At 41.6% G+C, this 144,179-nt stretch overlaps 1 protein-coding gene across 1 annotated transcript; it reads left to right on the top strand.

The window, feature by feature from the left end:
* The first annotated feature begins 4,501 nt into the window (after positions 1-4,501).
* LOC137636136 (tRNA (uracil-5-)-methyltransferase homolog A-like) lies at positions 4,502-61,927 on the top strand. The gene is made up of 8 exons (XM_068368543.1): positions 4,502-4,658; positions 12,898-13,194; positions 13,710-13,880; positions 23,308-23,457; positions 43,243-43,370; positions 44,313-44,435; positions 45,519-45,646; positions 59,537-61,927. Exons 2-5 carry the CDS (start codon positions 13,189-13,191, stop codon positions 43,324-43,326), a joined length of 411 nt encoding a protein of 136 aa, XP_068224644.1. The 5' UTR covers positions 4,502-4,658; positions 12,898-13,188; the 3' UTR covers positions 43,327-43,370; positions 44,313-44,435; positions 45,519-45,646; positions 59,537-61,927.
* The last annotated feature ends 82,252 nt before the right edge of the window (positions 61,928-144,179 follow it).

Below are 144,179 nucleotides of genomic sequence, written 5' to 3' on the forward strand. Positions count from 1 at the left end.
GATACAGAAAAGAAAAAAAAAAGTATTAAACCTGGTGTGGAGGAAAAGACAAAACAGGGTTATGTCCCACCTCAGAACCTGAACCTGAACGATCATAAAATTAAAATTTATTAAAGGAAATGGCCCACAGCCTTATATCAGAGAAATGCATCTGGATAAGGCATCCCTTATAATGAAAACAAGATTAAATATGCTCAATTTAAAAGCCAATTTCAGGGGAAAATATGAAGATAATTTGTATAACCTGTGCAAAGATGAAGAAGATACTACCGAACATTTATTTTTACGCCCGAAATTAGGACATCTAATGAATGTAGACAAGTTTAGGTTCGCTGAAAAAAATCCTAGCAGGGATCTGGCTGCATTTATAGGTAGGGCAATGCACATAAAAGAAGAATTTAAGAAATCCAAACTGATTACCACAATAGATTGCCAAAACTGATGATAGCAAGGTTTTATCCTATGTAATTTCAAGGTAGAATGGAATAAAAGTAAAGATTGAGAATCTCATTACGATATTAATCTATTTAAGGCACAGGTGATATAAGCTTAATAACACTAATAAGAAGAAGCTTTGCACCTATCTATAAAGGGATAGAGTGCCCGCAATCTTATTTTGCGGAGTGAGCAATAAGGAACTAGGAAGAAGTTTCTATGACGTCATGGGTATAGCTTTAATCCCTGTAAAGTATCTTAATTAAATCTTCAAATTCAACTAATATCCAGAATAAATTCTACTTAAACGTATTTAAGTATAATATTAATTTATGCATATGATTTATATTTCATATATTTATATCATTTAAAGTAATAAAATAAGATAAAGCATTTCAAAGATGTATAGTTTATTTGTTTTGGTATGACGTCACCAAGAAGCCATCTCTAATTTATGACGTCATTACCCACAAGCAAACAAACCAGGAACGCAGCGGGCAAGGTAAATAATCGCATGATATTGTATAATTGTATTACATTACGTAATTTATAATGTAATTATCATTAGTTAAAAGTAACTCTTAACCATTAGGAACACAGTAAGTGAATATAATCCTTTTAATTATAAGATAATCACGCTTGCTTGATGTGTAACTGCTAGCGGTTCTGTATTCTGTTCGGTGAAGTTTCAGTTTACCGTCATAAAAAGCAGAATTACATTACATTAATTACATGTATGTTCAAATTATATTATTATAATGATTCTTGTCTAGTTACTAACTAGTTTTGTCTTCGTATTATCCATTTTGTCTTCGTATTTTAACCATTTTTGTGTCTTCGTTGTACCGATTCTTGACGGATTTCCTGACCCGGTCTGTCCCAATAAACTACGAATTGCCACATATTAGCAAGGTAAAATAGCAAGTATTTATCAAATAAATTACCTATTTATGGTTTTTCCTTCACAAAAACATAACTATTACCATTTTATATTTGTTTTAGACGAATGATTTCCTCGGTCTGGTATTCTTTACGTTCGACCAAGGGTCGTTGTGTAAGGTACATTGTAAACTCAATTTCCGATAGAAACGAAGACAAGAATCGTTACAATAATGAAAATAATCGTTACAATAATGAAAATAATCGTTATAATAGATCTAACAATCGTTAGGACAAACAGAAGAATCGTTAAAACGAATATGAGACGATAAAACGAAGTCAAGAAGGTAAATCTTTACTGTAGTACAATAACCCAAATAAAGAAAATAAGAAGTTTTCTTGGTATATTTGTGAATACTTTAAACTTTACTGATGCAAATAATTAGGGGAAACACGTTATACACATTTCAAATGTTTTAAAATTACAATATTTTTTTGAAAAAACTACATTTTAAAAGGGAAACAAACTTGACCCCATTTAACGCAGTCTAGGAGTCGTATCCTGACTTAACTACTGGGTTGGCCACTCCCCCATCGACCAGGCTTAGACCAGCGTATCCTGATCTTACCCTAAAACTAGTACTTAGAAGACAACTCATTGCTTCACTTATACTGTATAGTATTTTATAGTAATATACTTGGTTAGACAACTCGGAGCCACACTTGTACTCTATCGTATACTACTTTACATAGTAAGACAGCTCATATACACATAACCTTGTACATGTCAGAGAGTGTCATGTGTCCACACAAGAATATTATAAAGTTGTAACCAAATATTTGCTCTCCAAACACTTGGGTACCACTTGCCTTAGGATAAGCCGGGGCTGGTGTTGTATGTATGATAGCGGCCATCTGTATGTATGATGACGGCGCACTAAGAACGGCAGGGTAAGGGGGTCGCAGGGGTCCCTTACCACCCCCTTTATTTAAGTAGGTAAGGACACATCTTGTAGGTTAGGTTAAGGGGTAAAGTTTAGGTTAGTTGATGTCCATATTTTATGCTCGCTGGAGGAACTGGTCGCTGATATACAAAGACTCCAGGTGGGGTTATAGGGATGGGTACATGGGAAGGAAACACAGGGTTATGACTTGTCTTAGGGTAAGAGGGGTTATAGGGATGGGTTGTTGGGAAGCAAACGCAGGGTTACGACTTGTCTTATGGTAAGCAGGTTTATAGGAATGGGTACTTTGGAAGCAGGGTTACCAGCACCATTTCAAACACTCCAGCCTGAAGATGAGAGACAATACTTCTCAAAATGTGACGCTGTAAACTGTACTTTACCTTCTTTGTGTACTCATTTTGTAAATTGCATTAAGCCCAATTTGGACCCGCATTGGATCTACCTCCCCCATGATGATGAAGGATGAATTTTGCCTTCTTATTGGCAGAATGCAGTAATGCTGAAAAGAAAATCATCAGATCTATTAACCCTTTTACCCCCAAAGGACGTACTGGTACGTTTCACAAAAGCCATCCCTTTACCCCCATGGACGTACCAGTACGTCCTTGCAAAAAAAAATGTAATAAAATTTTTTTTTTCATAGTTTTGATAAATTTTGTTTAGAAAATTCAGGCATTTTCCAAGAGAATGAGACCAACCTGACCTCTCTATGACAAAAATTAAGGCTGTTACAGCAACTTAAAAAAAATATACTGCAAAATGTGCTGGGAAAAAAATAACCCCCTGGGGGTTCAGGGTTGGAAATTTCCAAATAGCCTGCGAGTAAAAGGGTTAAGCAATGCTACCGAGGCAGTGATCATATTCAAAGAAGTAATCTTAAGTCACAATAACCCGTTAATAATGTCCACTCTAACCTAGGTCGCTGGGTCCTTATTGAAATGGGGGTGGGGGTGTGACGATTCGTCCCCTTTGCTTTATCCTTCAATAAGCCACTTGTGCGCTTAGGCTACTGGTGGCCCATTACATTTATAATCCCTTATTCGGAATAAGAAGTTGCAGATGGTGATTTGCCTTTTTGTGGTGTCTGTTCTTTATCTGCATTAGGAAAAGCTAAATATTCATGATGTTTATTGTAAAATATACTGATGCACAATGTAGAACTGAAATATTGAGAGAGCAAGCTTAAATTGTAGTGCCTAGTAAATTGATAAGGGTAAAAAGGGAAATGAGCAAATTTGTACTTGTACTTTGAGAATAAGCCTTTGCAACGGCTCCTCTATTCTTTTCTTTATATGGTATTGTCGTTTGTCACTTGATGTCTTGTTTTGTTATTTTTTATTATTTTCCACAGTTCCTGGTTAAGATTTTTTTCTGCTTTCTGTTTCTTTTTTATCATGATTCTTGAAACAAAGAATGTCCGCTATTATTTCACATTATTTTCAATATATGGTTGATGTAATAGTGTGGAATTATTTCTTGTTTCCTTGTACATCTCGCAGTGTAATATAAAGTGTTCTAATGTTTCTTCTTCATGGCCACACACATACATTTTGTATCTTTATTTTTGTATCTGCCTCTCCAATTTAGATCTAAAGTGTCTGTTCTTGCCTTCATCATTACAGTCTACTTTGCGTGAATTATTGCTTTTCTTACTTATTATCACTACACATATCCCGTATCGTATTTTGAAATTAGTTTTTATAGGATAAATAACATAGGAATTTAGAAATTTATGGTGAGAGAGCACATTCTGAAAATTTAGGGCAATGATCATACTACCATCAAATTAGACGACTTAAGGTCTATTCAAATGAGACTCTTTAGCTATGGTAAGCAGCTCTTCTAGGAGAAGGACACTCCAAAATCAAACCATTGTTCTCTAGTCTTGGGTTTTGCTATAGCCTCTGTACCATGGTCTTCCACTGTACAGTTCTCTTGCTTGAGGGTACACTCAGGCACACTATTCTATCTTGTTTCTCTTCCTCTTTTTTGTTAAAGTTTTCATAGTTTATATTAGGAAATATTTATGTAAATGTCATTGTTTTTAAAATATATTATTTTTCCTTGTTTCCTTCTCACTGGGCTATTTTCCCTGTTGGGGCCCCTGGGCTTATATCATCTTGCTTCTCCAACTAGGGTTGTAGCTTAGCAAGTAATGATAATAATAATAATAGACTCTAGCTATGGAAAAATGAGTGGAGCTGATGTACAGCTTGTGAGTACCCAAAATTACCTGATTAATAGAAAGCCTTGAGACTCTTTCTAACAAAATATATGTTTTTCAGATTTGAATGCGAGAATCGTCCCACAAGCCACAGTAATGTTCTTCAGCCATGCCCCCACACCGGGAAACGGATTTCTTAATCAGAAAGGAGAGTGGTAAGTAGAGTTTATGTTTTGTAGGGTGGGATTCTTGGAACCAATTAAGTTCGTCCTTTCCATTATCAGTACTGTAATTCCTTTTAACTTCCTTGTCTGAGTACCTGCATTCCAGGATCTTTGCTTATATCTTCCATTCCTTCGTTCACATCTTTAACTATTTCTATATCATAGCGAAACATGTTTGAGTTGGGAAAGTTGAGGCAAACAGAGAGAATATTTCTGGTAAAGTGTCTTCTCCCTTACTGAAATTATGAGTGTTTTTATAAAATAATTCCTGTTTAATCAAAACATAAATTAAAAAGTGAACTGCTTATCTGTACATTGTCTCTTAAATTCATCCAATTGTTTGTATAAATAGATTTAGATTGAAAGACAACTTTGGTGGTAATGGAATAGGTACCCTTTGATATTGGACCACCTATCTGTGATGAGAGTTTGTCATTTTTAAACATAAAACTTACCCGCTGGTTATATAAGAATGGCTAAAGTCCCTGGACGCCCGGCAGAAATATTCAAAATATCCCGGCTATCTCAGATATGCCAGGTGTATACTACCGCCCTTGCTGTAGACAGGCCGAACTAATCCAACCACTTCAGATCTTCTCTGCCGCCATAGGGGCTAGAACGCTGGAAATTCTCTCGCAGATTACTTTGATTTGGACGGTTTATTTGGTGAGGTACTCTGTCTTTTTTTTTTTGGGCTCTCGCATAAGTGATTTTCTCTTTCATAATTTCTTGAAATCTTTATTGTTTTGGGTTTATTTAGTTAATTTTGACTCTTGTTATTTTTGGGGGGATCTCTCTCGTAACTTTTTAATATGGCCGACCCCTCCCTTGTATATAGGAAGTGTATTAAAGGTTGTCGTACTCGCCTTCCTAAGGGTTCTGTTGATCCGCATACAATTTGTGTAAACTGTAAGGGTAAATCTTGTACTTTTGGGGATCAGTGTGAAGAATGTTCTTCGTTAAACAAAAATGAGTGGGTAGCTTATGAGCGTTATACTGTACTCAGAAATTAGAGAGAGACAGGATTAGACATAGTTCTTCCCTTTCTGTGGATTTACCTGTATCTGATGTCATTGATCCTATTCCTTCCCCCGTAGTGGTAGATCAAGAGCCGAAAGAGCCTACGATGAAGGATATGTTGTCCGCTATTCAAGCGCTCGTTGTGAGAGTGGAATCGTTTGCTGCGGACAAAAAGCAAATTATGTCGAATATTAATTTACTTAAAAGTTGTTGCATTGGCGACCGATCAGGTGTAAAGAGTTCGACTAATGTGTTCAGTGTTGTGGAGGGTGCGTCTGCGCGATCCTGTCGTTCGCCTAGCCTAAGACCTCTGTCAAGCTCCCGGACCCAGGGAAGAAGTTATGTTGAATGGCGAAAGGGAACGAGAGGCTTCATCAATAGCACAGACGTCCCCTGCAGCGTTCCTGCTGTCATATCACAGGTCGCTCAACTTCACCGTAGGAAAGGTGAGGTTAGTGCTTCATCTCCTTCTTCGGATGAAGGGTCACGTGATGAGATGTGGCGGCAAGCCTCTAGACCGCTTAAGAGAAAAGCGCAGTCGGTGGAACAGCGGCGCGTTTCCTCTCCGCAACAGCCAGGCTGTAGTCATTGGGATACACCGGAATGTTTTCGGTCCGTTGACGAGTGTTCGCCTGCGAAGTGCTCTGACGTGGGTTCCGATATAGATAAAGATTTGATTCAGTCAGATGCGGAACTAATTCCTGGTTCGGGTGTTACGGTTCATGCTCCGCCGCTTCCATCGGACTGGTGCTCGTCTTCCATAAGCGGGGAGCCGTTCGGTAACGATGAGGAAGGCGAATTCGCATTGGGAGAGGCGGCGCAAATATCGCCTCAAGGTGATCCCAAGTGGTCTATGTTGTTGAGCATGAAACAGCAGCTCTCGTTGCTTATGCAGTCTTATCGGCCTGCTGTTGACAGTGCAACTGGGCGTCAGTCTTCCGTTGTAGACCCGTTGTCGCACAGGCGGCCTGTTGTCTCTGGTACTGACATGTTATCGCACAGGCGGTCTCCCAGTCAGCGTTCAACAGTGGGTTGAGGTGGATGCATATCGTCAGAGCTCTGCTTCACAACATCTATCGATTGCGCATACAGCCGATCGTCAGTCTTCCAAACGTGACGACGCTCGCCAGGGAACGGAGCGGGCCGCTAAGCGGCAGGATGGGAGCGGGCGCGAGATGGAGCGTCAGCGCCAGCGGCAAGCAGACGCTAAGCATCAGCCCCAGCGTGACGACACACAGCAGTTAACCGATGACGCCGCGGGGCGTCAGCGGCAGGCAGACGCTAAGCGTTAGCGTGACAACACACGCCAGTCAAACCATGACGTGGCGGCGCGTCAGCATGAGCGGCGGAGCCTCAGCACCAGCGCCAGCCAGATTCTACCCATGGCTCTATTCATCAAGCTACCCGCGACAGTTCTAGGCAGTCAATCCATGACTCCTCATGTCAGCCAATCCATGACTACACGGCAGTCGACTGTTTTCGCAGCGCATCAGGTTGATGCTGTTTCACAAACTGATCGTGACAGCAAACGCAAGGCTAGTGATTGTCAGTCAGATGGGAATTTTAAACAGTGCAAGCGCGCCCATGTCAGCACTGATGCACCTGCACAGGAACATCGCCTTTCTGATCAAGGCACAACTCCAGTGGCTGAATTGTCGGAGGAAGATCCGGATGAGGTTTTCTCTCGGGAGGAACAATTGGATGACGTTTCAGAGGGAGATGAGGATAAGCCACCTCAACATTCGGTGGACCTCAAGGAACTAATGCTGGTTTTCATGGAGTTATTTCCAGACCATTTTACCCCTGTTGCCCTGCGATCTCCGTCGGAATTTACTCTCGTTAAAGCAGCTAGGACATAACTTTTCACCAAAATGGTTCTCTGCCGCTCCTCTAAGAGAGCATTGAAATTAATGGGAGTGCGGATGGACTCAAAGAAAGCTCTTGGCAAGACATGTTTTGCTTTTCCACCAGCCAAACTGGCTTCCAAATCGAGCGTTTGGTATGAAATGCGAAGTCTTAGGTTTGGGGGTTCCTGTGTCTGCTCAGGGGGACTTCTCGAGCCTAGTGGACTCTTCTCGGCATCTAGCCATGAGGAAGACTAAAGTGTGGTGGTCATTGTCGGAGTTTGACCATCTCTTGAAAGGTTTGTTCAGGGCTTTTGAGGTGTTTAATTTTCTTGACTGGTCTCTGGGAGCCTTGGGTAGAAAAGTAACGGAAATGAAGGGCACTGACACGAGTAACCTTATCCAGCTTATGTCTTGTATGGACAAGGCAGTTAGAGATGGTTCTAAGGAGTTGGCTGCCCTGTTCACTGCAGGAGTCGTGAAGAAGAGGGCAACTTTGTGTTCCTTCCTCTCGGTGGGAGTCACTCCATGTCAGAGATCGGAGTTACTTTTTGCTCCCATGTCTTCTGCTCTATTCCCGCAGGATTTAGTGAGGGAGGTGGCTGCAGCATTGACTCAGAAGGCTACTCATGATTTGGTTGCCAAAACAGCTAGGAAGGTGTTGCCTACATCTTTCTCTTCTCGTAGAACGAAAGAAGGGACGTCTTATTCCCAAACTGCTCAGCCCTTTCGTGGTAAGCCTACCGGGAGAGGTAACTTCAAGCCCGATGCGAGGAAGTCTAAGAAAAGAGGAGCTAAGTACAGTCGAGGCAGGGTCTGACTGTCCTCGCCTTCAAGCAGCAGTGGGAGCCAGGCTAAGTTACTTCTGGCAAGCGTGGGAGGTAAGGGGAGTGGACCCTTGGTCCGTTCGTGTTCTAAAGGAAGGATACAAAATCCCATTCTTATCAAAGCCTCCTTTAGCCACAGATCCTGTGGATATCTCACCCAAATACAGGGAAGGACCGAAGAGGCAGGCCATGCAGCTTCAGATGTCTCTCTTGCTGGAAAAAAGAGCGATAGAGAGGGTGCGGGACTTGGAATTGCCATGGTTTTACAACCGTTTGTTCCTGGTTCCCAAGAGTTCAGGGGAATGGAGACCGGTTCTAGATGTAAGTGCCCTCAACAACTACGTCCAGAATTCAAAGTTCACCATGGAAACTCAGAAAACCATGCTGGCAGCAGTAAGGAAAGGCGACTGGATGGTATCGTTGGACCTCCAGGACGCTTATTTTCATGTCCCAATACATCCAAGTTGCAGACGTTATCTGAGGTTCGTGTACGGGAAGGAGGTCTTCCAGTTCCGAGCCTTATGTTTCGGTCTCTGCACAGCCCCTCTGATATTCACGAAGATCATGCTGAGTGTGGTGAGCATGCTGCACTCAAGAGGCAGCAGGGCCTCCCTGTACTTGGACGATTGGCTCATAAGAGCTCCCTCAGCCGATCGCTGCTTGAAGGATCTTCAGATGACTTTGGATTTGGCAAAAGAGTTGGGACTTCTAGTGAGTTCAAAGAAGTCACAGCTGACTCCATCCCAGAAGATTCTTTATTTGGGGATGGAGATTCAGAGTCAGGGTTTTCAGGCTTTTCCACCCCCTGCAAAGGATTCAGTCAGTGCTCCTAAGGCTTTGTGCCTTTATGAGGAAGGACGTCAGTTCGGTGAGAGAGTGGATGAGCCTTCTGGGGACCCTCTCATCTCTGGAAAAGTTTGTCTCTGGGGAGGTTGCACCTACGTCCCCTTCAATTTCATCTCAATGCTCATTGGAAGAAGGGAGACAGTCTCGACAGGGACAGTATTCCCATTACAAGTGCAATCAGAACACACCTTCAATGGTGGAACAACGTTTACAGACTCAAGGAGGGCCTCTCATAGGAGCAAAAGAGCCCAGACCTTGTGTTGTTTTCCGACACCTCAAACTCGGGGTGGGGAGCAACTTTAGGGAAAAGAGAAATCTCAGGTCTGTGGACAAAAGAGCAAGAGATTCTTCATATCAATCAAAAGGAGCTTTTAGCTGTGCACTTAGCCCTCAAGAGATTCGAGAATCTAGTCCTAGGCAAGGTGGTTCAGATCAATGCGGACAGCACCACGGCCCTAGCGTATATAGCAAAGCAGGGGGGGGACCCACTCGAAGTCTCTTTACGAGTTGGCGAGATCTCTTCTCGTATGGGCGAAGAAAAGGAGGATTGTTTGATTGACACGATTCATTCAGGGGGTCAAGAACGTGAGTGGGGACAGACTCAGCAGGAGGGACCAAGTTTTCCCCACAGAATGGACGTTACACCTAGACGTTTGCAAGCTGTGGCGGTTATGGGGTCGTCCCCTCATAGATGTGTTTGCAACCTCGAAGACGAAAATGCTGGAGACGTATTGCTCCCCAGTTCCGGATCTCGAGGCGGCTCACATAGACGCGTTACTGTTGGATTGGTCGCACATGGAGGTGTACACATTCCCAGCCTTCAAGATCCTGTACAAGGTGGTGCAGAAGTTTGTATCTCACAAGGAGACCAGAATGACCCTAGTTGCTCCTTTCTGGCCGTCAAGAAGTTGGTTCACAGAGGTACTGGAATGGATGGTGGATGTGCCGAGAAGCCTTCCGTTAAGACCAGATCTTCTCAGACAACCCCACTTGGCAAGAAACCATCTAAACCTCCAAGCTCTACATGTGACTGCCTTCAGACTATCGGAAACTAGCAAGATCTAGAGGATTTTCGAAGGAGGCAGCCAAGGCTATTGCAAGAGCAAGGAGGACTTCTACCATCAGGGTGTATTAGTCCAAGTGGGAAGTATTCAGAGAATGGTGTAGGGCTAACTCGGTTTCTTCTTCCAGTACCTCTATAACACAGATTGCCGATTTCTTCTTAGATCTTAGAACTAAGCATAACTTTTCTGCCTCGACTATTAAGGGGTACAGAAGTATGCTTGCAACTGTTTTCAGGCATAGAGATTTGGATCTCTCCAACAATAAAGACCTACAAGATCTTCTTAGGTCTTTTGAAACTTCTAAGAGATGTCATCAAGATTCACCTGCTTGGAATTTGGATGTAGTTCTTAGATTCCTCATGAGTGACAGATTCAAGCCTCTGCACTCAGCCTCTTTTAAAGATTCAACTTTGAAGACCCTTTTCTTGGTGAGCTTAGCAATAGCTAAAAGAGTCAGTGAGGAACATTGGTTTCAGAGACGGGAAAGCCATATGTTCCTTGAAGCTGGGTTTTCTGGCCAAGAATGAGCGTCCTTTACATCCATGGCCAAAGTCTTTTGAGGTTGCTAATCTCTATGATGTAGTGGGTGATGAGGTGGAAAAGGTGCTCTGTCCTGTTAGGGCACTAAGGGTCTATTTGGACAGAACAAAGAGTTTAAGAGGCAGCTCGGAGGCTCTCTGGTGCGCAGTTAAGAAGCCCTCGCAGCCTATGTCGAAGAACGCCTTATCCTTTTTCATAAGGCTCTTGATTAGAGAAGCTCATGCCCAGTTTGGTGAGGCAGAGCTTAGACTGCTTGAGGTGAAAACACACGAAGTAAGAGTGGTAGCTACTTCGGTAGCTTTTAAACAAAATCGTTCTCTGCAAAGCATAATGGATACAACTTTTTGGAGAAGTAAATCTATATTCGCATCCCATTACTTGAAATGTGTTCAGACCCTTTATGAGGACTGCTACACTTTGGGTCCATTCGTTGCGGCGAAGGATCTACCACTACGCTCCCCTAATTCCTAGTACCCTTTTCTATCTCTTGGAACTTGTTTAGTTTTTATGGTTGTATGTGGAGATTGGTCGTCAGTCTTCCGCAATCTGTCGATAGGAGAACGTCAGCTTTAGAGGACCCGCTAAAGCCTGTGGTATCCCTTCCAAGCTTAAGTAAAGGGTGTGTTTTTCTTGTCACTATTCATTGGAAAGCTTTTAAGATCTCCATTACCTACGGTCAGGAATGCTTAGACTGGATATAGAAATCAGCCAGCCACGACTTCAATCCTCCTTCATCTCCTCGCTACGATTAGCCTGGACCGAGGTGACTTTCCTTTCTGTTCCGGAAACATCTCTGCCTGGTAATCAGTTGGACGGGAGTTCAGGGACCATTCAAGCTGGACCATGTCTAGTAGAGTCTACAACCTCGCCATCCTTGACGTCAACCCGTTCCTGTTAGTGACTTGGCTTATTGCCGGTTGTATTTTCATGCTTATGTCGTTGGGGTTGACAAGAGGTGTCATCTTAGCTCCTGTGCAGGACCAAAGGGCTTTGACGTATCCCCTAGGGTCTCCTATTTAAGAATTTTAAGTCACCTTCTAGTTACGCTAAAAACATTCTCCTGATAAATGATTCGGGTTTGTATGGTAAGGGAAAATAGATATGAATAAAATTTAAATTTTTACATGGCAGAAGGCTGTTGAAATTTCCTGAGTGTAAATGTTTAACATGTTCTTGGTTCGATATTTATTATGATGGTTAATAGTAGTTAGTGATAAAAGATGCTGGCAGTCGAACATAAAAGTTGTTTGTTTTTATGATTTGTTTATAAGTAAAGGAGCCACTGAAAAGGTACAACGGTAGAATAGGACTTTGGGATTCAATTGAATATATTAGTTGAAGTGGATTAGATTAATTTCTTTGTATCATCTTCTTCTGGGATATGGATCTTGAAGCTTTGTGGGTAATTAGTGTTTATTTTGCAAGCCTTTATTTCATCTTCATCCGTAGGTCTGTGTCAATATTGCATCGTGGTTTTAGTTGTTTCAACAAAGCTTGATGTATGTCAGGATGACGGAAAAACCCAAAATCAATCTATCAACGGTTCCTGCCAACAGTATATCATATATAAATTTATATCAAGATTTCATTATATTCTGGGATCATATTCTGGGTCTATTCAGTGAAGTTTTATCCATTCTCGGTCGGCAAATCTCCAGTTAGTCTGCGTCGTATTTCCGTAATTAAAAGGGCCGTTAACGTTGTTATTCCAAGTGTTCATTAAATGTTCTTTCAAATTCACCAATTTAATGTAAGAGAGGCTGTAGACAGGTACTGATTATTCCTTTATCCTTTTATAACCAAAGAATAATCCTTTATTTTGAAAGTTGTTTATATTAAAATTAGCTCAGTCCATGTACCGTACTTGAAGTGATGTTGACGAGACAAGCACTCCACTGGTATGAGAGCTTGCAAATATCCGACTGCCGTACTGAGAGTGATTTCTTAAGGAATTCGTGAAACTTCCTGCATATAATAAAAATTCAAAGGGATGAGTATATATTAGTTCTTAGCTATAGTAACTTTTCTCTTAAGAATAATTATGTCTATCAGATGTATTTGTTTTACTAAGCTCAACTTTGTCTTTCAGAAAACTTGGCCGATGACCAAGACATGATTGAGCTCGAGGATCACCTGAACAGCGAGAAGGATGAGGCGGAGGACGCCTACGGCGAGGAAAACGGCACCGGCAAGGCCGAGGACGAGCTGATCCTCAAGGCAGACAGCGACATCGATGAGATACAGGAAGATGACACGAACGGCTCCACTGGAAGGGAAGCGTCTGTGGAGACCAGGGAAACACCGCAGACGAAGCGAGACACGGAGTTCACCTCCGAGGATTTTAAGATAGAACTTTAGGGGGCTGCCTCGATATTATGCGATGAGGGTGAGTAGTTGACTAACTTGTTTTAACTAATAAATAGACAAAAGCAGATGACGAATTGGTGGTCGTTCCTTCCTTTACGTGTGCCAACTATCGTCCTTTGAGCGGGTCAGTCGGCTAATGCCGTTTTTTTAAAGACAGGACTTAGATATTCATACCACTTAATAAGGTAACTTAGATAAACAGTTGAGGAATAGCAGAAAACTTAACCCCCAATGACTATAACAGGACCTTTGCTTGCAAACAGTACTGGACTATAATTTGACCTTTTCTTGCAAACAGTATTGGACCATAACTTGACCTTTGCTTGCAAACAGTATTGGACTATAACTTGACCTTTGCTTGCAAACAGTATTGGACCATAACTTGACCTTTTCTTGCAAGCAGTACTGGACTATGATTTGACCTTTGCTTGCAAACAGTATTAAACTATAGTTTGACCTTTGCCTGCAAACAGTATTCGACTATAATTAGACTTTTTGCTCTCAAACAATGCTAACAATCGTTTATCTTTCCAGCAACTGAAGAAACTTCTGAACGAGACCTTGCAGCTCAAGGCGCACAAGATCAAGCCGGCTGGCTCCAACAAACACTGGGCCTACGTGACTTTCCGCTATGAGAAGTCCAGGACCAAGGCTCTGACTGTGCTGGACGAGTTCAAGTGGAAGAAATGCGTCCTCTCGTGTTCGGTGAGTCTTATAATAAGTAGAAAGAGTACAGTAATCGTAGATTTCAGACCTCTGGCAATGAAGATTGTCAACGCTTTACTGTACTCAAGTCTACGGACCAGGATTTCCTCTTTTCGTGTTGGCCGTAAGTGTATCTACATTACTGCATGATAATAAGTCTTCGGTACAAGGTTTCCTCTTTTGTGTGTTGGCCGTGAATAAATCTATTACATAACAATATTAACCCTTTTACCCCCAGGCTATTTGGAACTTTCCAACCCTTAACCCCAGGGGTTATTTTTTTTCAAGCATATTTTGCAGTATATTTTTTTCAAATTGCTCTAACAGCCTTAATTTTCATCATGGAGAGGTCAGGTTGGTCTCATTCTCTTGGAAAATGCCTGAAGTCTCTCAAAAAATTATCAAAAACATGCAAAATAAAAAAAATGTAAATAGCAGTTTGTTCCGTAACCAAAATACAAACCACGCTATTTACAAAGGGTTATTACTTTTAGCGTAGCTGAAATGGCGAGCCATTAGAATTTAACGAGGGTGTATTACCCCCGCGCTAGTTAGCGTGGGGGTAGGGGAGTGGTAGCTAGCTACCCCTCCTCCCCCTCACACACACGTGAATACTCACTTTAACTTTTGGCTCGGACTGTGACAGACGTCTCTGTCTTGGTCCTCGCTTGGCAGCCATTGTCTGTTTTGTCTTTACTTAATCGCTTACTTTTCTTTTACTCAATATATATATGTAAACATGTTTTCATGTTTGTATATATATTTGAGTATAGAAATAAGTAAGTTTCCTTTTCAGATGTGTGTGTGTAGTGTACGATATCTACGTGGAGGCCTCGGCAGTTAGGCCACCACGGCGTATTTTATGGGTGGCGATCGAGTTTGACTTATGTCTTTCTCTCTCTCTCTCTCTTGAGGTCGTTCACCCTTTTACTACGTGTTACTACGCCCTTGTAGCCTAGCTTCCTTTCCGTGTGGGGGGTTGCTACGTCGTACGTTTGTATCAATTAGTTATGAATCTAATTGTAGTTGTTTTTTTGTTTTTTTCAGCTTGTAGAACGATTCCTTTCGGGGTTTTCGTTCTTTCTTTAGTGTTCATTCATTTTTAAATTACATAATTACATAGTTACATAATTATAATTGTTATAATTCTGTTTTGGTCACAGCTCTCCTTCCGCGAGTGTAAGTGGTTGTGAGGGCACGTGCCTGTTGTGTAATTCTTGTTCCTTTCCCTCGGGATTCCTCTTCGGAGCCTTCCCGGGGGAATGAATGTGTACTAATATTATTTGTTTTATTTTTTTACAGTTACCGATCTAGTTCGTTTCTGTAATAATAGCAACGGTGTGAGCTGTCTGGTTGAGTCCTGGGGATTCGGCTGTTGCTGCCTCCCCCCTTGTATTTTCGTCAGGGGCGTGTCTCCTTCTACTGGTAGTACTCCCGTGTCGACGGACAGCTCTCCAGTTCATTTTAGAACAGTCAGGAGGCTTGCCTCCTTGGGCGGATAACTTTCCTTCCGAGGGAAGTTTTTCCTGTCCAGGCTTGAGTTTTTCCCCTTTTGGGGGGTTCTTCTCTTGCCTTTTTTTCGTGCGACTATGCTCTTGGTGCTGAGCGGTCGCACCTGCAGTTTCGCTCAAGGGGCTGGGCAACTGCAGGAGCTCCTCTTCGGAGGATTGCTCCTTTTAGGTCACTGGCTGACCAGTCTCTTCCACGAAGTGTTTCTCTTTCGTTCGCGAGAGAGTACACTCATAGAGACTCCTCTTCGGAGGTTTCTTCTGTTTCTGTTGCTGTTGGCCTCCCTCGCCGTAAGGCCCTCCGTCCGCCTCGTCGTAAGGGCCTCTCATCTCCCTATAAGGGTGCTTCAGGCGCCCTTTTGGATCTCCGTTTGCAGCCTACAACTCCTTTTTTCTCGATCTTCCGCCTTGGTGCAGATGGACAGCAGTCTGATCTCGTCTTCCGACGGGCAACGGTCTTCCCGACGGACAACGGTCTGCCCGACGGACAGCGGTCTTCCGACGGACATCAGTCTCCCGGCGGACAACGTTCCCTTCGGGGCAAAGGGTTACCCCCACGGGGGTTCTTCCCTTGCGTGTCAGGGTTTCCCTGTGCGCCCTTCTGCTCATCAGCGCTCTCCTGTTCGTCAGCGCTTTCAAGATGATCTTCCCTGCGGTTCCTGTTACGTGCCCTGTGCGCCCACGTTCGCCCTCGCGATCTAGAACTTCGGTTCAGGTCGGGGTTAAGGACTCTTCTTCTTTGCGCAGGCTTCCACGCGTAGCCTTCTGCTCGTCAGCGATCATCAGCTCGTCAGCGATCATCAGCTCGTCAGCGATCATCAGCTCGCCAGCGATCATCAGCTCGCCAGCGATCCCCGGATCGCCCACGTGTGTTACAGCTGGCACGCCAACGTTCTCCAACACTTCTGAAGGAACATGGTTCGCCAGCTACTAGCTCACCTGCGCATGCTGATCGCCATCGCACGACCCTCAACTGCGGATGCTGATCGCCATCGCGCGACCCTCAACTGCGGATGCTGATCGCCATCGCGCGACCCTCAACTGCGGATGCTGATCGCCATCGCGCGACCCTCAACTGCGGATGCTGATCGCCATCGCGCGACCCTCAACTGCGGATGCTGATCGCCATCGCGCAACCCTCAACTGCGGATGCTGATCGCACGACCCTGCATGATCGCCCGCTTACGCATGATCGCCCGCTTACGCATGCTGCTCCTCATCGCACAACCCTGCACGATCGCCCGCTTACGCATGCTGCTCCTCATCGCACAACCCTGAACGATCGCCCTCCTGCGGATGCTGATCACCATCGCACCCTTTCACGCGATCATTCACCTGCGCATGCTGCTCGCCATCGCACAACCCTGCAGGATCGCCCGCTTAAGCATGCTGCTCCTCATCGCACAACCCTGAACGATCGCCCTCCTGCGGATGCTGATCACCATCGCACCCTTTCACACGATCTTTCACCTGCGCATGCTGCTCGCCATCGCACAACCCTGCATGATCGCCCGCTTACGCATGCTGCTCCTCATCGCACAACCCTGAACGATCGCCCTTCTGCGGATGCTGATCACCATCCCACCCTTTCACGCGATCATTCACCTGCGCATGCTGCTCGCCATCGCACAACCCTGCACGATTGCCCGCTTACGCATGCTGCTCATCATCGCACAACCCTGAACGCTCGCCCTTTTGCGGATGCTGATCACCATCGCACTCTATCACGCGATCATTCACCTACACATGCTGCTCGCCATCGCTTACCATCACGCGGTCATTATCGCCAGCGATCTTCTTCACCTACGCGGCAGCACGATCCCTCGCCGTCACGCCATCGCTTGCGTTCGTCGCCTCGGACACGTGTTCATTTACCTGCCCACCCTCACGCCCACTCGTCTGCGCGCTCGCGCGACCGCTCGCCTGTGCGCCCACGCGACCAGTCGCCCATTCGCCTTTGCGCGACCGTTCGCCCTCGCGCGACCATAGTTCGCGGCGAATTCCACAGCCGGTGGTAGCAGCAGGGATGCGTGCTCCTAGACGGCACTCGGGATCACCTCCATCCAAGCACAGGTTGGTAGTGCAGGACGAAGACAGGTCAGTACAGCATTCTTCCCCACCTTCTTTTCAGGCAGGTACCGTCGGGTCCACTCCAAAGGATCGCCCGATCCCTTTCGCCTTAGCGAGGATTTCGGACTCTGTGTCCTTGGAGCAGCAGACATGGTTTGGTCAGCTGGCACGGGCATTAATGAGGGTTATGAAACCAGCACTCGCCGGCCAGGGTAACAAACCAGCGGCTGTCTCTCCTACGCTGAAGAGAAAGAGAGGAGTGGACTTCGTGGTGACTTCCCCCAGGGCGAAGTTGGTTCCCAAGAGGTCGGTCTCGAGGGTCCCCTCTCCTGCACGAGTACTCTCTCCTTCTCCCGCCCTGGAAGGATTTTTGGCGGGGGGGCTTTCCGTTCAAGATTTCTCCATCGGACAAGGGGTGACTGCTTACCTCTTCCTCTGGGAGCTTACCAGGTTCTTTCCCTCCTCGGTTACGGCCCGAGGTTTGGTTCAAGGAAGCTACAGGAAGATCAAGGGTACTTTCCTCCTCTCGAGCTCAGACACCTTGGCCTTTCGTCGTTAAGTATCTACTTGCGGACAAGCTCGATGTTGTACCATCTGGACGCGCTGACTGAAGGCTTCCTTCGGGTGTCTCATCTGTGGAGGTCGACGACCTCAGACACCCTTCCATCCTTGAGAAGAGTTTTGTCTGTGCCCAAGGACAGAGACTTAGACAGCTGCTGTGCGGAGTAAATCGACTTCCGGTTTCACTCCTCCAAGGCGCTTTCTTCCAGACTCTGCAGGGCTCCAGCGCCCTTTTCTTTCAACCACGTCGGCCTAAGTTATCGGCTACGACAACTGGGACAAGGTGTCCAATTGCAGTTTCCTCCTGTCAGGAACAGATGGCACGGGAGACTCCCCCGGGGGGCCATAGTCCTAAAAGGAGTTCACGAACTCTAGGATTGCAGGTTTTTTCGCTGGGAGGATGCTTAAGGTTACTCATCCGAATGACAGCTTCCCGATGCCCATTCCCGCACAATCTCTGTGAGTAGCCAAGGATATCGCGCCTGCCGTCTCTGTCAGCGAATTCAGTGTCTCTGAACCTCTATGCCATAGCGTCAGCAGAGTTGCCCGGTTGGGCAGAATGATCCATACCTTAGGCGAAGGTCTTCCTTAGGATCATCGACGGCTTCACCCCCGGCCCCCTCAGTCGATCCTTTCTTGTAAGGAAGGATCTGAGAGGGGATGTCCATAGTCGACCTCTCAGCCCTGATCAAGTTTGTCGAACAAACTTCGGCCAGCGTAGACCAGCAGTATCGATCAGACTGGTAACGAGGCGACAGGACTCCTTTAACCCTGGATCGGAAGGACGGGTACTTTCAGTTTCCATTCCATCCATCTTCCAGGGTGCTAGTCGAATTCAGCCTAGACTGCAAGTATTCCTGCTTATGATGCAGTGTGGCTATCCCGCCGTGGCATAGCAGGTTTGTTTCCCCAGAGAACTCTCCCTGCCTTCCTCTTGGCCGCTCAGGTGCAGGCTTCCGCCTCCTCTGCTGTTTGGAGGGCTGGTCAACTCCGGTAGGCTCGGGTTTCGACTTTCTTCAGCGCCGGGACAAGCTTCCGGATGCTGACCATGAGTGTGGGCTCATGGTATTTTGCTTGGAGCCTTCTCTTCCTCTGCCTCAACATCTGGAGTATCTGGCCATGATATTGAGTCAATCGCCTTACCACATTGGAAACCCCGCTTCTCGTCCCTCCAGCGAGGTTAAGCAACGTCGGTACTTGGATGGGTGACCACCTGGGGACGCCAGATTCTGTTACCGCATCCTCCGAGCCTTCCTTTCGGTTGACTGTGGCAAGACTGAGGAGAGTCGCAGTACCTGTTCTCAGTCAAGCAGAGCTTTCAGCCCTACCTTGGAACGTTTCCTAGTTCTTCTTTCCTCATTGACCCGTCTATAGTCCGAACGGTCGCCTCAGGATAAGTTCCATGTGGGGCGATCCAAGTTCCGGTGGCTTCAGGCAATGTTTAACCGGACTCCCTGGCCCTATGGGACCAGCGGAACTATTAAACCTTCAATGGGTGTTGACCTATGGAGCCTCTTGATGGTAGTGGATATTCTCGTCCTTTCCCCACATTCTTGATGCGGTTCTCGGACTCGTCAAAGGAAGGGGGGGGGGGGGGGGCATGTTCCGGTCCAGGCCTATGGTCAAGACCTGAAGGATACCTCTCCATCATTCAGGCAGGCTTAAGGGCCTTAGTCTGGCCCCTCTTCAGATCCTACAGCTCCTGCCAAGTCGCCCCGTTGCGCGTCGACTTCATTCTAACCAGCAGGGGATGCATTTTCACACCTTCACATCTTGCAGTAGAGATACCGGGATGATTGAGATTCTCTCAATTCCACCATCGGCTCTCTCATTCCAGGCAGGGGAATGTTTCTCTCAGACTATCCGAGCAGAGCCTCATAGAGAGAGTGTACCTAGGGGTCTTTGACCTTGGGTAACCAGCAAGTGCTGGTCTGGGGGACCTGATCGCGACACCTTGGAACCTCAAGCTTCCACTAGTCTTCCCCCCAGTCTCAGACCCCGAGACTCTGGCAAGATGCATTCCGGTGATGGTGGGACAACTTCGACGCCTGCGTCTTCCCTCCTTTTTGTCTGCGGACAATGGGTCTCAACAAAACCAGGTTGTCTGTCAACCTTTCAATGGGAGAGCTCCACTGGGACTATGCGCAGAACGGTTTCTGGACCCTCTGCTTCCCCTGACGGAACTCCCGGGAGAGCTTTTCCCACGGCACAGACTACTCAAGCAACCACACTGCGACATCTCTCCTGAACCGGGGCGTCGCTTCGGCTTCATGCCTGGAGACACTACGCTTCCTCCTCTAGAAGAGACAACCCGCTACAGTCGCGTCATCTGCGATAGTCATCCACAGGGGTCTCCCAGGCAAAGTGAAGAGTCTAAGGTGGTGGGTGCCGTGGGAGATATACCTCTTCCCGTGAGGCCTCTTCTCCAGCAATAACGGTCTTATTGCCTTTCGGCGGGAGGAAACTCCTTTCCGCTCTCGGCAATGAAGCCTGTCGCTCAGCCTTTCCCTGACCTTCAGGCTTAAAGGAATAACTTTTTCCTGCCCGCTGGATCTATCCTCGCTCATGCGAAGCTACGATCGTCCCTGCCCTAGTCGGAGGTAGACCTCCAACTTGGAGCATGGCTCGGACTTTTAGTCCTTTAAGAGATCTTCTCAAGACCCTTTTACGACAGGCCTCGGATTTTATTCCACCTTGGGTCTTCTGCTCACTCTGGCCACGGCCAGTGTGTAAGCAATCTTCTTGGTCTCTTACTACTCCCCCCTTTCTAAGGAAGAGGGGAAGGCAACATTCAGGCTCGCTCCTGAGTTGTTGGCTAGACTCAGAATCTGAGGGTCCCGACCCTTCGGTCCGATTCATTCAAGATTTCGAGTCTCCATTCTGTGTGTGATGTCCCAAGACCTTCTCTTTCTTGCCAGTAAGGAATCGAGAGGTTAGCGCTGGGAACAGCTGCAGTTTGGCCTCAGTTGCAGCCGATTTGGGAACACAAGGAGGACATGGGGGGAGAGTCACCAGTATACCTCTTCAGCCCGGACTCGAGGACATTCATCTCGACCTGTCTTCAGACCCTCCCCCGTCACGTCGCCCTACAGCACGATGTTGGATACATCGCAACGTCCCTCGCCTTCGAGTAATACTACTCTGTGACGCAGGTGCTACAAGCTGGAGTCTGGAAGCGTCTGATGACCTTCGCAGCCCGCTTCCTGCAGGGCGTGACCCACAGGAGTCTCGATACGTTTTCTATCGCTCTGTGGTGGCTACACAACAGCTGGTCTAACCTCAGGCTCCTTTTTGGACAGGTAGCAGAAGGTTGAGGGCATTGTTATCAGGTTTTAGTCTGCATGAACGAAAGAAGTATGTCTGGCCCTTACTTCTTTCTTCATCATCCCCTCTACGGGGAAGCAGCATCCTGGTCTCTGCATAGCTGACCTCGAACCTCTGCAGGTAAACCATGCTTCCTTGTGTTCCGAGTATTGAGTCAATACTGTCGCGTCCACCATACCCTGACGAGGTGGTATTGGGAACGTCCTAACCCAGAGTTCCTTCTGGAACTCCAGGTCAACTGCCTAAGACGGGTCACACTTCTTCCTTCACACACAAGCTTACGTAGGCCACATGGTTCCTTGCGGAGCAAGGAACTTGTGAGGTGCAGGGACTCCTTTTCTCGAGTGCGACTCACTCGGATTCTGAGTCCCCGGGTAAAGCCAAAGCCAGTATGGCTGGGGACTTTCCACCCTTCCTAAGGGATAAGTCACCCTTTGTAAATAGCGTGGTTTGTATTTCGGTTACGGAACAAATGACAAATTCGAAGATAATTTGTATTTTTCCTAACCATACAAACCTTAGCTATTTACACATATTTGCCCGCCAGCCCTGTCCCCCAAGACAAGTCCTACCTCTAAGTGAAAGTGAGTATTCACGTGTGTGTGAGGGGGAGGAGGGGTAGCTAGCTACCACTCCCCTACCCCCCCGCTAACTAGCGCGGGGGTAATATACCCTCGTTAAATTCTAATGGCTCGCCATTTCAGCTACGCTAAAAGTAATAACCCTTTGTAAATAGCTAAGGTTTGTATGGTTAGGAAAAATACAAATTATCTTCGAATTTGTCATTTTTGCAAGAACGTACCGGTACGTCCATGGGGGTAAAGGGATGGGTTTTGTGAAACGTACCAGTACGTCCTTTGGGGGTAAAAGGGTTAACCAGAATTATGGTCTTCATCTGGATCACCTAAAAATTGTAAGGGGTTCTTCTGGGGCATAATGCCAATCCGTTGTTGCAATTTGATGAAAATCCAACACGAAATTTAACGTAATCCCACACACAGATACGCGTAAAAAAGTAGTCGGGTAAATCCAGGTGAAAATATAACCTCGCTGGTAATAACAATGTTTATGTATATTACTGTAATATGTGGATGTGTATGTGAAGACTCAGCTGATCATTTTTTATTTATATGTTCATATAGGAATGTTGCAATGCACTCCCTGCTTATGCAGGCAATGCGCATTGCTATGTGGCCGAAGGGGCTTTCATGTTGTTGGTGGTTCTAGCTTTATTTATTTTGAGGAATGGTTAAAACCGTAGAGTATTTTGGAATTCATTCCCGATGCTGTAACCAATTTGTGAAATGTGCTTCCTAATTGTACAATTATTATTGTTATTATTATTATTACTCTCCAAGGTACAACCCTAGTTGGAAAAGCAGAATGCTATAAGCCCAGGGGCTCCAACAGTGAAAATATCCCCATGAGGAAAGGAAACAAAGAAAAATAAAATATCTTAAGAAGAGTAACAACATTAAAATAAATATCCCTTATATAAACTATACAAACTTTAACAAAAGAGGAAAAGAAATAGGATAGAATAGCATGCCCGGGTGTACCCTCAAGCAAGAGAACTCTAACCCAAGACAGTGGAAGACCACGGTACAAAGGCTGTGGCACTACCCAAGACTAGAGAACAATGGTTTGATTTTGGAGTGTCCTTCAGACTCGTTTTAATCTCAATGCTGGTGCTGTAAAGTATAGGAATCTTACAGGTTTCCCTTATTTGTTGTACAGTACATATTCTTGTTATGGTATTAAAGTTCTTACAGGTCTCCTGTATTTATTGTATATATTCTTGATTCTTTACTGTCTTAATTTACGTCTTGCTAAAATAGTAATTAATTAATCTATCATAGATATTTCATCCAATACGTTTAGAAATTAAAAAAAAACTGTAGGCCTACATGGAGATTTCAATTGAAATCATTTATATAAATGATCTATTAAGTTTTTTCTTCCAGATCGCAAAACCCGTGGAAGACCCGGTTCAGGCCAAACGAGCCGCCGACTCCGAGCTCCTGGAGGGAGTCGACCCGGACGCCAAAATCCCAATTAACGAACGGGTGGTGAAGAGCGTGACGCCGTTCGCTCACTTCACGTACGAAGATCAGGTAATGTTGGCTTTTCTCGAAGTTATTGAGTCCTTAACAATTTGATGGTGTAGAGATTTACTTAGGTGATATGTTAGGTAATGGATGCAAAGTCTGTTTTCTTTCAAAGTTTATTCATGTTTTTATTACCAGCTAAGCTACAACCCTAGTTGGAAAAGCAGGATGATTTAATTCAAAGGGTTCCAACGTGGTAAAAGCACCCAGTGAGGAAAGTAAATACAGATAAAAATAGACTCGAAGAGAAGTAATGAATAATTAAGAGGTTTTGAGATCGGTAACGTATAAAAATAGATCTGTAGTGTATAAAGTATAAAGAGAACCTGGTCAGTCTATTCGACATAAATAAGTAGATACATTCTTTGCAATTGTGGTTCCACTAATTCAACATCCTGATTAGGAAGATCATTCCACATATCTTTACTGATGAGAGAAAATTAAAAGATTTGTTGTTATGTTTTATGACAAGAAAAGTTGAGATATATCACGCCATTGTTATACTGAGGGATGCATTGCTATTAGGTCTTTGGATTAGTTTGATACCATGATATTGAAAGGTGTACTAATAGGAAAGGTGAAATGATTGTGAATTGCTAGGTTGGGCAAGACATTGTAGGATTCTTTGAGGAGTGGCCATGCAGTTTGATGTTGATTCTCTATAGGGACAACTTTTTCTTTATCTTACACAGACGCTGATTAATCTGAGAAAGTTTCAGGAGTTTTTAAAGACTGACCATGTAATTTGATGTTGATTCTCTATAGGAACAACTTTTTCTTTAGCTTACAAAGACGCTTATTAATCTGAGAAAGTTTCAGGAGTTTTTGAAGACTGACCATGTAATTTGATGTTGATTCTCTATAGGGACAACTTTTTCTTTAGCTTACACAGACGCTGATTAATCTGAGAAAGTTTCAGGAGTTTTTGAAGACTGACCATGTAATTTGATGTTGATTCTCTATAGGGACAACTTTTTCTTTAGCTTACACAGACGCTGATTAATCTGAGAAAGTTTCAGGAGTTTTTGAAGACTGACCATGTAATTTGATGTTGATTCTCTATAGGGACAACTTTTTCTTTAGCTTACAAAGACACTGATTAATCTGAGAAAGATATAGGAGTTTTTGAAGACTGACCATGTAATTTGATGTTGATTCTCTATAGGGACATATTTTTCTTTAGCTTACACAGACGCTGATTAATCTGAGAAAGTTTCAGGAGTTTTTGAAGACTGACCATGTAATTTGATGTTGATTCTCTATAGGGACAACTTTTTCTTTAGCTTACAAAGACACTGATTAATCTGAGAAAGATATAGGAGTTTTTGAAGACTGACCATGTAATTTGATGTTGATTCTCTATAGGGACATATTTTTCTTTAGCTTACACAGACGCTGATTAATCTGAGAAAGTTTCAGGAGTTTTTGAAGACTGACCATGTAATTTGATGTTGATTCTCTATAGGGACAACTTTTTCTTTAGCTTACAAAGACACTGATTAATCTGAGAAAGTTTCAGGAGTTTTTGAAGACTGACCATGTAATTTGATGTTGATTCTCTATAGGGACAACTTTTTCTTTAGCTTACACAGACGCTGATTAATCTGAGAAAGTTTCAGGAGTTTTTGAAGACTGACCATGTAATTTGATGTTGATTCTCTATAGGGACAACTTTTTCTTTAGCTTACAAAGACACTGATTAATCTGAGAAAGTTTCAGGAGTTTTTGAAGACTGACCATGTAATTTGATGTTGATTCTCTATAGGAACAACTTTTTCTTTAGCTTACACAGACGCTGATTAATCTGAGAAAGTTTCAGGAGTTTTTGAAGACTGACCATGTAATTTGATGTTGATTCTCTATAGGGACAACTTTTTCTTTAGCTTACAAAGACACTGATTAATCTGAGAAAGATATAGGAGTTTTTGAAGACTGACCATGTAATTTGATGTTGATTCTCTATAGGGACAACTTTTTCTTTAGCTTACAAAGACACTGATTAATCTGAGAAAGATATAGGAGTTTTTGAAGACTGACCATGTAATTTGATGTTGATTCTCTATAGGGACATATTTTTCTTTAGCTTACACAGACGCTGATTAATCTGAGAAAGTTTCAGGAGTTTTTGAAGACTGACCATGTAATTTGATGTTGATTCTCTATAGGGACAACTTTTTCTTTAGCTTACAAAGACACTGATTAATCTGAGAAAGTTTCAGGAGTTTTTGAAGACTGACCATGTAATTTGATGTTGATTCTCTATAGGGACAACTTTTTCTTTAGCTTACAAAGACACTGATTAATCTGAGAAAGTTTCAGGAGTTTTTGAAGACTGACCATGTAATTTGATGTTGATTCTCTATAGGGACAACTTTTTCTTTAGCTTACACAGACGCTGATTAATCTGAGAAAGATATAGGAGTTTTTGAAGACTGACCATGTAATTTGATGTTGATTCTCTATAGGAACAACTTTTTCTTTAGCTTACACAGACGCTGATTAATCTGAGAAAGTTTCAGGAGTTTTTGAAGACTGACCATGTAATTTGATGTTGATTCTCTATAGGGACAACTTTTTCTTTAGCTTACACAGACGCTGATTAATCTGAGAAAGTTTCAGGAGTTTTTGAAGACTGACCATGTAATTTGATGTTGATTCTCTATAGGGACAACTTTTTCTTTAGCTTACACAGACGCTGATTAATCTGAGAAAGATATAGGAGTTTTTGAAGACTGACCATGTAATTTGATGTTGATTCTCTATAGGAACAACTTTTTCTTTAGCTTACACAGACGCTGATTAATCTGAGAAATTTTCAGGAGTTTTTGAAGACTGACCATGTAATTTGATGTTGATTCTCTATAGGGACAACTTTTTCTTTAGCTTACAAAGACACTGATTAATCTGAGAAAGATATAGGAGTTTTTGAAGACTGACCATGTAATTTGATGTTGATTCTCTATAGGGACAACTTTTTCTTTAGCTTACACAGACGCTGATTAATCTGAGAAAGATATAGGAGTTTTTGAAGACTGACCATGTAATTTGATGTTGATTCTCTATAGGAACAACTTTTTCTTTAGCTTACACAGACGCTGATTAATCTGAGAAAGTTTCAGGAGTTTTTGAAGACTGACCATGTAATTTGATGTTGATTCTCTATAGGGACAACTTTTTCTTTAGCTTACAAAGACACTGATTAATCTGAGAAAGTTTCAGGAGTTTTTGAAGACTGACCATGTAATTTGATGTTGATTCTCTATAGGGACAACTTTTTCTTTAGCTTACACAGACGCTGATTAATCTGAGAAAGTTTCAGGAGTTTTTGAAGACTGACCATGTAATTTGATGTTGATTCTCTATAGGAACAACTTTTTCTTTAGCTTACGCAGACGCTGATTAATCTGAGAAAGTTTCAGGAGTTTTTGAAGACTGACCATGTAATTTGATGTTGATTCTCTATAGGAACAACTTTTTCTTTAGCTTACAAAGACACTGATTAATCTGAGAAAGTTTCAGGAGTTTTTGAAGACTGACCATGTAATTTGATGTTGATTCTCTATAGGGACAACTTTTTCTTTAGCTTACAAAGACACTGATTAATCTGAGAAAGTTTCAGGAGTTTTTGAAGACTGACCATGTAATTTGATGTTGATTCTCTATAGGGACAACTTTTTTTTTTAGCTTACAAAGACACTGATTAATCTGAGAAAGATATAGGAGTTTTTGAAGACTGACCATGTAATTTGATGTTGATTCTCTATAGGGACAACTTTTTCTTTAGCTTACACAGACGCTGATTAATCTGAGAAAGTTTCAGGAGTTTTTGAAGACTGACCATGTAATTTGATGTTGATTCTCTATAGGGACAACTTTTTCTTTAGCTTACACAGACACTGATTAATCTGAGAAAGATATAGGAGTTTTTGAAGACTGACCATGTAATTTGATGTTGATTCTCTATAGGGACAACTTTTTCTTTAGCTTACACAGACACTGATTAATCTGAGAAAGATATAGGAGTTTTTGAAGACTGACCATGTAATTTGATGTTGATTCTCTATAGGGACAACTTTTTCTTTAGCTTACACAGACACTGATTAATCTGAGAAAGATATAGGAGTTTTTGAAGACTGACCATGTAATTTGATGTTGATTCTCTATAGGGACAACTTTTTCTTTAGCTTACACAGACACTGATTAATCTGAGAAAGATATAGGAGTTTTTGAAGACTGACCATGTAATTTGATGTTGATTCTCTATAGGGACAACTTTTTCTTTAGCTTACACAGACACTGATTAATCTGAGAAAGATATAGGAGTTTTTGAAGACTGACCATGTAATTTGATGTTGATTCTCTATAGGGACAACTTTTTCTTTAGCTTACACAGACACTGATTAATCTGAGAAAGATATAGGAGTTTTTGAAGACTGACCATGTAATTTGATGTTGATTCTCTATAGGGACAACTTTTTCTTTAGCTTACACAGACACTGATTAATCTGAGAAAGATATAGGAGTTTTTGAAGACTGACCATGTAATTTGATGTTGATTCTCTATAGGGACAACTTTTTCTTTAGCTTACACAGACGCTGATTAATCTGAGAAAGTTTCAGGAGTTTTTGAAGACTGACCATGTAATTTGATGTTGATTCTCTAAAGATCATGTTATAAGATAACCACTATTGAGACTCACAGCATGTTCACTTGACTTTTCCTTGTACACATCGAAGACCACATCAATTTTCATGCTGCTTTTCTTTAGTGAAACATCTGTGAAAATAATCGGACGCCTTCGAATGTGAGATTTTCATTATTTAGTTTCGAAATTAGTGTAATGCCATTGCGTCTCTTAACATCTCACTGGGTTCAAGGTCCTTTTTTTTCAGTAGATGACCCACGGCATTTCAATAGTTTTGCAAGTACAGCCTTGTTTGTTTTCTTCATAGACCCATTAACTTGAGTGGCTGACCGGAAACCTGACGCATATCTAAGACTGTTCAAAGAAATTAGCATCGTATTGCGAAACACCTTTCTCTATCTGCTATGTAAACTATCTCCTGGTGATCATTCATGAAGTGTTTCCCTTTATTGATCCAAAACTTTTTAGTTTAAGCTTCAGAAACTCTCACCCGTTTGTAGTCGTCATTTTTCAATATTTAACTTAGCCGGTGATTATAATAGCTGCAACTCTGTTGCTCGACAGAAAACTCTAAGGTAAAATTCGCCAGCGATCGCTACACAGGTTGCGGGTGTGCCCAACAGCGCCATCTGTCGTCCAGATACCCAGTACTCAATGTAAACAAAGAACTCAATTTTCTCTCTGTCGTGCTCCTGACAAGACGTGCTTATTCGCTGTTGCTAAACTGGATTTGTTTTCACAACTAATTGGTGAAGTACACTATTCTAGTTTTGAGCTTTCGCTATGCAGGTGTTTTATCTTCATCTTAAATCTTGAACTCGTTTTGGATAGATTTAATTATGGTGACAAAGAGAGTATGGACTTTCTTTCACTTTTAAATGGCCGACCCTTCCCTTAGCGGAAGTGTGTTTAGGCTTTTAGTAATTATATCACGTTATAGATTTTCCTCTATATATTTTATATCTCTCCGCCTTTATTAGGCCTCTTCGATTAACTTTCCATTTATTATAAACATATAAAAATAATTTTAATGTTTTGTTTATATAGACCTTTCCTGAGAGTAGGCGGTCCTAACTTGGAAACCGAAGTTAATCAACGTTGAGCCCTTTATATCGTAATTAGCTTTTAAAGAGCTAAGGATTTAAAACTTTTTAAATGTAATATTTTATGAAAGAATTTCTTTGATAGTCTTCGTACTGTTTTCAAAGATGAACTAACGTTTAGTTTATTTATGCTACGCAGTTGTTGACGTTCAGGACGTTCAACATGCGCTCTATCATTACGATAGAGAGAGAGTGTATCACGGTTTCACTTTGCAGTAAGAGTAAATCGATTCTGACGTTTTGTTCATTCTTTCTTAGCTTAAATGTTTTAAATTCTATTTTAAAGGAACTTTTTATTTGAAAAAACTTTCAGTTTTTTCCTTTAGTCAAATAACATGTTTTTTTGACGAAATATATTTGGGCTCTTCTCTTAGGTGCGAAATCAAGAGAGAAAGAGAGAGAGAGATAGAGATGGAGGGCGAGAGAGGAGAGAAAACGTTCCGTTCAAGCGGGTAACGTTGTTCTCGTGTTACTCTCGTCCCTAGTCGCTGCTCGGGAAAGAAGGATAAAACGTTTTAGTTTTTTATTCTCGTCCCCAGGCTATGTGCGGTGAGAGATTGAAAACGTAGTTATATGAACTAGTGTTTAGTCTCTTTCCCAGCCACTGATTTTTTTTATCTTTAAATATGTTTTCTGTTTTTTTGCTGGTATTAATGAGCTTGCATTATACGACTGATTTCGCAATTACTACCTTTTAATGAAGGGTAGAATTGCGTGTTTCAGGTAGAAATCAGTAAAAATTTCAGTGAAATAAGTGCAAAACAGAAAATCGAAGTGATAAAGTGATATGCGCAAAGTGTTACAGTGTTGCGTCCGAGGGTTCGTCTGTTTGTGCCTGTCGTTCACCTAGTCCGGGACATCTTACATGCTCCCAAGCCCAGGGGAGAAGTAATGTCAAACGACTTATGGGTTCGAGAGGCCTTGACCAACGAACAGACGTTTTCCCTCTATGGTATCGGGTGTATCTTACCAAGATCTCCCCTACCATAAGACGAGAGAGACGTTGTTTCTCCTCGTCATCCGAAGGCTTTTCGCATAAGAAACCTGTCACAAGGTTTCGAAGCCCTTAAGCGAAAGTCAGTCCTTTCAGGACAGGTCCAGCGTCCTGGTTACAACCATTAGGACAGCTCTGACCCTATGCAGTCATCGGATAACTGCTCGCCGCCTAACAAAAGCGTAACACAGACTCCGAGAGTCTTTTTTTGTAGGCAAAGTGTTGCGGTCACAGACGTTACCCTCGTCTCTTACCACAACCATTTCCGTTGATCCTTAATGGGTTGTATGGCAAGATATGCAGTATATGCTTGCCTCCCTTATGGAAGACTATTCTGCCGATTAGTCCGTTGAGTCTAGCCGTTTATCTCATCGATATCCTGGCTTTCAGCCAACCTAACGTTCCTTTGTGCTTACTGTTGACGTTGGCGTAGCTTAGTCACGTCAGTCAGGTTGTTTAGAACCACACTCGATGCAGTCTCGTGTGGTTTTTCAGCCGCATTTGGACGTTAGGCCACTTGCTGAGGCTCCTGTTGACGTTCAAGACGTTCACTAACAATCGGAGTTGACTTGTTTTGACGCTGTGCGTCAACCTCCGCATTCTAGAGTTGTTTTGACTGCTCAGTCTAGGCAGTCAAAGCAGTCTCGAGTGGACGCTGTGCGTCCTCACGCACCTGTTGTGGTTGACAGTTCAGTTGTTGACAGTTCACAGACTGTCAAGCAGTTACATGACGTTGCGTTCTGGTCCGCTACTAATGCACCAGTGAGTGTGGACTCTGCTTGTAAAGCATTGCCACCACGGTAGGTCTCTCCCTTGCTTGAGACTCAGCTTTTATCGGACAAGGTTCCTGTAGATGAGGAAGTTGCTGTTCCCCCTCCTACTGATATTCCCTTGAGGACTCTGTCAGATGGAGAGGAGCCTAAAGCTGCTTAGCCTCCTATGGACTTTAATTAAATCATGAGGATTTTTTTAAGGATCTTTGTCCGGATCTTTTTGTAACTGCTGCTCCTCGTTCGCCTTAACGTCAGAGCTTACACTAGGCCTAGCTACTTCGAAGCCGTTGTTTTTAAGCTAGTGCTCTCTCGCTCTCCTAGAGAGCTTTACGTTGGCTAGGCGACTGGTTTTTCACCAGGAGGAGTTTGGGGGATACAGCCTTTGCTTTCCCTTCTTTTAAACTGGTTTATAGAGCGAGAGTCTGATATGACACGAGAGAAGTTCTCGGCTTGGGAGTTCCTGCCTCTGCCCAGATAGACTTCTCAATTCTCGTAGACTCTCCCTGGCGCCTGGCCAGGAGACGCTCCAAGTTGTTTACAGGTCAACTTCTCAGCTTTTGTCGAGCCTTTGAAGTTTTGCTGTACTATTATGTCACGCATAACAAGGCTTTCAGGGATGGTAAACGGTACCGCCTCAGTCGCTAACCCCGTCTGTTGCCACACCTGCTCCCGTAGATCCTAAATGGGCTTAGCTGCAAGACATGCAGTCCAAGCTTGCGTCCTTGATAGAGGACTTTAATGCGGAGAAGGTTGCTACCGAACCTTCTGGCCAACAACCTTCCAACCGGTCGGTTGTGCGCCCTGTTGACGCTGAGGTAACCTACTCGCGTCTGCCAGTTGAGGTGGTTCCTCCACCGATGCGACCCAGTGTGGGTTGCCAGCCGCACGTTGACGTTAAGCGACGCTCGGAGGTGGTTGTTGACGTTCAAGACGTTCAACAACCAGCAGAGGTGACTTGTTTTGACACAGTGCGTCAACCTCAGCAACCCGGTAGGGTGTTGACTGCACAACCCAGACGGTCTAGACAGTCTCGGGTTGACGCTGTGCTTCCTCGCGCACCCATGGTTGTTGACAGTTCACAGACTGTGCAGCAGTTCCATGATATTGCGTCCGGCTCCGTCACGCATCCACCAGTGCGACCGGACTCAGCGAGCCAGACGTTGCCCACTCCGTTGCCGTTTCCTCATCAGTTTTCGGATGAGGAACCCTCTGATGAGGACGTTGCTGAACAACAAGACGATCAGCCCCCAGAATAGATCAAGCCCTGCTATCCATCCAGAAGATGCTGAAGAAGGAACGCTGCTCAGTCAGGCTGTGGATGAGTCTGGTAGGGACGCTGTCATCCGTGGAACAATTTGTGTCACTAGGAAGACTACACCTCCGTCCTCTTCAATACCATCTAGCTTTTCACTGGAAAAAGGACAAGACGCTAGAAGCGGTCTCGATCCCGGTTTCCGAAAAGATAAAAGTCTTGTCTGACTTGGTGGAAGGACAATATCAACCTAAGAGAGGGTCTTCCCCTGGCTGTTCAGACTCCCAACCACGTTCTCTTCTCGGACGCATCGGACGTGGGCTGGGGCGCGACACTAGACGGTCGGGAATGCTCAGGACTGTGGAACTCGAGTCAGAGGAGCATGCATATCAACTGCAAGGAGCTGTTGGCAGTACATCTGGCCTTGAAAAGCTTCAAGTCTCTCCTTCGAGGCAAAGTGATGGAAGTTAACTCGGACATCACCACGGCCTTGGCGTACATCTCCAAACAAGGAGGTACCCACTCACTGACGTTGTACGAGATCAAGGGACCTGCTCATCTGGTCAAAAGGTCAAGACATCTCCCTAGTAACGAGGTTCATCCAAGGCGACTTTAACGTCATAGCAGATTGTCTCAGTCGGAAAGGGCAAGTAATTCCAACCGAATGGACCCTCCACAAGGATGTGTGCAAGAGACTTTGGGCCACTTGGGGTAAAACCATCCATAGATCTCTTTGCAACCTCGCTGACCAAGAGGCTTCCAATCTATTGCTCTCCAGTCCCGGACCCAGCAGCAATACATATAGATGCTTTCCTCCTAGATTGGTCACTTCTGGATCTCTACGCATTCCCACCGTTCAAGATTGTCAACAAGGTACTGCAGAAGTTCGCCTCTCACGAAGGGACAAGGTTGACGTTAGTTGCTTCCCTCTGGCCCGCGAGAGAATGGTTCACAGAGATACTTCGATGGTTAGAAGACGTTCCCAGTATTCTTCCTCTAAGGGTAGACCTTCTACGTCAGCCACACGTAAAGAAGGTACTCCAAAGCCTCCACGCTCTTCGTCTGACTGCCTTCAGACTATGGAAAGACTCTCGAGAGCTAGAGGCTTTTCGAAGGAAGCAGCCAGTGCGATTGCTAGAGCAAGGAGAGCTTCTTCCATTAGAGTCTACCAATCGAAGTGGGAAGTCTTCCGAGACTGGTGCAAGTCAGTTTCTGTATCCTCGACCAGTACCTCTGTAGCTCAAATAGCTGTTTTTTCTCTTATACCTGAGAAAAGGACGATCCCTTTCAGCTCCCACTATCAAGGGCTACAGAAGCATGTTGGCATCGGTCTTCCGGTATAGAGGCTTAGATCTTTCCAAACATAAAGATCTGCAAGACCTCCTTAAGTCTTTTGAGACCACCAAGGAGCGTCGTTTGGCTACCCCTGGATGGAATTTAGACGTGGTACTAAGATTCTTCATATCAGACAGGTTGGAGCCGTTACAATCAGCCTCCCTGAAAGATCTCACTCTTAAGACTCTTTTCCTGGTATGCTTAGCCTCGGCTAAAAGAGTCAGTGAGATTCATGTCTTCAGCAAGAACATAGGATTTTCGTCAGAAAAAGCCACTTGTTCGCTACAACTTGGTTTTCTAGCCAAAAATGAGCTGCCTTCTCGGCCTTGGCCTAAATCTTTCGATATCCCCAGCTTATCGGAGATCGTAGGCAATGAACTAGAAAGAGTCTTATGCCCTGTTAGAGCTCTTAAGTTCTATTTAAAGCGTACTAAACCTTTACAAGGCCAATCTGAAGCTTTATGGTGTTCAGTTAAGAAACCATCCTTGCCTTTGTCAAAGAATGCTTGGTCAGACTTTATCAGATTGTTAATACGAGAAGCTCATTCACATCTGAGTGAGGAAGACCGAACTTTGCTTAAGGTGAAGACGCACGAAGTTAGAGCTGTAACAACTTCCGTGGCCTTTAAGCAAAATATATCTCTGCAAAGTATAATGGACGCAACCTATTGGAGAAGCAAGTCAGTGTTCGCGTCATTTTACTTGAAAGATGTCCAGTCTCTTTACAAGAACTGCTACACACTGGGACCATTCGTAGCAGCGAGTGCAGTAGTGGGTGAGGGCTCAACCACTATAATTCCCTAATTCCATAACCTTTTTAATCTTTCTCTTGAAATGTTTTTATTGTTGTTTTTGGGTTGTCCGGAAGGCTAAGAAGCCTTTCGCATCCTGGTTGATTTGGCGGGTGGTCAAAGTCATTTCTTGAGAAGCGCCTAGATTAGGGGTTTTGATGAGGTCCTGTTGTATGGGTTGCAACCCTTGATACTTCAGATCCTAGGGGTCGATCAGCATCCTAAGAGGATCGCGAGGCTCCGTAAGGAAGACGTACTTAAAAAGGCAGAGTAATTGTTCAAGTCGACTTCCTTACCAGGTACCTATTTATTTTGTTTTTGTTATTTTGATAACTTCTAAAATGAAATAAAAATTCTTAGCTCATAATAATGTAAACATATTTTGCTGGTCTCTACCCACCCCCCTGGGTGTGAATCAGCTATTATAATCACCGGCTAAGTTAAATATTGAAAAATGTTATTTTTATAATAAAATAAATTTTTGAATATACTTACCCGGTGATTATAAATTAAAGGACCCTCCCTTCCTCCTCAATAGAGACGCAGTGGGACGAGGAGAAAATTGAGTTCTTTGTTTACATTGAGTACTGGGTATCTGGACGACAGATGGCGCTGTTGGGCACACCCGCAACCTGTGTAGCGATCGCTGGCGAATTTTACCTTAGAGTTTTCTGTCGAGCAACAGAGTTGCAGCTATTATAATCACCGGGTAAGTATATTCAAAAATTTATTTTATTATAAAAATAACATTTTTGGAAAATGTAAAAGACTTCTCCTATCTGATGAGCCGAGAGTAAGTTGGCACATACATGAGGAGAGGCGATGATACCAGTGGAGAGGTGAACAAGTATCGAGCTTCCCAGAAAGGGTTTTCTCCAACTATTTTCAAGTACAGTAGATTAATAAGAGAGGCAATATTAGATTCGTCACGACGCGTGACTGTAATATCGGGATGGGCGAATCCTCTACAGTGGGAAGTGATCGGTTCTCGTAGCTGTCTCGATACTGTTGCTCGTTGCTTTCCTGTTAGTTAATGGCGGGCCACTGTTCTTGATTTTAAGCTCAGGGAAGTTTTTTTTTTTTTAGTTTATATATGAAAGATCTATTTCAATGTTGTTACAGTACAGTTTTTATAGTTTTATTTTAATTGTTCACTACTTTTGTTGTAGTTTATTTACTTTCCTCGCGGGGCTATTTTTCAATATTAATCTTACCCGGTGATCATGTAGCTGCAGCTCTGCTGCCCGACAGAAAAAACCTACGGGCGGGATACGCCAGCGATCGCTATACAGGTGGGGGTGTACAACAACAGCGCCATCTGTCGAGTAGGTACTCAGGTACTTCTTGTCAACAAAGAACCAATTTTCTCTCTGTCGTGCCACCGGCAAGACCTACTTGATACGCTGTTGTTTCTGGAGTTGATTTTCACGCTTTTTGGTGATGTATTCTCTCTAGTTATTAGCTTACGCTGTACAGAAGTTATCATCAATACTTTATCACTTTCATTGATTAGATTTTGGATTATTTGTTGACGACTTGGATAGATTTTGGATTTCCCCCTTTGACTAATTCAAGATGTCTGACCCTACTCAAGTCCCCAAGTACAGGCAGTGTAGCGCTAGGGACTGTTCTAGGCGTCTTCCGAAGGCCTCTATAGATCCTCACACCGTTTGTTCCAATTGTAGGGGTAAAGCCTGTCAATTGGAAGATCGATGTGAGGAATGCGCTGGGCTTTCGGAATTCGATTTTCAAGAATTCCTTAAGAATGCACGTAGGCTAGAGAAGGATAGGATCAGGAGGAGTTCGTCTCGCTCTTTTGATTTTTCCTCTCCCCATGCCCCTCAACCTATTCCTTCCCCTGTAGTGGTTACACCCGACCCTTCTACTAGCTCTCATCAACCCTCGATGGCGGATATGATGCGTGCCATTCAGGCTCTTGGTGACAGAGTTGAGTCATTAGCGAATGACCGCAATCAACTCTTGGCCGACGTCAAAGAGTTGAAGGAGAAAAGTGCAGTGGGAAGTGTAGTGAGTGCAAGTGCAGTGAAAAGTGTCAGTGTTACGCATGAGGGTGCGTCTGTTCGTGCCAGTCGTCCTCCCAGTCCGGGACCTCTTGCAAGCTCCCAAGCCCAGGGGAGAAGCAATGTCGAAGGACCAAAGGGTTCGACAGGCCTTGATCAGCGTACAGATGTACCCTCAGTGGTTGAGGACGTATCTTGCAGAGATCGTCCCACCCACAAACAGACGAGTGAGCCCATTCATTCCTCGTCTGCGGAAGAAGTTTCTCGTCAGAAACGCTGGACCAAGGTCTCACGACCTCTCAAGCGCAAGGTCCCTTCCGAGCGAGTCCAACGGCCCAGGTGTAGCCACTGGGTCAGTTCGGACTCGCCGCAGTCTTCCGAAGACTGCACACCTCCCAAGAGAGGTAGAGTGGTTCCGCAGCAGGCAATCACTCCGTCTGTTGCTGCACCAACCGCTGTAGACCCTAAGTGGTCTTTGCTGCAGTCTATGCAGACTCAGCTAGCTTCCTTCATGCAGGAGTATCGTGCTGAGAAGGTTGACGCTGCACCCGTTAACCTACAACCTGCCACGGTTGTGCGCTCAGCTGACACTGCGGCTGCCTGCTCCCACACTCCGGCTGTGAGAGCTCCACCACCGATGCGCAGTCGACCCTGCCAGACGCATGTTGACGTTAGCCGACGTGCGGCACCCTCCGTTGACATGCGTGAGCTACCGCATCAGCAGTGGGAAGGTGCAGTCAAGCTGCCGTGTTTTGACGCAATGTGGCAGTCTCCGCAACCCACGGCAGTCCCCACCACGCACCACCACTCCGCTTTTGTTGTTGCCAGCTCTCAGACTGACCAGCAGCGGCATGATGTTGGATCCAGTGCAGCTACGCATGCACCCGTGCTGCCGGATTCAGCCGTTCAGCTTTCTTCTCCTCCTTTGCCGCTTCCTCCTCAGCATTCGGATGAAGGAATCTCTGATGACGACGAAGCTGCGCATTTGGACGATCAACACTCCGACATAGATGAACCCAAGACTACACCTCCCTCCTTAGACTTTAGGAAAGTCCTTGCCCTGTTTAAGGAGTTGTATCCGGAGCAGTTTGTGTCTGCAGCTCCACGCTCACCTCCCTCTGAGTTCGCTTTAGGCATGCAGTCAGCAGCTCCTGCCTTTACGAAGCTCGTACTCGCTCGCTCATCCAAGAGAGCTTTAAGGGTACTGGGAGAGTAGCTGCAGGCCAAGAAGCAACTTGGGAAGACAACCTTCTTGTTTCCCCCGGCCAAGCTTGCTTCCAGATCTAGCGTTTGGTATGCCACAGGAGAGGTTCTAGGCTTGGGAGTTCCTGCCTCTGCCCAGGGCGACTTCTCAAGTCTGGTAGACTCTCCCCGCAGACTGGCTATGAGACGGTCCAAGATTTGCTGGACCTCTTCGGACATGGACCATCTTTTGAAGGGAGTTTTCCGTGCTTTTGAGATCTTCAACTTCCTGGACTGGTGTTTGGGAGCGTTGAGCAGAAAGACCTCCCCTTCGGATAAGGACTCTGCCATGCTCATCATGTCCTGCATGGACAAAGCCATTCGGGATGGGTCTGGCGAGCTTGCGGCTTCTTTCGTGTCTGGAGTTCTTAAGAAGCGAGATCACCTTTGCTCCTTCTTGTCGGCAGGGGTCACACCATGTCAGAAGTCAGAGCTGATGTTTGCTCCGCTATCCAAGTGTCTCTTTCCTGAAGAGCTGATCAAGGGGATTGCCGCCTCGTTGATCCAGAAAGACACCCATGACCTGGTGGCGTCATCCGCACGTAAAGTCACAGCTTTACCTTCCGTGCCTAGACCTAGGATGGACACACCAGCGTCTAGGTTCATTCCGCCCTTTCGTGGCAGAACCTCCAGCAGAGGAGGTACCCGTGCCGATAGTCAACGTGGCAAAAAGAAGAAGGGTTCCAAGTCCTCAAAAGGCAGAGTCTGACTGCCATCTTCTCCAGACAGCAGCGGGAGCCAGGCTCAAGAACTACTGGCAGGCCTGGGAGAACAGGGGTGCAGACGCACAGTCTGTGAAGTTACTCAGAGAGGGGTACAGGATTCCATTCTTGCGCAAGCCCCCTCTAGCAACAACTCCCATCGACCTCTCTCCCAGGTACAGAGAGGAGGACAAGAGGCTAGCTTTACAGCAAGAGGTGTCTCTCTTGCTACAAAAGGGAGCGGTAGTCATAGTCCGGGACCATCAATCCCCGGGCTTCTACAACCGTCTCTTCTTAGTAGCGAAGAAGACAGGAGGGTGGAGACCGGTGCTAGACGTCAGTGCTCTAAATGTCTTTGTCACCAAGCAGACGTTCACCATGGAGACGACGAAGTCAGTGCTAGCATCAGTCAGGAAGGAAGACTGGATGGTCTCGTTAGACCTAAAGGACGCGTACTTTCACGTCCCCATCCACCCAGATTCCCAACCTTTCCTAAGGTTCGTCTTTGGGAAGGTGGTTTACCAGTTCCAAGCCCTGTGCTTTGGCCTAAGCACGGCACCTCTAGTGTTTACCAAACTGATGAGGAATATTGCCAAATTCCTGCATTTAGCAGACATCAGAGCCTCCCTCTATTTGGACGACTGGCTTTTAAGAGCTGCGTCAAGTCGTCGCTGTCTGGAGAATCTCAAATGGACTATGGATCTGACCAAGGTATTGGGTCTCCTGGTCAATATAGAAAAGTCCCAACTCGTCCCATCCCAAACTATAGTCTATCTAGGTATGGAGATTCAGAGTCAAGCTTTTCGGGCTTTTCCGTCGGCCCCCAGAATCAGTCAAGCCCAAGAATGCATCCAGAGCATGCTGAAAAGGAACCGATGTTCAGTCAGACAGTGGATGAGTCTAATAGGGACGCTTTCATCGCTGGACCAGTTCATCGCGTTAGGGAGACTCCACCTCTGACCCCTTCAGTATCACCTAGCTGCTCACTGGAGAAAGGACATGACGCTAGAAGCGGTCTCAGTTCCTATCTCCGCGAAGATGAAGTCTGCACTGACTTGGTGGAAGAACAACATTCTTCTCAGGGAAGGTCTACCACTGGCTGTTCAGACCCCCGACCACCTTCTCTTCTCGGACGCATCGGACACGGGCTGGGGTGCGACACTGGACGGTCGGGAATGCTTGGGCACGTGGAATCCGGATCAAAGAGCATTACACATCAACTGCAAGGAGCTACTGGCAGTTCATCTGGCCTTGAGAAGCTTCAAGTCCCTCCTTCTAGGCAAGGTGGTGGAGGTGAACTCCGACAACACTACAGCCTTGGCGTACATCTCCAAGCAAGGAGGGACTCATTCGATGACGTTGTTCGAGATCGCAAGGGACCTCCTCACCTGGTCAAGAGATCGAAACATATCGCTTGTAACGAGGTTCATTCAAGGCGACATGAATGTCATGGCAGACCGCCTCAGCCGGAAGGGTCAGATCATCCCTACAGAATGGACCCTTCACAAGAATGTTTGCAACAAACTATGGACCCTGTGGGGTCAGCCCACCATAGATCTGTTCGCTACCTCGATGACCAAGAGGCTCCCAAATTATTGCTCACCGATTCCGGACCCAGCAGCAGTTCACGTAGATGCATTTCTTCTGGATTGGTCCCATCTAGACCTTTATGCGTTCCCCCCGTTCAAGATTGTCAACAAGGTACTGCAGAAGTTCGCCTCTCACGAAGGGACAAGGTTACCGTTGGTTGCTCCCCTCTGGCCCGCGAGAGAATGGTTCACCGAGGTACTGCAATGGCTATTAGACGTTCCCAGGACTCTTCCTCTAAGAGTGGACCTTCTGCGTCAGCCGCACGTAAAGAAGGTACACCCAAGCCTCCACGCTCTTCGTCTGACTGCCTTCAGACTATCGAAAGACTCTCAAGAGCTAGAGGCTTTTCGAAGGAGGCAGCCAGAGCGATTGCCAGAGCAAGGAGGACATCCACTCTCAAGGTCTACCAGTCAAAATGGGAAGTCTTCCGAAGCTGGTGCAAGGCGAATTCAGTATCCTCAACCAGTACCTCTGTAACGCAGATAGCTGACTTCCTTTTACACCTAAGGAAGGTAAGATCCCTATCAGCTCCTACGATCAAAGGTTACAGAAGCATGTTGGCAGCAGTCTTCCGCCACAGAGGCTTAGATCTTTCCAACAACAAAGATCTACAGGACCTCCTTAAGTCTTTTGAGACCTCAAAAGAGCGTCGGTTAGCCACACCAGGCTGGAACTTAGACGTGGTCTTAAGGTTCCTGATGTCAGCAAGGTTCGAACCGCTTCAATCAGCCTCTTTTAAAGATCTCACTTTGAAGACTCTTTTCCTCGTTTGCTTAGCAACAGCTAAAAGAGTCAGTGAGATACACGCCTTCAGCAGGAACATAGGTTTTACATCTGAAACGGCTACATGTTCCTTACAGCTTGGTTTTTTAGCTAAAAACGAACTCCCTTCTCGTCCTTGGCCCAAATCGTTCGAGATTCCAAGTCTGTCCAGTTTAGTTGGAAACGAACAAGAGAGAGTACTATGCCCAGTAAGAGCTCTTAAGTACTATTTAAGACGTAGAAGCCATTACGAGGACAATCAGAAGCTTTATGGTGTTCTATTAAGAAACCTGCTTTACCGATGTCGAAGAACGCAGTTTCTTATTACATCAGACTTTTGATTAGAGAAGCCCATTCTCATCTGAATGAGGAGGACCATGCTTTGCTGAAGGTAAGGACACATGAAGTTAGAGCTGTCGCTACTTCAGTGGCCTTCAAACAAAACAGATCTCTGCAGAGTGTAATGGATGCAACCTATTGGAGAAGCAAGTCAGTGTTCGCATCATTTTACCTTAAAGATGTCCAGTCTCTTTACGAGAACTGCTACACCCTGGGACCATTCGTAGCAGCGAGTGCAGTAGTAGGTGAGGGCTCAACCACTACATTCCCATAATCCCATAAACTTTTTTAATCTTTCTCTTGAAATGCTTTTTATTGTTGTTTTTGGGTTGTACGGAAGGCTAAGAAGCCTTTCGCATCCTGGTTGATTTGGCGGGTGGTCAAATTCTTTCTTGAGAAGCGCCTAGATTAGAGGTTGTGATGAGGTCCTTTAGTATGGGTTGCAGCCCTTCATACTTCAGCACCTAGGAGTCGCTCAGCATCCTAAGAGGATCGCGAGGCTCAGTAAGGAAGACGTACTTAAAAAGGCAGAGTAATGGTTCAAGTCGACTTCCTTACCAGGTACTTATTAATTTTATGTTTGTTATTTTGAATAACTGCTAAAATGAAATACGGGATACTTAGCTTCTATTGTTAACATGTATGCTGGTCTCCACCCACCCCCCTGGGTGTGAATCAGCTACATGATCACCGGGTAAGATTAATATTGAAAAATGTTATTTTCATTAGTAAAATAAATTTTTGAATATACTTACCCGGTGATCATGAATTAAAGGACCCACCCTTCCTCCCCATAGAGACCCAGTGGACCGAGGAGAAAATTGGTTCTTTGTTGACAAGAAGTACCTGAGTACCTACTCGACAGATGGCGCTGTTGTTGTACACCCCCACCTGTATAGCGATCGCTGGTGTATCCCGCCCGTAGGTTTTTTCTGTCGGGCAGCAGAGCTGCAGCTACATGATCACCGGGTAAGTATATTCAAAAATTTATTTTACTAATGAAAATAACATTTTTCCCTGTTAAGCCTTTGGGCGTATTCATCACATAAATCACTGGTTGAAGGTTTGTACTATTTTAATGATTGAAGGAAAGAAAATGGAAATGTTTAAATTGTATAAAGATTTTATGGTAAATGTCAATTTAAACCAAGCCTCTAGAGAAGAAGTAATATGAGCTACAGGCGAGTGTAGAAATAGATTTTATTTTTGAAATTCAATTTTTAATTGGAAAAATCTAACTGAAAAACTGAAGATGCATATGTGGCTTATTATTACGTGCCGCTCTTTTAATATAGTGTTTTTTTTACTTTAGATTAATGAAGTAAAGATATTAAGCTTTGAAATGACACCGTTAAAAGTTTATTAAATCTGTGATGGGTAAATCATAAGTATTCCCATATGTGTAATTTGTTTGTTTATATGTTGCCATTGAGAAGCTCAGTGACCACCGAAATCTACGAGTCCCAAGCTTTCTGGACTTAACGTACTCTGTCGGTTTGTTTATTAGATAATGTGTTAAACCATAAATTTGTTTTCTTATTTACACCGGGAACTTGTTTTCTTATTTACACCGGAAACTAGTTTTCTTATTTACACCGAAAACTTGTTTTCTTATTTACACCTGTTCAAGTGTAGACTATTCTCTCAGCAAGAAGTGGTTCGGTCCATGTTTGTTAATTATCACAGAATGGTTCAAGAGATTGTCCCAATTTGATAAAATAAAATGACTGTATAGTACTTCGACACTCCTTGAATTTCTGTACAATTACAGAAACTAGGATGGGATTATAGAATTTAGACTTCAAACCAAGGACTGTGTCTTCTTCAATTGCACAAAAAATAGGCTTATTGAGAAAGTCTTTCAGGATTTTCGGTGATCAATCTATTCTGAAGAAGTGTTTTAATTCTTTCATTCTACCTTGTTTTGAGTATTGTAATCTTGTCTGGTCTTCAACTGCTGATTCTCATCTTAATTTGTTGGACAGGAATTTAAGGTCTATTAAATTTCTTATTCCTGATATAGATATTAATCTCTTGACACTGTTGTTCAGTTAGTTCTTTATGCTTGTATAAGATTTTTCATAGTTCTCATTACCCTTTGCATTCAGATCTTGTTTTTGTTATTATTATTTACTTATTATTTAATTATTACCTCTCTTTTTTCCCTTGAAGATATGGGAATTTGCACTCCCAACTAAGAACAATTTCCAGCTTTATTAATTTTTTCGATGTCACCTTCTAGGCATCAACCCCGATGACGATTTGCCGACTGTCGGATTCCGAGTTTCCAGTTAGAAGGCCGGGAGCCTGGCTGTCGGACCAGTAGGTCATCTAGTCCACATTCCAAACACTATGAAGAAAGTCGTCGAGGTACGTTGGATGTTTTGAGTGTTAAGATTTGACGGTGCTGAGTAGAGATGGTCCCAATGTTTTCATTTACACTTGCAACAGCGAATATTCCCACGTGTTTCAAGATGCGCATTTGCTTTTGCCTGCGAAATATTTTTCGAATATCAAATTCTCCTGCTTCTTTTGCAATCTCTTTGGACCCATTCTGTTATTCTTGTGTCCATCTGTTATATGTCGTTCTCGTTATGTCCTGCCCATGTCCATTTCTTTTTCTTGTTAGAATACCCTCTACTTTAGTCTGCTCTCGTATCCATGTTGCTCTTTCTTTCTCTTTGTGTTATTCCCATCATTATTCTTTCCATAGTTCTTTGAGTTATAACTAGCTTATGTTCTAAGGCTTAGGTAAGGCTCCAAGTTTCTGATGCATAAGTCAGAAAAAATACGTAATATACATATATACAGTATATATATATTGTTATTAACTACATGCAATTATATAATTATATTCATGATATATAACAGTTGAAAGTTATCAATTTTAAGTCCATTATAAAAAAATTATATAAGGAAACTAGTAAATTTTGGTGTGGTAAGTAAAAATAGTAAGAAAACTGAATCGAGAATTGTAGAGTATAAACAACATGGAAATAATAGATCCATAAATGTCTGTGGGTGTCTTATTGTTATTCACGAGGGGTTATAGCTACGGGCAAATTACAGCAATTTAAAAAAAGAATACAGGTTTATTTATCTACTTAGCGGTTGTCAACCATCGCAGTGGGGGCTTGGGTCTTGATGCTCGCAATAGCCAAAAGATTACCTTACTTGTAAATTTAATGATTTCTTTAAGCCCACAAAAAACTGAACAATGTTTTTCTATGTGATCTCCATTTTATTTAAGAACCTAGTGGTAAGAGGCTACTTGTTTTCAAACTGACGTTTACCCCTCTTATTTTCCAACAGGTATTCCAGGATTACATTCGCAGCTCGGAGCACAAACTGTTCGATCCCCTGACCCACGAAAGGGGTGTGGAGACAGCTTACCGTCAGGACGTGTCCCACGACGATGTTCTCATAGCCGTTGTGGTCAGTATAGAAGAGTATCGGTTTTAAAGACGGTTAGGATAGGTTTAAAACTTGCAGTGGAGTTTGGGTCCATTTATATTAAAGCAATCCTGACCCCTTTTGACTAAGTGTTCTGGGTCAGGAATCATCTTGGGGTAAACCACTCGCAAAAGGGAAATCTCAAAGTACTGTATTGAAGTTCGTCGCTTCAAGGGGACAGTAGTGACCTCTATAAATCTGTGTATTGTATTTGTGCCTAACTTGGTGCATTGTCTCTGCACCTAACCTAGTGCATTGTCTTTGCACCTAACCTGGTTCATTGTCTTTGAACTTAACTTAACAGGGGTCCTTCATCCTCTTGCAACTCTACATTTTATAAGTCTCAACATATGTGCCCTTCTTATTACTGCAGTTGTCATTCAACCTCGTTAAACTTGAACTTTGTAGTATACTTTACTCCTCAATTGGCCTGCCAGGCCCTGACCCCAGAGAAGGTTCCATATATCCATACTTCTGAATTATATTAAAGTCAAAAGTTCTCTACTCTGTCTGAGAAATTTTTGGGTATTTTTGCATTGCAATATTTCATATTTAGCCGTGGGTGAAGTAATAGATAATCTATCTCATTCTTTCTCTGTTCATTGATATAATTTTCCTTGCCAAGAGGAAGGCCAAGGTTTGGGTGGATGGATGGAGTGAAGAAAGCTCTGGGTGATGGGATGATAGATGTGAGAGAGGCAAGAGAGCGTGCTAGAAATAGGTATGAATGGTGAGCGATTGTGACGCAGTTCCGGTAGGCCCTGCTGCTTCCTCCGGTCGCCTTGGATGACTGCAGAGGTAGCAGCAGTAGGGGATTCAGCGTTATGAAGCTTCATCTGTGGTGGATAACAGGGGAGGGTGGGCTGTGGCACCTTAGCAGTACCAGCCGAACTCGGTTGAGTCCTTCGTCAAGCTGGGAGGAGCATTGAGAGGAAAGGTCCCCTTTTTTTCCATTTGTTTTGATGTCGGCTAACCCCCCCCCCCCCCAAATTGGGGGAAGTGCCTTGGTATATGTATGATATATATATCATTATTCTCTCTCAAGGGTTTCTTCTACGTCCGCAGATCCATCCACAAGATTTCTCAGAGGAAGACATCGGCGACCTAAAGCAAGACATCATAGATTACTTCTAGGACGAGGTCGGCACGTCGGCCGGCGTGACCTCCATCTTCTTCCAGGCGTTTGGGCAGAAGTAAGTCATGATTTATAACCATGAAATAATGAGTTGAAATTGTTCAATTGAGTTAGAATATCATTACTTTGATTGAAAACAATTCTTGTTTTGTGAAAGTCAAAATTCATCATTTGTTTATTAGATTATTATTATTAAAAGGGAAGACCTTAACCAGCTTACATGAGTCAAGCTCGACTCTGACAGAGCTGCCCTGATTAAATTCTAGAGGTAAAAATACTTATATTAAAACTGATAATAAAATATAAAGCAAATCGATATAGAATATAGGATAAAAATAGACTTTTATATAAAAGCTATTAATGAAATATAAAATTATTTTATAGAATATAGGATAAATAAGATTTTTATATAAAAGGCTATGGTAAATAGAAATTTAATTCTAATGTATAAATTTTTCTCAAAAAACTTTTAAGTCTTGGAAACCGAAATTCCTAGAGTCTGATGAAATGTCCTATAGACTAATGTCGCCAAAATATAAATATCTCTATTTAAGACTTTACAATTATGTCGTGATGTCTCGGACTTGGTATTGGTCAAATGAGGAGAAATTATTGTAAAGTCAATTTTCAATATTAAACTTACCCGATAATCATGTAGCTGTCAACTCCGTTGCCCGACAGAATTCTATGGAGGGATACGCCAGCTATCACAATACTAGAAGGGGGTGTACTTACCAGCGCCACCTGTGGCCAGGTACTCAATCATTTGTTGTTGACACCTCCTCAATTATTCCTCTGTCGTGCTTCCGGCTAGACGTTCTGGGATACGCTTATGGTCTTCGAGTTTATTCACGGATATTTGGTGAAGTATTCTCTCAGATTAACGGCTGTCGCTTTACTGGAATCCTTCTTATATTAGCTAGATAGCTTTTATATAATACTGATATAACGGTTAACGAATTTTGCTTGTTTTTGGATCACCCTTTGGCTAACTCTTTGAAACAAGATGTCTGACGTTTCGCAAGCCCCCTCCCATAGACGATGTAGGTCTTGCAATAGGCGTATTCCGAAGGCCTCGGTAGATCCTCACACCGCTTGTTCTGACTGTAGGGACAGGCCCTGTCTATTAGAAAATCGATGTGAGGAATGCGCCGGACTTTCGGAATTGGAATTTGTCCGTCTTTTAAAATATTCATCTAAGTTAGAGAGAGGTAGAGTTAGGAGAAGTTCTTCTCACTCTTCTATGTTTTCCTCACCTCATGATCCCCTACCTTTTCCTACCCCTGTAGTGGCTACCCCCGAACCTACTGTGTGCCCTCCGCCTGATATGTCAGTTGTTTTGCGTGCTATTCAGGCTTTAGGCGATAAAGTAGAATCAGTGGTAAGTGACCATAAGTCTCTGATGGCCGAAGTTAAAGAACTGAAGGTCAAGAGTGCAGTGGGTGGAATTAGTGCCAGTGCTGTGACGAGTGCTAGTGTCGGTGCAGTGCCAAGTGCTAGTGGTGCCAGTGTGGTGCGTGAGGATTTTTCTGTGCGAGCCAGTCGTCCTCCCAGTCCGGGACCTCTTGCAAGCTCCCATGCCCAGGGGAGAAGCAATGTCGAAGGGCTTAAGGGTTCGACAGGCCTTGTTAGGCGCACAGAACTATCCTCGGTGGTTGCGGGCGTGTCTTCCTTAGACCGTCACTCCCACCTGCAGACGATTGAGCCCGTCTTATTCTCGTCCGCTGATCAACTAGCAGGGAAGAAACGTTGGTCTCAGGTCTCGAGACCGCTTAAACGTAGAGTCCAGTCCGCGAGTGCTCAGCCAGGTTGCAGTCATTGGCTCAGCTCTGACTCGCCTCAGTCATCTGTCGACTGTACTCCGCCCAAGAGGAGTAAGGTTCTGCCAAAACAGAGCCCGACTGTGACTTTACCTCAGTCTGTTATCGTTTCTGCCGATCCCAAGTGGACCCTGCTTCAGTCCATGCAAGCTCAGCTTTCGGACTTGATGCGTGAGTGTCGGGCTGAGAGTGTTGCACCTCCTCCTCCGCCTACACTCCCTCCGCCTGTTCTCGCTCCGCCTGTGCTCGCCCCGCCTGCACTTGCTCCGCCTGGTCGCAGCACCATCTGCCAGGCGTACGATGTTGAGCCACTTTCGGAGTTCGCTGTTCCCAGTGGTGTTCAGCCTCAGCCTTCTTTAAGGCAACCCTTGCTTTGGGATCAGGAGAGTTATTCCACTCTTCCTCCGCCTCCCCTTGCTGCTCCGCCAGTGGTGCAACTCTCGGTTGGGGTACAACAACCTCTCCCCTCCGTGAGTCTGTCTGCTCAGCCATCGCTGCAGCGAGCTCAACCCTCCTCAAGGCAAGCTCCTCTACACCCTGGACTTGCGCCTCAGGAGCCTCAGCTTGCGAGAACTTTACCTTGTTCTGCGCAGCCTCAACCTCATCATGCTCCGCTCATCTCTCAGGAACAGGAACGGACTACTCCGCCTCCGTCCTCCGCTCAGCTTGTGCAATCCTTGGGTTCAACCTCTTTTGCTAGGAGTCAACCTCCTTCACCCATGCGCCTGCCTTCTGCTTCGTCTGTTGTTCAGCCTTTGCAGTCTGAGCCTCAGGTTTTCCCTCAACAGTTACTGGAAGAGGAAACCACTGTTATTGTTCCTACCCGTTCTGACTCTGCGGTTCAGCATTCTGGTCCGATAACTTCGCTACCCTCTGCTGATGAGGTGTCGGATGATGAGGAGGCACACCTTGATCCCTCATCAGACGTGGACGAATCTAAGCTTTCTCCACTGTCGATTGATTTTTGTAAGGTCTTGGCTCTACTCAGGGAGATTTACCCAGACCACTTCGTCTCTGCTATTCCCCGCTCTCCACCATCTGAGTTTTCGCTGGGCGTACAACAAGCTAAGTCCAACTATACTAAGCTTGTCCTAGCTAGATCCTCCAAGAGGGCTTTAAGGATCTTAGGGGAGTGGCTGCAGTCTAAACAACACCTTGGCAAGACTTCCTTCATGTTCCCTCCAACGAAGCTCGCTTCGAAAGGTTGCGTTTGGTATGCCACAGGGGAAGCACCAGGCTTAGGAGTACCTGCCTCTGCCCAGGCTGACTTCTCAAGTCTGGTGGACTCGCCTCGGAGAACTGCTATGAGACGCTCGAAGGTTTGTTGGACCTTCTCAGACCTGGATCATTTACTGAAAGGGTTGTTCAGAGCATTTGAAATGTTCAACTTTCTCGACTGGTGCCTGGGGGCCCTCAGCAAGAAAACCTCTCCTGCGGACAAAGATTCTGCCATGCTAATAATGTCCTGCATGGATAAGGCCATCAGAGATGGATCGGGTGAGCTAGCGTCGTTATTTGTATCAGGGGTGTTGAAGAAAAGGGAACAACTGTGTACCTTCCTTTCCGCCAGCATTACACCTTGCCAACGGTCACAACTCCTTTTTGCTCCTCTCTCAAAGTTCCTCTTTCCCGAGGAGCTAGTTAAGGACTTGTCTGCTGCCCTGATACAAAAGGACACGCACGATCTTGTAGCCTCATCGGCTCGTAAGTCTAAGGTTGCCACCTCAGTCCCCAAGACTTATCGCTCCCCAGTGGCTGATACCCCGGCTACGAGGTTCATACCGCCCTTTCGTGGTAGAGCCCCCAGCCGAGGAAGCTCCCGCCCAGACTCTCACAGGAGCAAGTCTAGGAAAGGATCCAGGACATCTAAGGGAAAGAACTGACTCTCAGTTTCTCCAGACAACAGTAGGAGCCAGACTCAAGATCTTCTGGCGAGCCTGGGAGAAGAGAGGTGCAGACGCACAGTCTGTCAGTTGGCTGAGGTACGGTTACAGGATTCCATTCTGCCTCAAACCACCTCTGACCACATCGCCCATCAACCTCTCTCCCAACTACAAAGAAGAGGACAAGAGGCTAGCATTGCAACAGGAGGTGTCGCTACTTGTGCAGAAGAAGGCAGTGGTTATAGTCCGGGACCATCAATCCCCGGGCTTCTACAACCGTCTCTTTCTTGTGGCCAAGAAGACAGGAGGTTGGAGACCGGTGCTGGACGTCAGCTCTCTCAACGAGTATGTCACCAAGCAGACGTTCACGATGGAGACGACCAAGTCGGTCTTAGCAGCGGTCAGACAGGAGGACTGGATGGTCTCGTTGGACTTGAAAGATGCATACTTTCACGTTCCCATTCATCCAGACTCCCAACCTTTCCTGAGATTCGTTTTCGGAAAGGTTGTCTATCAGTTCCAAGCCCTGTGTTTTGGCCTAAGCACAGCTCCTATGGTCTTTACTCATCTGATGAGGAATGTAGCGAAATTCCTACACTTATCGAACATCAGAGCCTCCCTCTACCTAGACGACTGGCTGTTGAGAGCCTCCACGAGTCGTCGTTGTCTGGAGAACCTCAATTGGACTTTAGACTTAATCAGAGACCTAGGTCTATTAGTCAATATAGAGAAATCTCAACTCATTCCCTCCCAATCCATTGTGTACCTGGGAATGGAGATTCAGAGTCAGGATTTTCGGGCTTTTCCATCGGCCCCCAGGATAAACCAAGCCCTAGAGTGCATCATGAGCATGCTGAAGAGGAGCAATTGCTCAGTGAGACAGTGGATGAGTCTCACAGGGACCCTCTCATCACTGGCCCTGTTTGTCGAGCTAGGAAGACTCCACCTCCGCCCTCTTCTATTCCATCTTGCTGCTCATTGGGACAAGGGGTCGACTCTAGAAGCAGTCTCTATCCCTATCAACCAAGAGATGAAGACCACTCTCCTGTGGTGGAAGCACAATCTCCTTCTCAAGGAGGGTCTATCATTGGCCATCCAGACCCCCAATCTTCATCTCTTCTCAGATGCATCAGACTCGGGCTGGGGTGCGACCTTGGACGGACGGGAATGCTCAGGAGTATGGAACAAGGAACAAGGATTACTCCACATCAACTGCAAGGAACTGTTAGCAGTTCATTTAGCCCTGTTGAACTTCAAGTCCCTCCTGCTAGGCAAAGTGGTGGAGGTGAATTCAGACAACACCACAGCCTTGGCTTACATCTCCAAGCAAGGAGGGACCCATTCGAGGAGCCTTTACGAGATCGCAAGGGACCTCCTCATTTGGTCAAGAGGTCTAAACCTCACTCTGGTCACGAGGTTCATCCAGGGCGATATGAATGTTTCAGCGGATCGCCTCAGCAGAAGGAATCAGGTCATTCCCACGGAATGGACCCTCCACAAGAGTGTGTGCAACAGACTTTGGACCTTGTGGGGTCAACCTACCATAGATCTGTTTGCCACCTCCATAACCAAGAGACTTCCGCTTTATTGTTCCCCTGTTCCAGACCCTGCAGCGGTTCATGTGGATGCTTTTCTTCTGAACTGGTCCCATCTCGACCTGTACGCATTCCCTCCGTTCAAGATAATAAACAAAGTTCTGCAGAAATTCGTCTCGCACGAAGGGACACGGCTGACGCTGGTTGCTCCCCTTTGGCCTGCAAGAGAATGGTACACAGAGGTACTGCAATGGCTAGTCGACTTCCCCAGGACTCTACCTCTAAGAGTGGACCTTCTACGTCAACCACACGTAGACAGGTTGCACCCAAACCTCCACGCTCTTCGGCTGACTGCCTTCAGACTGTCGAAAGATTCGCTAGAGCTAGAGGCTTTTCGAAGGAGGCAGCCAGTGCGATTGCCAGAGCTAGAAGAGTTTCCACTCGTAGAGTCTACCAGTCTAAATGGGAGGTCTTCCGAAGCTGGTGTAGAGCCAATTCTATATCCTCTACCAATACCTCTGTGATCCAAATAGCTGACTTCCTTCTACATCTTAGGAATGAGAGATCCCTTTCTACACCTACGATTAAAGGATATAGGAGCATGTTGGCCTCAGTTCTCCGTCACAGAGGTTTGGACCTGTCTTCCAACAAGGACCTTCAAGACATTCTCAAGTCTTTTGAGACGTCTAAAGAACGTCGTCTTTCCACTCCAGGCTGGAATCTAGACGTAGTCTTAAGGTTCCTTATGACATCTAGGTTCGAACCTCTCCAGTCAGCTTCCTTCAAGGATCTTACCCTCAAGACTGCTTTTCTCGTTTGCCTTGCAACAGCTAAGAGAGTCAGTGAGGTTCATGCCTTCAGCAAGAACATTGGTTTTACAACCGAATCTGCAACATGTTCTTTTCAGCTTGGATTCCTAGCAAAGAACGAACTTCCTTCACGTCCTTGGCCTAGATCGTTCGAAATACCTAGCCTCTCCAACATGGTAGGTAACGAACTAGAGAGAGTTTTTTGCCCTGTCAGAGCTCTCAAATATTATCTGAAGAGGTCTAAACCTATTCGAGGACAGTCAGAAGCTTTATGGTGTGCCATCAAGAAACCCTCGAGACCCATGTCCAAGAATGGGCTTTCGTACTATATAAGGCTTCTGATCAGAGAAGCACATTCTCACCTAAAGGAGGAAGACCTTGCATTGCTGAAGGTAAGGTCCCACGAAGTAAGAGCTGTAGCTACTTCGTTGGCCTTTAATAAAAACCGTTCTCTGCAGAGCATAATGGATGCAACCTATTGGAGGAGCAAGTCAGTGTTTGCATCATTTTATCTGAAAGATGTCCAGTCTCTTTACGAGAACTGCTACACCCTGGGACCATTCGTAGCAGCGAGTGCAGTAGTAGGTGAGGGCTCAGCCACTACATTCCCTTAATCCCATAACCTTTTTTAACCTTTCTCTTGAATACTTTTATTGTTGTTTTTTATGGTTGTTACGGTAGGCTAAGAAGCCTTCCGCATCCTTGGATTTGGCGGGTGGTCTATTCATTCTTGAGAAGCGCCTGGGTTAAAGGTTTGGTAGAGGTCCTTTAGTAGGGGTTGCAACCCCGTGTACTTTGGCACCTTTGGGTTGATTCAGCCTCCAAGAGGAACGCTGCGCTCAGTAAGGAAGACGAACTTTAAATAAAGAGGCAGAGTAACGGTTCTATTCGACTTCCTTACCAGGTACTTATTATTTCATTGTTATTTGAGATAACTGTTATATGAAATATGGGATACTTAGCTATCCTTTAATCTTGTACACTGGTTTTCACCCACCTCCCTGGGTGTGAATCAGCTACATGATTATCGGGTAAGTTTAATATTGAAAAATGTTATTTTTATTAATAAAATAAATTTTTGAATATACTTACCCGATAATCATGATTTAATCGACCCTCCCTTTCCTCCCCAGAGAGAACCAGTGGACCGAGGAATAATTGAGGAGGTGTCAACAACAAATGATTGAGTACCTGGCCACAGGTGGCGCTGGTAAGTACATCCCCTTCTAGTATTGTGATAGCTGGCGTATCCCTCCATAGAATTCTGTCGGGCAACGGAGTTGACAGCTACATGATTATCGGGTAAGTATATTCAAAAATTTATTTTATTAATAAAAATAACATGTTATTGGAGTGTAGGTGTTGTTGTTATTTCTGGGTCGACCTGTGGCGCCCGGTGAAAAGAGTCCTTCTTATATATCTTTTCTGATAAAACCTTCCAATTATACCAGAGAAAGATAAAAGCATGGAATGCTGAGGTTACTACCCTCGCGCGAGCACCTTTTGGGTGTCGTGTATAAAGCAAAGGCGCGTGAAAACCACTATTCACAGGTTGTCTTCCATTTAGTTAATTCCTTCGTCAAAGGGAAGGGCCGATACAAAGGCCCTAGCCAACCACCAGCGCCACACCACCATGCCACGACGCGAGCGCCATCTGAACTACATCCTTCTTTTGGAATCTTAAGTGTTGAATTTGTTTGTGGTGCTCTCGGTCTTTTTTATCAATCGTGGATTTATTTTGTCATGTCCGAAGCTCCATCTTCACATATTCCAATGTTAAGTACCATAGTTTGTTTTGACAGTTTTTTATTGTACCGGGCTTTTGTTTTATATCCAGTATAGTCTGTTTTATTATTCCCGTCTGGCCTTTCATGGCGGCCATTGTTAGTTCACTTGTTTGAGAATTCATCTTTGTCTGCCCGTTTAGTACTCTGTCACTTAGGTTCTTGGTTAAGTCCCTGGCCTTATGCCTTTAGAACCGTTATTATTTTTTTTTTTTTTTTTGTGTGTATTTATGCTCATGGTACTTTTTGCTAGCAAGTCCAGCCTACGAACGAGATAGCGATCTAGCTTTGTATTTGTTTAGTACCCGCCCCACCGAGGTGTTCGTCACTCGACTGTGGTATTTATTTTAAGTTTTAGCAGATGCTATTCTTCGATCGTAGTGTTATATGGATGTACATTTTTATTTTATACGTTTATAATAGTGTTGTGTGATTTTTAGTCCTGTTTTTGTGTCCAAGAGAGCGAGAGCTTGGGGTCCCCGTTTTCTGTTCGCAGTCACGAGTTACCCCTTTCTCTCGTTTTCTTTCTTAACTCCGGTGGTTGAGCGGATTTCCCGTTTTCCGTTTTGTGCGTTCAACGGGTTCTCCCTCCCTCACCTCTCCCCCTCTGGGTGGATGATAACTTACGAGTTATTTATTTTTCGTGACTTTTCAATTGTTAGCGTTATTTTGGTCCGTGTTTCGTCCTCTCCCCGTTACGGCTCGGGAGTAGTTTATGAACGTTTTCCACTCCGCCTTGAGTTCTACTCCGCCATGAGGGATTCTCAATGACTTTCGTTCTATTGTTATATTTATATATTGTTTACTACATGGGACGGGCTTCATATTGTTTAGATACGACCCTCCGGTGGCCCTTACTCCGGTCTCAGGCCACGGCCATATCCACAATAGCCATTGTTATTACAATTGTGTTTTTATTCACAATAATTATTCAGGACCTTTCTTCTCCCTCCGGCCTCACCGGAGATCGTAAATACGCTTTGCTATGATCTAAGCTTTAGCCTTTAGCTGCGGCTTGGCTTTTTATCTTTCACAATTGAATTATTAGCCACAATTTAATTATTCAGAGCATCTCATTATCCTCCGGCGTCACCGGAGGTCGCCCATACACTTCACACTTATATTTGCCTTGCCTTTAGCTAAGGCTGCTTTATTCAGGACGTCTCATTACGCTCCGGCTTCACCGGAGGTCGCCCATACACTTCACACTTATATTTGCCTTGCCTTTAGCTAAGGCTGGTGTTTATATTTATTTTAAGGGCATGTCACTGCTTCCCCGACCCTCGGAGGTCGGCAGATTGCTTTAAGTTATTTATCCTTATGTCATTAACAGACGTTAGGTAAATTACAAATATACAAACAATTGAATATTAAAGTGCCAACAATGGTATGGGGCGGTATCATCTTAGGGAATTTAGTGAGTGCCGGAATTCTAGAATAATAGGGTTTTTTATCCCCTTATCAGAGTTTCAAGAAACACCAGACTCATGTCTCCTTTCTTTTACAGAAGGCCCGTTGTACTGCCGAAGGATGCCCTGCCTCGTTCAACGACCCCGTTGGGCATGACCTCTGCCGGTCTCATGCGCACTGCTCCATTCCCTTTATCCAGGAACCGGGACAGGCCCAGTACATGGTTTGGTTCCCGGATTTGTGCTCGCTCTGTTACGAGCTGTCGTCAATTCTACTGAGCGATGAAATTTGAAAATATAAAAGTCCAAGAATTTTTTCTTCCTTATTACAATAGGTCTTTGCTCTCTGGCTGTTTAGATAGTCTGGTTTAAAGGTCGCTCATGAATGGCAGAGGCAAGGGACAGTGACATTGCCCTAGGAATCGGGACAATGGCCTAGAGACTGACCATATATTATATGATCAGCACCCAAGCCTCCTCTCCACCCAAGCTAGGACCAGGGAGGGCCAGGAAGTGGCTGCTGATGACTCAGCAGATAGACCTATAGGCTCCCCCAAACCCCCCAAACTTAGCTCACAAGGATGGTAAGGTTGCAGACACTAATGGCACTAACGAGTCTGAGCGGGTCTCGAACCCCCCGACTGGCAAACACCAGGCAGAGACGTTACCAATCAGGCCACAGCACTTTTAGTCTGTAACTTTAGTTTTGAGTACAGATTATCCCATTCATGCTTTCTTTTGGTTTTCTTTTTAATATTTCACGAATTTCATAAGTTGTGTTGTGATAGGCAACAGTTTTTTATCCCTTTTTCTCTCTTTCCATATGGGGAAAACTATAAGGATGTTTTTTCTTACCATAAATACACGTAACATAGTTTCTGTTATCATCATCAGTGTCATACAGTGAGAGTACATGTTCACATGGAGCAAATTTTGATGATATTGTTCCATAGGAAGCCCACAAGTAGAAAATTGAAACCTTTTGAATTGTAACTTATTAGAAAACTACAGATAGGAAGGTAAACAGATCATCTTGTGGCAATATGGACTCTTGAACAGTTGGTAAACTGGGTTAAATATATGGTGATTATAGTTTGAGGCCCTTGAAACAAGCAGTTGCGTCTTAAACTTATGAAGAGCTTCGGGTTCCACGTCTTAACGGAAATCTTGTACACACTTGTGGCGCATTTAGTAGAGGACCTTCGGTAATGGGCTGGTTTTTATCTTAATACTTTATTAGAATAAGAATGCAGATGGTCTCAAGAAAAAAAGAACACTAATTCCTGTAAAGGCTCTTTAGGTGATATGGAAATTCTGTTTTGTAATACTATATGTCTTTAGAGAGTGTGCAAGTGGTTATATCCCAATGCAGGTCAGTATTGTAATGCGATATTATAACAAAAGGAATCCCACTTCGCACAGCTGTTTGTAAATGAAACGCCAGCTCAGTTTTCGCAGTTGTCTGAGGAAGGATTACCAGAATTCTTTTTGGATTTATAGAAGGAACATCAGAATTGACCCATTGCTCATAGAATGTATTACAAAAGGATCATTGTTGTTTGGCTAATCCCAACACACTGTCCTTTGTTGACCAGATATTCAGTTAAAAGGGAACAGAAAATGAACATTCGAAGGAAATGTGTCTCCCTCAAACCATGAGATTTACGTATTGAGATGTCCTAGGGGATCCCTGTTACATAGGGATAGAAGATCCATTATCCGTTTGTAACTCCCTGATTGCTACATGAACTTTTCTAGACCTTGCATCCTGGTTGGTAGAAATTCGGTGTTGGATACCTTTGGAATTAGCTGGTATCAAGTATGAATACAGAGGAAACCATTGATGAGATTGCAGTTGTGCATGTTTAACTTGTTGGGCAATCATATTACAGGGGAAATTTTGATTCACTGATACTCAATTACATCTTTAAAAAAACAGTTAGTAAAAGAGTGGCAGGTTTTGATACAGTTAACCCCAACAACTGTTTCCCTACCCTTAGAAATAGTAAATGATAGATGGCGGTGTGAGGTGCAAGGATTTACCTTATTATTCCAAAATCTATCAATAAGATTTGATGGATCTTCATGCATGAATGTGACAATCCTTCTTGAGGTGCTTATATCACTGGGGATATGAAGATGCAGGGTTTAATTGCTACAACCTCAGTTTTCCTTGAGAGTGTTGGTTACATTTTGTCATTGGTCATATGAGGTCAAGGTAACAGAAGATTGCAGAAGGGATGTCATTGTGGACATTCTTTCAAAACCTTTTAGTAGTCGTACCTCTGTCATTGGAAGCGAGATGAACAAGTATTTGCCATACTACTAGGAAGGTCCCGTGAGTGCATGATGGTGTTTTCGATTAGGGTGGATCATAACTAGAAAGGTCACAGAAATAACCATGAATTCATAAGTGCAAGGGGTGGGCGGAAGTTCACGATATGAACTCGAGGAAACTGGAATGCTAGCGTCCCGTTTAAGGAATCAGTTGCAATTGTGAGGAATAAATAGAGTATAAAGTCTTTTTGTAAGGTATTAATGAAGATTTGTGTTAGGTAAATGCAACTTAGTTTCCCATATCTTCAGTAGTGATAGACAAGGCCTTCCTCCAAATGATCGCTTCACCAAAGTCCATACATTTCAACATTGTAAAGGTCTTGTTAGATCTCGTCATAAGTGTCATTATACTGAAGCCTCTAGTATTATGCTCGCTCTTCTGAACCCTGCAGGATAGAGCAAGTTTCCCTCTTTCTTTAACGCTTTTACCCCCAGGCTATTTGGAAATTTCCAACCCTTAACCCCCAGGGGGTTATATTTTTTTCAAGCACATTTTGCAGTATATATTTTTTAAATTGCTCTAACAGCCTTAATTTTCGTCATAGAGAGGTCAGGTTGGTCTCATTCTCTTGGAAAATGCCTGAAGTTTCTCAAAAAATTATCAAAAAATTGCAAAAAAAATTTAAATAGCAGTTTTTTGTTAGGACGTACCGGTACGTCCATGGGGATAAAGGGATGAGTTTTGTGAAATGTACCAGTACGTCCTTTGGGGGTAAAAGGGTTAAAAGTTTGCCGTCTGTTATGTCTCCGTTCACTCACAATTAATAACTACAAAACATGAATGCACAGACTGTGATAGATCCGACACCCACTGCTATTGGTAATTCAACGGAGCTACTGGGGTGCGTACGCTAAGATGTATCCAACAGTATGCATAAAGCCCCAGGAGCCAGCCAGACCAAATCTATTCTGACTTCGAAAACAAACGGGCCAATGAGGAACAAGCAATAGTTTTCTAACAATGACATAACCAACAAACAACGAGTAGATAAGCGTGCGAATGAGCAACCCTAACATCGTCGTTGCAATGTTTCGCTACAAAAAAGTTGTTGATTGAATTTTCATGTCTATATTTCCGATAGGGAACTCCCACAGGGATTCATTCTCCTCAGTCGGATCCACTTCAGATTGGTACCTCTGCAACTCTTCAATTTTTGAAGTGCTTCTTCAGGCCTTGGTTATACTTATCCCCATTTATTTTGTCATTTATTGGCTGGGAAATTCTGTCATGTGGATTCATTTCTAAATACATATAAAGAAAATACAGTGATATCTCTGGATACGAAAGTTTCTGCTTACGAAAAATTCAGGGTACGAAAAGCGATACAAAGATTTTTATGCCCCAGTACAGTATACGAAAAAATTTTCCGGATACGAAAAGCTTACGAGATCCCAACTCGTTGACGAGAGTACAGTACCTTTTTTTTCAGGGTATCAACCCTTAATTTAGGTGTACAGGTAACAATACACCTTCACTGATCCAAATGCTTTACATACAGTAGTAAAGAAAACGGACAGTTTTCTTAGGGCTTGGAGGGGATAACTAGGCTATAACTACATTATTGAATAATCTCATGGTGGTTTCTGGAATGGATTAGGCTGTTTTTAATGGTTGGGTTAATTATTGAATGATAGAAATGGCTGCATTGTATGTTTATTACTACAGTTTAGCGTGTTTATGAAAGAAAAGGTGTCTTCGTAAGGCTTGGAACGGATTAGGCTATTTACATATAAAACGCGACTCAAGATACGAAAAAATCGGCATACGAAACCGTATCCTGAACGGATTACTTTCGTATGCTGAGGCACCACTGTATTGGGTTGTATACTATGAAACACTGATTCATTACCAAGGTGTAACTATTGTGGTCCGCTTTTAATTTAGACCTTTAGGATTTGAATCTAGATTATGGTTATCGTATCCATGATACAAAAGGTCGTAATGTAATTCATAGTACAGTGCCGTACTTATGTACTTATTGCCTTTTGATTGGAGAGTGTAATGCTTATTCCAGAATGTTAGAATTTTCAGTTATTATTATTTTGGACTTTACAACTTACATGATAGATTTCATATGAAATAAAGATGAATTGGCAGACAAGTTAAACTTTAAATAATTGAATGACCTGTTTTTATAAAGATTGATGCATTCAAAAGTTCAGAATTATGCAAATAGACTCAGAATTATTAAGGTATTATTAGAAATATGCAAGTTCAGTAATGTATATTGCTTTTAAATGTATGAAAAAGTCCACTTGTTGAATGGAATTTGAAATATATATAAAATGCTTATTTTAAAATTTCTCCACATCTGTATTATTTTAGAACATTCTTAAAAGCATAACTAGAATATGTTCTTTTATTTTCCAGATTATCGACGTGCGTAGAAAGTTGAAGACCAACATCACCGAAGATTAATCTTTCAAGAGACAATAGACGGTATCTTCTTCTTCTTCTTTCCCACTTCTATGTGGGGTCGATGTTTCTGGCCAGCGTTCTCCATCTACTTCTGTCCCACACTTCATCACCGGCTAATCCCTTTGATCGAAGGTCATCATTATAAATCTTTTAAATCAATTCACTGTGCACATGAGTATTGCATGATGGCCCGAACGTTTGGTAATTCAATGGTAATTCTCAAGTTATTTTGAGAAAATAAGTTCTTACTTGCATGGAAGTTGTCCGTGTTCTGCTCAATAACCGAGTGGTTATATTGCCCGAAATATGATTGATTATAGGTATTCATTTATTCATTATTGATTGGTTTGGCCTTTCCTAGGATCCAGGTCTTTCAACCTAAAGTGTTCTGTTACTATCTCTTTAGTAATTTCATTGTATTCAAGGCTTATTTGGAGAAGGATCCTTTTGAGATTTTAAAAATGGCTTCCCCAGGTCCGTTTAGCTTTTTACTTTTACTATTTCCTGAGCCCTACACAGATACGTACTCGTTGACTTATGACTGTGACTACAACTAGTATGTCTGGCAACGTTGTTACGACATTGGTGAAAACGTGAAATTCAGAGCTTTAAATCGCCAAATAGAGTGTGATGTTAAGAAGCGCAAGCCAAAACACTTGAAATTTAGCATTTGAAAATGGCAGAAAATAATGTACAGTATTAAAAATTGGCAAAAAACACGAATCAAGATGTAAAATGTTGAGTTCCAAATGGCCAAATAAAACATGAATCAAGGTGTAAAATGTTGAGTTCCAAATGGCCAAATAAAACACGAATCAAGACGTAAAACTTTGAGTTCCAAATGGCCAAATAAAACACGAATCAAGACGTAAAATTTTGAGTTCCAAATGGCCAAATAAAACACGAATCAAGATGTAAAATTTTGAGTTGTAAATGGCCAAATAAAACACGAATCAAGATGTAAAATGTTGAGTTCCGAATGACCAAATAAAACACGAATCAAGCCGTAAAATTTTGAGTTCCAAATGGCCAAATACAGCGTAGTGTTTAAAAAGCCCAAGACAAAATACTGTACAGCACCGTATTTTAAAAATTGTGAAATTTAGTAATACTGCATAAGTTAGGAAATTATATAAACGATACTCTGTTGATTATAGGTGAGCATTATCTCGATACCGTCGTCGCCTTGAGATCAGCTGGACGGCAAAAACCAAAATGAAAGCAATCGGTAATTGATGTTGTTAAAATACACCTTAAGAGAAGGTTCCCAGCTTACAAACTTTTGGAGATACAAACTCTAATCCAATTGAAATCATTTATCTCGGATATTGTATCAAAAGTTCTTAATGAAATACATTAGCAAAACATTGTTTTCTGGGCTCAACCCGTGTCGCTCCGTGAAATGCTCCTTAAAGCACCATTTCAAAGGTATAAATACTGCTAAATATGCCAGAGAAAAAAGTTGCATGGAATGCCAGGAATATACCCAGCTCGCTCACCCTTAAAGGGTGTCGGTATTAAAACTGGGGCGAGTGATACCACTACCAGAGGTCCCTTTCCAATTAGACTTCTCCCTCCTCAAAATCCCCCGTTACTACGAGGTGTCGTTCACTACAGCTACTGCCCCCCCACCACCACCTCCACAACCTATGGGACTATTTGTTGAGTTTTGCAGCTGAAAATTGTAGGTATTTCAGTTCGATGAAAATTTCACAAAATTAGACTTATAAACAGGTTCTTGGAAATTATTAAGTTTGTGAGTCGAGGACTTTCTGTAGTAAAAAAGTATAAAAATTATTAAATGAAGATCAATTAACCCTTTTACCCCCAAAGGACGTACTGGTACGTTTCACAAAACTCATCCCTTTACCCCCATGGACGTACTGGTACGTCCTTGCAAAAAACTGATATTTACATTTTTTTTTGCATATTTTTTATAACTTTATGAGAAACTTCAGGCATTTTCCAAAAGAATGAGACCAACCTGACCTCTCTATGACAAAAATTAAGGCTGTTAGAGCAATTTAAAAATATATATAGCAAAATGTGCTTGAAAAAAAAAAAAACCCTGGGGATTAAGGGTTGGAAAGTTCCAAATAGCCTGGGGGTAAAAGGGTTAACGTTGAAATCCAGGATTATTTTAGACATCTTTCAGTAGAAATACGTTATGTTGACTAAAACTAGAGACCGGTTGACAAAATCGAATGACGTGTTTCAACTGCGGCCTATGGTCGAACGTAGATTTAAGCAAAGTACGAGTTTATTTTGAATGTAGCCTTTAACAGATACTTTGCAAGGAAACAACGATTTCCGTTCCTTCTGCTTTATATACTGTATGTATTGTAAGGCACCTCTGAGAGAGAGAGAGAGAGAGAGAAAAATTTTATCTCTCTCTCTCTCTCTCTCTCTCTCTCTCTCTCTCTCTCTCTCTCTCTCTCTCTCTCTCTCAGAGGTGCCCTATGTGTCATATAATAACTTCTAATAGTAGTTATTAAGGAACTACAGTACTGTAAATGAAAACTATGGAATGCTATTACATATTGATGCTAAAGTAATATTCATTATGAAGATATTTTGAATACGTTAAGATATTATATAAACAATACTCTGTTATCCGTATGTGTGCAATTTTAAGAATGCGATAATGTTGTCTGCTAAAACTGGAAATCAGCTGACGAAATCGCAGTGCTGTATTTTAAACCTTAGTCTATAATAACTACAAACAAACTGTATTATTATTGTTATCATCATTACTAGCTAAGCTACAATCCTAGTTGGAAAGGCACGAAGTTATAAGCGCAAGGAAAAATAGCTTAGAAAGGAAATAGATAAACTACAAGAGAAGTAATGAACAATTGAAATGAAATATTTTAAGAGCAGTAACAACATTGAAAAATATATCTTTCATGAATAAACTATAAAAAGAGACTTATGTCAGCCTGTTCAACAAGAAAACCTTCCTTGCAAGTTTGAACTTTTTGAAGTTCCACCGATTCGAGAACAGTACCCGATTAGGAAGATCATTCCACAACATGGTCACAGCTGGAATAAAACTTTGACAACACTGTGGATATTGAGCCTTATGATGGAGAAGGCATCACGATTAGAATTAACTTCATATCTAGTAGTATGAACAGGATGGTACTGTCAGGAAGATCTGAATGCAAAGGATGGTCAGAATTATGAAAAATCCTATGCAACGATGGTGCCAGAGATTAATATATAGATAAGAAAAAAAGAATTTGATAGACCGTAAGTTCCTGTCCATTAAGTTAAGCTGAGATTCAGCACCTGAAGGCCAGACAGGAAAACAATACTTGAAACATTTAAAATGAAAGAATTAAAACACGCTTCAGAATAGATTGATCACCGAAAATCTTGTGTAGCCTAACTGAAGAAGAGACAGACCTAATGTGTTTCTCAGATGTAAATTTGCTATTAAGAATCACCTAAAAGTTTAAGTCTTACAGAGTTAAGAAACTCATTAACAGTGCTGAGATCCAGATGTTGAGGAGCTACTGTCCTAGACCTACTTACAATCATACTTTGAGTTTTGTTACGGTTCAACTTCATGTCCCATAATTTGCACCATGAACTAATTTTGGCTATAAGTATTAAGGGATTAATAACCCAGATCTACATTCTTGAGATGGAATTGATACAAAGAGAGTAGCATCAACTGCATATGCAATGAGCTTGTTTTCTAGGCCAAACATGTCATGTGTATATAGTCTGAAAAGTTATGGACCAAGAACACTACCCTGAGGAATACCAGATATTGCATTCCTATACTTGCTATGGTGTCCATCAACAAAAAACTTTGCTATATATTACTTAAAGATTCAATAATGATGCTAAGAAAAGACCCACCATCTCCCAACTGTTTGAATTTGAAAACAAGGGCTTCATGATTAATACGGTCAAAGGCAGCATTAGAATCAAGGCCAATCATATGAACGTCCTGACCACAATCAAGACATTTCTTCACAGCATTGTAGATTGTTAGAAGGGCATCACGTACTCCAAGACTTTTACGAAAGCCAAATAGCAAACTAGGGAACAGATGATTACTTTCAGCAAACCTTTTCATGTTTTACCAAAAGACGTTCAAGATCTTTAGATAATATGGGAGTAATGGAAATTGGTCAATAATCAGATAATATGGGAGTAATGGAAATTGGTCAGTAATCAGATGGTCTTGAGGTACCACAAACATATTTACATAATGGCATAACATTACCAATTCTCCAACAAGTGTTGAAAGAAAGAACATCTTGCTAACTTGCAGAAAATGATAAATGAAGTTAAAGTAGTTAGTTTAGCCTCTGGAAAATAAGAATGAGGAAGATCAAGTTTCAAATTATAATGCTTACTGTCTAACACGTCGGTCAAAAGGGTTGACTTTTCCTTTGGAGAGTGGGTGACAGCCATCTGGTTTCAGTAAAGGAGGAATTGCTACGTCTACACCAAATATTGCAGATTTAAGGGTACCCCACCGCTCATGTTCCTAGGTTATACAGGAAAGTATTTCTTTTAGGGCTAAATTGTATTCCTTTTCAGTTGAAGCATAAACTCTCTGAGGAAAAGCTCTAAAATTAGTATAGTTATTCCAAGTCAAATCTGATCTGTTACCTAAAGATGATAGGCCTCCTGCTTCTCCAAATAAACATGCCAACAATCATCATTGAACTAAATAAATAATGTAGTAAAAACTGCTGGCTATCATCTTAGAAAAATTGCTTTTATAAAGAAGTACCTGGATGAACCTTCTGTAAGGAAACTAGTGAATCTGTGTTTTTTCAATATTAAACTTACCCGATAATCATGTAGCTGTCAACTCCGTTGCCCGACAGAATTCTATGGAGGGATACGCCAGCTATCACAATACTAGAAGGGGGTGTATTTACCAGCGCCACCTGTGGCCAGGTACTCAAGTACTTCTTGTTGACACCTCCTCAATTATTCCTCTGTCGTGCTTCCGGCAAGACGTTCTGGGATACGCTTATGTTCTTGGAGTATTTTCACGACTTTGGTGAAGTATTTCTCTTTGATTTCGGCTGTCGCTTTACTGGAAAACTTCTATATTAGCTTAGTTAGCTTTTGGAATTAATTTGATTAATTTTGGTGACGAGAGAGTATGAACTCTCGTTCACCTTTCAATGGCCGACCCTTCCCTTAGACGGAAGTGTTGGTGTCTAAGAGAGTATAGACTCTCTTTCTTAATTTTGCTTAACAAAGTTATAGATTTATTTTATATCTCTCCGCCTCTTATAGGCCTCTTCGATTAACTTCCTTTTATTATAAACTCATTAAAATTAATTTTTATATTTGTTTATATTCGACCTTCCTAATAGTAGGCGGTCTTTTACCGAAGTTAATAAACTTTGAGCCCGTCATTTCGGTTTTACCTGTTAACATATTATGCTATTTCCGCCACAGAGTTTGAAAGATTTTCTTTGACAGTCTCGTACTGTTTTCAAAGCTGAACTTACGTTTTGTTTTGTCTCTGCAGTTGTAAACGTTCAACTTGCACTCTTTCGTTACGATAGAGAAAGAATGTTCACGGTTTCACGTTGCAGTAAGAGTAACCGTGTCTAGCGTTTTGTTCATTCTTTCTTAACTTAATGGTTTTGATCCTAATAAAGGAACTTTTCAGTTTTTTCCTTTAACAATAATATGTTTTAACGATATATATGATTGGGCTCTTCTCTCAGGTTCTAAGTCAAGAGAGAGAGAGAGAGAGATAGAGACGGAGGGAGAAAGAGGATAAACGTTTCATTCAAGCCTGCCAGGCGTACGAGTAACGTCATTATCGATTTTTGCTCTTCTCCCTAGTCTCTTTAGGGGAAGAAACTAAACGTTTCTAGAGTGATCTAGTGTTTAGTCTCTTTCCAACCACTGATTTATCTTTCATTAGATTTTTCTGTTACATTGTAATTCTGTTTTCGCAATTACTAACTTTGAGAAAGGATAGAATTGCGTATTTCAGGTACAAACCACTTAAGTTTCGAGTTCAGTGAAATAAGTGCAAACAGAAATCAAAGTGATAAGTGATTAGTGCGTGAGGGTACTTTTGTGCGCGCCAGTCGTCCTCCCAGTCCGGGACCTCTTGCAAGCTCCCAAGCCCAGGGGAGAAGCAATGTCGAAGGGCATAAGGGTTCAGCAGGCCTTGATCGGCGCACAGAAGTATTCTCGGTGGTTGTGGGCGTGTCTTACCGAGACCGTCACTCCCACCCGCAGACGATTGAGCCCTTATTTTGCTCGTCTGCAGAAGAGATTAGGGGAGAAAATAAATGCAGAGTAACGCTGGTCTCAGGTCTCAAGACTTCTTAAACGTTAAGTCCAGACCTATGCCAGACGTACGAAGTTAAAGTTCACAACCCGAATGCAGTCGTTGGGTTAGCTCTGACTCTCCTAAGTCATCAGTTGATTACACTCCGACTTAGAGGAGTAAGGTTCTGCCACAACAGATCTCTGCTGTTAAGGCTTTACCTCAGCAGAACTTAGTGTCTGCCGACCCCAAGTTAACTCTACTGCAGTCCATACAGTCACAACTTTCGGTCTTGATGCGTGAGTGTCGGGCTGAGAGTGTTGCACCGCCTGCACTCCCTCCACCTGTTCTCGCTGCACCTGTGCTCGCCCAGCCTGCACCTGCTCCGCCTGGTCGCAGCACCATCTGCCAGGCGTACGATGTTGTGAACTCTACTACAGTCCATGCAAGCACAGTTTTCGGACTTGATGAGTGAGTGTCGGGCTGAGAGTGTTGCTCCACCGCCTCCGCCTACACTCCCTCCTCCTACACTCGCTCCGCCTGATCACAGTACCATCTGCCAGGCGTATGATGTTGTGGACTCTACTACAGTCCATGCAAGCACAGCTTTCGGACTTGATGCGTGAGTGTCGTGCTGAGAGTGTTGCACCTCCTGCACCTGTGGTGCACCAACCTCCTGCACCCGTTCAGCCTGTGCTGCACCCGCCTGCACCGGTGGTGCACCAACCTCCTGCACCCGTTCAGCCTGTGCTGCACCCGCCTGCACCGGTGGTGCACCAACCTCCTGCACCCGTTCAGCCTATGCTGCACCCGCCTGCACCGGTGGTGCACCAACCTCCTGCACCCGTTCAGCCTGTGCTGCACCCGCCTGCACTCGCTGCACCCAGTCGCAGCTCCTTCTGCCAGGCGTACGATGTTGAACCACTTTCGGAGTTTGCTGTTCACAGTGTTGTTCAGCCTCAGCCTTCTTTAAGGCAACCCTTGCTTTGGGATCAGGAGAGTTACACTCTTCCTCCTCCTCCCCTTGCTGCTCCTCCAGTGGTGCAACTCTCGGTTGGGGTACAACAACCTCTCCCCTCCGTGAGTCTGTCTGCTCAACCAGCGCTGCACCGAGTTCAACCCTCATCTAGGCAAGCTCATCTACACCATGCACTTGCGCCTCAGGAGCCTCAGCTTGCTAGAACTTTACCTTGTTCTGCGCAGCCTCAACCTTCTCATGCTCCACTCATCTCTCAGGAACAGGAACGGACTACTCCGCCTCCGTCCTCCGCTCAGCTGGTACAATCCTTGGGTGCAACTCTTGCTAGGAGTCAACCTCCTTCACCCTTGCACCTGCCTTCTGCTCCGTCTGTTGTTCAGCCTATGCAGTCTGAACCTCAGGTTTTCCCTCAAGTTGAGGAAACCTCTGTTGTTGTTCCAGCTCGTTCTGACTCTGCTGTTCAGCATACCGTGGTTTAAACCCCATGCAAGCATGCATTAAGCACTCTAGCACTGGTCATGGAATTTCTGAGAAATGTTAAACGCCATGCACACGCTCTGCTTTCCTTTCAGCAGGCTCTGCTTACAGCAGGCTCTACTTCCTACATGCTCAGCATTCAGCATGCTCTGCATTCAGCATGCTCTGCATACAACATGCTCTGCATACAGCATGCTCTGCATTCAGCATGCTCTGCATACAGCATGCTCTGCATACCTTACCGCATGCTTCTCAACACATCTTGGGTTGTTGCCAACTCACTAGACTGTCAAGCAGTTTCATAACGTTGCCTTCTAGTCTGCTGCTTTGCACCAGTGAACCCTCACTCAGAGAACTTAGCTTTTCTAGGATAAGGTCCCTGTAGATGAGAAAGTTCTTTTCTCCCTCCTTCTGATATTCCCTTGAGGACTCTGTCATTTGGAGGGAGCCTTTAGCTGCATAACCTCTTATGGACTTTTATTTAAGCATAACATGCTTACAGGGAAGGTAATGGTTACACTTCAGCCGCTAATCCCGTCTGTTACCACACCTGCTCCCATAGACCTTGAGCTGTGTTGCATGACATGCAGTCCAAGCTTAGTCCTTGTTAGAGGATTTTTTGTTTACGGAGTCAATGTGTCACGGGGAAGACGTTCAACAACCAACAGAAGGGAGTTGTTGTGACGCAGTGGGCAACCTCAGCAACCCGTTAAGGAGTTGTCTGTACGACCCAGACAGTCTAGACAGATTCGGGTTGTCACTGTACTTCCTTGCTTGCCCATGATTGACAGTTTACAGACTGTGCAGCAGTATCATGATCTTGTGTCCGGCTCCGTCAGACGACTGGCTTTTAAGAGCTCCCTCAAGTCGTCGCTGTCTGGAGATTTTCAAATGGACTATGGATCTGACCAAGGAACTGGGCCTCCTGGTCAATTTTGAGGAGTCTCAGCTCGTTCCATCCCAGACCATTGTCTCCTTGGGTATGGATCTTCAGAGTCGAGCTTTTCGGACTTGTCCGTCGGCCCCAAGGATCTTCCAAGCCCTAGAATGCATCCAGAGCATGCTGAGAAGGAACCGATGCTTAGTCAGGCAGTGGATGAGTCTAACAGGGACACTTTCATCGCTGGCCCTGTTCATCGAGTTAGGGAGACTCCACCTCCGCCCCCTTCAGTATCATCTAGCTGCTCACTGGATAAAGGACATGACGCTAGAGACGGGCTCAGTTCCTGTTTCCGAAGAGATGAGGTCTACTCTAACGTGGTGGAAGAACAGCATTCTTCTCAAGGAAGGTCTACCATTGGCTGTTCAGTCCTCCGACCACCGTCTCTTCTCGGACGCATCGGACACGGGCTGGGGTGCGACACTGGACGGACAGGAATGCTCGGGAACATGGAATCAGGAGCAAAGGACACTTCACATCTATTGCAAGGAGTTGTTGGCAGTTCATTTGGCCTTGATAAACTTCAAGTCCCTCCAGCTTAACAAGGTGCTGGAGGTGAACTCCGACTACACCACAGCCTTGGCTTACATCTCCAAGCAGGGAGGGACTCATTCGAGGAAGTTGTTCGAGATCGCAAGGGACCTCCTCATTTGGTCAAAAGATCGAAAGCTCACGCTGGTAACGAGGCTCATTCAGGGCGATATGAATGTCATGGCAGATCGCCTCAGCCGGAAGGGTCAGGTCTTCCCCACAGAGTGGACCCTTCACAAGAATGTTTGCAGCAGACTTTGGGCCCTGTGGGATCAGCCAACCATAGATCTATTCGCTACCTCGATGACCAAGAGGCTCCTCTTGTATTGTTCTCCGATTCCAGACCCAGCAGCAGTTCGCGTGGATGCCTTTCTGCTGGATTGGTCCCATCTCAACCTGTATGCATTCCCGCCGTTCAAGATTGTCAACAGGGTACTTCAGAAGTTCGCCTCTCACAAAGGGACACGGCTGACGTTGGTTGCTCCCCTCTGGCCCGCGAGAGAATGTTTCACTGAGGTACTGCAATGGCTGGTCGACGTTCCCAGGACTCTTCCTCCTAGAGTGGACCTTCTGCGTCAACCTCACGTAAAGAAGGTACTCCCAACCTCCACGCTCTTTGTCTGACTGCCTTCAGACTATCGAAAGACTCTCAAGAGCTAGAGGCTTTTCGAAGGAGGCAGCCAGAGCGATTGCCAGAGCAAGGACGACATCCACTCTCAGAGTCTATCAGTCTTTATGGGAAGTCTTCCGAAGCTGGTGCAAGGCCAATGCAGTTTTTCCTCAACCAGTACCAATGTAACCCAGATTGCTGACTTCCTGTTACATCTAAGGAACGTAAGCTCCCTATCAGCTCCTACGATCAAGGGTTACAGTAGTTTGTTGGCAGCGGTTTTCCGCCACAGAGGCTTGGATCTTTCCTCCAACAAAGATCTACAGGACCTCCTTAGGTCTTTTGAGACCTCAAAGGAACGTCGGTTGTCCACTCCAGGCTGGAATCTAGACGTGGTCCTAAGGTTCCCTATGTCATCAGGATTTGAACCGCTCCAATCAGCCTCTTTTAAGGACCTCACTTTAAAAAACTCTTTTCCTCGTGTGCTTAGCAACAGGTAAAAGAGTAAGTGAGATCCACGCCTTCAGCAGGAACATAGGTTTCACATCTGAAACGGCTACATGTTCCTTACAGCTCGGTTTTTTGGCTAAAAACGAGCTTCCTTCCCGTCCTTGGCCTAAGTCGTTCGAGATCCCAAGCCTGTCCAACATGGTGGGGAACGAACTGGAGAGAGTACTTTGCCCAGTTAGAGCTCTTAAGTACTATCTAAAGGTCAAAACCATTACGAGGACAATCAGAAGCCTTATGGTGTGCTATCAAGAAGCCTTCTCTACCAATGTCTAAGAACTCAGTTTCTTACTACATCAGGCTTCTGATTAGAGAAGCAAATTCTCATCTGAAGGAAGAAGACCTTGCTTTGCTGAAGGTAAGGACACATGAAGTGAGAGCTGTGGCTACTTCAGTGGCCTTCAAACAGAACCGTTCTCTGCAGAGTGTTATGGATGCAACCTATTGGAGAAACAAGTCAGTGTTCGCATCATTCTATCTCAAAGATGTCCAGTCTCTTTACGAGTACTGCTACACCCTGGGTCTATTCGTAGCAACGAATGCAGTAGTAGGCGAGGGCTCAGCCACTACATTCCCATAATCCCATAACTTTTTAACCTTTCTCTTGAATACTTTTTATGGGTTGTACGGTCGGCTAAGAAGCCTTCCACATCCTTGTTGATTTGGCGGGTGGTCAATTCTTTCTTGAGAAGCGCCAAGGTTAAAGGTTGTGATCAGGTCCTTTAGTATGGGTTGCAGCCCTGTATACTTTAGCACCTTTGAGTTGATTCAGCCTCCCAAGAGGAACGCTGCGCTCAGTAAGGAAGACGATCTTATTAAAGGCAGAGTAACGGTTCAAGTCGACTTCCTTACCAGGTACTTATTATTTCATTGTTATTGTGGATAACTGATTATATGAAATATGGGATACTTAGCTATCCTTTAATCTTGTACACTGGTTTTCACCCACCCCCCTGGGTGTGAATCAGCTACATGATTATCGGGTAAGTTTAATATTGAAAAATGTTATTTTTATTAATAAAATAAATTTTTGAATATACTTACCCGATAATCATGATTTAATCGACCCTCCCTTCCTCCCCATAGAGAACCAGTGGACCGAGGAATAATTGAGGAGGTGTCAACAAGAAGTACTTGAGTACCTGGCCACAGGTGGCGCTGGTAAATACACCCCCTTCTAGTATTGTGATAGCTGGCGTATCCCTCCATAGAATTCTGTCGGGCAACGGAGTTGACAGCTACATGATTATCGGGTAAGTATATTCAAAAATTTATTTTATTAATAAAAATAACATATTACCAGGATTGACTATTGTAACTCCATTTACTACAATTTACCAAAAGTGCAACTTAAGAAATTACATCATACATCCATATACCAAGGCACTTCCCCCAATTTTGGGGGGTAGCTGACATCAACAAAGAAACAAAAACAAAAAGGGGACCTCTACTCTCTACGTTCCTCCCTGCCTAACAAGGGACTCAACCGAGTTCAGCTGGTACTGCTAGGGTGTCACAGCCCACCCTCCCACATTATCCACCACAGATGAAGCTTCATAATGCTGAATCCCCTACTGCTGCTACCTCCACGGTCATCTAAGGCATTGGAGGCAGCAGCAGGGCCTACCAGAACTGCGTCACAATCACTCGCCATTCATTCCTATTTCTAGCACGCTCTCTTGCCTCGCTCACATCTATCCTCCTATCACCCAGAGCTTCCTTCACTCCATCCATCCACCCAAACCTTGGCCTTCCTCTCGTACTTTTCCCATCAACTCTTGCATTCATCACCTTAAGAAATTACAAAACAATAAGTGGAGGAGGAAAATGGATAAAAAGTGCCCCACCCCGAGAAAGGATCACTCCTACACTAATTGATTTACACGGGCTGCCCATTAAAGCAAGAATTGAGTTTAAGATATGTATAATAACCCCACCAAGTTATCAGAACCAGACATCCTAAATATCTAAGAGAATTGCTACATATTGTGCAGCCAACAAATCGTGTTAACGGGAAAAAAGTTACTGATGGTTTTAAGTTATTGTAGTGTCTATTGTAGGCTCTAGAGCCTTTAAATATGCAGCCCCGAGACTATACAGTAAGCTTCCACTAGACATCCGAAAGACTGAAGATATTAAGGCTTTGAGAGGAAACTGAAGACTTTCTTTTTCTCTCTAAGTGCTTCGATAGTGTGGAATTGACAATAAGCGAGCAATACGTGGTGTGATATACAGTAATGACCGTAAAGGTCCTGTAGAGAGTAGGGTTCCCCTGTTGTATAGGACCAGAAAAGCAGCCTTTGAAGTAAAGTAAAGTGACCAGGGTTTGTCTTTTACATGAAAAGGGATATGCCTATCAATTATGTTGACCAGATAGTCATTCAAATGAACAGCAGGCTCAGCATTGTTATGCAACTGTGACCAATTCAAGTTAGGAATAATAAATGCCATTCCAGTCTGCTTGAGATTCTATATCAATCTTACATGAATATGATACATCAGAGATAGGCTGATCAGTCTTTACTACTAGTAAATTAAGGCATGATCAGATGTCCCGACTGGAGAACCAACCGTACTTGGTATAACGTCAAGGGAGTCAGTGTATACTAGGTCCAGGTAGTTATCAGACCTATGAATGGCTTTACTTACAGTTTTCCAACAACCTGATTCAGAGGCAAAGTCCAATGCTCTAAAGCCATGGTGATCAGTAGGAGAAACATGATTCGACCACTCCCTATGGTGAGCATTGAAAGTACCAACAAACGCAACATAGGCATTTTTATCATCTTTATCTTAGCCATAATGGTAAGAAAAGACAATTGAAGATAGAATCATCTGTGTGGATTCCGGTAGATTAACACAAGTAAAAGTTGTTATGCCTGCCACAAACTTTCATTACTTGAATATCATGACAATCACACTCGTAGCAGGATTTACGTGAAGCAGGGTACTCAGTCCTAGTATACACTTCCATTTCCCTTGCCCTAGGAATGGCATCCCGTTTCAAAATTATTGGCTTCTTAAAACCAGTTATAAGGAGCTCAGATGAGTGCTTCATTTTAGAAAGTTTATGAGCATAAAAGAATATCATACTGTGTGGATGCAACTGTAAGGTCTTGAATATTGGCTTGCAGAGGTTTTGAATGTTGGCATGCAGAGGTTTTGAATATTGGCATGCAGACCACGAATATTGCAATGCTATAGACGACACTGGAAAAGCCTAGGATGTATTGGTTCTGGGTTTCGCTCAATGTCTCCAGACAGGCGAAAAATTAAAAGCAATTAAAAAGATTCATCATACATAAAGACTAAATAATAATAACAAAAACAATATGTACCGAAATATATGTAAAGTGATTGATGCAATCCATAGAGTTGAGATAAAAAGTTGGGTAAAATAGGGTCAACATGGCAGAGCCAAGACACCACGCAAGGCTAATTACCCTCCAGCATAGGCACTTCAGCTGAAGGGAGGATACTAAGGATGGTTTTACATAATGAATACTTGTGAGGAAGATAAAGAAACAGATGAGGCAAAGACAACATCTTGATAGTTTATCAAGAGGCTGTCTTTGCCTCATCCGTGACTCTAATATTAAGCCTACCCAACACAATATTTCAAAGAAAACAAGAGGAAGAGGAAGCATAGAATAGTGTGCCTGAGCGTACCCTTAAAGAGGAAAACTATCCCAAGACAGTGGAAGCTATGGTCAAGAGTCTTTTCTTCCCTTTCTAAGAGGAAAGTAGCCACTGAACAATGACAGTGCAGTAGTTGACCCCTTGAGTGAAGACGTATAGTTTGGTAATCACAATTTCAGATGTATAAGGAGAGAAGAGAGTGTGGAAAGAATAGGCCAGGCTATTCGTTGTCTGTGTAAGCAAAGAAAAAATGAGCCATGACCAGAGAGAGGGATTTAATGTCGTACTGTCTGGCCAGTCGGAGGACCCAATAACTCTTCAGCGTTAGTATCCGTGATTTGCTAGAACATATTTGTAATGATGTAATATTCATTATGGAGATTTTTAAATAAGTTTAGGAATTATATAAATGTTACTCTTTGTTATTCGTATTTGCGCATATCCTCGATACAGCAGTATAGCTTGAGATCGCTGATCACAACCAATAGTAAAATAGTCAGTAGTTGTTGATTGCTAAAATGCTACCAAAATTGAAAAAAAGACAAAAAGACTTTGATAAAGAACAATTAACATTTTTAAAATCATGATTTTTAAAAATGTGACAATGTTATTGGCTAAAACTAGAGATTAGCTGACGAAATTGAATGACGTGTTTTAAGCCCAGCCTACGATCGAACAAAGATTTATGCAAAGTACAAGTTTTATTTTATGTGTAGTATTTAATAGATACTTTGTAAGGAAACAAATATAGATAGAGAGAGAGAGAGAGAGACTTTTCGTTATTGGTATGTGCCTATGGTCTCAATACAGTATTGTTGGCTTGAGATCAGCTGATCGTAATCATAATGGATTTATAGATCGAAATTTATTTTGTGTCATGTAATTGACAATTTTTTTTTTTAAGGAAACAGATTTTTTTTTGATAAACCATTTACTATAAGATGATTACAGTAACATGACACAGTATAACGTACTTATGGTAATTCAACAAATGTTGACTTACAAGCAGATTGGATTATGACCTGTTTGTTGGAACCAAACACTGTCATATGTCGACGAGTATCTGTACACTTTCATTAGATTTTTGTGTTCAAGACTTTGCTGAAGGAACATTATGAGATTTTACGAATGTCTTCCCTGGTCCATTTAGTTATTTTACTTGGTCATATACGCTTTCATTAGAGTTTGAGTTCAAGGCTTTGCTGAAGGACCGTTATAAGATTAAAAGCACCCCCAAAAATCAACCGAACTGTAGCCATCAGCTGCGTCCGAAGGAATGGGAAGCAGGAACGTATAGGGGCACTTGAAGGTGATAGGAGGTGTAGTGGCTCCTTACTTATCCTTCCCCTTAGTAGATTAGACTGGGTAAGGTCTGTTTGGGGTGCAGATCTCTATGGTTATCGTGGATACGTCCCTGATTATACACGATATCTTCGGATAGTCATTTCCGGGGGTTGGAACCCCGTGATGCCTGACGGTAATTCTCTTGTAATATCAATCGCAGAAATATCATACTGTAGAAGTTGCCAGAAGGAACTTCCATCAGGACGACATGGCTCGAGCCCAAAGATAGATTTTTCTTACGTCAAAATCCCTTAAAAAGTTCTGCAGTACCAATTAGCCTTTTTCTTTAATATATCCTGAGACAAAACAGTACTTATTATTCCCAATCAGTTACCTTAGAATGCTATTTTGTGTAGATTATACTCATCTAGTTACCAGTAAATAATTTTAATTTCTAAGGCGTACAGGTATTAGACTATTTTTCAATGAGCTTAATGTCTATTTACTTAGTTTCACACCAATCTTGTTTTATCAGTAGTGAAATTTGGTTTTTGATAGAATAAGAAGAGGTAGATTTGGCTGAAAGTATTTCAGGTCATAAAACGGATTTTGATGTAGGAAAAATCTAATTTTGGGCTCGAGCCATGTCGTCCTGATGGAAGTTCCTTCGGGCAGCTTCCTACTGTATAATATTTCTGCGAGTGATATTGCAAGAGATTTACCGTCTGGTATCACGGGCTTCTAACCCCCGGAACGACTATCCTAAGATACCGCGTATAATCAGGGACGTATCCGTAGATAACCATAGATATCTGCACCCCAAACAGACTTAACCTAGTCTAGGAATCTAAGGAGGAGGATAGGCGAGGAGCCGTTACAAAGAATTGAATAAAGAAAAATGTAAGAGGAAAGGAATTCTTTAGTGCCAGTAAGCTGAGATTGTACTTACGATTATATCTGTGGTAGAATGTCTTGTGAAAGATTGGAATGATAGAATCCGTGTAATTCATGAAAAGTTTTTCAGAATTTATGTGGTTCTTGTTTCATAATTTTTCCATTTGGTGATGATATTACTGGTTGAGTAATTGTAATATTTTAAAGGTTTAGAGATGCCAGCGATTTTAATTAAAGATTTTTGGTTGATTTGAATGGATTAAGTAATTTTTTCATGTTAATTGTACGTTTACCATTATGAATATTTCCTATTTATAAGTTACTGAAAATTATTCAAAGTACAGTATATTAATTTATTTTGAATTAGGGTATGTTTTGATTCATTTGGGATAGATACAGACAATTATTTTTTGTGTGCTCTTATAGAAAAAGCAATCAGGATACCGTAAAATTTGATTTTTAAGATCAACAGGTTACAAATAATTTCACACTATTCTTGCAGTTTTGTAGTTCCTAGAAAGGGAAGAAGCACATTCATAGTTTTGATTTTAAAGTAATTTTAGTTACCTTTGTTTCTTCAACTTGTTTCTCTTTCAAAATTAGATTAATAAATTTCATAAGACTTAGGTTTGCCTTAAAGAAACACTCATAAGCACTTAGCAAACTCAATTTTAGTGGTTGCTGTGGTCTGATTTGTAACGTCTCTGCCTGGTGTTTTCCAGACGGGTTCGAGTCCCGCTCAGACTCATTAGTGCTATTAGTGTCTGCAACCTTACCATCCTTGTGAGCTAAGGTTGGGGGGTTTAGGGGAGCCTATAGGTCTATCTGCTGAGTCATTCAGCAGCCACTGCCTGGCCCTCCCTTGTCCTAGCTTGGGTGGAGAGGATGCTTGGGCGCTGATCATATGATATATGGTCAGTCTCTAGGGCATTGTCCTGATTGCTAGGGCAATGTCACTGTCCCTTGCATGGGCCATTCATGAGCGGCCTTTAAACCTTTAAATATGACAAATATGGAAGTTTTTATATTGCCTAACTATACAGACCTGAAGTTCTTTACTAGGAGTGGAGTCAGTTCGTTCTGTATCTATTCGTAGTAAATATCCAGGTTATGTATTTCGTGTCGGAACACTTTTATAATAACACAAGCAACAAAACACAGGCAGAAATTATTTTGTATTAAAGAATGTCATATGATATAGGAAGTTAGGACTTATAACTCCAGTGTTCTTTACTACAAATTTAATAAGTTTTCTTATTTTTTTACATTCTGCATTTAGAGCACACCCCATTAGAGTTCATTTCTTGTTTAAAACACAGTTTATTTCTTTTTTTCTTTGTCAATCTGGATTTCAAAAGCACCTCTGTATGTTGAGAATTTCAAGGTATGTTTATACTCATATACTATTAAGCACTCTTTTATTATTTTACCATTTTTAATGATGTTTTATAAAAGCTAAGTTAATAAGGAACATTATTATGAGTGCAAAATTTAAGTCTGTAATCCCTTGTGGTGTAGGTCTCGATGTAAACTAGATTTCTTTTGGCCACTGTTAAAAGCTCACTGGCATTCTCTGTACAATTGATGTTTTTTTGTTTTATGTTTAGCATTCTTATTATTATCAGGCAGAGCACATTTTGCTTTGCCAAAGAGTTTGTTTGTTTATGAAGTATAGATTTAATTTTAAATTACATTTGATTGCTTTAAAGTTACCAAAAAGAATCCTTCAATTTGGGAAGATGCATCTATGAAGGAAGTCAATATTTTTTTGCAGGATATATTTATCATGAATAGCTTAACCAGAGTTCTTAGTCAAATCTCTAGGCTATTTATTATTCAGTCTAGAGTAGGGAAATAGTTATATAATATGGATAATCAAATACTGTAGAAGGGAAGTCTGGAAGTGTCATTATTAGCCAGTTTTGATTAAGGCTAGTTTGATTAGCGGTTCGAATGATCTGCGACTTTGCACAGTCTTCATTTTTTACTTTCAAAATCCTTTTTAAACGTTTTTGACATGGTTCCCTTACCTATTTTTGGGGAATAGAAATATTATTCATCCTTTGTTAGGTATTACAAATGTGTTCTGCCTGTTAATAATCATAGTAGAATTTTATATACGTAAGATGTTCTGTAGTATCTCGTGCAGCATTGGCCAAATCTTTGAATTCTATTGAAAAATGAAATGTTGGTGGATGTTTTCCTGGCTTTGAGCATTTTTATCTTTGTGCAGACCAAGAGAGGAACTTTTTCCTCTTTTAGTCGGAAAAGGAAATGATAGGTGACAATGAAAGTCAGAAATTCCAATTTGCAATCGAATTTCCAATTGGGAATGACATCAAGTAGATCAGCCTCTTACATACATACATACATATACCAAGGCACTTCCCCCAATTTTGGGGGGTAGCCGACATCAACAAAGAAACAAAAACAAAAAGGGGACCTTTCCTCTCTACGTTCCTCCCAGCCTAACAAGGGACTCAACCGAGTTCAGCTGGTACTGCTAGGGTGTCACAGCCCACCCTCCCACATTATCCACCACAGATGAAGCTTCATAATGCTGAATCCCCAACTGCTGCTACCTCCGCGGTCATCTAAGGCATCTTAGTCTTGATGAATTTGCCTAATGAGTCTAATGACGTGTGTAGGTTTGTTTGATTTTTGCTAGATACCAAAGCAGACTCAAGTCAGTTTAACGACATGTTAATTGTTGAAGCATAGTCTGTGCTACTGGGTCTTTTTATATATTTTGCCATCCATCAGAATGACGGATTAGTTTGGGCGATACTTAATTTCATTTTGATTAAACTTTCAAGATGTTTTTGTATAGATAAGGTTCTGTCACCATGCTTGAAAATTATGAACATTTTGGTCAGTTTTGACGGAAAATGACATCATTAGTACAATAGTTTGATCTGAATATATTTGGCAAAAGTATTACTTCCCTGAATCTATCATATCAATTTGTTTTAATGGGTATTGTGTAGTAGTGTAGAGTCTAGAAAAATATTTTTTTAGGAGTTTTAGAGTAAAATACTGAGGTTCGAAACCATTTCAGGGAATTTCTTGCCTACAAGCTAGTTGTAGTTTATGTTGCAAATGCTTAGGCTTAATAACGGTTTGATGATTATGTATAGTACAGTCTGAAAGCCTCTGTACAGTAAAGAGATTTGGTCATTGCTGCTGCTGTGTGGGTTTCTAGAGATATATAAACTGTACATTATTGTATATATCAAATGATTTTGTGACTTATAATTTGATTATTGTTAAAGAGAACTTTCATGTTTACAGTCAGTTATTATGTTTTGAAATTGATGTTGTAATTTCTTTTGATATAAGACTGGGTTTCTACATTTAGTTTAAATTGAGGATTATTTTTCATAGACTTCTATGATGGGATAGACTTAGGAACAGTATCTAAGAAAATAAGTAGACATAAAAGTAGCATAAGTGAAAAGACCCAGAAGAATAGGGATCGAGAGAGCAGATGGATACTTAAATCTATTCATGTCTAACTCCATAAAGGTGGAACTTAGTGCAAAAATTCCATTATGAAGGAAGGAAAACATTATTTGATAAATGCTCATTTTGACTTGTGTTGATGAAGGTTTAGTTTACAATATGCGATTGTAATGGTAATGATTAGTTAGGTATGAATTATGCATATAGCTGTACAATGTTGAATTTGTGTTCCTAGTTCAGAGTAAGCATTTCTGAAAATATTTCTGTTGGTCGGTTTTGTGGATGTTTATAGAATAAGACCAAGATGAACGTTTGTAAACGCTTTAGACAATTAGGGCGTAAGGTTCTGAAATATGATAAGTAAAGGTACAGCGGATTAATCATACCACTATTTGATAAGTTCTCTTTGCAAATTGATGAAATTTCTTACCATCGTTCGAGTTAAACATGATCCCAGTCTTATAGTCAAAAGAAAGTCTTTTTATGTAACTGACATTGCCATTGTATCGAAACTAAGGATGAAGTTCTCTTTCAGGTGTAGATGTAGATGAAATTTGGAATGAATAAAGGCATACTGTGCCCACACCTGAAGGGGCTGACCTACAAAACTGCCGTCCCGGTACTACTTACGACGTCCCTCCCTGCTTGCCGGAGGCCATGCAGTCGTCAAACGGTCCCAGAGCTGCTCCCATTGCAGATGCGGTATATGTGTTTTTTGGAATGGAAAATTATTTGACAACTGTTTGTATACTGGGAGCATTCTTTCACTTTGTTGTCTTCCATTTGATTAGTATTTGTTGAAATGGATTATCTTGATTAGATTTGATAAGAATGTAAAGTTATAGCTTAAGATTATGCTGAAGTTTTTATCCTTTCGATAAAGTTTACTTAGATACGATTGTAAAAGGTGTTCTTCAAATGTCCTAGAAACAAAGGTAATCTTGAACCCTGGAGGACTTGATAATTTTGAGTCACAATTGTTATTTGCCAAACTGTCAGAGTTTATAAGTTCCTTTTCAATAACATGAAGCAAAGTTGCTTTTTAATATTATGACTGGTTGAATAAGTGAATTTATATTTTCTTTAGACTTTCATTGAACAGAGACCATCTATGGCAATGCTGTTTTGTATTACTCTTTATGAAGTTTAGACCAGTCATATTAATTCCATACTTGTATAATGATGGACTAAAGGAATACAGTACCTGGAGGGTATTTAAAACTCGAGTACAGTAGCTGGGTTTCTTTGCCATAGAAGTGAGGGGTACTTCCTTATCAGATATCCTCTGGGGGTGGTTGAGTTTTGCTGTATAACCTGATTCCTATATTGATTGTATAATTGTAAGTCCATCTTTTATGAAAATAGTCTTCTGAAAGCTAAAGAATTAGCCTTTGGGCTTCCGCGTTACTATTTAGAATGAAAACACTTGGATGAACTTTAGATATTCTGCTATTAAGATGCTGATTTGCTCAAATATCATTGTTTCAAATATGACGTTATTTGTCGAGCAATTAGCCCTGTATGTATAAGTAAATGAATTGATTACAAAGGATTTTACTGCTTTTTTTTGTGAGAATTGTCTAAATATAAACAGTGTGTGCATAATTGAACTTGATAATTCTGGAATGTAGTGTGACTTTTAGGCGAAAACGTAATAGTTAACCTATTCAAATTTTTTTACCATTGCATTTGAAGAAACAAAAAGCACGAAGGATGTGAATTAAAGAGTTGTTAATTCAAGGGCCTTTATAATTTACGAAGGACACAAGAGTTCAGGCACAGTTTTCTCTATAAGGTTTTAAAAACTAACTGGAAAGGAGACCGGTATCACCTTGTACACGTTCGGTTTTCACCGCACGCGTTGTTCCTCTGTGGGCGATCGAGTGAGGGAAAGTGAACAAGCATCTTAGTTGCGTCATTTCATCCCGAGGTGATGTAATTACTTTACATTTATGAAATTATCTTTATAGATTTTGTAATTTCCTGTTAATGTTTACGCTAATTTTGAGTAGACTCATTGTTCCGAAGGAAGTGGTTGTTTTTTCGTTTCCTGGAAGCGGCTTGGAAATTGTGGTCCTGTGAAATACCACGAAAGCTTAATATGACATCATTGTCATGTGCTGGAGTATCTCTGTCGGTAGAGGATTTGATATATAGCTGTTGTGTAGTGAGGGCTTTTCAAAAGGCAGTTTGTGTTTTTTCTTGAACATTTTCATAGTAATGTTCCCTGAAAGATTGGTTTTATCCAGCCTGCTTTGATTGTAGATTTTTTTATGCGCTCGTACATCTACATGAAATATGGAGGGAATATGATCATCCTTAATATGGCATTGTATTTTTTGGTAGTCAATATTAGAGATTTTTTCGTCCCATGTTTCCTGAGATTGGCAAACGGGAAAGTCGGATGCTTTGGGAGATCGGGTTGTTCCATGGTTCTACCAAATAATAAATCGTATTGCACTTTGGAATCCCGTAAGTTTGGCCATACCAAAAAGCATAGATTTATTTTGATTTCCTTTTCATAAAACTGTAAAAAAATTTCAGTATGATTAGAATGAAATTCACAGGTCATTAATGGCTAATTTTATCTTATGGCGTAATGGCTAAATGATTCCAAAATACACCTATTGTTTTACTATTGAAATGAAGATCGTATTGAGAGTATGAAAGATTGTTGAAACTAAAAAAAAAATTCTGTAAATTGTGCAATGCTCTGCGTAATCTGTTGAGAAGTTTTGTGTGGTAATGCTGAACTTATTCCTCTTTAGGAAAGTTCCTTGTCGATTCATTTTCTGAGTTACTAACTTAAGAATCAAAACTGATATTTGAGGCTACTTTTTGGAGACTGTGATGGAAAACGTATATTCACACTATCCTTGGATGCTGTATTTCAAATGTCAGCCCTTGCTCAGGGATTTTGTATTAACATCTGGCCTTTCTGGCTTGTCTTGTGTTTTAGAATCCAAAGCTTGTACAGCAATGATTCCTCTCCTTATTTCCAAGAATATTTTCTTAATTTCACAAATTATAAAGTTGTTTTCGCAGGGTTCACTGTCCTCCAACAACGACATGGAGTTTCTTGCTTACATTGCATCCCTAAATCTGTTCAATGCTTTGAAAGATTTAGGGAGCCCTTTAGTGACGCAGTTCCGGTAGGCCCTGCTGCTTCCTACGGTGCCTTGGATTGACCCCGGAGGTAGCAGCAATAAGGGATTCAGCGTTATGAAGCTTCATCTGCGGTGGATAACAGTGGAGGGTGGGCTGTGCCACCCTAGCAGTACCAGCTGAACTCGGTTGAGTCCCTTGTCAGGCTGGGAGGAACGTAGAGGGGAGAGGTCCCCTTTTTTGTTTCATTTGTTTGATGTCGGCTACCCCCCAAAATTGGGGGAAGTGCCTTGGTATATGTATGTATGTGTTCGTTCCTAAATTCACCCAATATTATATCTTTCTGAGGTGGTATTTGGCCTGTCTTAAATAGATTTATACTCTCATTTTACTGCTTTTTCAGTTAAAAGAATATGTGTATTGCTAAATCTATTCTAAACTTCTTTCCCATTTATTCGATTGATTTCCTTTGCACATATTTCTTGGACTTATTCTACTCCGGTCTGTGGAATTTATTTTTTATTCAGTTCTCACAGCTGATTTTGATTTTCTTCTTCTAAAGGTTTCATTTTGTGTTCTATGATCCTTAGTCCAGTATGAAAGGTTCATTACACCATATTACTCCTTTTGTAAAGTATTTATTTTTTGGTTCTTATGAATCCATAATGGATTTTACTCTTCTGTAAAATATGTGGATGCTCCTTGCATTGATGTATCCCTGCTAAATTTTTTTCTTGCAGATCTCAGGAATTTACCTTATGTTTCCATTAGAAAAGTGTTCAAAGATGACTTAAATGTATCTTGATATGTTTTATTTAGACATGTTTAATCTTTCTATACTCATATCTTGTCTGTCTGATCTGATGTAAATGCTGCCTGTGTTGGATGGTCTTCTTATTTCTTTGGAAGATTTCTTTCCTCTCACGTGTCATTTTTAAAGCTTCTCATCTTATCAGTTGCCTCTTTTGTTTTTTGAATGGAAAGCAAAGCTTGATTTGCTTCCATCTGATGTCACTTCCTTTGGGCATTCGTCTTCTAACTGTTCACCCGAGCCACTTTTGGAGTCTGTGTTATTTCTTGATGTTTGGTCCCTCTCTATAATGAAGGAAGCGATTATTTTACAAACTTCTAACCTCACCACTAGATAATCGTACTTCCAATTTCTTTAGTGTCCTTCATTATTTCTCATAAGTTCCTGTGCTTCTTTCTTATCTGGAAATACTTTTTGCTTTCCGTACATATCACAAGGTGTTTTCCACCTTTGTCGAATCAAAGTGAAGCAGCTCTCAATTTTCAATGTGTTTGTTCGTACCTGATTTGTAATTGACTGTATGAAAGGCTGGCAATTTTGGTTAGTATTTGGAACTGACTGGTTTCTGTTATAAGGTCAAGGTTGTCTTCATTAGTATTGACTCCTGAGTAGCTCATATGCTCCGACTTAAGCATTGCTTTTGGATTGGGTGGGTAGTTGCTTGAGGTCTCCAACTCCCTCGTACATTCTTGTATAAACTTTATAGCTTGAGTCCTGGCTGAAGTTTGATGATATAGAAAGGGGATTTTCATTGATGTGAAATACTCTATAACACAATGATACAAGTGATAAGAAGTTATTTTTTTCTGGATAACTGATCAAGAAGTTACATATGTGGTAGGAATAGTAGATGGGTTAAGCCTTTCTTCATTTGGAGTCAAGCAGGAGGAAGAAAAGCCAAATTTTCCCATAGAAGTATTTTCTACATAGCTCCTTTTCAGTTATCGATTGTCATTGTAAATGTAATGGATGGCGTTGACTTTGGTATGCAGTTTTAGAATGATATAGGATGCTGTCTTTGGTGCTGATACTGTAAGAAAAAAGGTGTCAGGTCACTGGAGTGGCGTTTAGTTAATTTTTCCCATTACTTACTCGTTTTTAATGGATTTATTTTATCCTAGTTTTGCAGTTAATCCATAGCTGGTTACCTTTGATAGAAATCTAAGTATGTTTCTAGTGTCTATAGTTGAATAGCTAATGCCTCTTTAACGCTTGGCAAATATCGTAACAGGTACTGCCATATTACACTTTTGTCTTTCAAGTAAAGGATAAAAGTAGAGATCTTTATCTATTTGCAATGATAAAGTTGACTTTGTTGTTAAGTGATGCCCAGTGTAGGTCAGGTTCATAGCTTCTTGTTATTCCCTTAGGCCTTAGAATCAAATCTGTTTTCGACCTTTCTGTCAAGTATGTTGATTATTTGAGCCCTTGTTTATTTCACTGAATATATTATTCATATTCTCTGCTATGAAAAAGCTATTCAGTTTCCCTTTTTTTGAATAGGCTATTCATTCCCTATTCTTTGAATAGGCTATTCATTCCCTTTTCTTTGAATAGGCTATTCATTCCCTTTTCTTTGAATAGGCTATTCAGTTTCCTTTCTTTGAATAGGCTATTCATTTCCTTTTCTTTGAATAGGCTATTCAGTTTCATTTTTTTGAATAGGCTATTCATTTCGTTCCCTGAATAATTTATTGAATTTCTCTGCCTTGAGTATGATACTCATTTTCTGTTCGGGGGACATCACATTTCCCACCATTACCCCCCTACAATGAGGGGTCAGTTGCGTTTGCATCGGGCACTGTTTCACAGGGTTTTTACTTCATGCCTTTGCAGTTATCAACCATAGTTATAGGCGGTGGGTCTAGTCTTTGAATTAATAGTCCAACTGCAAACCTGTAGTTTCCACTCATTGGCAGTGGTCATAGCCTTTTGGTAAAAAGCAAGACTGCAGGGCAGCAGCTGTCCTTTTGATAATTTTCTACGGAACACAGGTCGTACAGTGGTAGTATTCTTACACCGCTACCATAGAAATTTCTTTCCTGAAAATGCTATTCATTAATTCTGTCTCAGGTTTAGTTTGCGAGTCATTGTACTAATTCCAGGTTGTTGTGTGTCTTTTCGATAAAAGATTCCTCTATTAGTCTCGTGCTTGTTACTGGGTGCGTATTTGTCCGCAGCCATTTTGTTTCATAAAATTAAAAGAAGAGAGACCGATGCAACATCATACATCAAATCTTATCATGTTCTACCCATTGAGTGCTGTATCGTTTGCTGTTCTGAGATCCATGTCCGAACAGGTCGGCCCCTCTTGATGTTATTCCTTGTCCTACCAGTTTTTGTTCTTCCTGGTAAGGGAGGATCCATAACCTACGTCTTCACTAGGGTTAGGGAGGGCATTGTTAGTTGGTCTGACTGTCACTCGCTCTCCATTTATAGTCTATATTTTGATAGGGCTGAGGTCTCGAGTTCTTTCACTGTCATGAAACTCTTCCGTGATTTCAGACGTCTTGTTTTATGATAGTTGTAGAGTGGGTGCCTGTGATCATTTTCTTGTTTGATCTTTTCCTCTAGAAAGGGCATCTCGACGGATGCCAGGTGGCGTGATGTTGGCTAGTCTGTGCAAACTGGTAGGGTTGTTGCTATTAGTATACAGTACTAGTGATTAGTCTACAAGCTTTATTAGATTAATATTCATTTTTAGTGTGACTTGATCTTTCCCACACAGGTGCACAATATTCTGCTGTGGAGTAACTTAGCTCCAAGGCTGTTTGCTTTAAAGTTTTTGCATCAGCTGAGGAGATTATTTCTGGTGGCCACTTTTTTCTTGAGCTTGTTAACATGCTCCTGAAAAGTTGGTGTTTTATCAAGAATGACACCAAGTCCACTGGATGTGGATGGTTTTGCAGTTCTTTGTTTTCCCATTTTAGTTTCAGTTTTCTGTACGTTTGGAGGTTAAGATGGAATGAGCACACAGGGGTTTTCATGGGTTTTGACTTAAATTGCCATTTTTTTGTAATAGTCTGAGAGAGATGATAATGCCTTCGTCAGTCTTCCTTTGTGACTTATAGGTCCATGTCTGTGTTGCAATGCAGATCGTCAGTATGTATAAACCCTCAAATGTCCTGGAGTTGCGATAGTTCATTTGTGTAGATGTTGAATAATAATGGGGTTAGTACAGAGCCCTGCGGATCAACCATTTCAGCAGGTTTTGGTGAATAATGCGCAATTGGTAACTTTTTCGCTGCTCTTTACATTTACCAAAAGAAACTTATTACTGTATCTTCTTTGGCGAAGTACTGTGTATTTAATTGTGATGTGAAGCCATTTCTAAGGTCATATGAGATCAGCAAACTTGGTGAGGTTTTAGAGTGGCAGCTTTACTACTTGACTCCCTAATCTTTCCCTACTGTTGTGAAGTAGTTCGTTTGCTTTGAGTCTTTTTGAGGTTAACGTCTTTCAAATTGTTATGTAAAGGGATCAAGTTTGCTAAATTTTTAGCAAGTCTATTTGCAAGCATATGCTTGTTACCCAATACCTTCACTCCTATGTGTGTGCTAGGTCTTCAGTGCACAACAGTTGCCCTTGCTTGTTGAATAAAGTGATGCATCGCAGAGCAGTTAACCTCCTTCGTTTATTCTCTGCATTATATACTGTACTTCCTCATTTTTACCCATAGCCGTTTGGCCCAAATTCAGAAATCCAAGTCTTTGGAGCAAGACTGAAGTTCGTTCTTACTTCAAGGTATGAGTAAAGGATCTTTTAAGCTGGTTTTATTTTGATTGCCTTCATGTTAGCATAAAATTGATTTGGATGATCTTTGTACATTTATATGCTATTGGGGACAGGGACTTTTGCATTTCCTCTTGAAAAGAAGAGACTTATAAATACTATTATGGACAGATTGAATGTGAATCTGTTATTGGGTCTTGGCACAATTATTACCATTTGTTTAGTCTGTGTTCATGGGACTTTTTATCCTCTTTGCTTTGCATACTTGCCAAATTGGATGCTGATCTTTTTGTACTATTGCTAGTATTTCATCCATTTGTATGTTGACGTTTGATGAACATAGTACAAATAGATGATTTGGTTCATTCCTAACAGTTTACTTTCTGCATTGGTAGACTATATTTTCTCAAGTGGTGTAGGTCGTATCTGTTCGGATTTTGCTGTTGTGTCAGTCAGTTGGGGTGAAGATATGTAAGGTATTCAAATTGATACAATATTAAGGAGAACCAAAGATTGAAGATAGCCATTTGCACCGAGACGCATAATTACAGAGGCGCACTGAATAAATTTTGCCTTTTGGTTTACTGAACATACAGGAAATTACTTAATATGTATAGATGGTTTTGTGTAATGTAAAGGTCAGGTAGTTAGTTGCCTGCCAAGGGAGGTATTTGACCGCTGCCTTATGGTATCTAAGACCACCTTAGTGCCATATGCACGTCTCTCGGAGCCTTGCCTAGGCGGGCACGCTGCCTGTGCTAACTCGTCCGTGCAGGGGAATGCAACACTAGTTCGATCTGCCGTCTCGCTGGGGTGAAGTGAGCGGGCGTCAGGGTAGTACCCTGCACAGATGTCATCCCCTTTTCTGAAGTCTTTCGCTCATCAAAGAAGCAGCGTGTGAATGGTGTTTCTCGGACGTGTATTCGGTCTTACTGCTTTCTTGGAAGTTTTTGAAACCTCGTATAATGAACTGTGCTCGAAACAATGACTCGTGCCTTCAGCTGTGACTTGTCACTTTCAAGTAAATTAAAAATGTCTGAACATTAATGATGATTCATTCACATTCGAGTTTCAAGTTGCCTTTTATTTCAACTGATGCAATGGTATGAATAAGGTAGAATTCAGGTTAACTATTGTGTAATTCACGTGAATAAATACTGCGTGATATAATTCTTGCGTTTGACTATGCACACACTGGTTATTCTGGACAGTAAACGGATACATTTGCATGAAAAGTAGTGAAATAATTCTTTGTAATCAAAACATTTGGTTGTAAATGCAAGGAAAATCTTTGCTCGAACCTTGAAGTCACATTTAAAATGTATCTTAGTTTGGTAAAATTGTCATTTATTTAGTCAGAATATATTCCGCTTATCTAAGTAGTATCGATCTAAGGGAAACGTGGAAGTTATGGCTAGTGCCAATGCTTTCTGAATATATTTTCTTAAACTGGACTTTATTCTATGGTATGCATTCCATTATAGAAATTGGGCTATACAGCAATGAATTCCACCCCCAGAAGTGTCTTATGAAGAGGACACTTTTCAATATATGGTATTGCTACCAGGTACTTATCTTGAGCATCATACTTTCCAAGCACAGTATTCTCTCAGACCATTGTGGAGTAGGAGTTACTTAGACTGTCCTTTTCAAAAGGAGTATGTAACTATAGTCAAAGATGGTCTTAGGGCATTGAATGGGTAAAAAAATATAAATTTAATATCCAGTCATAAATAATGCAAATTTGCTTCAGTTAGTTAAATGGTACTTTTAAAAATCTGGCAATTGGCTAAACTACAAGTGTGACTTGAGAATTTTATCAATTACTTCTGGGTTCAAGATTACTTATTACTTTTCACTGGAACATTTTGATCACCTTTAAGAATTTCATCTAAGACAAAACTTTATGATAAAGGATAAAAAACTTGCAGCATTGTCCTAAAGTTATAACTACGTTCTTATGAACTTTCTCAAGATACTCCATTTCAGTGAATGTTAACCTAAACTGGAAGATGACCAAGTGGCAATACTTCCAGTAGCAAATACACAGTTGCCAAATACTCAATTTTCCATTAAGAAAGACACACTCCACAGCTGTTAATGGCAGTTGCTCTGAGATCGTTTTGACTACTGCCTGAGTTCTCTGGTCTGCAGGGCAGCAAGGGATGGTCTCAAAGTGCCATAAAGGCAGTTTTTTAAGGTCAGCCCCTATTTTGGGGGGGTACACATATATAGGAAAAAAAATAAAAAATAAAAAATATTTTTTTATTTATATATTTATAAGAAATATTTTGTACGATGTGAAATAAAAGATTGAAATATTTTGTACGATGTGAAATAAAAGATTCTGGTAAATTATATATTTTTATTGGTCCTTTTGTGTATTTTTATTACATAAATATTCATTTTTTATACATGATGCATAATAGAAAAGCAGTGAACAATTTAAAAAGATGTCATGATAAAATGTTGACACAAAGTATGAATAATTCAAACAATTATTGACAAATCACAGTAATTTTAAATTCTAATTTGAACAAATTTAAAAGTTCAGGAGTGTGACAATCCCAAACCATTTTGAGATATACTGTTCTCATTGGTGTTGACTTTATCCTTGGAAGAAGTTTAATTTCTTGAAGTTTGAGAAATGCACTAACATAATCCTTTTACTGTAGTTGCGATATCAGTACGGCAGCATGTCAACAGCTGTACCAATATCACAGCTATAGTTTAAGGATTACGTAGTGCATTTCTCAAACTTCAAGAAATTAAACTTCGTCAAAAGTGATTAAGTAAACAATAATAAAACGGTACATCTCAAAATGATTTGGGATTGTCACATCCTGAACTTTTAAATTTGTTCAAATTATAATTTTATATTACTGTGATTCATCAATGTTGATAATTGTGAACAGTACATCTCAAAATGATTTGTGATTGTCACACACTCCTGAACCTATAATTTTATTCTATATATTCTCCTTAAACTACTGTATAAAAATGGTTAAGACATACTGTATATCCATAAGGTTTTGTATAGTTGAAAACATATTTATACAAAAAAAAAAAATTGAATTATAAGTATAAAAAAAAGCAAAGAGATTGACACACTTCTTCTGCTAAAGGCAGAATTGTCCTAAATTTAAATTAGGTTCCAATTTTTCTTTGCATTTTCAAGCAGTTTGAGCTGTCGTAAATTAAACTTTCCATAAAACACTAAAATCAACATTACTAAAACTGTATTCACAAAAGAGCCACTACAATATTTTTTTTAGGGGTTTGAGGAGGCTTACCTAGAGGCAAAAGGGTTCATGAACACGGTAGAAACCTTAGTTCAAAGACTCAAAATCAAATTTTATAAGTAATGCGCATTTTTTAAAAATATACAAACCCAAGATATTTAATGAGATGATTCTAGCACAGATGAATCTCGGCCATTTAACTTTTATTGAGATGTGTTGGTAGTTACCGGCCGGGATTAGGGAAACCTCAACTCCTTTCCAAAACATTGAATAGTCACTGATTGCATCTGGGACTTAGAATGGGGGGGGGGGGTTGATGGTGGGAAATTGAACAACTTGGGTTTGTATTATGAAAAAATACAAATTATTGTTCTTCAATTAGCAGACTCATCCTTACGAGGACAGAGGTCAGTTTACCAAACTAACTGGCTACCATCTCGGGATTGCCAATCTCAGGCCAGATAGGGTGCGGAGAATAGCATCCTAAACAGCTTGTAAACCAGGGTTAAACGTACCGTGAGGTTCATGTCCTAGGAAATCAAGGATGTTGCAGAGGAAATATCTTTTTATTATTAGCTATACCACAATGCTAGTTGTAAAAGCAGGATGTTGTTAGTCCAAGGGCTCCAACAGGAAAAATAACCAAAGAGGAAAACAAATAAGGAAACTGAATGGTGTGCTCAATTGAGCATACCCTCAAGCATGAGAACTCTAACCCAAGACAGTGGAAGAACATGGTACAGAGAACAATGGTTTGATTTCGTAGTGTCGTCCTAGAAGTGCTGCTTACCATAACTACAATCTCTTGTACTCTTACCTAGAGAAAAGTAGCCACTAAACAATAACAGTGAAAGTGAGCCCCTTGAATGAATAAGAATTTTTTGGGTTATCTTTGTTATGAGTAGTATGAGGAAAGAGATGTGTAATGAATACACCAGACTACTGGATGTAAGTGCAGGCAAAGGAAATATCAGCCATAACCAGAGAGGGATACAATGTAGTACTGTCTGGCCAGTCTTTTTAAAAGACCCAACAACTCTTGGCTAATCAGTCTCTTGACTTAAAAGCATGAACAAAAGATGGGTTTGCCTGTAAACATCCATCTTCCCCTCGTATGGAGGAAGGTTTCTTTCCTTTTCACTCTGCTAGTGCTTACAAAAAGGTTGCAACCTGGGTCTGGCAGTCTTGGTTCTTTTAAGGTAGCACCCTTAAAGGACACAAAAGTAACTTATCCCGTGTAGTTGGGTATTCCCTAAAGGATACTGTATTTTATAAGATTAAAATCTGGAAACCAGAATTTATGGTTTTTGAGTCTTTGCTACAAAGTCACGAACAAACAATAAAAACACCTGCCTCCAGTGTTCCAAGTGAGAGAAATCAGGGAGTAAAACACTGTACTTAGGATAAGGTCCCTACCTCAGGCTTGCCCCAACAGTTCGTAACAAGCTCTCTTTTAGACACCGTAATAATTTGGTAACATCCAAAGCAGGAGGTTGAATCTCACAAGGAGGACAAGTATGGATAATTCCCATGACAAGGAAATATTCACTCCTCTCAGTCTTAGTTCCTGGCTCAAGGTTGAACAATACCCTTTCACTGCCAATACCGAGAAGCTTTTTCGCTTCTTTATGTATGTTAAAAAGTCTGTCACTAGTGGAATAGAGGCTCCGAGTGTATACCTTCAACACCAAAGACAGGAGATGGCTCACTTTGCTTGACACACGTCAGTGGAGAATTTCCAGAGGCAAAAAAAAAATGCCTTTTGCTGCTTTGTTCAAAAAGCCACTCTCAGAAGAGATGCTGGATAACTTCCACCTGTGAAGTGATAAGGAATCCACCGATTTGTGGAACCTCTACAGGTGGGGTTGACAGAGCAGGTTGGTCCACTGCAGAAAGTTCTCTCATAATCTCTACTAGTAGATGTGGAAGGTCTAGGTACCATTCTGCTTGAGGCCACTTTGTAGCTACTAGTTTAACTTCATGTCTTTAGATGAAAGTACTTTGTTTATTACCTTTCGAGGCAGGCAAAGCATCAGAAAAGCATGAACGTTGAGGCCCTCCCATGGGTGCTGGAATGCTTCCTCAAGCAGTTTCCTGTTGAGGCTTGTAGCAAACATGTTGATTGTCAAGGAACTAGACAAAGTCAGGAGCTTTGTCATTGTTTGGGGAGTAAAGATCATTCTGGCCGAACTATCTACCCTTTTTGACTCGATGTGTCAGTGTCAGCTATAACATTCTTTTTCCTGGGAGTGAATCAGGATGAGGGAATTACTGCGTCGTGGATTGCCCACCTGTGTTGCCACTGCCATCTGTGAAGCTGTGCCTCCTTTCTAGTTGATATATGGCACTAAGGTTGTATTGTCATTCATCGAAGCAACAGAGTGACTGACTAGAACAACTTAGAAATTTTAAAGACCCACATAGGCTACTTTTAACTTTAGCCGCGGGGGCATAAAAACAATTAGAATAGCGCAAACGTTATCCCTGCATGCCATAAGAGGAGACTAAAAGGGATGGGACGAAGGGGCTGGGAACCCCCTCTCCTGTATTTACAATCCTGTGAGACATCAGCAGAGATGGAGCTGGGGGGAGAGTGACTGCTCACCGCACTCTAGTTTTGGGGTGTTTGAATGTGCGTGGATGTAGTACAATAGAGAGTAAAAGATGTGAAATTGGAAGTATGTTTAGGAATAGAAGGATGGATGTATTGGCCTTGTGTGAGACAAAGATAAAAGGGAAGGGTGAAGTGATGTTTGGTGAAATGTCTGGTAGAGTGTCTGGGATTGAAAGGGGAATAGCGAGAGAGGGTGTGGCTTTATTGCTGAGTGAATGGATGACAGGTAAAGTAGTGGAATGGAAGGAGATATCATCTAGGTTAATGTCGGTAAGGGTTAGGTTGGGTAGGGAATGTTGGGCTTTTGTCAGTGCGTAAGGGCCAGGTACTGAGAAAAGTGAAGAAGAGCGGAATGAGTTCTGGAATTAATTAACTAGGTGTGTAGAAGGAATTATGTAGTTGTCATGGGTGACTTAAATGCTAGAGTGGGCGCTGGAGAGGTAGAAGGTGTCATTGGGAAGTATGGCTAACCAGGTGAAAATGAGAGTGGTGAGAGACTGGTAGATGTGTGTGTTGAGCAAGAGATGGTGATAAGTTTTAGCTTTTTCAAAGAAAGATAAAAACAAGTATACATGGGTAAGAGTGGCAAATAGAATAGTAGAAAGGGCATTAATGGATTATGTGTTGATAACTAAAAGAATGTTTGGAAGATTGAAAGACGTGCACGTGTTTAGGGGTATGGCTAATGGTATGTCTGATCATTTTTTGGTGGAAGGAATATTAGTTGTAGCAAAAGAGTGGGGGAATAGAGTAGGTGGATGTAAAAGGGAGCTATTGAGGGTTGAAGAGCTAATAAAACTGGGGGTAAAATGTAAATATCAGGAAAGGTTGAAAATGGCATATAACGAAGTGAAAGTAAGAGAAACTGGTAATTTAGAGGAGTGGAAGTTAGTAAAAGAAAATTTAGTTGGGATTGCAAGTGATGTGTGGGGCAAGAAGGTTGTTGGAGGCAGCATGAGGAAGGGCAGTGAATGGTGGAATGAAGGAAAAAGTGGAAGAGAAAAAGAGGGCTTTTGAAGAATGGCTGCAGAGTAATAGTATAGAGAAGTATGAAAAATATAAAGAGAAAAATGTGGAAGTAAAGCGCAAGGTACATGAGGCAAAGAGGGCAGCTGACCTGAGGTGGGGTCAGGGATTGGGTCATTCATATCAAGAGAATAAGTAGTAGTTTTGGAAAGAAGTGAAGAGAGTAAGGAAGGCTGGCTCAAGAATTGAAGACAGTGAAAGATGGAAATGGAAGGTTGTTAAAAGGAGAGACGACAAGGAAAAGGTGGGCGGAATATTTTGAAAGTTTACTGAATGTTGAGGATAATAGGGAGGCAGATATAATTGCTGTTGCATGTGTTGAGGTGCCGGTGATGGGAGATGAGAATGAGAGATTACAATAGAGGAAGTGAGGAGAGCACTAGATGAAAGAAGAGTAGGAAAAGCATCTGGTATGGATGATGTGAGAGCTGAGATGTTGAAGGAAGGGGGTGTGACTGTACTTGAATGGTTGGTGAGATTGTTTAATGTGTGTTTTGTGTTGTCAATGGTACCAGTAGATTGGGTTTGTGCATGTATTGTACCACTATATACTGTAAGGGTAAGGGAGATGTGCATGAGTGTTGTAATTCAAGAGGTATTTGTTTGTTGAGTGCAGTTGGAAAAGTGTATGGTAGAGTACTGATTAATAGGATTAAGGATAAAACAGAGAATGCAATCTTAGAAGTACAGGGTGGTTTTAGAAGAGGTAGAGGTTGTATGAATCAGATTTTTAGTCAGGCAGATATGCGAGAAATATTTAGCAAAAGGTAAGGAGGTGTATGTTGCGTTTATGGATCAGGAGAAAGCGTATGATAGAGTTGATAGGGAAGCAATGTGAAATGTGATGAGGTTATATGGAGTTGGTGGAAGGTTGTTGCAAGCAATGAAAAGTTTCTACAAAGGTAGTAAAGCATGTGTTAGGATAGGAAATGAAGTGAGCGATTGGTTTCCGGTGAGAGTGGGGCTGAGACAGGGATGTGTGATGTTGCCGTGGTTGTTTAACTTGTATGTTGGAGTGGTGAGAGAGGTGAATGCTCGAGTGCTTGGACAAGGATTAAAACTGGTAGACGAGAATGACCATGAATGGGAGGTAAATCAGTTGTTGTTTGCGGATGATACTGTACTGGTTGCAGACACAGAAGAGAAGCTTGGCCGATTAGTGACAGAATTTGGAAGGGTGTGTGAGAGAAGAAGTTGAGAGTTAATGTGGGAAAGAGTAAGGTTATGAGATGTAAGAGAGGAGAAGGTGGTGCAAGGTTGAATGTTATGTTGAATGGAGAGTTACTTGAGGAGGTGGATCAGTTTAAGTACTTGGAGTCTGTTGTTGCAGCAAATGGTGGAGTGGAAGCAGATGTACGTCAGTGAATGAAGGTTGCAAAGTGTTGGGGGCAGTTAAGGGAGTAGTAAAAAATAGAGGGTTAGGCATGAATGTAAAGAGTTCTATATGAGAAAGTGATTGTACCAACTGTGATGTATGGATCGGAGTTGTGGGGAATGAAAGTGACGGCGAGACAAAAATTGAATGTGTTTGAGATGAAGTGTCTAAGGAGTATGGCTGGTGTATCTCGAGTAGATAGGGTTAGGAACGAAGTGGTGAGGGTGAGAACAGGTTAAAGAAATGAGTTAGCAGCTAGAGTGGATATGAATGTGTTAAGGTGGTTTGGCCATGTTGAGAGAATGGAAAATGGCTGTCTGCTAAAGAAGGTGATGAATGCAAGAGTTGATGGGAGAAGTACAAGAGGAAGGCCAAGGTTTGGGTGAATGGATGGAGTGAAGGAAGCTCTGGGTGATAGGAGGATAGATGAGAGAGGGGCAAGAGAGCGTGCTAGAAATAGGAATGAATGGCGAGCGATTATGACGCAGTTCCGGTAGGCCCTGCTGCCCCCGATGCCTTAGATGACCGCGGAGGTAGCAGCAGTAGGGGATTCAGCATTATGAAGCTTCATCTGTGGTGGATAACGGGGGAGGGTGGGCTGTGGCACCCTAGCAGTACCAGCTGAACTCGGTTGAGTCCCTGGTTAGGCTGGGAGGAATGTAGAGAGGAGAGGTCCCCTTTTTTTTTTTATTTGTTGATGTCGGCTACCCCCAAAATTGGGGGAAGTGCCTTGGTATATGCATCGATGAGGAGCGCTTTGTTCTCTCGTGACCACTGACCTGATGTCAGTTGGTCCTTGAGATGAGCCACCTACCCTTTCTTTGACATGTCTCTAAACATATCTCAAGGGGACCACTCTAATGGAGTACTGAAATAGGTTCTCGTCTACCCACCAAACCACATCTAGTTTGGTGTATTTTGATAAAGTTTGGGGCCGGTTTGTGGATTGTGGGTGTCTTTTTAAGCACCATTGTACTGATTTTAGATGGCTATACTGTGAGAAACCAGTTTCTCTAGGAATGTCAAATGGCTTAGAAGTTGCTGCCATTGTATGGCTAGTAGCTGTGACTGTTTAAGTAAAGGCCGAGCCTATTCCTTTACATTTGATTGGTGAGCTGGGGACTTTCCCAATGCTAGAACCTGTAGGAAAGATTGTGATTCTGCCTCATTTTCAATTTGGATCAGCCGCTTGAGGGTGAAGGTGTGCGCAACGTAACGCATTCATCAATAAATAATGAGTCTGAGTCAAGACATGTTGGGGGCTCAGATGCATTGCTCACAAGAATGTGCATTAGTTGAGGGAGCGCGCTGCCCTAGACTTGCAAGAGCAACCACGCTTATAGTTAGAGGGGCTATGGCATGTCTTTTGGAAAGAATTGGTTTTTTCCGATACCAAGTCCCTCGTTGACTCCCATAGGGTGTAGGGCAATTAATGAAGTCTGATTCAAGGGCAGAGTATTAGCCGGCCACTCCAGATCAGGCTGAAGGTCAAAGCAGTGTGAAGTCATCACAACCCTTTAGCATGATCAAATGCTACATCCAGCCCTTCCTTGGATGGAGTACCCTTTATTCCAAGTCGAGCCTAAAACTTGATCTAGAGTTAATTCATTACCACTCTTCCCCGTCTTGCTTCCAGAAGAGACTGATGATGAATGGTCAGCTGGCAGAGTACCAGAGGTTGGTAAAACATTTATGTGCTCTTTTCGACTTCGAGGGGGAAGAATAGTGTTTAGTACAATTTCTCCTGATGCCATACTCCTGCCACTGGGAGGGTGACCACTCCCTACATTCCTCATGGGGAATTTTAACTGCAAATGTACCTCTGGCATTAAAAATGAGGATCAGCCTCTCTACTACTGTTCTGGTGAAAGTGCTGCATCAGGCACACACATTCAATCTGAAACAGAAAGGGGTAAAAACCAAATTTGTGTGAGCGGCCATAATCAAAGTGAATGATCAGTTTGCCCGCAAGGGGGCAGGGCTTCCCTACTACTGGCTGGTAATTACGGACACCTCGTTAAAAAGTTAAACAGCCAAGTCTAGCTGCACTAGAATAATCTCCAAATTAAAAGGGCTCAGATTTGTATTTGTGTAGGAACAACTAATGATTCTATGAATTCGAGAGGTTCTAGTTCATGGACCCTCCTCAGTCTCCTAAAACAAAATATTTTCGTAGCTCTTTTGACACCAGTTTTAGTATTGTTCATTTTAGTATTCAATGATCAACAACAGGTGCTCCAACTGCTTGAAAATACTGTACAAAGACAAATTTGAACCTAGTTTAAATTTAGGAAACTCTGCCTTTAGCAGAAAAAAGTAACAATCTAAATGAACTTTTTTTAGAATTATCATTTACATTTCAATTTTTTGCCTAAAAACTACAAATTTTAAGAATAATTCATATTTTTCCCAGCCATACAATCCGTCGTCATTCTAATGGGTCAAGCTCTTAGTGCACTTTTCTTCCAACCATGTACTGTAGAAGAAAACTGGTGGGCATGGCAGTAATGTATGGTTGCACCATGCATCCATCGACGCATTGGTGAGGTGATGCTAGTATCACATTGTCACTGTCTTTTCAAAATTTGAACGGTTGCACCATGCATCCATCGACACATTGGTGAGGTGATGCTAGTATCACATTGTCACTTTGTCTTTTCAAAATTTGAACTTTGTTTCTAAGTGAATACAAAACCCTCACCATTTCAATGGGGGTCTTCCTTAGATGGGAGGAAGTCCCAAAGTCAGAAATGGTGAATGTTTGACCACTGGCTTAGAAAGCTCATGCCCGGCTCTGATAAGAGGTAAAGGCATACATTCATCCTCAAGTGACCTAAAATTTAGTGAAATTTTCCCTGCCAGACAAGGAATGTAATATACTTTGAAACAGACAATCATATGCATTATAAAATCGTAGCTAAATTTTGTAATGCATGATTCGGAGAGGTATGCTCACCTGATTGAGTGTCCTTCAGTGCCTATACTCCCATGATCATGAGAGACAGGATGAGGGAGAAGGTCACTTACATTCAGCTCCTACATCAGGTATTAATAAGTAACTGATGAGTTGACATTGGGTTAACTGTGCTGCAGAAGCATAGTTCCTACACGGACTGTTGGGAGGAGTCCAAGGTCTCATCATTATTATTACTTGCTAAGCTACAACCTTAGTTGGAAAAGCAGGATGCTATAAGCCCAGGGGCTCCAACAGGGAAAAAAAGCCCAGTGAGGAAAGGAAACCAGAAAAATAAAATACCTTAATTACAGTAACATCAAAATAAATATTTCCTAAATAAACTATAAAAACTTTAAAACAAGAGGAAGAGAAATAAGATAGAATAGTGTGCCCGAGTGTACCCGGAAGCAGGAGTACTCTAGACCATGGTACAAAGGCTATGGCACTACCCAAGACTCGAGAACAATGGTTTGATTGTGGAGTGTTTTTCTCCTAGAAGAGCTGCTTACTGTAGCTAGAGTTTCTTCGACCCTTACAAGAAGAAAGTGGCCCCTGAACAATTACAGTGCAGTAGTTAACACCTTGGATGAAAAAGAATTTGTTTGATAATCACAGCGTTGTCAGGTGTATAAGGACAGAGGAGAATTGTAAAGAATGGGGCAGACTATTTGGTGTACTTGTATGTGTAGACAAAGAGAAAAGTAATGGTAACCAGAAAGAAGTACCCAATGTCGTACTGTCTGGCCAGTCAAAGGACCCCATAACTCTGTAGCGGTAGTATCTCAAAGGTGGCTGGTGCCCTGGCCAACCTATTTACCAAATAGTGAGCTGGAAAGGTAGTCTTCATCTTCCATGTTCCTGCTTTAAACACCTGTAATACCAGAAAGACCACAGATATCATAAGGCTAGGAAGACTGTTCTAAGTGTTTATAGACCTCATAATAGTCTTAGGCAGAAATTGTATTTTTGGTTACTATTTTTCTTTAACCCGGAGTTGACAAATAACTGGGAGACACTGGGTTCGAAAAGGTATAGTCTTTATCAAATAGAGATGGACTACCCTAACCGGGCATAGTAGCAATTCCTCTACGTCATCAGACAAGGTATTGTCTAAGTCAAAGAGACGGACTGCCGTAACGGGTATAGTAACAATTCCTCTAAGTCATCATACAAGGTATAGTCTTTATCAAATAAGAGATGAACTACCCTAACAAGGCATAATAATAATTCAGTCCCTTCTCGAGTGACGAGTGTCAAACCAGTTGTCACAAAAAGGTGGATTTTGCATCTTGCAGGAAGCTATGGTCACAGCAGCCCCATGAATATCGTGAGCCCTGGGAGAAGCCCCGGTAAACACTTCACCCTAGAGTTTGAAAGCCCTCATAAGTCTCTCTTCGTGTCTACCGCATGGTTATTGCATAAAACTACGGTTGAGGCAAGGCCAAGAATGTCATGGGCTTTTCCCAAAGATGTAAGCTCTCATAATCACTTTTTGTGACCTGACCAGATAGGGATTGTGGTTTTGCCCACACACCCCCCTCTTTCTTGTTTTGAATTGTGCTAACATCAGTAACCTCCTTAGATAACAATACTGTAGAGGAGTGACATCTGGTACCATTGATAAAAAGATTTTGGATCTTGGCCATAAATTCTGGTACAAAAGTATATGACATTTCCTGGAAGACCTCTACGGAGGACTTGCTCGAAGTGTCTCTTCCAGAGGTGGTGATGAGTAACCTTCAACTGTTAAGAAATATTAATAAAACAGCGAAATCGAACTTCCGTAAGTGCAGTTATCGTAGCACAAATGGCCAATCTGGAAGCTTCCTTGGAACTTCTATGATCAGATCTCAAAAAAGGCGGTACTACTCCGAATGAAGTTGTTCTTACCAGGAGGTGGTGGCATTCAGACCTTGTTAAGGACTTGATAGATTAGGCAGAGCTGGAGAAAGTCTTACATATCCACCCAGTCCCAGGGGAGATGGCCTGCATCTGGAACAGAACTGGAGAATAATGTGCTGCCAATTTTATATTCAGGTGATCAGCAAACCTTTTCATAATCGAGGAGCCCCAAAAGACGAATTTTCTCGGTATTGAAAGATTCAGACAAACCTGAACTGACAATCATCTTGGTTGGCTCAGATTATCTACTATCACATTCCTTTTCACCGGTACGCAGAAGGCTGCGAGGTGAACGACATTTACTTCTGTCCATTACATCAATGCCAATTACCAAAGGAGGCGAGTCTCTCTCCTTGTTTGTAGACATACATCCCTGAGTTCGCGTTGTTCATCAACACTGCTGAGACTACTGACAGTTATGGTAAGGTGGGACAATGCTAGATAAAGACCCTACACATTCTAGATAGTTTATATGGAACAGCTTGCCTCCATGGTAGTCATAGGGACACTTGTTCCTTCCAAAGGTGGACACGAGGAAAATGGCGGGTATAGCTCCACAGTACATATCCTCTCAAAATTACATTTATCTGGGATCAGGTTTTAAATCACCTGAAGCTACTTCAACTGATATAAGGACAAACATAGCAGGTTACGTTAGTATTTCAATTTGTAGATGGACCTGAAAGGGCATGGTTCATTATTATTATTATTATTATTACTTGCTAGGCTACAAATCTAGTTTGAAAATCAGGATGCTATGGGCACAAAGGCTCCAACAGGGAAAAATATCAGTGAGGAAAGGAAATAAATAAAATACAAGTAACTATAGAGAGACTTCCATCAGCCTGTTCAACATAAAACCATTTGCTGTAAGTTTGAAAATTTGAAATCCCACCAATTGAACAACCTGATAAAAGATCATTCTAGAATATTGTGTAGTATTGATTATCATGATGGAGACAGCATGACTATTAGAATTGACTGCACACCTAGTATTACCTAAAGGATGATACTGTCCGGGAATATCTCCATGCAAAGGATAGTCATAATTATGAAAAATCTTATGCAACATGCATAAAGAACCAAGTAAAAAATGGTGGCAGAGATTAATATTTAGATCAGGAATAAGGCATTTAATATACTGTAAGTTCCTGTCCAAGAAGTTATGGCGAGATTCAGTAGATCAGGAAAACAATACTCGAAACAAGGCAGAATTAAAGAATTAAAATACTTCAGGTTATATTGATAATCACCAAAAATCTTGACTTTCTCAATAAGCCAATTTTTGGTGCAACTAAGGAAGAGAAAGACTGAATTTGTTTTTCAAAAGTAAATTTGCTATCAAGACTCACACCTAAAATTTTAAGTTATACAGTTAAAGAAACATTATTATTGTAGACATCCAGATGTTGAAGAACCACTGTCTTTGACCTACTTACAATCATACTTTATGAGTTTTGTTAGGGTTCAATTTCATGTACCATAATTTGCACCATGGACTAATTTTAGTTAGATCTCTATTATGGGATTCCGCAACCCAAGATCTACATTCAGGAGATGGAACTAATGCAGAGAGAGTAGCATCACCTGCATTTGCAATGAGCTTGTTTTCTAGGCCAAACCACGTCACATGTAAATATTATGAAAAGTAATGGGCTAGGAACGCTACCCTGAGGCACACCTAATATCCCAGAGCACAGAAACTTGTTCCCGTTACGTCAATATGTGATGTTATTGATTGTGTTGTTCATCGTGAGATGGCAGCATTGTCCTTTGCTCATGTCCAGGTGACTGCGTGTTCCTCCACGATGTGTATAAAAAGCACACTTGCTTGTATGGGAAAGCGAACGTGGGACTCGTTTATGAGTAAGTGCAGAGCTAACGTTGCACTCGCACTAGGGCAATGTGACCAGGTCTGTAATTTCTAGTGAGGTCTAACTGAAAATTCTGAAAAAGAAGAAGTGGTATATCATAGAGAGAAGCTGGCTGCTTCCTTTTGAGTGGAAGACTTACCTTTAGGATCTCTAAGAGTCAAAGAAAGGTTAGAATCGTTGTGAGCGTGGATAGGAGAACAGTAAGCTCTTTCTAAAAAAGCCACTTCTGTACCTAATGAAGTTGGATGATTTGACACCCCTCGGTGAAGTATTTGTTTAGGTGTATATTTAAAATTTTCACCTACGAGTGTTTTTACATTGAGACCAAAACTCCCTAACCTGTGAAATCTGAACAAATCTACAAAATCTCCCGTGTTAATCACACTCGTTGGGGGGAGATGGAGACCTATTGTGGTTCATGCCAGCCGGTGAGACCAACGTAATTTGTTATGTCTCTTGCTCTGGTTGTAAAAGATCTGAAGATAAAGAATTTACATCATTGCATTAGATCTTGAGTTCACTAATCATAATAGGTGATAACGCATCAACAAAAATCATACACAAAATGACTTTCTCATTGGGGTATCTGATTTTCGATAAACTCCAATAAGGATGGACCTGAAAGAGAAAGGCCAGGAGTCGGGAAGGAAGACTGATGCTCCTTACTTTCGGCAGAGGAAGACACAAATGGCAATTCCGACGACTATATGTTTTTCCCATTGAGAGGGTGCTCAATCCCTGCAAATTCAAAAGTAGAGGTAAAGAAGCCTTGCTTACCATCACGAGGCTCAATACTACGCAATACTCTAGAAGTTTTATTCCAGCTGTGACCAAGTTGTGGAATGATCTTCCTAATCGGGTGGTTGAATCAGTAAAACTTCAAAAGTTCAAAGTTGGAGCAAATGCTTTTTTGTTGACCAGGCAGACATAGTCTTTTTATAGTTTATTTATGACATATTTGTTTTTGATGTTGTTGATAGTTTATTATATGACATGTCTGTTTTGACGTTGTTTCTTATTTTAGAATGATTTATTGTTAATTTGTTCTCTTCATTTATTTATTTCCTTATTTCCTTTCCTCACTGAGCTATTTTTCCCTGTTGGAGCCCCTGGGCTTATAGCATCTTGCTTTTCCAACTAGGGTTGTAGCTTGGATAGTAATAATAATAATAATACAAAGGATGGCGATCTACCGCGACATCATAAAGGTTAGGGCAGGTTCTCATATTCACTTGAGGGATGCTTATATCACAACTGCACTGAGAGAAAAAGAAAAAAGCCAAGGCACAAAGCGAGGCATACCATGGACAGCAGTCGAAGTAACGTACGACTGGAATGGCAACCCTGACATAGGTAGTCTCGATATCCTGCGACTCAGGGGCAGAAAATGCTGATGTTAAACGGATACAGTAGTCAGGGTAGCGCTTCCATGTGCACGTAAACCTTCTCCTGCCACGAGAGAGTATGAAGTCTTGACAACCCGCTTTACCTCATAATTTACTGCATCTGAAAACTGCTTAATGAGGAGTGGAGTATCATGGTATCTATTTTGATTGAAGAGGGGTAACTCCCAACATCATATTATTATTATTATTACTTGCTAAGCTACAACCCTAGTTGGAAAAGCAAGATGCTATAGGCTAGGGGGTCCAACAGGTAAAATAGCCCAGTGACGAAAGGAAACAAGGAAAAATAAAATACTTTAAGAACAGTAACATTATAATAAACATTTCCTTTATAAACTATAACAACTTTAACAAAACAAGACGAAGAGGAATAAGATAGAATATTGTGTCCGAGTGTACTCTCAAGCAAGAGAACTCTAACCCAAGGCAGTGGAAGACCAGGGTACAGAGGCTATGGCCCTACCCAAGACTAGAGAACAATAGTTTGATTTTGGAGTGAATTCTCCAAGAAGAGTTGCTTACCATAGGTAGATTGTTTCTTCTACCCTTACCAAGAGGAAAGTAGCCACTGAACAATTACAGTGCAGTAGTTGTCGAGAAATTACCCATTACACAACACCTCCCAGCCACCCAAGCACAGCAAGGCTCTCCAAAGCCGATAATACAGCAGATAAGACTTTTATCTTCATAAAATATGGTGCTACATCTGGACCAAAATGCTGATGCATATGCTATAATTATAAATTATGAAGTATCTGAATCTAGGCCTAGATCCTGACAGGACTGGTTCCCATTTAGAAATTAATTCTAGAATTTCCTTTTACCGGACTCTGGATTTCGCTCACAGCGAGAGACTGACTTGTAAGCAGAGGATAGGGAAGGAAATCAGTCATGTTAGGTCATGTAAGAACAGATTTGTAATATGACTGAAGATAGAAAAGAAGAATAAAAATTAAATCTGCAATTTAACTTTTCTGAAATAGTTGCGGCTTTTCCAAACTTTCCACTAAAAAATTACTTATATTCATGATATGGACTATGATATAGTAAGATTCCTGTCATTTAAGAGATAGCTGGTTATGATAAGAGGCAGGAGGGATAACTCTTGGAAGAGGAGGATACAATTTTGTACTCTTTTTATCATATATTGGTATAATGCTCTATACTGTAAAAATGAAGATTATTATATTCTGATGGTTTTACCAAAGAATTACTGGAAAATCAGAAATTAAGAGAATTTTTCTTACAAGTACCTGTATGTGTTGCAGAAACCCAAGTGTAATGTTAGAAGTATGTTCAACACAGTGTAAAGTTGGTATGCAAACGTTCATTTGGCACACGTATACTAGGTCGTGTGGGGTTTGGTTTGTGGAACTGCGGACACAGCGTTATCCTAGCGCTTTTGCTAACTCGATAAGACAATCGGTTGATCTTTCTGAAAAAAAATAAAAAGATCTCTTTTCCTGCAAAACAACATTTCTGTTAGGAGAGATAAAACTGTGAGACCCTGTCGGGTAATAGGAAGGGTTGTGAATAATTTTTCACCTATTCCCTTACAGCCTATAGAAAATTAATTTCCAGGAAAATCACAAATTTTAGGTAATTTGTATTTTTCCTAACAGTACTTACCTCGAATTACTTTCTTAGGAGTATCTGGGATTCTCCTCCCAACCAACCAGAATTTTGTGTAGTTTCCCCTATCTCCGTTTTCTATAGTGGGTCCCTCTGTAGCGGATGAATACGCGCCCTGAGGTGACCCGGGTCAGTGAGCGCGCGTGGCCAGGTCTCGGTCACCAGTAAGTTTATGATAGATATGGTATCAAAGTCCCACGTAAGACACTCGGGGAAGGATGGGCAGGCCATAACCCGAAAGTAGTTCGAGGTAAGTACTGTTAGGAAAAATACAAATTACTTAAAATTTGTGATTTGTTCCAACATGGAGAACTCACCTCAAACTACTTACTTAGGAGACTTATACTTTAGGAGGCGGGGGTGGTCTTACAGGCCGAGAGGCCGGCTGGATAATAAGATCAAACCTAGATAGGAGACTAGGTTCTTCTGACCTAAAACGGAATACGAGACTTAAGGAAAACTACGCAAAAAACTATTTAGTGTCTAAGTAACTCAACTCTGTAAGGATCTCTGGACATGGGTGCTTCCATCTGAATGTTTCCCACATGGCAGGAGTAAGGGATAAGGGGGAAAGGAGGGAAAGCGGTAATAAGGGGGGAAGGGTAAGGAAGGAACCTGTGTCGCTTGGACTAACCGCCCACGGCTTCCCCGGGGCTACAACCTTAAATCTTTTGGAGCACAAAAATGACCGGACCAATAGAGAAGCCGTCCAAAGACTTTCTAGAACAGTCCTTCAGGTAGTGGGCCGTAAAGGCGGACTGCCTGGACCATGTGCCCGCTTTCAGGATCTGGCCCACAGCCATGTTCTTCTCGAAGGCCAACGAAGTGCTCAGGCCCCTAATATCATGGGGTCTCGGCTTACCCGGAAGGGAGACTCCGGTGCTGTCGTAGGCTCTCATAATCATCTGTCGTAACCAGGAGACGGTATTCCTGGAGACTGCTTTCTTCACCAATCCCGATGAGACGAACAGACTCTTGATCCCAGGGCGGATTCTGGCCGTCCTTTCTAGGAACTTTCTAACTGTCGCACATCAGAGCCACGGTGTTTCCACGGAGTAGGTGGACGAATTCTAGGCATGCCCTTTGAACGGCCATCAGTTCTAGGACGTTTATGTGACGGCTCTTTTCCTTGGGGGACCACTTCCCCTTCGCCGACTCGTCGAGAAGATGGGCTCCCCATCCCTCCTTAGATGCGTCCGTGAATAACAGCATCTCCGAGGGATCGATCGCGAAGGGCATTCCCTTGAGGGTGTTCGTCCTGTCGTGCTACCACTTCAGGATCTCTTTTGTCTCCGAGGACACCGGGACTATCTCCTGCGGAGACTCCCCCGGGATCCAGAATTCCTTTAGGTTCCACTGAACCGCTCTTAGTTTGAGTCACCCCCAGGGGACTAACTTTTCCAACGACACCAGGTGGCCCACTAACCTCTGCCAGTCTTTGGCTCTCCTTGGCAGGTCTGCTAGGAAGGGGCGAACTATCCGATCTAGATTGTCCAACTTCTCTGAGGAGGGGAAGTCCCTCACCAACCGGGTGACTAGAACCATCCCCAGGTAGGTCATCCTGGTGGAGGGTGTCAGCTGCAACTTTTCCAGGTTGATGGTGATACCCAAGTCCCTGCAGAACTGTAGAAGCTTCACGCCTTGCTACCTCAGTACTCCCTCTGAGGCTGAAAGTAACAACCAGTCGTCCAGGTAACGAATCAGGCGGATGCCCTGTTCGTGTGCCCAGACCGAGACTGTTGTGAAGACACTCGTTTAGACCTGAGGAGCTGTCGACAGCCCGAAGCAAAGGGTCCTGAACTGAAACGCTTGGGTACCTCATTTCACCCTTAGGAACTTCCTGATGGAGGGGTGGACAGGGATCTGAAAGTAGGCGCCCTTGAGGTCTAGGGACATCATGAAGTCCCCTTCCCTCAAGGCTGCCATTATCGACTTCGGGGTGTCCATTTTGAAGTCGGTTTTGCACACAAACTTGTTGAGGGCCGACAGGTCTATGACCGGCCTCCAACCCCCTGTCACCTTCTCCACCAGGAAGAGTCTGCTGTAAAACCCCGGGGTGGGGTTCTTGACTGGTTCCAACGCCCCTTTGGCGAGCATGGCCGACACTTCCTAATGCAATGCCGCTCTTCTTAAGGGGTCCTTGGGTGCCAACCACTCTGCCTGTTGGTCCGGAATTAGAGGCGGCGGGTCCGCTAGGAAGGGTAGCCTGTACCCGTACTTCAGAACTGCTACGGTCTATGGATCAGCTCCGTAGTCCTGCCAAGCTTGCCAAGTGTGTTTGAGGCATCCCCCTACCTGAGGCTTCGGCAGGAGTAGGGGGCCTCTCTGCTATCTTCTCCTAGAGGAGCGGCTGGAACGCCCTCTCCTAGAGTTGGGATAGGAGGACCTAAAGGAGGCTTGCGGAGTTGAACCTCCCCTACGGGAGGGCTGTGAGGCTTGATGCCAAGACATCGACGGGAATCTCTCCTAGGCTGGACTGGCGATGAGTGGGGGCCATCTGGTGCGGACCTCCTATGAGCCGGACGCCTTGCAGCTGGGGGCCTAGGCTCCCCCACCTCTTTGTGCTTCCTGACCCTCTCCTTTCGACTGCCTTCAGGGGGAAGACGGAATCGCCCCACACCGGGGAGCTCCTCAGAGATCTCGCCTCCCGCTTGGGTAACCTACAGAGCAACTTATTAAGTACTGTGTCCCTTTTCCGTAGGACCCAGTTAGCTGTTTGCGAGAGGGATTGAAACGTGAGGAATTTTCATCGCCTTTCCCCTGAGCTGATCAGTTCCCGCAACAAGGTTTGGTTCTCCGGTACGGAGAGGTCGTGAGAGGACTGGAACCCCACCAGGGTGCAGGCCCACCAGTCCAACCAAGAAGTGACATTCACCAAGTCTTGGGCCATATCCTCCATCATGGAGGCTTCCGCCAGCGAGAAACACACTGGGGCAGAGGATGCCCTGTCTTCTGCAGCCCCTTGATTTAGTGTGGCAATTGCTGCCTCGATTGCACGGGGGCCCCTGCGGCAACCGTCCGGGACGTAAAAGCGTTTCTGCGTTTTAAGGCCCGGGAGCAATTTGGAGGACCCCTGGCTCCTGGGGGCGTCCGCTTGGCTCGCTAGGTATTTATCGATGTGGTCCATCTCTAGCTTCACGTCTGGCGCCAGCGGGAGGGTTAGGGACGGTTTCTGCTGGACCGGGTTGTCCACTAACCTGCCCAGCCCGGAGAGCCAGGCCTGCTCCGTCGATGGTTTAGGATCGTCCTGCCTGTGGTGTCGCCTGATGAGCGCTAACACTTTCCGGTAGGAGACGTCGTCAGAAGAGCACTCTCCTCCTTCTATGAGGCCATCCGCTACCTGGTCATCCACATGGGGTGCCTCGTCGGTCACGGATGGAGCCGCGTGGGAAGCCAGATCCTTCCTCTCCAGCCGAACCACTGGAGCAGAGACTTGCAGAACAGGCGGATCCGCTGGGACGGGAGTAGCCGTCATGGGTCTACTCCCTCCCGTGGAGCTCCGCGGAGCCGTGAACCTTCCAAGATCTTCCGGCTGGCCCTGTCGCTTGGGAAGAGCCGCCGAGGGACCGGGAGCCGGGGCCATGCTGCCGGGCCGAAGGAACGGCTCTTTCCGCTGGGCGGATGGAGCCGGTACCTTCGCGGACTTAGGCTTGGCGAAGGCTACTTGGTGAGCCGACTTCGGGCGACGGGAGGACCTAAAGAAGGACCCGTGTCGCGAGGGTGATGAAGCGGCTCTAGGGAGCCATCCAGAAGAGCCCGGAGCGGAGGCTACCTTGAGTAGTTCGCTGCGCGGGATTGTAACTCGTACCCACTTATCTCTTATGCTTCTTTCTGGAGGTCCTGGCACGCTTCCTGGAATGGGCTGAGCGCGAGCGAGACCTCTTCCTACGGGACCTCTCCCGCTTCTTCCTCGAGTCCCTTGAGCCCGAATCTTCCAAGGAGGACGAGTCCGAAAAATCCGATGTAAGCGATGACGGGGAAGACGACGAGCCCGCCGAGTCTTCCGATATGTCCGATGCTGCTGGGGGATCCTCGTGTCGTTCCACTGGCGAGGGCGGCTACAAAAAGACGGGCGGGAGCGTCGACGACGGCACCGGGGGAGACCACACAGCCTTCTTGGGGCCAAACCAGCTGTCGAACTCCTCTTCTAACCTCATCGGAGACCTGAAGGGCGTCCTAGGGGCCATCCAAGCGATGGAGTCCGAATTCGATGTGCCTGCCGGTGGGCTCTCCTTGTCTGCACCTGAAACGCACAGCCACGATGCAGGGGAAGGGGCCGGAGCAGACTTCCCCCACATTGGGTCTTCAGACGAGATGGGTCCTGTAGGCACCAGAACCTCGTCTCCCGGACACACTCCCGCCCCCCCCCCCCATCAGGCTCCCCACACGCCTGTACAGACACAACATCCCCCACATCAGGAATATCAGACTCCTGGGGAAGGGCAATGGGCCGCTTCGCCGCAACGGACTTACCTCGTTCCCTACTCTGGGTAGGGGAAGGCGGCAGGGAACTCTTCTCTGACGGGTCATCGGGCGACGCTAAGGGCGAGGAGATGTTCGCCTTCTTGGGTGATCTCTTGGACGCCTTCTTCTTCTTGGTCCCGTAGAGAGCCCACTGGATCTCGGGCCAAGACTCACACTCCGGACATGTGGCTGAGGGGGTACACACACTGCCCCTACACGAAGAACACAAGGTGTGGGGATCAACCTCCGGCTTAGAGAAGAACTCACCACAAGATTTACCACCCATAGGCCCGGGGCAACGACGAGGATGCTCCATAACCAAACACTAAAGCACCAAGCAACACAAGAACACAGGGGAAAGAGGTGGATAAAGGAATATAAGGTGAAGGTTGAACACGTGGGAACCGCGTGGGGGGACAAAGGGTCGGGAACACAAAGGGTAGCACAGGATGAGAGAGCGCGGCGAGATGTTAATCACGTCGCGACCAAAAACTTACTGGTGACCAAGACCTGGCCACGCCCGCTCACTGACCCGGGTTGCCTCAGGGCGCGTATTCATCCGATACAGAGGGACCCACTATAGAAAACGGAGATAGGGGAAACTACACAAAATTCTGGTCAGTTGGGAGGAGAATCCCAGATACTCCTAAGAAAGTAGTTCAAGGTAAGTGCTCCATGTTGGAACAAATATCTGTTACACAGACTTAAAATTGACATTGTGTACTGTTTTGCGTACACTTTTGTGTAGCACAGACAAGCAAAACTTCCTTGGTAGAGGAGAAGTCTCCCTGATCTACTATATCTGAAATAAAGATCTGATCACACGAGCATAGCACACTCGGTATCTGTATCCGATGACACGAGATCGAATGCATTTGGGTCAGGGCATTGTTTCTTTTCTCCTTGAGGTTGAAAAACCATAAAAAATAACATTTATTCTATAAATATAATATATATGGGCTAGTTCACCAAACTCTTAAATGGGCTCCACAAGGCACTAGAAGAGTTGGAAGACCCAGGCTTACATAGCTGAGGACTATTAAGTGTGAAGTAGGAGATAATGAATAGTGAAGTATTTAAAAGCTCAAGATAGAGACGACTGGCAAAATCTAACCAAGGCACTTAGTGTCACTAGGCATAGGAGGAGATGATGATAATGAAAGGCTATAGATAAATCCTTTCAGCCTCCTCCTACTCTTACGTATCTTTCCTATTGCGAGGACACCATACTGCAAACCTCGCAAGTGGACTTCACATCACACCTTTTCCCCTTCCTATATATAGGATTGGGATCAAGCTCTATACAGCTCACGAAGGTGCCATATGGGCGACCTTCAAGCCCATCAAATATTCTCATAAACAAATATGGTAACGTCCCTGACTAGCGAACAGCAGATTGGGGTTCAAGTCCCGCTCAAAATCATAAGAAAAAGTCATGATCTCAGAACAAAGAAAACAAAGACATTCGATTGTTCCAGTGAACAAAAGTGAAGTGATGTTAGTATCACCTAGCTGATGCGTGGGTGGAAGCATGGTGCAACCATGTTCCCATGCCCACAAGAATTTTTCTATGTGGTTGGAACAAAAGTGCGACAAGATCTTACCCATTAAATTGACGAGGGTTTGTATTCGCGTAGTAACAAAGAAGTTTATAACATTACTGAACCTTATGATGGACAGATGTCTGAAACATTCTTATGCTGTAGTTTAAAAAAGAATAAAAAGAAAATGATTCATTAAAATCAGTACAACAGTAGTGATATCACAGATACAGTTCAAATTATATAAATCATTTCACAAAAAGCTTCAAGAAATGAAAATATCCTAAAAACAATCAACGCTAAACCACACTAGGATTTTTTAGGTTTGTTACAAATTAGTTTTATGAATATGGCATTATTCTTCAAGGGTTTGGTAATCAATGCAAAATCCTATCAAATTATTTACTCATCACATTTTGGTGAAACAAAGTCAAAACAAAATTATATGATAAAATAGTTTCAAATTATATTTTTGCGAGTGTTAAATCAAACACAACATCCTATTTCGAGACCTGATTACTTGCACCATTCTAATAATGTTGCTCAAAAATAAGCATTCAAGAATATTTTGAATATCACTTTCAAAATCAAATTTAAAGCAACTAATATCATGCTTTGAAAAAAGCCAAATTATATTGGAAATACAGTACATTCACATTTTCTAATTGATAAAATGGCAACAATTATAAAAGTTTTTAAGATGTGAAAAACCAGGTTGAAGTTTGGTTAGAAAAGACAATCTTTTATGAACTCATCTGTATGTTACCTTAAGAGTAGCTTAGTTTCCAAAGAAATCGCTAATTAAAAATGATAATTACTTTATGTTTAACCATAAAACAGACTAATATTTTCTTTACCTAGTTAGGCATATAACTCCCCACTACAGACTTCAATTAATATACAACCTGTTTACATGCATGATCCTTTTCAGTTAAAAAAAAATCAACAATGTAAAAATGACAGCCACAATTTAAGATATACAATAGCAGGAAAAATATTTGATAATGAGAAGTTACACATATTATCTTTAAACATATTAACAACTGGAAAAACTTAGTTTATATGGTCTAAAAAGTAATTTTCATTAATTGTGTCAAAGTTGATTTTAACACAATTTTCTGGATAAAATTAGTTTATATGTTGTAAAAAGTAACTTGAAGTTTACAATTTTAAAACAATTTTCTGGAAAACCTTAGTTTATATGTTGTAAAAAGTTATTTTCACGGATTGTGTTGACTTGAGGTTAACAATTTTACCACAATGTTCTAGGAAACATTTTGTAATTACTCAGCAAACTATTGTACTTTGATAATGTATCTTTTTTTATTTCTCGTTGTTTATGGTATTTTTACTTGGTCAAATTTATCACAAATATCACATCCACACTGAGTAAGCAACTTGTGAACCAGAAATGTTATTTTCATTAGTAAAATAAATTTTTGAATATACTTACCCGATAATCATGTAGCTGGCAACGGAGTTGACAGCTACATGATTATCGGGTAAGTTTAATATTGAAAATGACTATTTGATTAAAAAGGTTTCAAGATGAGAAAATATAACTATGACAAAATTAATGAGAGAGAGAGAGAGAGAGAGAGAGAGAGAGAGAGAGAGAGAGAGAGAGAGAGAGAGAGAGAGAGAGAGAGAGAGAGATGAATTTGTGATGTTTCACATTTATGCAAAAAATAATCAGTTTGAGACATTAGTAATGTTTTACAACCAATATGGAGAATAACTCAAAGATCTCAGGTCTTGAACAAACTAGATATTTGAATTGAATTTAAACATTTAATACAACTATTTTTTGTTCCAGAAATATCACAATTTGTTTTAAAGTCATTTATAATTTTCCTAATTCCACAAGCCAAAGTCCTTTAACAGGAGTAAGATTTAAGCAAACCTGGAAACTCGGCTGTTATAAAAGTTATAACGAGGTGTCAATAGATACTGGCGGGTGGGGAGAGTTCCAGTCCACCACCAGTACACTGCCAAGACTGTTTGACTTTCTCACCTAGGAATTGAGGGGCAGTTTAGGCGGGAAGTACAACTTGGACTAAAGTTTTTGTACGCTAGTTCCCATAAAAGTACAAATCACAACACTCGTCTATTAATAAGAGACTTATCCTTACAAGGGAGTTAGTTTCTATAACCCAACTGGCTAGTTTAAAATCCAGGGATGTCAAAAACTCGGACCTGTAGAAGTGCAATTGTTGAGAAAATATTCTTAGGTGAAAAGGTAAGTTTGTTTATACACAGACGATCACATATGAACTTCTCATAGGACACACTGTCTGAAATGTATAGTTATCTAAAGTAATAAGGGGACATATTTCTCTGCGAAGCCGGCGGGCCTCGCCTGACCCATTCGATCAATGGGCAAGGGCTACCCACCAAGGATGGCGTTGTTAAAGAAAGTCCAAAATCTTTGAATTGGAACTCTGAATGTTGGCACCACGACTGTAACAGGGAGGTGGCTGATGTAATGGAGAGAAGAAAATTTTACATCCTGTATGAGCAGGAGACAAGGTTTTAAAGGTTTAAAGGCCACTCACAAATGGCAGAGACCAAGGACAGTGACATAGTCCTATTGAGCAGGACAATGCCCTAGAGACTGACCATATATACATATGATCAGTGCCCAAGCCCCTCTCCTCCAAACCGAGGACCAAGGAGGGCCAGGCAATGGCTGCTGATGACTCAGAAGATAGACCGATAGGCTCCCCCAAACCACCATCCTCAGCTCACAAGGAGGGTGAGGTTGCAGCAACCCAAGTAACTAAAGAGTTTGAGCGGGACTCGAACCCCAGCCTGCGTTCACCAGTCAGGGACGTTACCACATCGGACACCACAACAAGCAAGAGAGATTGGCAGTGGAAATATCATATATAGTGGAACTCATGAAAAGGGCAAGATGTAGATGTGTTGTTTCAGTAAGGAAATGAAGGAAAATGATATTGAAATGGAAAGAAAGACCTGTAAAACAATGAAAATAAAACAGTGCTGGGGGAACACATTCTAAATATAGTCAGTGCATATGCGTCACAAGGGGTTTGTGCGAGGTGAAAATTAAAAACAAATTTTGGAGGGAAATGGACGAAATGGTAACATCAATAGCGCTGGAAGAACGACTGGTCGTAAGAGGTGACCTGAATGGATACATTTGAAGCAGTTGGGAAATTATTAGTAGAATTCGTGGAGGACATGGTATGGGAGATTGAAATGAATAGTAGACTTCACATTATCTTTTGATATGGTAATAAACACCACCTTTTTTGCAAATAATTATACAGCATAGAGTAGTGGAGAGAAAGAGACAGATAAATAGATTTTCTGCTGTGTAGAAGTAACCATTTGACAGGAGTAAAGAATTGCAAAATTATAAAAAGTAAAAGTGACAATCCTCAACATTGGTTAGTTGGAATACGGAGGGTGGAACAAAAGAACATGGGGATGCAGCCCAAGATTAAGTGGCGGAACTAAAACATCAAGAAATGAAAGAGCAAGGAAGCAGTCCTGCACAGCATGAGACTAGCAGACGATGTGAGCATCTGGTGTGTTGAAAATAGCACAATGTTATTGAGAACAGCTGAAGAATTATTTGGAAAAATATTATTTAGAGGACCACCCAAAAGCAAAGAACTGGTGGTGGAACCTAGATACGCAACATAAAATAAAAAGAAACGTGTATGAAAGAAATGGTTCTGTAAAAAATAAAATAGCTTGAAAGAATGCAGATAAAGAAGAAAAGCATACTGTAGCTAGAGCAAAGGCAGAATGAATGAATGTGCTGTATGAGAATTTAATAAGATAAGAAGTAAAAAATGCACTTGACAAAATGAAAAATGGATCGCATGTCGGACCTGACGGCATATCAATTGAAGTGTGGAAATGCCTGGAAAGAGAAAAAATACACCAGACAGCTGGAGTGGTTTTAAGGTCCCTTTATATAAAGGATAGGGAGATATAAAGGACTCCTCAAACTACAGAGGAATAAAATTGATATCTCATACTATGATTTATTAATGAATTATAAATAGGAAGAAGAAATGAAACAGCGGTAAGTGGAGAACAATTTGAGGACCAGTAGATACAATTTTTGCATTAAGGCAAACAATGGAAAAATAAGCAGAAAGACAGAGGGGACTAACATCTGGTTTTTATTGATTTGGGGGAAGCATATGATCGAGCACCTAGGCAAGAGGTACGGCGATGTATGAGATTGACTGATTAATTGATTTGGAGTTTTCTGGCATACTGACATCGAAGATCACGGACGCCGATATCATTTATTATAAATAAAGAACAAAATGAAATTATATTTAAAACCATAAAAGCAAAGATGTCCTTATAAAAGTTGAATTGCTTTCAGAAGACATGCTTTTGAAATAAATCCAAAAATACTGTTAGCATACTGTAGAACAACACATCCTCCCCAAGAATCTTGGCAAGGATGAACCTGCCATCTTCACCTCGAGCCTCAAACATATCTATTTCTTATTATGCTAAAAGTGGGGCATTCGGTCAACAATTGCCTCACTGTCATGGGTACCAAACAATCATCGCAATGTGGCTGGTGTTGGCCAGTCATCAGAAACTTGTGTATAAACCAAGTGCGACCAATATGAAGACGACAAAGTAGTCTCCCACTTTAAGGGGATCATTTCATTCATCCTAGGAGATTAATTATTTCTCTCATCTTATTTCCATCTAAGCTATCGTAATGCTGTTACCAATTATTATAAAACAAACTCTTAATGCTTGGTAAGACATCATTACAGAGGATGGGGATCCATCTTAAGATCTGATTCCTCGTCTGGAGCATGCGTGTGCTATGGGGCACGATCACCAAGTTCAACCTTATATGAAATTTCTGTCCAAGAAACGATACACTTTTGCACACCATCGCGCATGCGAGGAAGTTATCAGAGAATTCTACTACTGAAGAGCAAGACCATTTCGTGATGCACGCAAGTCTACTTTATTTTCTGAAGGTTTGTCTAACCTTTTTTGAACGACTCCAGCAACCCAGTCTTGGAAGGAATATGTGTGCGCTTCATGCTGTGAACTAGCGACTGTTCCCATTGGGAACTCATGGCACCCTTTTCGCACTTGTGTGAATGGGAGGCCGTGGGTTGGGCACAGGAGAAGCGTTCTCTTTTCCCCTCTGGGAAGTGGGTAGCCACCGGAGGCTCTACTTGCTAAGGAGAGGTCGAAATGGCCTTGGGTGGGAAGTGGGATGTAACCACCTGTTCTCTTTCCCAGTTGTCGTCATATCCGTGGGGATCACAGGACTACTGAAGGTGAGGACCTGTCGTCAACGGCACCTACAGTAGTCTAGGCCAGGGTAGAGGGGGGGGTTATGTCGAGCAATACTTTTGCTACAACAAATGTAGCAGCAATGGGAGAACGGAAAGTCCTAATGAGGCTTAAAGAAGGCCACAGCATCTTCAGAGCCAAAGACATGGGCTTTCCAATGTCAGGCTTGCTACGGATTGAAGGACAGAGTTCACCTGATCCATGTAGGCATCAAACAAAACCACCTCCCACCACTAACAGATATGGAAGATGTGGGTCATTCTGTAGCATAAACTAGGGCGAAAGAAGATATCTAACATTTATTTGGCCTCGAGAAAAACTGAAAATAAAAAAGCAACGCTTTGCCCTCCGTCACCTGCTATATTTTACCAATTTGTGGTGACGACCTTTCATTACACTCCTCGCAGGGTGAAGACCGTGAGCAAACACGCTCCGTTGGCAAGGAGCGACGCAAGAATAAGGGTCGTCATTACTTCTGCTCATGAGGGTGCCGCACTCTCGGGCAGCGACTCCACGGTAGGACCGCATGCCCTCACAATGTTTCTCCATTCGGCAAATAGCAAAAACACTCAATAAAGAGAGAAGTTAAAGCAGCCAACTTAGGAAGACTGTGACTACATCCATAATGCTCTGAGGCTAAAGTCAAAAGTGGTTTATTATCAGTAACATCCGACACCTCGTTACAATCTTTTAACACCTGTTAAATGGACGAGGGTATGCATTCGCATAGGAACTAAAAACCAGACAACTTACTGAAGTGAGAACCTTAGGTTACTGAAAAAAAAATTATGGCAACGACTTAAAAAATAACCAATGCACAAGGAGCATTGAAAAACTAAAACTTTATAATTAAATTCTTAGTACAGTAATTTGTTGTAGGTCCACTCTTGAATAACTTAGGTCTATTCTTTTTTGAGAGACTTGAAGGCTATGCAGTGACCTATCTTCAGCTTGCATGATGAATTACCTGTAAAAACATGAAAGGTTTTAAAAAGTGGCCATATTTCTTCATTCACAATCAATTTTACTTATCAATAGCTAAACAGTAATATCAAACAGAAAACCATTTCACAATAAACAGGCTGGCAATTGTTACTTATATAAGATTAGAGTACATGAGATAAAAATCTAGCAAAGAATATGGAATCAAGTAAGTTTACACTTCAAACACTTGATGTCATTGAGCTCAAAAAAAAAAAAAAAAAAAAAAAAAAAAAAAAAAAAAAAAAAAAAAAAAAAAAAAAAAAAAAAACCACATGCTGTAAAAGTTAAGGAAAAATTCTACTACAAATCAAATCAACGCAATCATCAACAAGAATCACCAACAGAAAAGATGAGGTTGAAAAAGCATTCAAAAATATACCAATTCTTAATACGAGGTCAACTTCACACGGAACTTATAACACGCAATGATAAATAAAGGGGAGTGAACACAGCTATTCTTATTATTAATTGCCAAGCTACAACCCTAGTTGGAAAAGCAGGATGCTATACACCCAGGGGCTCCAACAAGGAAAATAGCCCAGTGAGGAAAGGAAGCAAGGAAAAATAAAAATATTTTAAGAACAGTAACATTAAAATAAACATCTCCTACATAAACTATAAAAACTTAAAGAAGAGGAAGAGAAATAAGATAGAATAGTCTGCCCAAGTGAACCCTCAAACAAGATAACTAACCCAAGACAGTGGAAGACCATGGTACAGAGGCTATGGCATTACCCAAGAATAGAGAAAAATGGTCAGAAAATAGCAGTCGAGTTGTAACCTAATAAAATGTACAAAATAATTGTTGCTGTTTTCTATATATATTGAGTAAATGGCCACCTCAGAGATGAGTAAAATCAGGCATAATTATAAAGGACTGTGCCTACAGCAAAAACCCTTTATTCAACACTCTAGATGGACAAGGGAATGCAGAATAGAGGTAAAACTAAAGGGGCCCTCAGTAGAGCGCAGACCTCCGCCGCCGCAGCAGTTTATTTCTCGACCTTGACCTTTGACCTTAACATGTATCAATTAGCGTGGATTTTCATACACTCGACTATGGACCAAGTTTGAAGTCTCTCTGACAACAATGTCCAAACTTATAGCTGATTACGTGAGTTGGACATTTTGCTTGACTCTGACCTTGACCTTTTGACCTTGAACTTCCAAAATTTAATCTTTTCCAGGATTTTACATAAAAGTTAATCTCTGCTAGTTTCAATATTCTAAGGTTAAAATTGTGGCCAGGAAGCTGTTCACAAACACACACAAAGAGGGGGTAAAACATAACCTTCCACACTTTGTTGGAAGAGGTAAAAAAAAAAAAAAAAGGTCATATCCTTTTTGTGCATGTCATTACAGAGGTTAGGACATTTAGACAATATATTTAACATATTCAATGCACTGCAAAGAGAAATTTCCATTGTTACTTCTGACACTCAGTTTCATACCAAGTAATATTCACTCAGACAATGACACGGTAGCTTAAAAAAAAAAAGTTTTTTTTTTTTTAATGGTGTCTGCTTTTAAATGTCAGCTAATTCATATCCTGGAAGTAGTTTTGAATGACCATACTTTCCCCTCCTTTCAGTTCCATCTGTTACAAGAGGATGTCTCCCCAGAGGGACATTCAATCGACAGTATTACGGGAATTTATTGTAAATTCATCTAATTCAATATTTAACAGAAGGGGCACACAGTAAAGAGCATGCCTTCGCCATGCCAAGCAGTCTGGTTTTGCTCTTAACTCCACTGTGTACTTATACTTTGACGTATTTTCTTAAACACCTAATGGATTCGTTCTTGGATCATACCCCACATGTCCACCGATGTTTGTTGAAATTAGTTGTGTAGTTTTTGTTCAATGTTGTTCACAAACAAATTATTTGTCATGCAATTAACATTGTGATTATTTCAAAGTAAAGTACAGTACAGCTGTGTACCTCTACTTTATCCAAAATGTTACAAATTCCTCCTTGAGCACTACCCAACACGACTACCAACTTTGGTCAAAATCGGAACCGTACTTTTTGTGTAAAATTGCTCAGAAACAATCCAGAGCCTTCGCAAAATCTTTGATTTTGGCGAAGACAATTATTCAATATTTATAATTCTTCTCCCTAAAATGTACAGCATAGGTGTTCCTGCTCAAAAGACATATCACAAATAATCACCCACATGGATAGAGAATAGATGGAACAGAGATAAGAATGCTGAGCTAGATTATGGGAATATCACTCCTTGAAAGATTGGAAAATGATGAAATGAGTAGAATGTCAGTGCAGTAATATTACCGAGATGATAAGGGTGTCACGACCGAAATGGCGTGGGCACGTGTTAAGGATGGATGGTGAGGAGGGAGTAAGGAACCTGTTAGGGGGAGAAAATCAAGTGGAAGGATTTGAATTTGGTTTTCGTCGAGGCGAGGGATGATATGGAGAGAGGAGGTTTGGTGGAAGAGGATGCCTTTGACCAAAGGCATTGGAGAAGGCGCATCAGGCAACTGACCCATTCATGTAGGGATAATGGTGGGAAGAAGATGGATATTGTACACATCCATTACCTTTAGCCAGATGCATAAATGACTACCAGAAATATTTAATTGCACATAAAGCCAGCAACTGTGCAAAACAAAGATAAACTGCGGTTCGTGCCACTAATCACGGTCTGAAATTGATAAATCACAAGATGACCTGTTTGAAAAATTTACAGTTCATGTATTCAGCTAAAATTAAAATATAATCATCATCCCTATCTCCCTGTGATTATAAAGAACGTTGCACAAGTAAATATATGGATCGGTAACCAGAGGACTGACCCAGGCGGAGGATTGACCCATAATCTCTGGTAAAACTGACCCAGAGTGATTTGGAGGACTGACCCACAATGTTTATTTATACTATAGTGCATTTATTATTAGTATACTATAGTGCATTTATTATTAAAGTTATTTGATTAAATACAATAACATATAAAAACTTTTATAACAGGCATTGGTAAATTTTATATAAGAAATCTATACTTGAATCAAATCAATCCGGCTAACAGGTGTGACCTGGGAAGGGGGTCCGGGGGCTTGGCCCCGGCTAGGGGGTTGTGACCTGGGAAGGGGGTCCGGGGGCTTGGCCCCGGCTAGGGGTTGTGACCTGGGAACGGGGTCCGGGGGCTTGGCCCCGGCTAGGGGTTGTGACCTGGGAAGGGGGTCTGGGGGCTTGGCCCGGCTAGGGGTTGTGACCTGGGAAGGGGGTCCAGGGGCTTGGCCCCAGCTAGGGGGTTGTGACCTGGGAACTACTAGGTTAGGTTAGGTGGGTTTGTTAGATTCTGTACCTTTTTGCAAATCTCAAAAGTGTTAAATAACCATGTTTGGCCGGTTTCCCACTGGGTCCCCCATAATTGTCTTTATATAAAGGGATCCAAAAACTCATGAACGGGTGGTTTGCCCCAATAATACCAAAGAATTAGCTTTAGAAAAGAAAATAAACATTGTGGGTCAGTCCTCCAAACCACTCTGGGTCAGTTTTACCAGAGATTGTGGGTCAATCCTCCGGCATTCTATGGATCTACACTTAATGTCAGTAATCTGTTGTGCTCTGTTCATAGATAGGACTTCTTTAATACTTTCACTAACAAAAAATAATATTTTCATAATAAAATAAATTTTTGAATATACTTACCCGATGGTTATATAATAGCCTAAATCCCCGACGCCTAGGCAGAAAATTCAAAATCTCTTGCGCAGCTTAGCGCATATAAGCCAGGTGTACCCCAGCGCCCTCGCGGTACAACAGGTAGAACTATGCTTAACCAATTCAGATTTTCCCATGCCCCATGGTCTCTAGAGGGGAGGAGGGTGGGTCTAAATCTTATATAACCAGCGGGTAAGTATATACAAAAATTTATTTTATTATGAAAATATAATTTTTATAATATAAAACTTACCCGCTGGTTATATAATAGCTGATTGACACCCATTGGTGGCGGGTCAGAGACAGCTGCATAATTGGAAATTCACTTAAGAGTTACATAAACAACTTAAGCGGTTCTCACCTGATAAGGAAGCTGACAGCAATGCTCTGCCTCATTTTGTCTGTTATCCTTAGAAGATCCTGTGATCCACTCGGGGCTGATGATCTCTAGGAGCTGTCGAACAATACAACCACCTATACCATGACAGGACCTCAACTAATACCCTTGTTCCGGGCGCTCTCTAGGAACAAAATGACCACCTGACTAGGTCAAAGATTGCTGAAGATTGCTGACCAATCTTCATGTACAATCATAAAAATATAACAGTTCCAAGAGAAGAACAGGGGTACAGTACTAGGAATTTAGGGAAATGTAGTGGAGAATGTTTCACCTACTACTGCACTCGTTGCAAGTGATCCCAAACCGTAGACGTCTTTATAGAGACTGGACACGGTAAAAGTAAAGCAAGACAAATACAGGGTTACCCCTTCACAAGACTGTATACGTGATGCTTGCAGAGAACAGTTTAGTTTAAAAATTACAGAAGTTTCTACGGCTCTAACTTCGTGAGGCTTTACTCTTCCAACGTCTTATGATCTGTCACCCAACCGTGTGGAAGAACCTTTGTAATCAAAGTCTATACGAGATGACAATGTTTAAACATGGATAGCGCAGGCTTCTTGACCATGCACCTAAGAGTTACGAATAGACTCATAACTTCTTTGTTCTTGTTCCAATAAAACTTCCTCGTTTTAATCGGGCAAAAAACTCTTCTCAGCCCATCACAAACCAAATTCGAGAGAACAGTGATCCCGAAAAATTTAAGCTATAGATGAGAAAGATGTTTATTAATAACAAAGAATCCAGGATGCAAGGTACCTATGGCTCAAAATAAAATGTTCCTTTTATAAAGTACAATAAAAAACTTGAGAAGTAAAAGAAAGTACTATTCATAAAATCGCTACAATATATGTAACATCGTAACGATACTGATTACCGTAACAAAAATAAACTAAACGGTAGTTAATCTTCGCAAAACAGATCAAAGATTATCTAAAGAAAAATATTAAAAGGATAAAATTTTCTCAAAATAAATCCTTTAAAATGATATTTTGATTATAAAATAAATTTTTGAATATACTTACCCGGTGAATATATAATAGCTGACGTCTCCGACGGCTCGACAGATTCCAAAAACTCGCGAGCGATCGCCGTGAAGGTTGCGGGTGTGACCACCAGCGCCGACTATCGGCCAGATACCGCATATACTTGTCAATTTCTCCAGTTCTTCTCAGTCCGCTGGGTCTCTATCGGGGAGGAAGGGAGGGACTTTAATTTATATATTCACCGGGTAAGTATATTCAAAAATTTATTTTATGATCAAAATATAATTTTTAAATATTAAACTTAGCCAGTGAATATATAATAGCTGATTCACACCCATGGTGGTGGGTAGAGACCAGTATTAATACAATAAAGGCGTATATGCTCAAGAGTTTTTTGACAATTATTTCATAAAAAACCAACTTAAGTATAGGCACCTGGTAAGGAAGCTGACTCTGATGATTACTTTGCCTCATTAGTCTGCTTTCCTCACGAAGCCCAGCCATCCTCTCAGGATGCTGAAAGACTCCCAGGAGCTGTTATATCCAGGGCGAACACCCCTATAACAGGACCTCATCAATACCCTTAATCTGGGCGCTCTCAAGAAACAACATTTTGACCACCCGCCAAATCAAAAAGATTGCGAAAGACTTCTTAGTCTCCCGTACAACCCAAAATAAGATTAAAAATTTCAAGAGTAGATTAAAAGGATATTGGGATTAAGGGAATGTAGTGGTAGAGCCTTCACCCACTACTGCACTCGCTGCTACGAATGGTCCCAGTGTGTAGCAGTCCTCATAAAGAGTCTGGACATCTTTCAAGTAATATGAAGCGAATACCGACTTGCCTCTCCAAAAGGTCGCGTCCATAATACTTTTAATGGATCTATTTTGCTTAAACGCTACTGAAGTTGCTATCGCTCTGACTTCATGAGCCTTGACTTTAAGTAAATTACGATCCTTCTCACTTAAATGAGTGTGCCTCCCGAATCAAAAGTCTAATAAGATAAGACCACGCATTCTTAGACATGGGCAAAGAGGGCTTTTTAACGGAGCACCATAAAGCCTCTGAACAACCTCGTAGCGGTTTAGCTCTGGATAAATAAAATTTAAGAGCTCTAACGGGGCACAGCACTCTTTCAACTTCATTCCCCACAATCTCAGAAAGACTGGGGATATCAAATGATCTAGGCCAAGGACGAGACGGAAGTCCATTCTTGGCCAAAAAACCAAGTTAAAGAGCGCATACTGCTTTATTAGTGGAGAAGCCGATGTTCTTGCTAAAAGCATGTATCTCACTAACCCTTTTAGCCAAAGCCAAGCACACCAAAAAAAAGTGTCTTGAGGGTAAGATCCTTCAGGGAGGCTGAATTTAATGGTTCAAACCTGTTTGACATAAGGAACCGTAGGACCACGTCCAAGTTCCAAGCAGGAGTCGAAATATGACGCTCCTTGGAAGTCTCGAAAGACTTAAGCAGGTCTTGGAGATCTTTGTTATTAGAAAGATCCAAACCCCTATGCCTGAAAACAGAAGCTAACATGCTTCTGTAGCCTTTAATGGTGGATGCAGAGAGGGAGCGACCGTTTCTCAGATAAAGCAGAAAATCCGCAATCTGCGCTACAGAGGCACTTGGAAGAGGAAATAGAGGAGGACTTGCACCAGTCTCTAAATACCTCCCATTTCGACTGATAGATCCTGATGGAAGAGGATCTTCTAGCCCTCGCGATCGCTCTAGCTGCCTCCTTCGAAAACCCTCGAACTCAAGAGAGTCTTTCGATAGTCTGAAGGCAGTTAGATGAAGCGTGGGGAGGCTTTGATGAAATCTCTTTACGTGAGGCTGTCGCAAGAGATCCATCCGCAACGGCAGACTTCTTGGAACGTCTACCAGCCATAGAAGTACCTCTGTGAACCACTCTCTCGCGGGCCAGCGTGGAGCAACCAACATCAACCTGGTCCCTTCGTGAGAGGTGAACTTCTGCAGCACCTTGTTTAGGATCTTGAAAGGTGGAAAGGCATAAACGTCCAGGTGAGACCAGTCCAGCAGGAAAGCGTCTATGTGGGCTGCCTCTGGATCTGGAACTGGAAAGCAGTAAGTCGAGAGCCTCTTTGTCAGTGAAGTCGCAAAAAGATCTATGGTGGGTTGACCCCATGTCATCCATAGCTTCTCGCACACAGTCTTGTGCAACGTCCATTCCATGGAGATGACTTGTCCTCTTCTGCTGAGGCAGTCCGCCAAGACATTCATTTTTCCTTGCACAAATCTCGCCAAAGGAGGGATGTTACTTGCCTTAAATGGAGTTCCTTCTGATCCGTGGACCAAAGACCCGAGCATTCCAGACTGTCCAGAGGAGCTCCCTAACCCAAATCCGATGCATCTGAATACAACACATGGTTTGGGTTCTTGATCACAAGAATAAGACCTTCTCGAAGTCTGATGTTGCTGTCCCACCATGTCAGACATGTCTAGACTGAGTTGGAGACTGGGAAAGAGATACTCTCTAAGCCCTTCTCCTTGTTCCAATGGTTTAGGTGAAATTGGAGAGGGCAAAGGTTGAGTCTCCCCAGAGAGATAAACTACTCCAGCGATGAAAGAGTTCCCACGAGGCTAGTTCAAGCTCTTACAGAGCAACTGTTTTTCTCTTGCAAGTGAAGGACTTTTAACAGAGCTTGTTCCATTCTTGTGGGAGACGAAAAGGCCCGAAAAATCCGACACTATCTCCATTCCCAAATAAAGAATAGTCTGGGATGGGGTACTGTAAGTTACGACTTCTCTACGTTCACTATGAGACCTAGCTCCTTGGTTAGGTCTAATGTCCATTAGAGGCTCTCTAGACAGAGATTTAATGACGACGCCCTGATTAGCCAGTCATCAAAATAAAGGGAGGCTCTGAATCCTCAAAAAATGTAGAAAGCTTGCTACATTTTGCAAGGGCCTTGTAAAAACAAGAGGGGCAGGAATGAGGCCGAAGTTCAGTGCTCGAAATTGGTACATTACTTTCCCGTCCACAAACCTCAGATGTTGTTGAAAGTTTGGATGAATCGGGATGTTGCAGTATGCATCCTGAAGGTCGAGAGAGACCATCCAGTCGCCTTCCCTTACTGCTGCCAAGACAGATTTGGTAGTCTTCATCGTGAAGTTTGTCTTGACAATGAACACATTGAGCGCACTTACATCTTAAGTACTCCTGCAGTGAACGTGGCTGCCAGATCATTGGAGCCATCCCTGATAGCCTTGTTCCTGCAGTGAACGTGGCTGCCAGATCATTGGAGCCATCCCTGATAGCCTTGTTCATGCATGACATAATTGTACAGCAATACATTGACAGCTGGAGAGACCTTCTTACTTAAGGCTCCCAGGGACCAATCCAACAAATAAAAACTTCAAACGCTCGAAAAAACTCCTAACAGGAGATGGTCTAGCTCTGAAGCCGACCATAAAATCTTGGAGCGTCTCAAGGCTAGACGACAAGGAGAGTCCACAAAGCTTAAGAAGTCTCCCTGGGCAGAGGCAGGTACTCCCAAGCCGAGAACTTCTCCTCGAGCTTCTCCTGTGTCACACCAGATGCCCGAGCGAGAAGCTAATTAGGAAGGAGGAAAAGCAAAAGCAGACTTTCCTAAACTTCTCCTGGATTCCAACCAGTCTCCCAGTAAGAGCATGGCCCTCTTGGAAGAACAAGAGAGAACTGACTTCGTAAAAGTAGGAGCCGAAGAAAGTCATGCCAAGAGTAAACTCAGACGGCGGAGCAGCCGTTACAAAACGAGTAGGACAAAATTTCACTAAAAAAATTCATAATTAAAATACAAGGGATTGTTGGACCACCCTAGGTTACTGTACTCCTCTTCTGAATGACTCCCCATAGGTACATTAGTTGAAAGGGGGTCATCAACTTCTTCAGAAGGCACATCATCTGATAAATCTAAAGTCTTGCGAGAAGGAGATTTATATTCAGAATGACGTGAAGGAAAAGCCCGACAGGCTACATCAACTTGTATATGAACAGAAGTTAAAGTTGGAGGGTCGATGTCACGTTGTGACTGCAGAGAATGTTATTCTACTACACGTCGTGACAGAAGTAACTGACGTTCAAACGTCCCGTAGTAACAGCGGTGACTGCTGTTCGATGCTATATCGTGACTACGATGACTGACCCTCGACGTCACGTCATGTCTACGGTGTCTACCGCTCAACGTCACGTCGTGTCTGCGGTGTCTGCAGCTCAACGTCACGCTGTGACTGCGGTGACTGACGTTCAAAGCGATCAAAGTTACATCGAGATTTATGCTCCGCATCTCGTTTAACAGCAAAGCTGTCACTAGGGATAACGTCAGCGTGGCGTAACAAAGCTCGTCTAGAAGGTTGAAGACCCGAATCACGTATCCCAGAACCGTGACGTACAAAAAGCAAAGGATCCTTTCGCACAGGAACAGGATCGAAAGCTTCTATTGAAGAAGAAAGCTTTAACAGCATATCTTGCAAAACACTTAACTTCGGATCAACCTGTAACTGCGGTGGCTGACGTTCAAACGTCACGTAGTAAACAGCAGTGACTGCTGATCGATGCTATATCGAGACTACGGTGACTGACACTCGATGTCACGTTGTGTCTACGGTGTCTACCGCTCAACGTCACGTCGAGTCTGTGGCAGAAACGTCTGTACATGAACGTCATCGCTATGAACGGGACTCTTATTATGACTACAGCTAGGACGTTGAACTTGTTCTGAAGGAACTAATAAACGTTTCAACCGTCTCGAAACTTTACGCCCAGGCTTTTAAAGAGACGAATCATCGGAAGACGAGGAGAAACTTCGTCTCTCCTGTCTTATGGCAAGGACGTGCTTGCTGAGCAACGTCTGATACCTTTGAGGGAACGTCTGTTCGTTGGTTTACACTCCTCACTCCCTTAGGTCCTACGACATTCCTTCTCCCTGGTGCAGGGGAGCCTGAAAAAGGTCTCGGACTAGGCAAGTGACAAGCACGAACAAACGAACCCTCCGCAACACAGAACATGTTTTTTGCACTTACTTCACTGATATCGCATTTTTTAATAATTTCACATTAGACATGAATAAAACTGATTTCTACCTGAAGCACACAATTCTCCCTTACATCAAAAGGTTAGAATTGCGAAATGAGTCGTATAATGTAAGCACATTAGTACAAAATGAAACACACATGCAAAAATCAATAAACATATACATATATATCGAATAAAACGGAAATATATAAAGTTAAAAAGATCAGTGACTGGGGAGGAGACTAAACACTAGTTCACTAAGGACTACGTTTTCAATCTCTCACCGTATAGTGCCTTGGGACGAGAATAAAAACTAAAACGTTTTATCCTCTCTCCCCGTACAGAGACTTGGGACGAGAGTAAAAAACTGGATCGAGAACAACGTTACTCGCTCCCAAACTCCTTGTACAGAGACTTGGGACGAGAATAAAGATCGGATCGTTTCTCTTTCTCTCTCTCTCTCTCTTGTCACTCACAAGAGAATGGCCCACTCACCCTTTGTCAATAACAGGTTATTTGACTAAAGGAAAAAACTGAGAGGACTAAGAAATTGAAAATTAACAAGTTCCTTTAAATTAGTATCTAAAACACTTCAGTTTGAAAGAAGAATGAACAAAACGTCAAAATCGATTTACTCTTTCTGCAAAGTGAAACCGTGATTCTCTTTTTCTCTATCGTAACGATAGAGCGCAAACTGCGTAGCATAAATAAACCAAACGTTAGTTCATCTTTGAAAAAACAGCACGAAGACTATTCAAAGAATATATTTCTTAAAATATTTTCTAAAAAATATTCATCTCATCACTCTTACAGAGCAACTGTTTTAAACTAAACAAAAATAAAAGTTGAATGGGCTCAACGTTGTTTAACTTCGTTTTCCAAGTTAGGACCGCCTACAAAGAATAGGTAAAGGCCGCATATAAACAAAAACATAAAATTTATCTTGATGTTTAGTATAAATGGAAAGCTAATCGAAGAGGCCTAATAAAGGCGGGTGAGATATAAAATATAAAATATATAGAGGTAAATCTATAAATATCAACAATAATTTATAAAGTGATAAAATAATTACTAAAAGCCTTTAACACACTTCCGTACACTGAGGGAAGGGTCGGCCATCTTTTCTCTATGGAAAAACCAGAGATTAAAAAAAAAAAAGCAAGGGCAAAACTCTTTTCCTCTCCTTTCAAGAGCATTTCTTTTGAAGATAGTATTGAATAATCCAACACGGCGAAAGCAATAAAACCAAAACCAAGTACTTCACCAATTCGGTCGAAAACTCGAGGTCATAAAGCGAGCGGAACCCACTTGTCGACAAGACCGACAGAGAAGACCTGGAGAAATTGACAAGTATATGCGGTATCTGGCCGATAGTCGGCGCTGGTGGTCACACCCGCAACCTTCACGGCGATCGCTCGCGAGTTTTTGGAATCTGTCGAGCCGTCGGAGACGTCAGCTATTATATATTCACCGGCTAAGTTTAATATTTAAAATTAATTTATAACTTAAAACACCAAAAGCAAAATCACTTATATTCTTAAAAAGCAAGACAGACTTTTAGCCTACGGAAGAGGCTGTGACGTCATCCATGGACGAAAGGTATACATTTCGCCCCTATGATTTCGTGAGGTTTAAATTAGGTTGAAAAACCTTCCAACCCTACCTTTTAAGTTAAAATACGTGATCAACAAAACAAATATGCGAAAGCCAAAACTCAAAAACGTTAATACATCACCAAATAACGTCCAAACAGAGTAAGAAAACAAGAGAGAATTTCCAATAGTTCAGCCAGCTATGGCGGCAGAGAAAATCTGAATTGGTTAAGCATAGTTCTACCTGTTGTACCGCGAGGGCGCTGGGGTACACCTGGCTTATATGCGCTAAGCTGCGCAAGAGACTTTGAATTTTCTGCCGAGGCGTCGGGGACTTAGGCTATTATATAACCAGCGGGTAAGTTTTATATTTAAAAATACCCTTTTCATTGTTTTCCGAGTTAATATATGATACTTTAATTACTAAGGAAACTGGAATTCACTGTAAGTGGTAGTAGGTTGGCCAGGGCACCAGCCGTCCGTTGAGATACTACCGCTAGAGAGTTATGGGGTCCTTTGACTGGCCAGACAGTACTACATTAGATCCTTCTTTCTGGTTACGGTTCTTTCCCTTTGCCTACACAGACACCGAATAGTCTGGCCTATTCTTTACATATTCTCCTCTGTCTCATACACCTGACAACATTGAGATTACCAAACAATTCTTCTTAGCTCAAGGGGTTATTTGCAGCACTGTAATTGTTCAGTGGCTGTTTTCCTCTCGGTAAGGGTAGAAGAGACTCTTTAGCTCTGGTAGGCAGCTCTTCTAGGAGAAGGACACTCCAAAATCAAACCATTGTTCTCTAGTCTTGGGTAGTGCCATAGCCTCTGTACCATGGTCTTCCACTGTCTTGGGTTAGAGTTCCCTTGCTTGAGGGTACACTCGGGCACACTATTCTGTCTAACTTCTCTTTTTCTTGTTTTGTTAAGCTTTTTATAGTTTATATGGAAAATATTTATTTCAATGTTGTTACTGTTCTTAAGATATTTTATTTTTCCTTGTTTCCTTTCCTCACTGGGCTATTTTCCCTGTTGGGGCCCCCGGGCTTATAGCATCCTGCTTTTCCAACTAGGGTTGTAGCTTAGCATTTAATAATAATAATAATAATAATAATAATAATGGACGAGTGTTGGCTAGCTTGGCCTTTTCTCTATGTTTAATGGGGTCTGGGCCATGATGACTTGTGCATTGATCGATTAAAATGTGAAGTATAGTTTTCATTCCAAGGCCATTGTTTACATTTGAGAGACTGATGGCGAGTTACTGCGCATGCATTGGTTCCAAGCAGTTTGGGGTGTTTTCTGTGTATTTACAATAATGTAATTACTACCTGTTTTTTTTTTTTTTTTTTTAACCAATTTTAACCAATTACTAGCTTCCAAATATTTATGCACAAGTTCTTGGATGTTGTTATACAACAGCCAATTTTTTCCACCCTAACTTTCAGTTTCAACTATACTGTACTACCATCATGGAAAGACATCTCCAAGAGGAAAGTACAATCTATTTCGAAATTTAGTGTAGTTTAATCTATATCAGCAATTGATTAAGATGAAAATGCTCTCCGTTCAGTGTATAGCTTTTGTTGCTCATGTGAAAGTAAAAAAAAAAATAACCGAAAGTGACCCCAAGGGTGGAGTACACAGCACAGCCGTGTGCCGCTTGCCAGAACATAAGTGCAGTGAGATTACGCTTATTTGCAAGCAAAGTGCGCCACGGCCGACCAAAAACCATTAGAAGGGCGTTAAGTGAATCATAGAAAATTGTGACACTTTAATTTATATCCACTTACATGAACCATATATTTTTCCAACTGGTTATCTTGTGTTTATTTTGTATTTCTGACCATTATTATTATTGCAAATCACTCATTTTTGGCCTTTCCTCACCCCCCCCAAAAAAAAACCCGGTTTCTGACTGGTGTCCCCTATAATTGTCTTTGTACAAGGGGGGTCCAAAAACAAAAACTCATGAATGGGTGGTTTGCCCCAATAATCAACATCAGAAATGCATAAAACACAAGAGTAGGAAAAATATATGGTTCATGAATTTGGCTAGAAATTAAAGTGTCAGTTCAGCTTTGCCTTTCCAGTTCACCAGTCAGGGATGTTACCACACCGGCCACAACCACCCTGTAGTTTCATTATTTTCCTTCTCTCGTCGCTAAGGTCTGGACAGTAAAGAATGAAATGAGAAAGGTCTTCAGTTTCTGCCCCCACACAGTCTATATTCTACCCTTGCTACTAATTCATGTCTTTATATAATTTTTAATATTTACCATTTTCAGCAATCCCTTATGGTAAAGGACACACAGCAAATGAAGTAGGGTTAGGTAGGGAGTACCCTACAGTAGGTTTGGACATATCCACTAAGCTAACAGTAACATACTTTATAAATACCTTAAAATAATCTATTTTTCCTTATTCCCTTAACATATCCACTAAGCTAGCAGTAACATACTTTATAAATACCTTGAAATATTCTATTTTTCCCTTATTTCCTTTCCTCACTGGGGTATTTTCCTTATTGGAGCCCCTGGGTTTATAGCATCCTGCTTTTCCCACTAGGGTTATAGCTTAGCAATTAATTATAATCAAAATTATGATATTAATAAAAATAATTTAATCTTTTTTAATAGAGGGGGTTGGCGTATATACCCTAATTAAAATTGCAAGTCTACCAATCAATATTAAAAGTAGAAATAGCCTAGTGAGCAAAAAAAAAAAAAAAACTATATGGGAAATAAAGAATAATGAAAATAAAACATCTTGAGATTTAATATTAAAACAAATTCGTCATATAAACTATAACTTATCAAAATCTAGTTTTCTGCATCCCAGCTACAGGAAGCTCCAAAGACCTATTAAAAATTTCCGACAGATAGTAGTTTAAAACCGATATACTAAAAATAAAATTTATAATAAATTTAATAGAAAGTTTCTATTACGAGTGACAATGTACGGTCCATAGAAATGGGCTTTACTGAAATGGTATTTTTGTAGTGAATTACATGGCAATGTAACCTAGGAAAAAAACTACTGTTTCTTATAGACAAAATTACGGAAATGGCTACCCATGGCCATATAAGCTTACTTCCCACTGGATAATTCACATTACTAATTAAAAATGGCTGGTTTAATTTGACATGACTAAAGCACGAACGTGATAGACACCTTTGACAAGGCATTCATGCAAATTTAAGTAGATACGATATAGAAGGAACGGGTCATGTCACAATTTCATACATTATGTATACAACATTTAATTGACAGTATGGATGGTATGTATGTATACCATCCAAAAAGATTAGGAAATCACTTACATTACGGAATTTTTGGGCAGGACAAGTGGCGTAAGAAAGTGGAATTAAAACCTTCCATATTTCACTGTTTTCAGACTGACTGACAGTTCCAGTGAGCTCCTGAGCGGTGGCCATGTTCCTGGCTCAAACTGTCACACCTTTCAGGTTCATCTTTACAACGGCTCCTCTAGGAATCTTGGGACGTATTTTAGAGTTTATTCTTTATAATGTTTTATAAATTTAACTTGAGTAACTCTTTACAGTCTAATCTCAAGATATTTTATAGTCTTTTTTTCATTAATTCTCCCTTAGTGTTTCTTATAATAATAATAATAATAATAATAATAATAATAATAATAATAATAATAATAATAATAATAATATTTCGTGGACACAGTAATATAGGACGAACATGTTGAAAAAAATAAAATTACTTTAACTTATAGTCAGGATTTTATTCAGTCGTTAAAATAAACATTGATAATATAAATAAGTTAAAACTGCTTGCTGCTTTTCTCTTGTAAGGAACCATTCATAAAAAAACTATTGTCTAAGCTTTAAAATTCTTTCATATAAAAATATATTCTTTTGTAAACAAGTACAACAAAATACAATTATATACAAGAAATGGATTGTATTATATCCCATATATGTTTTATTTGACTATAGATTTAAAACTCATGAAGGGTTTCTAGTCATCTTGTTTGGTAAAACAAGTGGAAAAAACATTTTCAGAATGCTATTGGTGACGTGGCAAAAAAAAAAACTTTGGTGTTATGGCTTATAAAACATTAATATACCATTCAAAAGGCAATGCTAAGTCTTAAGATTTAATATAGATGATGATTAAAGAATATTCCATCCTAGAGATAGCTAATTATAGATGAAAACCGTAAAATTTGAGATTTGTTGTTAGCAGACAAATTAATTTAGGGAAACTAAACTAAATTAATAAAACAATATCATATAAATTTACCTATTCTATCATGTAAATTTCAGCTTTAATTTTGATACTACTGTTCTTGTATTCTATTAAATGATTTAAATATATTTATAATTCAATTTAGGCTGGTAATTTCAAGAAATTCATGGACACAGCGATGGTATGGGCACCTATTGGCAGTAGAAGTAACTATTTATATAACTATATAGACATATATTAGATACTATATGGCAACTTTATATATCCAAAGAAGGTATTTTGTGCAAGACTTGCACTATCGTATCATTGCAATATAAGGCGAATATATTAAAAAATAAAATTACTTTTATTTGGAGTTATAATATATCCAATTGTGAAGACAAATACTGAAAAGAAAATTAAAATAGAAAATTTACTAGCCACTTCTAGCAACTTTAACCTTGCCCATATTTTTCATCAAAAGAGCTATTGTTCAAGTTTTAAAATTTTTGTATATAAAATATATTTTATGTACAGAACTAATACAAAATATATCTATACAAGATTATAAACTCTTTTAGATACCATTAAAGCCCTATTTGATTGTAAAATTAGAAATCTTGAAGGTATTTTGCTCATTTCTTCTGGTAACACAAGTTGCTGACTCTGTTTCGGAATTCCATCTGCTATCTATTTTACCAAATATGATTAGCAAAGCACGTTTAAGGTTTCTAATTTTACAATCAAATGGATCTTCAATCGTAGCTAAGGAAATTTTATTATCTGAAATAAATATATTTTGTATTATTATACATAAAATATATTTTATATAGAAGGAATTTAACGCTTAGACTATGGGTATTTTAATGAATACTCTCAGATAAAAAAGTTACTAATAGTTTTTCAAATTCAATTTTTAAATAGTTTTCCTCTTAGTAATTGCATACATTATTACTCCAAAGAAAAGTAATATTATTTATTAATATATTCGTCTTACATTGCAATCATTAAATAGTGTATGTCTTACGCAAAATAGTCTCTTTGATATACAAAGTTGCAACTCGTATTATTTTTTTTTTGCTATATTTTAGTTACTTTTACTGTCAGCAGATGTCCATACTATCACTGTGTCCATGAATTTTTTGAGATTACAAGCCTATTATGAGTAATATATATCGATAAATCATTTATTAGAATAGACGACCAATGTCTAAAGAATTAAAAATCAAGTTCACAAAATACAATTAGACAATTAGTAATATTTCATTTTAATAATTTAGTTTTGTTTCCCAAAATAAATTCGTCTGCTAACAATGAAACTCGATTTTTTAATGTTTTCATCTAGATACAGTTGTCTCTAGATTGGAATATCCTTAAATGATTAATCATATTAAATTTTAAGGCTTTACATTGCCTTTATAATGGTTTATTAATGTTTTATAAGACAAATTCTATTTTTGACACGTCACCATCACCCTTGGAAAATGCTTTACCACTTGTGTTACCAAATCTGATGACTAAAACCCTTTCATAATTTCTTATTTTACAGCCAAATCAAACATTAATTTCATCTAATACATATTTCTCTAATATACAAATCTATTTTGTAGTACTATTCTCTAAAAAATATATTTTATATGAAAGAAATTTAAAGTTTAGACAATAGGTATTTTGTTGAAGAATCTTTACCGAGAAAAATATTTCTAGCGATTTTTTAAAAAATTTATTTATATCATCTGATGTTATCTTAACACCTGGCTTGATTATGTTTCCAAATTACAGTAATTTTACTTATTAATAAATTATTTTTATTATTATTTATTTTCTGAAGCTCTCATTGTAAGGAAAAATAGTCCAGGGAAGAACATATGTACATGAGCGTAGATACACACGAATGATGTTATATTTGTATATATATATATATATATATATATATATATATATATATATATATATATATATATATATATATATATTTATATATATATATATATATATATATATATATATGTGTGTATGTATATATATACATATGTGTGTGTGCGGATATCCTAACAAGGTGAAAAGGTTTGCGTATTATTATTATTATTATTATTATTACTTTCTAAGCTACAACTCTAGTTGGAAAAGTAGGATGCTATAAGCCCAGGGGCCCCAACAGGGAAAATAGCTCAGTGAAGAAGAAACAATGAAAAATAAAATATCTTAAGAATAGCCATAACATTAAAATAAATATTTCCTATATAAACTATAGAGCTATGATAGCTATGCTATAAGAGTCAAAGCTACCCATACTAGGATGGTTTGCTGTGAGTGATCAGACAAAAATCTCCCACCATCACTGAACCGCAGTTGGCCAGTGACAAAAAAACTTGCTAAACCCCAGACATGAATAAGGACATGTCTTAGACATTTGTCCTCCAGTGGACTAATAGCGGCTATATAAGTTGTTTGATATATATATATATATATATATATATATATATATATATATATATATATCCCATACCTCTTCCCCTAATAAATAAACAAGAGGCCAATAAAACAACAATGTTAATGACTGAAATTAGACAATGGAAGGAAACAGTCATAGAAAAGTAGATTTATTATATATATATATATATATATATATATATATATATATATATATATATATATATATATATATATATATATATAGACCTAACTACGTATAAATGTGTGTATGTATATATTTTCATACCTACATGTGTGGATTATTATCATTATCATTATTATTTGCTAAGCTACAACCCTAGTTGGAAAAGCAGAATGCTATAAGCCCAGGGGTTCCAACAGGTGAAAATAGCCCAGTGAGGAAAGGACAGAAGGAAAAAATAAAATATTAAGAATAACATCAAAATAAATATCTCCTCTATAAACTATAAAAACTTTAACAAAACAAGAGGAAGAGAAATAAGATAGGAGAGTGTGCCCGAGTGTACCCTCAAGCAAGAAAACTCTAACCCAAGATAATGGAAGACCATGGTACAGAGGCTATGGCATTACCCAAGACTAGAGAACAATGGTTTGATTTTGGAGTGTCCTTCTCCTAGAAGAGCTGCTTACCATATCTAATAAGTCTCTTCTACCCTTACCAAGAGGAAAGTAGCCACTGAACAATTACAGTGCAGTAGTTAACCCCTTGAGTGAAGAAGAATTGTTTGGTAATCTGTGTTGTCAGGTGTGTGAAGACAGAAAAGAATCTGTAAAGAATATGCCAGACTATTCAGTGTATGTGTAGGCAAGGGGAAAATGAACCGTAACCAGAGAGAAGGATCCAATGTAATACTGTCTGGCCAGTCAAAAGACCCCATAACTCATTAGCGGTAGTATCTCAACGGGTGGCTGGTGCCCTGGCCAACCTACTTTCTAAGCCGTAGTTCTTTAACGTATGTGAAGCGCGAAATAATAATAATAATAATAATAATAATAATAATAATAATAATACCTATAAATAAATAAAACAAACAAAAAGCAGGAGGACATGGGAAAGGTTGGGTGGCTAAGCCATGACTCAGCTCAGCCGTGTGTGCGTGTGTACGGGTATACATGTGTACATATGTGTGTGTGTGTGTGGTGGTTGAAGCCGAATGGTTTAAGGGAAAGGGAGTGTTTTCGAGTCGATCAGCTGATTGTCGGTGATCAAATATTCTTACGCATATATATATATATATATATATAGAGAGAGAGAGAGAGAGAGAGAGAGAGAGAGAGAGAGAGAGAGAGAGAGAGAGAGAGAGAGAGATTTTTTGCTTGATCACTCACAGCAAACTAACCTAGTTTTGCTTTTAAGCCTTTGGGGGGTCGCGGTTAAAGGTTGGGTTCTTATTAAGTAGCCTACTTATATTCATTCCCTATTCTATTTATTCCTTCCCATGTATGTATTTTTTTGCATATATTTTATATCATTCTATGTATTAATGGATAAAGTAGATACTGCTGTATGGATAAAGGCATTATACTTATCATCTTTTAATATACTTCTTATCTTTTGAAGGTTTATTTATTCATCTATAACATTATATATATATATATATATATATATATATATATATATATATATATATATATATATATATCCCATACCTCTTCCCCTAATAAGTATTGTTGAAATAATACCTAATAAACGTAAATAAACAAGAGGCCAATAAAACAACAATGTTAATGACTGAAATTAGACAATGGAAAGAAACACTGGCATAGAAAAGTAGATTTATCACACACACACACACACACACACACACACACATATATATATATATATATATATATATATATATATATATATATATATATAGACCTAAGTATGTATATATGTGTATGTATATATGTATATACTGTATTTACATACCTACATGTGTGTGAAGTTTATCTCTCTACGCCCTGGCTCTTTAACGTATGTGTAGCCCGAAATAATAATAAAAATAATAGTATAATAACAATAATAATAATAATAATAATAATAATAATAATAATAATGTGTGTATAAGCCTATATATATACTTAGTGGTCAAGTCTGTCTATCTGCGCCTTCAATCATTAATATTTGTACCCAGAAATAATAATAATAATACTAATGAGAGAGAGAGAGAGAGAGAGAGAGAGAGAGAGAGAGAGAGAGAGAGAGAGAGAGCCTGTTTTAGACATGAAAGAATATCTGTATTAATATTATTAGCTAATCTCCAAATCTAGTTGGAAAAGAAGGTTGCTATAAGCCCAATAAGACCTCCAAGGGAGAAAACAGCCCAATGAGGAAAAGAAATAAGGAAATAGATAAATTACAGAAGTGAACAATTCGAATAAAATATTTTATGAACAAGAGAACACTATCCCAAGACAGTGGAAAACCATGGTACAGAGGCTAACAACAACAACAACAACAACAACAAAAACAACAATAATATCCTATAAATGTTGTGAAAGTAATTCATGGCGAAGCAACATTTCACATTATAAAGTAATACCACAAGAATGTACAGTACAGGAGAGTACATCACATAAGACTTAAAGTACTTAAAAGTACTTTGGTAATGTTCTTAAAGTCACTTATCTAAAGATCTCGAATTTCAACGGCCCATGGGAATTGAAAAGAAGCACTCAAAGAGAAGTTGAATAACTTTAATCGGAAATAAACAATGAAATATCAACAGTTATGTCAAGAAATAATAGAATTCTCGAAGATAAATGATATATTTCAGGGAGGTAATAATAAGATAGTGAATTATAATTAATACGAAATAAGGACAGAGAGAGAGACAGCTGATTTCCGCCCCCTTCGGCCTTCGGGTGTCGGAGTGAAGAAGTAATAAGTTCCCCGACAGGCCACGAGACATGAGTAACGACCTCTCTCTCTCTCTCTCTCTCTCTCTCTCTCTCTCTCTCTCTCTCTCTCTCTCTCTCTCTCTCTCTTTTATGAATACCTTAGATGAGAAACCTTGTATATACAATAGTTTACATATCGACGCTCTTATACCTTATAGATATATTTTCTTTTTCATATCAAAATAAGGTTTTTAACTAAATGCCAGAGAAATAGAACCATATGTCATATACGCGATTTTTATAAAGGATGGACGGATAATTGAGAGAGAGAGAGAGAGAGAGAGAGAGAGAGAGAGAGAGAGAGAGAGAGAGAGAGAGAGAGAGAAATAGGTGACGTAAATTGTGTTGTCTAGGGAACATGGTAACGAGAAGATTTGCCTTCTGCCGCCAAGATATCAAAAAACTCCTATTTCAAACCTACTGCTATAACGTGTACGGCTGCTCGCTATGGGCAAACTATACGCGAGAATCGATGAGACGTATCACAGTCATTCACAATGATATCCTAAGACGCCTCACCAATACCCCGAGGCACCATTCAGCTTCAGCGATCTTTGTTGAAAATAGACTGGATAACCCAAAAACCATTATTCGTCGCTCTATAGTTAAGTCTCACCTCCCGCCTACGATCTAGTGAAAATCCCCTAATTCAAAATGTGCTTGCAAGTGCAGCGAGAATAAAATCCAAAATGTGGGAAACCTGGAATACGGAAGCTTCCAGTACAATGAATTGTATTCACTAATCTTTGATAGTGTGGCCGTGCCAAATCTTCATCACTAAATAACTTAGGTATGATACCCAGTAATGTTATGATAACGTGTTTTATTATGTTATATCTTTGTTGTCTGGAAGTCCTGTATTTCCTTCACACCACCTGCTCCGTGACTAGATTTTTTTTTCCCCAGAGCTCCATCATTATTCAAGCAATTATTGTTCCAACATAATTATCATTGTCATTGTCGGGAATTTCGACCCGATCAATCGAAATTCCCGCCATTTGACTCCGCCTACGACTACGTCAAATTGGAGGGAGAGGAGAAACTCGCGGGCGAATGAATGTAGTTCCAGACGTGAACGTTTAGAGCCAAAAAGGGAAACCACCTGGTAGGAAGGCGCTGAGACTAATAAAATCAATTGCTGGTAATTTAAGATTAGGAAAAATAAAGTCACTCTGTTGTAACATGATAAAAAAATCCAATGTAGAAATTTAGGTTCAGGACAAATTGCGCCAAAAAGGTGACGTCGGGGGTTGCAAGGATAGCTTGTCCTCTTTGATCCAACGTCCCCAACCGAAGTAAGTCTCCTCTAATTGTTATCTCTCCTCTCTACCTTGTCTACCAGGTTGGTTGTAGTAGAAGTTTGAGTGCAAGATGTTTAGTTTTTATATCGCAGTTTAGTGTAGAGATCCTTGTGATTGGGGATCTGAATCCTGAGTTAAATAAGAATAGGGATATTTGGTGTGTGATTCGTTGTGAATTGAATTCGAATTGGCACTATTTTCAGTTTGTTAATGAGTCCGGTGTGGACTTTGTGCTTGAAGAGCACATGCTATATTACCTAGGGTCAGTCTTGTTTTTTCAGTAAGTCTTGTGAATGCTTAAGAATGTTTGTCTTTATCAGAGTTTATTTTTGTAATAAAATTGTAAATTTTATCGCCGTATTTTAATTAAATCCTGGAAAGTTTTGGGAAATTTTGCCCTTAAGGCCTTGCGATCCGCCCAGTACATCGGGCAGATTTAATAAACTGGTGAAAATCACGACATTTGGTCCTTCGAACCGGATCGCAAGCGCTTCCCAGAGCCGGACAGGACTAATTTAAAATATGAGCTTTTGAGAGAGAGAGACTAACAATTAAGGTCCTCTACGTCCCGATGTGCGATCGCCCACGTGGGTCAGTTCTTTGAGTCCCTTCTTAACGTTAAATTATCCTTTTTTCCTTGCCTTGTCCAACCCCCCCAAACGTAAAGTAAAGTATTTAAGATGGCTGTATCCACGATCGTGCATATCGAGGCGTCGATGGGCCTACTGGAGGATTTGCTAAGCGAAACGCAAAGGGCGCTGATAGAGACTTACTCCGAGTCCGTTTACCAGAATTTGGTAACGGAGTTGCAGGCAGAGGTCCGACAGCTTAAAGAGCTATACAAGAGCCAGCGCGTTAAGCTAGAAACTAGTTTCGAAGCCCGAATTAGGCATATGTTAGGTGAAGCGACACGTGCTTCAACTCTATTGTACAATAGAATAGATAAAGTGAAAGGCCCTTCAACGGGGAATGTTGCCCTCCCCAGGTTGAAGCCGCTGCCTCTCCCCACGTTTGAAGGGGAAGTGCAAGAGTACGCATCGTACCGTGAATTATTCACGATCCACGTGGATCGAAGAGCGGATTTAGACGAAGTGTCTAAATTCACGTATTTATTGGGGACGTTGGGCAAAGAGCCGCTCCGGATTATCAAATCTCTGAGTGTAACCGCCGCGAACTATAGAGTAGCATTAGATTTATTAGATAAGCAGTATGGCAACGTGCACCAAACGCTCGTGATTCTGCACCGCAAGTTAGCAAACATCTTTGTGCCGTCACTAAACCCAGTAGAATTGAAAAGGTTCCGTTTTGAGTTAACTATCATTATTGAGCAAATCAAAAGACTTAGTACCACTGACTTAGGCCAGGGCATGGTCATGAGCCTCATTAATCAAAAATTGTCAGAGGGAAAACTATACCGCAAGGTGGTAGAGCATTTGAGGAAATGCGACTATACGTTGGACGAGTTTTTTGAGGCAATAGATTTCATAGTAAGAATGTTAGAAGACGATGCATTGCAGAGAGGCGACAGTCTTGAGAGTGACAAAAGACCAGACAGTAGTGTAAGACCGAAAACCCATCCCATCCACCATAATTCCTGCCCGTTTTGTAGCGAACGGCACCCGCCTCACGGATGTCGCCAAGTGACAGACGTAGCTGCTAGACGTCGCATTTTACTAAAAAGGGGTCTTTGTTTCAATTGCACGAAATCAGGCCATCGTAGCGATAAATGTCCCGTATCAAATTCCTGTAGAAACTGTAATGCTAAGCACCACACTGCGATTTGCGACGCGGGTAGACCGCAATCAATCCCTAGTCATAGTAATAGTCAATCAACAACGTCCCGCCCCGTAGTAAATGCGACGCCTGCACAGAACCAAAATGCCCCCCGTCCGTCTAAGGTTAAAGTAGAATCTAAGCCGTGCACGAGCGCAAAGATCGCGCAGAGGTCTGATGTGGACCTCCCATGCACTATCTTGCCAACAGCCATGGCAGGTATTCAACAAAGGCAAGGTAGCAAGCGAGTCCGCCTATTTCTCGACTCAGGAAGCCAGAGGAGCTTCATCTCTGCAAAAATTGCCCGTCAATTAGGCCTACCGGTGGTAGGAAGAGTATCCTTGAATATAGCTCCGTTTGGTTCCGAGGAAATAAGCGGCCAATACGATGTAGTAAGTTGCAGGGTTGAAATGGGGAAAAGAATCGTGCGTATGAAATTGGTGGCACACGAACACGTGGACGTCCCGATACATAACGTGGGTTATGTCAAAGTCAGACAGCATCTGTTGACCAAGGGAGTCACGTTAGCCGATCCAGCAAGCCAATCAGATACCATGAAGAACGTTCACATATTAGTTGGGGCTGATTATTTTAGCTATTTTGTCATAGGTGTAGAAAAAGTAGATGGGATAAATCTTTTCTTAACGCATAATGGTATGTCCCCGTACGGGAAGGTGCCACAATGGCTGTTCCAAGGGGAAAAGGTCGAACAAGTAAGAACGTTGAGAGTGTGCAGAATCACGGACGAGCCATATCTGTATGATGTAGATGAGTGGTGGCGATTAGACCGTGTTGGTATCGCCCCATCTGAGCAATACACTGTTCGCGAGGCCGAGGCCGTGCGAAAGGTATCGCAAAGCGTTGTAAGAAAACCTGAGGGATATCAGGTTAGCCTACCATTCGGATCGGATGCTAGGCCAGAAACAAATTATCGTAACGCTATGGCGCAGTTGGAGTCGTTGCAGACAAAATTCAGAAAGGATAGGGAATATCTTGAACAATATCAGGGAGTGATAGATAAGTATCTCGAAGCAGGTTTTATATCAGAAGTGAAAAATCCCGTAGTAGAAGGTTATTACATGCCACACTTTGGGGTTAAGAAAGACAGCCGTACCACCCCCCTTAGAATCGTGTTCAATGCCTCTGCCAAGTCACAAGGTTGCAAGTCCTTGAATGAATGTCTTTTACCTGGGCCCAATTTGGTAGAAGTAGCATATAGTTTAATTATAAGGTTTAGGTTGAATCGATATGCCATGTTAGCCGACATAAGTAAAGCATTCCATCGTGTTTTGTTAGATCCTCGTGATGCCAAATACACACGATTTCTGTGGCGCAAGGCAGCTGGTCGAGCGCTTACCTTCGCCTTTAGAGTCGTGGTGTTCGGCATCACAGCTAGTCCATTTTTGCTACAGCAAATATTAAACTGTCATTTTAAAGAGGAAGGGCGCCCAGATTTAGTAAAATCTTTTTATGTTGATAATTATCTGGCCACGTTTGAAGATATAGAACATATGAGGCAAGAGCATGAGTCTGTTCATAACATCTTAAAAAGGGCGGGTATGCCCTTAGAAGGGTGGGCCAGCAATCACTTGGCCTTCGATAGCGAGAGACAGTGGAATGAGCCTGTGAGTGTGAACGTGCTCGGGCTGCGATGGGCCCGGGACGTGGACAGATTGTGTGTGAAAGAAAGCAAAAGGATCTGTGAGTTGGGGGAGAGATGGGTGCCCACGAAGCGTAGGGTACTTTCCCTATTAGTCTCCATATATGATCCGATAGGTTTGATAAGCCCATTATTTGTAAGGGGAAAGCTTTTCCTTCAACAACTATGGGAGGATAATGTAGGTTGGGATGATGTTTTAAGTAAAGAGAGGGCTAAAGAGGCAAGTGAATTGTTGAATGATTTGAAAGCGGTGAGCGACATCACCTTTCAAAGATCAATAGGAAAAAAAGGCTTACAACTTCATGTGTTCACTGATGCCAGCAGTAAGGCATATGGAGCAGTAGCATATACTAGGGACGAATGCAATCGGGTAAGTCTGGTAACGAGTAAAACCCGGATCACTCCGAAAGGGATGAGCAAGCTGACGATCCCTAAGCTAGAGTTGCTGGCCTTGTTGTTAGGCAGCAGACTAGCAAGAACGCTCAAGGATCTGATCGAGCCACGGGAAATAGTAATGTGGACCGACAGTAAGGTAACGTTGGCATGGGTAGCATCGCCCGATGCCAGGTCTAATAAAAATGTGTTTGTTTCTAACAGAGTGGCGGAAATTAATTTTATTCAGCAGGTTTGTAGTTTCAGTCTGAACCATGTCCCTAGTCAGCAGAACCCTGCCGATATCCTATCCCGAGGCGCAACGGCTCAACAATTGCAAGCTAACCCCCTGTGGAGGAACGGTCCAGAATTTCTCAGGACCACGGGAAGGCCTGTTCCTTGCGAGGAGGAAGATTTACTACATCAAACTCACGTAGTAGCGGCGGTGCAGGAGCTAAGGGAGGAGATGTGTCCTACCCCCCCAGGCGAGATTTGGGACGTCCTGAAGAGGGAAGTAGGGTTCCAATTCTTGTTACGAGTAGCCAGACTAGTTTTAAAGTTTGCTAAGATAGAACGGCATCCGTTCAGTATTGTAGTAAAATTAGAGCAAAAACATTATTTGCCTACTGTTTATGCCTACTTAGAGGGCGGAGTCAGACCCCCTCGTGAAGTTGCTAATTTTGCTA

The sequence above is a fragment of the Palaemon carinicauda genome, unplaced genomic scaffold, assembly GCF_036898095.1.
Source record: "Palaemon carinicauda isolate YSFRI2023 unplaced genomic scaffold, ASM3689809v2 scaffold237, whole genome shotgun sequence".
Lineage (NCBI taxonomy): Eukaryota > Metazoa > Arthropoda > Malacostraca > Decapoda > Palaemonidae > Palaemon > Palaemon carinicauda.

What these genes read in the sequence shown, in the direction of transcription:
- LOC137636136 (XM_068368543.1), top strand. An exon ending in AATGCGTCCTCTCGTGTTCG is followed by an intron (nt 13,881 to 23,307) that starts GTGAGTCTTATA and finishes TTTTTCTTCCAG; the next exon opens with ATCGCAAAACCCGTGGAAGA. An exon ending in ACTTCACGTACGAAGATCAG is followed by an intron (nt 23,458 to 43,242) that starts GTAATGTTGGCT and finishes GTCACCTTCTAG; the next exon opens with GCATCAACCCCGATGACGAT.